Raw genomic sequence first — 109,696 nt, forward strand, 5'->3', positions numbered from 1 at the left:
GATTCAAATTTGTAGAATCGATCTATGTGATTGTGCACATCAGAGCCGAAATGTACATTACTGAGGTCCTTGAATAGTAATTGTACACTTTTTTGACTTACACTGTATATATCGACAAGGCTTAGGGAGGTGTGCTTAGATACCATCTGTAGACAAATGATTTGTTATAAAACTGCCAGTATTCCACAGTTTTTCTCTGTTTCCTTGGAATCTTCTTTCCCTCTCAGCTCTAAAAAAAAATATATATATCTATACAGGTTTTCAGACATGTTTAAAATTTATTCATATGCTGTTATTGTTTTTTTTGATTGAGGACGTTATACTCATGTCTTAACTTGTTTGTTCGACAACTTTATGACCATGTTGTTTGTTATCCTCAAGTTTACCGCATTTTATGACACACCTAATAAACAAGACTGTGCCTGATTGCTCACCTTCCACCTCCTACAACCCGACACTCCTTATCTCTCCAACTACCTGTCTTTTATTTCCACATCCAGTCTTATGTGCATTCATTTCTTTCAATTTCTTTAATCAAATTTGAAATGATTTATACTGAAGATGATTATTAATATGTGAATAATATTAATAATAAAATGTTCTACAGATTTACCTTAGTGGACAATCTGAAAGATACTGTTAAACGGTGGGAATTTTAAGGTCAAAAGTATATACCTGATGTGTGACTACGATAACTGCTAGTATTTGCGTGTTAAATTGACTTCTTTTATGTGATTTAAAAAATATAATATATAATTTATGCAAAAAATGAATCAGTCTAAAGTAAATTTAGTTATTTTCTTGGCTGCACCTGTAAAGGTGCACCACAGCAGGCCCTCCAACATGCACATTTAACTTGGTGCAGATTTTTACACTGGATGCCTTATATACAGCTCTGGAAAAAAAATAAGATACCACTGCAATTTACTCTAGAAAACTTCTGGAATGTCATCAAGAGAAAGATAAGGGGTCACAAACCTTCAAGCAAAGCTGAGCTCTTTGCTTTTTTGCAAAAAGAGTGGTATAAAGTGTCACAATAGCGATGTGGAAAGCGATGAGAGTCAAAACGCATGAAAGCTGTAATTGCAAATGGGGTTATTCCACCAAATACTGATTTCTTAATGTTATTTAGCCAAAGCATCAACACAGTTTGCTTGCAAATGATTATAACAGGTCCTCTAGGTTATGTAGTGATTCAGGAGACAGATTTTGTGAAGCTGGGTCCAATTTTTCAAGAGCAAAACCAAATAAAAAATGAAATAAAATTCTTTAATACAGTCTCAAAACAGGTTACCTGATCTGAAACCACATTTAGTGTTTGTGTACTCTTAGCCAAAACTTTCAAAATATATAAAATCTCATACAGGATGATTATTTAAAAAAAAAAAAAAAAAAAACACGACAACATGACACAATGCAATATACTGTAAATATACTGTAGGGCTGGACCAGAATATTCGAATATTCATTTGGAGAGATGGCATTCGATTTTTCATTTTGAGATTTGAATATTTGAAAAAGAAAAAAATTTAACACGTGACGTCGATCCCTGCGGAACAGTTCTCATTCGCGCTTAAATGACTATCCCTTGTGGCAACGCCAACATCGTGATTTACTTTATCCCAGAAAGAAGACAAAAATGCCAAAGACCTCAGTTTTGTGGGAGCACTTTAAATTGACTGAAGAAAAAACAAAGGCAGTGTGTCAAATATGCGATTTGAAACTGGCCTACCACTACAGCAAGTTTGAAAAATCATCAGAGTTCTGTAAGTAGTACGAAACACACAATATATTGTTGGTGTAAAAAACTAGCTTTCATCTGCCATGGTAACCAGTAATTTTTACACATGATTAAAACGTGCATTTAATTTGCTTGGAAAGCTGTAGCTGTCATTTATTAAAGTTTCATTCATTCTGAAAGTGTCACGACTTGCCTGTATCCATATTACACAAAAATGCGACTTTGCACTCCCTCTTTTTTGTTGAAGCAACAGAGATGAGTAAATATAAATATATAATAAATCAGTACCTTTTTCCAGATGGCAGGAGGGTGAAGAGTGAGTGTGAGGGGTGTGTCCGATCAGCCAGAATGCAGGTGGTTCCACGGTTGCAGCGTGTGGTGTAGATGTCTGTAATAGAGGGAAGAAAGACCCCAATGATCTTTTCGGCTGTCCTCACTATCCGCTGTAGGGTCTTTCGGTCCGAGATGGCCCATGTCTTTCGGTCCGAACATCTGCCCGCAAAGCGCAAAATAGCTTTGTGTTTTTTCAAAACGATTAATATCAGTGTCAGGGCACACCACTGTACCTATTCATTGACATGAACATAAGCCTAGTGAGGGGTGATTTAAAATGAGAAGTGTAAGCTTTATTTAAAAAAACTAAACAAAAAAAACAAAAAACAGGTAGTAGTTTTGCTTTAAATTTGTAGAATAAATCTATGTGATTGTGCACATCAGAGCCGAAACTGTACATTACTGAGGTCCTTGAATAGTAATTGTACACATTTTTTACTTAAACTGTATATATTGACAAGGCTTAGGGAGGTGTGCCCTTAGCCAATACTTTCTCATCTTTTACTGGAGCAACTGAGAATAGTGGGAATAAATTCTGCTATTTAAATCATTATTAAAGGGAAGTCTGTGACTCAATGTACTGTAGTTGTATTTAGCATATGTGCATAAAAAGTCAGTGAGTTTCTCAGCTCATGAGCTGATGCACTGACCCGACTGAATACTGCACCATGGAGACTTCAGTCTTGTCTTTCGTTCTTTTGACACGTGACTCCCATAGACGCTATGCAGTGCAGTACACAGGAAACAGAATTGAACGATTCTGAGCATTAAGTCTTCAAGTCTCGAGTCGTTCATTCCTTTATCACGTGACTCTCATAGACGCTATGCAATGCAGTACACAGGAAACAGTATTGAACGATTCTGCTGGTGAGTCTTCGTGTGCCGGGTCGTTTATTCTTTTGACACGTGACCCCCATAGACGCCATGAGTGCAGTACACAGGAAACAGTATTGAACGATTCTCAGCAATGAGTTTTCAAGTCCCGAGTCGTTCGTTCCTTTGTCATGTGACTCCCATAGACGCTATGCGCTGCAATAGATTCAAAAGAACGAACGACTCAGATTGGAAGATATGAGAGGTGAGCTGCTCATTCTGTTTATTATAGTATGACCTTATACAGCCTACTTTGTCGTTACACACATTTACTGTAAATGATGTTTTATAAGCAATGACACATAATTGTTTATCTTTAGTTAGCTATGTATCTTTTTCAGTGACATGTATTTTAAAATAAAAATTGTGCAATTTGCAGTGTCAAGGAGCACAAATTATGTTGCTGTCATAAATGACAATATAACTTATATATATTTAAAATATATATTACATTTCAGCATCCAGCAAAGAGCTAAAGGACCTGCTGAAGTTCTGGGTTGGATGTGAGATTGTGAAAGAAAACCTGTCTGTGGAAGTTGTTAGAGGTGATCTCCCAAGATCCTCTACCTGCTTCTGTATACTCCGTTTGCCAGGCCACTACAAGATTATCACTCCTTCAAAATGGACCTAATTTTGTGCATCGGGATATGCAAGTATGAATTTGGGCTTGTCTAACTTGAGCCTTGATCACTCAGCTGTGGCAACTGTATGCGATTTCTTTATTACAGCAGTTACCTTATTGGTGTTAATCACGTGGCCTAAAAGTTTAAATGCAACTTTACCAGTGATATCACTGTTATGTTTTTTTATACTATCAGAGTCGAGCAATAGTAGTCAATTCAGTTTAATAAACATTTGATGCACCCACCACACAATATGATGTTTGTTCTTCAGTTCCTATGGAATGTTTTTGGTCAAAATAAAAGCAGCTTCCAGGTGTGATATTGTTTTATTATGGCAAAATAAATGTACATTTTGTACTTTTCCATTGTCAACAATATTCTCTTTGTTATTTTGTTCCATCGATATACACAGCATTTGTAACTGAATATCAGTTCAGTCTAAACAAACGTTAGGAATAAGTTCTTTCCAACAGGTGCTTGTCATGGTTAAAACATTAATGTCAAGTTATAAATAAATGTGATTACTCAACAAGAATAGACCGGCAAATATTCCCAACCGAATGTCTGTGAAGTTGCTTTGGGGTCGACAGCTTCCCTTAGTGCTGCCATTTGTCAATTAACATCAGCTATTATAGCTAAACTGCCTCCCACCCTACACACTGTATAAATGCAGATCATTTACTGCTTTCTGTTTCACCCAGATGAGGATGGGTTCCCTGTTGAGTCTGGTTCCTCTCAAGGTTTCTTCCTATTACCATCTCAGGGAGTTTTTCCTTGCCACTGTCGCCCTCGGCTTGCTCACCAAGGACAAACTGACCATTTTGATTCATACAAATTCACATTTCATACAAACTTAAATAATTCTTTTGACTATGTAAAGCTGCTTTGCGGCAATGAAAATTGCTAAAAGCGCTATACAAATAAAATTGAATTGAATTGAATTGAATTTGTCCATGGTACAGGATGATAGACACTTCCCATTGGCCACAACTGGTTAGGCGTCATACTGACCTCTGTGCGAATTGGGTGATGGTCCCAGGTGCCACGGAATAGGTTGAGGTCATTTTGAAGTTGTGGAAGAAACATAATGACAACAAAATAGGTGGGTTGGGTCTGAAAGGTAGCCAAATTCCTCTAAAGAGTGCAGAAAATCGTAACAGACATTTGTTACAGATGCCCACACATCACGCCACAACCTTAAATTTCAATTCAATTCAATTCAATTTTATTTGTATAGCGCTTTTAGCAATTTTCATTGCCGCAAAGCAGCTTCACACAGTCAAAAGAATTATTTAAGTTTGTATGAAATGTGAATTTGTATGAATCAAAATGGTCAGTTTGTCCCTGGTGAGCAAGCCGAGGGCGACAGTGGCAAGGAAAAACTCCCTGAGATGGTAATAGGAAGAAACCTTGAGAGGAACCAGACTCAACAGGGAACCCATCCTCATTTGGGGTGAAACAGAAAGCAGTTAATGATCTGCATTTATACAGTGTGTAGGGTGGGAGGCAGTTCAGCTATATTAGCTGATGTTAAAGGAATGAACCATACAAAAAGCTTTCTTGTCCTAGAATTAACCACTCATTTGACCTAAGTCCCCTAAATACATTTTAGGATTTATATACCAAATAAGGGCAAAACCAGTTTGGGTTTAAATTTAAGTAAACGATAAGTTTAATGTAACGTACACAGTAAGATTACTGGACTTTAATACTTTGATTCATTAATAGTATGTTTTCCTGAATGTGTGCCATACTATATAAATAAAAAAAATGATAAGCAATATAATGGCCTGTAATTGTTATCAGTAATGTAATGTACCTTAGTGGAAAGCCAAAAGTCTCCACTGCTTCCTGAAAAAAAGCCAGTGTGGTTGAAGCGAGGTTGTTAGGTGCAGCACCAAGGTACATTATCTATTAAAGTAAAGAGGAAGGAACATAAGACATCCTGAATAATTATCTTCTCTTGTAAATTAATTTGGGTTACTTAATTAAGATTACCTTCTGTGAAAAGCCATCTACATCTTTAAAAATGACTATGTTGTAGCTAAAATTATACAAATGTTTTGTTAACAGCACAAATCAAAATAATAATATGGTTTGACTAAATACAGCCTATTAAAAACCTAACGCTCACATTTTATTACTGACTGAATCAACCTATGATTGGTGTCGATGTGCATAATTGCCCTTGGCCCAGAGACTGAGTAACTACACAGCCAAGCATTGTCAAACGTGATATGACTCCCTCTGTGTCAACTCATTGGTGCATTGAAGCTCTGACCCGGTCAAACTGCACCCGGTGTCCTTGTGCCTTTAATGCCGCTCCTATCATTCTGTAGCCAGAGTGAGGCATGCTTTGCTTCAGAGCTGTTACAGAAGCATCCAACTCCCCATCTGTGAGTCTGCTATATAGAGCTCGAACTGAGGGATTATTATCCGCCATTTGTCTAAACAAGGTCCGTCTAATGATCCATAGCATGTTAGTGGGAACTGACAAATCCATCTCCATTAAATTTACTATATGATCAGGTGAGACTTTGTGATGTGGACACCCCCTTGCCCCCTTGTTCCTGCTGAATGATGACCACGGGGGTCTCCCTCCTGGGCATGTTCTGATGAATTAATGTGAGAAGTTCTGCTATTCCCACTAAAATGTTCAGTGGGATGGTCACCAACTTAGAAACTCAGAAAAACCCACTTTTTATATGCAAATGAATTCCAGGTAGTCCATGTCTAAGGGAATATGCCCAACAGCATGCTCCATGTGAGAACGGAAGCGCCCTAAAACATGTCCCAAAAACAAGTGCTGTAGGGAAATTAATTATTGCAAAAATTGTAAATTAATTTTAACCATGTTTTCACATTTACTGATGTTTCTGCTTCGAAAATTATTTTGACATTGACTTCTCTTATTTTGTATGGTTCATTCTTTGAACTACTTTACACCTTATGAAGTGACCAAACTACATGAGTAAGTACTTAACTTCCTAACTATACCAACTGTACAGTACATGACCTTACAGCGTTGCAGCATTACTTACAAAAACACGGTCATTCATGCAGAGAGTTACTAAAAACATTCAGTGGCTTAATGACAACTACACAATAAAACTAGTAACGTTACCTGTCTAAGCCTACACTGATGTTTGCAGTCAGTAACCGGGCATGACAGTAAAGACTAACTAAACGCTATGCATGCTATCGATAGTTAGCTGATATTAGTCTCAAAAAAGAACATAACTTCGCTAAGTGACTGTCACTGTACAGGAAACAAGACAAAAAAATAAACAGTACACTAAAATAACTCATACTGCCCTGGTAATTAATAAAACTAATTTTACTTACCACTTGGTCCATTCTCTTCACAGCAGTTTCTCCTGCTGCCAGTTAGTTAAAAGTGCTGCGTTGCGATTGGAAAGTTGTTCCCCGCGAAGTAAACTGCACAGGGAGCAGGGAGCACACTTTAAAGTGCACTGTGACATGGACCCCAGAAATTAGGCAATTCATTGCTCTTCCTTAGATATCCTGGATGTGAAGACCTGAATTTTTTCTACCTGAATTTGTCGACTTGAATTTGTATAAAGCCCCTAAAGGGACATGAGTGAAAAAATAATAATAAACTTTAAAGGAAAAAAAAATTCCACCTTGGCAACAAAAATTTTTTTTGTTGTTGTTGGTCTTTCGGCTGCTCCCGGCAAGGGGTCGCCACAGCGGAATACCCGGTCCGCACTACAACTTGGCACAGGTTTTACGCCGGATGTCCTTCCTGATGCAACCCTCCCATTTTATCCGGCCTTGGGACCTGCACTGCATCCAGTGGCTGGGGATCGAACCCGGGCCTTCCGCATGCCAGGCGAAACACCTACCACTGAGTCGCCAGTGCCCCCAGCAAAAAAAAAATGTTCAATGAACAAAAAGTTCGCGAGATCTCGCAAAACTTGACTCTTCAGCGTTGCCAATTTAGTCCAGCAGCAGTGCTCCTCAAAGCTAGATCCTTGACCGTGTAATATCGATCCATTTTTTTTTCGATTTTTTTTCTCTCACCCATGTCCCTTTAGGGGCTCCGTAAATTTGAAGACTCGTGTTTTGTCTACCTGAATTTTAATACCTTAATTTTTCCAACCTGAAATTTAATACTTGATTTTGAGGAATTTTGGCACTGTCATACTTCCATGAGTCTATTTATTATCCAGAATTGACCCTATTATATTCGAGGAAGCTGTAAATGGATCATGGACAACGCGAAAGTAACCCTGAGTCTAGGGTCTATTAAACCATTTTAAACATTAATGTTGTCCTAAAAATTGCTTCCAACAAAAAGTTGAGTGCTTTATGCTCTTAATTTAGGCACTTGTGTACTAAAATATTTGTTTACTCAGCAGATGATTGTGGATTTCTAAAATGATATTTTTAATTACTTTTTTAAAACAACATGGGTCATGTGATCGAATAGTGCTATCTGATTGGTCGCAGGATAGTGAAGGATTAGTCATTCAATTAATTTTGTTACTGGTTTATTTTTTAAGTAGTTTTGTCCTTTTGCTCAATGTCCTTTAGCTTTAGAAAACTAATAAAAAGTAATTGAGGTTTAATGTGGTGGTATTAAAAAATGTTAACATACAGAAAACTTCAATGAAAATTTTAAGTTTTTGTCTCCCAAATTAATAATTAAAAATCATACACACAATTGCGAAGTTTCATTGCAATAAGTGGAGTTATTAAAAGTTTTTTCATCAGTAATGCAATACTGATCACAATAATTTTGCTAAAACAATAGGAACAAATGGATGTAATTTTTCAAGCTTTAATTTGCAATAACTTTCTTATTTATTGTTATAAATTTGGGAACATTTTGTTTCTGTTGTCATTCCCTTTTAAATAAAATAATATTCATATTTCAATAATCATAATTATGATTTTAAGTTTTGTGCAAGTTTGATCTAAAATGTGCATGTTGTCAAACCATTTGGCTGATATTCATTGATACAGCTTTTTCTAATCTGTGTGTTTAATTGCCTGCGCATGCTGCAGTTGGGCTGTGTTCGAATCAATTTATACAGGATTAAGTAATTTTTAATATAAATCAAAAAAGTCTTTTTTTTCTGGTTACTCTGACTGAGTGTTCAAATGAATGTTAGAAAGCAGACGAATTATTATTATTATTATTATTATTATTATTATTATTTTTGGCCAAATAAATATTGTGATGGATTGGCACCCTGTCCAGGGTGTACCCCGCCTCGTCCCCTAACCCTCCTTTGATAGGCTCCAGGTCCCCGCGACCCTGAACACTGGAGAAAGCGGTATAGACAATGAGTGAATGAGTGAAAAACATTTAATTAACAGTTAAAGCTGAGCTCAACTTCACCTTAAAAAGGATAAGAAGGAGGAGAAGCCCAGTGAACTGGCAAAGATGGCTGCAGACAAAGGTACAAACTGGCAAATAATAATAAAATCAATACGTTGCAATGCATCTCTAAAATTTAAAAGCATGAACGGATATCTGATGCATTGGCTTTTATTAGGTGGTGGAGACAGTCAGAGCTGAAAGAACTATGGCAAATAAAAATTTTTATATCCTGTTATTTGTCATACAAATAAAATTTGAAATTAAAAATTTAAATGTTTTACTTTTCATCCAACTAAAATTTTTAAAGTGCTGAAAGCCTATTTGAACATTATTGAATGTTAAGTAAGGCGGGTTAATCAGAATGTTGTGGACTACAATCTCTGTATTTTATTGTATTTAAATATTTTGCATGTATGTCATTTCTGTAATAATGTATACAGTATTTAGATATTTTATACTAAGTGCAATTATAATTATGTAAAGAATATAATATTCCTTTATGTAGCCCAAGAGTATATTGCAGTATTTACATTCATTAAATGTCTCTGCACTTAATGAGATTTCTCTTTTTTTTCCTTTTTTTTATGTTAATTTCCTAGTAGTGTGTGAGTGAGGGTGTGTGTATGTGTGAGTGTGTGGTGTGATGGATTGGGTGTCCAGGGTGTACCCCAAGTGTACCTAAGACTCCTGGGATAGGCTCCAGGCCTCCGTGACCCTGTACAGAGGATAATTCAGTGTAAACATCGGCTGCGTTCCATTTCAAAGTGTACTGCTCGGTTTGCAGTGAATGTTGGTGAAGGGAACTTCCCTCAACAAAGTTCCATCATTCGGAACACCTCGTGAAGTCACAAGCACAGAGATTGCTTCCTCCATACGTTACCATGGTAACATAAGCACCTCGGATACCTGGTGCTGCTGCTGTAAAAAATTTTACACTGTGAACATTAAATATTAAATACTCATGGAAACAAAAACTGGTACAATTATAGAACATACTGTTGAAACGCATATAACTTGTAAATAATTTACTGATTAATAAAAATAATTGATTCAATATGTATGAAGATTTATTTATTTTCTTACAGATTACTAGCCTATATAATACCAAGGATTTCTTGATTAAATTAAAATGTAAATTGTTGCGTCCTTTTAATATAATGTCCTCGATGATAATAATTAAAATAATTGTCATTTTATATTTAATATTATATTTTTTTCACACTCCAGCGAGACGCAATGACTGAATTTTTTCATTCCCGTTTCCGGTGAAGTGAACACCTGATGTTCACTCGTTCGCTACACCGTTTGCCTCCCTGCGGTTTGGAATCACACTTAACAAGGCTGTAAACCCTGTGAAGTATACTTCCCAGTGTACTTCAGGCCGATTGGAACGCACCTTGAGTCTTCATGCCAAGCTGATGGTCCACGCTTCGGTTCAGCAGGTGGCGGTAATGAGCCTATAAGCTGGCTCTAAACACACAGAAGAAGAAAAAAAACACAAGAAGCATAAGAAGAGCTACATTCTTGACGGGAGATTCAACAAGGGAAGGAAAATGTCGTTAATAAAGTAGGTTATTTATCCTTACAATTGACATGGGTACACGTAGAAATGTACACTGTACCCCATCCCGTAAAATAGCGTGTTAGGAAACCTGTTTTGTTACCTTTTAGTCTACTCCTGTTGACGGCTGATGGTTTGAAGGCCTAGCATGGTGGCTAATTAGCCAGCGCTGTTTCTCTTCGTTAGCGCTAGCTCGCGCTAGTCGTCGTTTAGCTTTGGTTAGCTAGCTAGCACATTTATTGTCCTGTTAACCTGATTACCATTACCTGCCTATATAAATCCACATTCACTGATCTAGATTCTTGTGTAATTAGTATCACACTGTTCCCTGCCTCAGCGCGTTCGCTATACGAAATAGAAAAAACAAAACATTACTCTTCCATGTTGTCTTTTTCTTAGTTGCATGCTAGCCAGCTAACTGCAGCGAGTGTTGTATATTTTTCTTGCCACGCAGTCGTCGCTTTAGTAATCTCGTAGTTGAAAAGCATAACTCTAAACTATATATATATATATACAGTATATACTGCTCTAAAGACCAGTGTTAACTATAGCTGTGCATAATTTAATCAGATGTGCCAATTCAATTTGATTATGTCTCACGCAGCTTTATTTCTTTACGTTTTTAAATATTCTATACAACAAAAAATAACTCAAACTCTGAAATGTGGAGTAATTTGTAGACAGTCATGGGTAGTATTTATTTGATACTTGTGCATTCCAATTTTCCGATTTCATACTGTTCAGTATGACTAATTTTTTCACTATATGATTTGTTTCGAGCAGTTATATGGTACTGTTCAAAATTCTTGAGCCACCCCTCATCTATCTATCTATCTATCTATCTATCTATCTCAAAAGACACTGATGTCCAGTGTTGGGGGGTGTTACGTTTTAAAGTAACCAATTACATTACAAAATTACTGTCATTAAAAAGTAATCAGTTACATTACAGCGTTACTTTATGATAAAAGTAACTAGTTAGAGTACTTTTCCATTGCAGAAAATGTGATGTGAAATGTAAAATTGCTTTTCCTTTGTGATTCCTCATGCATGCATTTATCTATTTATCTATCTATCTATCTAAACATATAATAAAACTGTAAATTTGGCATGTCTGTACATCATCAGTCCGGTGATTGTTATGCTGGTGATGCTGAGTGTTAGGAATAGAGGAGAGCGGAATTAAAGTTGCTGCTGAGGTTATGTATATCAATTTTTTTTTTTTTTTTTGTATCTTAAGGCAGTTTTGCAGGCTGGCACAGTAAAACTTTAGTTTTCTCCAAAGACACAATATAATAAAGTTATAATAAGTGTGTAAATTTTAAAGTGTGTAATGGTCGTAAGTTATTTAAGTTTGTAACATAAATGATATAAAAAAATGTGATTGATTCTGAATTTAAAACTAACAAAAGAGCAAATGAATCATGTAATTTATTAAACTGCTCCAGTTCTAATGTTAAGTACTTACAACAGGGATGCGGAGTCTACATAAATGTTACGCAATTTTTTTTTTTTATTTTGCAAAATGTGAGCATATTTATTAGATATTTAGCAGTGTATCTACCTAATGTTGATCTGGTAATTAAATATATAGATATATCTCACAGTATGATAAATTGTCTTTTGTGAGTAACGTCTGTGATGTGAACACACTGGCTACAGTCCAAAAGGAATAAAAAAAAAAAAATCATATAGATTATTATACACCTCCTTTGTGTTTTTCTTTTTCAGCTTTTTACCCATGCCAACTCAGCTGTCTCAAGACCAGCTTGAGGCAGAAGAGGCGGCTCATTCCCGTTCCACAGCACTGGTTGTAAGTTGTAGAGACCCTCCTCCGTATGGGTCCCGAAAAGGTTGGGTGCCGCGCAGTACTGAGGTAACTAACCTACTGTTTTTATGTGATTTCAGTAAACTAATATTGGATAACTGTTTGCATGTTGCTTAAACTTCTGCTGTCTTTTCAAAGGACTTCGGTGATGGTGGTGCATTCCCGGAGATCCATGTGGCCCAGTACCCACTTGAAATGGGCAGAAAGAAAAAAACCTCCAACGCCCTTGCCTTACAGGTGGATGCGGAGGGCAAGGTTAAATATGACGCAATTGCCCGTCACGGCCAGGGAAAGGATAAGGTACATTGTGGATTATTGAAGTGGCATTAACTTTTCCGATAGTTATGAGTGGAGTGTTTTTTTGTTTTGTTTTTTTCCCCCTCTTACTACACTTACATGTTTTGTACTGTTATTTGAACAGGTCATATTTAGTAAATACACAGATTTACTTCCGAAGGAAGTGCTTCATGATGATGCACCTGAACTGCAGAGACCTGATGAGGAGGCTGTTAAAGAGGTAAGCTATTTTCAGAAATTTTAAAATTTCGAATGCCTCAGAAATAGCTAAAGGCATCATGTTTTTGTCATATTTTTGGCAATGAAAAGGGGATATTTATGCAGTAGCAAATAAACCTTCTGTAAACTTTATTCGGTTATACCACTCAGAAGCGTAGATTGCTTTATTTGTCCACAGCAGTTTCTCATACGTACCAGTTTAATTATGAATGTGACATTACAGACGAGTTTAGCAGAAACGTAGCAGAAAGCTAAGCTTGTTTCTGTGAACTATGGTCCTGTTGAATTTCTGTGTGAATCAGGTTTGCGCAAGTCTGTTTGACTGCATAATCATCTCCAAAGTTTTGTTGCCACAACTTTTTTTCATACTTTATAAGCACACTTTAACTACTGTAGCAACTGCCTATGCAGCCTCTTGGGATATCAGATCAACACCCTATCAATCACAAGGCTAGCAACAGCCTTTCATCCTCTTGGTACACCATAGCAAGTATGTAGTCACACCCTAACAACCAACAGCTAAGCATCTGGAATACAGTTGTAACCAGCTGGCCACCTCCTGGCTATTGGGGCTTTGCCAACAAGGAACATCCCGCCTAGAATTAAATTTCTTGGAATTTTTTTGTTGTTTTAGAAGAGATAATATAAAGATTACTAAATGTAAATGGAGTCACCATTACTGTATCAAGTCTTTCCTAATGCCTTGTCATTTTCTGTTTCTGTGTCCTACTCAAGCTAACAGAAAAGACCAGAGCTGCTCTAGACAAACAGGTGTCTCAGAAGATCGCTGCTGCCATGCCTGTACGAGCAGCAGATAAACAAGCCCCGGCTCAGTACATACGGTAAAGCTGCGTCTCTTCATCTGTTGTGTCTGTCAAGAGTAATGGTGGTGCGCAAATTCTCTTTATTTAAACAAATGCCTTTTATTCTTTTTAATAGATACACACCTTCACAGCAGGGTGTGGCATTTAACTCTGGTGCCAAGCAAAGGGTCATCCGTATGGTGGAGATGCAGAAAGATCCGATGGAGCCGCCACGCTTTAAGTACGTTTGAGGACATTTCTTTTTACTTTCACTGAGTTGAGTTGTTTACCAACACAAAGAGTTTCTTCAAACTTTTACCATTATAAGCAGGAACAAAAAAGGACGGGGACTTTGAATGCTTGTCAGGATTTACATAGTTTGTCTTTGATTGTTTAGCAAATCTAAAAAAGAGGGCACCTTGGGAGCTGCACATTCATGGGTTTCCAAGTCTTCTAGCACTACCTCACTGGTCAAAAGAAAGCACATGAATGGTCATATTGCATGAGAAAGCCAAAGTGTCCGAACAGCTAATGGCAACTTTCATGTTGGGACACGTTTCTTTTTAAAGTAACTAATTACATTACAAAATTACTGTCATTGAAAAGTAACTAGTTTGAGTACTTTTCCATTGCAGAAAATGAAAACTTCTCTGTGATTCCTCATGCATGTTGTTTTAGTCAAGACCTTATAATAATAAATTACCTATATAATTGTTCTACCATCATCACTCAGCGAAGTTTGGCCCATAATCTCTTAACTACTAATACCCCTATCTCACCTGCTCGATTTTGCGCGGTGGCTGTAAGTACGGTTCATCATGATTCACCGCGAGTTTTCTGCTTTGATTAGGTTTCCATCTTTCCACGCATCAGCCCACGCATAGTCAAAGCGCATAGATGAGATAGGGGTATAACAGTGTGGGGTGGGTTATCGGGGGTGGGGCTTTCTTACACACATACACACAAACGGATTGGGGAGAATGCTGTCTGGCTCACGGATTATATAAATTGTCTGTATATCGGATTACATTTTTGAAAAAATAAGTAAACTGAGTACTTAAATGGTGGACCTAACGCGTTAGATTACTCGTTACATCAAAAAAGTTACCTTGCGCCTCCGAGTGGTGCAGTGGTAAAGTGCTCGCCCTATCATCAGGAGATCGCTGGTTCGATCCCTGGGTGATGCTGTTATCTCTCACAGCCGGAGGTCTAGAGAGAGCTGACTGGCCGAGCTCTCTCAGAGGGGAGGGATGAGAGGTACTTAGTGCTCCTACATTAATCACGGCTCTACAGCCAATCAGGGGCGTCTGTGAGCTCACGCACGCTGAAGGAGCGGCTAGCACTTTCCTCCGAGTGTGTTACGCCGCCCCCAACGGTGCACGAGCGAGCTGTTCGAAAAGATGCGGTCAGCTGGCGTCTCATGGTTCGGAGGCGACACGTGATAATCGTCGGCCCTCCTGACTGAGTGGTAGTAGTAGTCTTAATGTGGGCGCCCCCTAGTGACTGCGAGGAATTGGCCACAACTAAATTAGATAAAATAAAAAAAAAAGTTACTTTATAATGCGTTACACCCAACACTGCTGATGTCGTGTTTTGTGCTTTGATAGCACTGCTAAACTATTCGTCACTGGTAATTTGTAGACCCCCAAAATACAGCCATAGCTGGTCTCCAAATTATCTTCTTGTGACGGTTGGTCAACGAGAAGCTCATAAAAAATCTGTAGAGAAATACAATTCAAAACAAATATTATTGTTTAAACTTTTCATTATAAACAGATAAATAATTAAAGCCTATTTTCTGCTTTCCCAAAGCCTGCGAATGAACAGTTTGTCTGATGCTACATTTGTGTCTGTTTACATAGGATTAATAAAAAGATTCCTCGTGGCCCTCCTTCTCCTCCTGCTCCTGTCATGCACTCTCCAAGCAGAAAGGTAGACCTCCATCACAGCATCAGTTTAAAACAATCAAGAATCCCACACTTTTCTTCAGTTCTGCACATCCGTTTTGATTTACAGATTCACTCTAATTGCACTATGCTTTTGTTTTTATTTGCCCCCCTCAGATGACTGTAAAAGAACAACAGGAGTGGAAGATTCCTCCTTGCATTTCCAACTGGAAGAACGCCAAGGTACCGTTTCTCTTAGCCAGTATCTCTGGCATGTTTGAATGAAGTGTAAAGGTTTTGTTTTCCTTTTCGATGTCAGTTCAGAGTATAAGTGCAATTTTTGTAGCCTTAATAAAGAAACAATATAATATTGTCTTTGTAACTGAGCTGACACTGGCAGACCTTACAGAAACCGTACACAGTTTGTCAAACCGTCAGTGCCACCTGTCAGTTTGCCACACATACCCGTGAGGAGTGTAAAAAACAGTCATCCCCTGTGTTAATGAAGTGAGAACGTGCTGCTCATAACAGAGAATCTCAAAAAAAAATTTGTGTATGCTATACACAGTAGCAAGAAAAAACCTTTTAGAATTTTATGGTTTTCTGTATTAATTTATCATAAAATGTGATCTGATCGTCTACTGTAAGTCAAGAGTAGTGACGAATATAACGTGCCCAAAATAAAGAAAATCTGATCTTTCATGTCCCTATTGAGAACAACCATAAAAACAATCATATCAAATCATAGTGCTATTGGAAAAAGTATGTGAATCCTTGAGTTAATGAGCTCAGAAAAGTTAGTTGGAGTCAGGTGTTATACCAGGTGTCTTGTTAAGAAAATGAGATTGGAGGTGTGGACTAGAGCTACTTTGACTGATTAAAAACCCACTCAACCTTCTTGAGTTTGCTTTGCGCAAGAAGAAAATGCTTGTGAGCCACGCATCACCAAAAAGAGCTTGAAGAGGATCTCTAATCAAGAATTGTTGATATACATAAAGCTGGAAAGGGTTACAAAGTGATTTCACAAACTTTAGGATTATCCTATATTTGTCAATACTCTTGACTTGAATAAAGATCAGATCACATTTAATGACAAATTGATGTAGAAAACCAAAAATTCCAAAAGGTTCACATACTTTTTTTTTTGCCAATGTATACACACACAAAAAAGTATATGTATATATTAAATCAACGGCCATCTTGGTGATAGGGTCGGCTGCAACAATTTGAGATTTTCACTCCGTAATTGATGTCTTCAGGTAGTGCTTTTTTTAGGACGGCTTGTCCGTACAGAATGAAGATTTATTGTGGCTTCTTGGTTCAAATAAAGCAATCTGATGAGCTGGACAAGATAAACAGGCATTCTCATTTCCAGGAGGCAGATCCACAGCTTCAGTACAGTTTATATTTAATATAGTTGAAGGCCTTCATGTAATCGACGAAGCACTTGTAGAGGTCTTTGATATTTTCATGCATCTAGTGCCTCCTTCTATTTTCCAAAACCGTCCTGCATATCTGGAATTTCTTCATCGATGGTTGTACTCGTGCATTGTTGAATGAGAAAGATCTTGCTAGTATGTGGTATGAGGGCGGTGAAGCGATAGTTGGAGCAGTCCTTCGTGTTGCCTTTTTTCCGGTATTGGGGCAAACGCTGATGTCTTACTGAAAATATATATCAGGGTATGTAGCAGAATATGTTAAGGAAAAAAATGAAAGAAAAAAAGTCAGAAATAGCGGAAATATGGATGATGTCCACATTTCCAGGGAAACCGGCGATGCTAATGAACATGCAGCTTGTTTTTCATTGATATCGTGCCGCGTATTGAGAAAATCTATGAATCTGTTCGTAAGCTGTGGTGACATTTATTTATTATTTCTGACATTGTTGGCTGTGACAAACTCAAATAATCACTGTTTTAAAGCTGTATCTTCACTGTTGCTAAAAATATGTAAAGTAGCAGTCACTTTTGGAGAAATGTTTGTTAAAGCACCATTTACATACTGCACACAATCTGTTGCAAAAAAAAAAGTAAGAAATTTTTGTCCAAACGTTTCTTTTATGAGCTCTGCGACACTCTGTGTTCCCAAAAAGTCTCTTCTCCGCGCACATCACTGCCTAAACGCCATTTCTTTCCAACTCTTAACCAGTTAAGACCCCTCTGGAGCTCTCCAAAAATTTTTGGTAGAGATAGGAATAGATTTCTGTTTTAGGAATGTAAATAAAATACTTTTATTCCTAAAAGTAGAAGTCACTCTGGGAATTTTGGCCACATGGGATTGATTTTCTCTACTTTGAAATCCATAGTAAATACGGGCCCTGGACTGGCCAACACATTAGGGATCTACATCCACTTGTGGTTTCTTGTAAAGCTGCTTTGTGACCGTGTCCATCAATAGGTGTAATATAGACACAATGTATTTGATATGGAAATGATGTGGAAGAACAAAACATTGCAAAATGTAGCCTTTTTTTTTCATTCTCTCTTTTAAGGGTTACACAATACCACTGGACAAGCGCCTGGCTGCTGATGGAAGAGGTCTTCAGACGGTTCATATCAATGAGAATTTTGCCAAGTTAGCTGAGGCTCTCTACATTGCAGACAGAAAGGTATGTTGTATGTCTGTTTTTAGTGATCATGAAGGGACCTCTATAGAAGTCACCTACTGAATTTAGAACACACTCGTTTTCCAGACTTATGCTGGTTTAGATGTTTAAAGACCTTTAACCTGTTTATGCTGTGTGTTACGGTGTAGGCACGAGAAGCTGTGGAGATGCGTGCTCAGGTGGAAAAGAAAATGGCACAAAAGGAAAAGGAGAAGAAGGAAGAGAAGCTCAGGGAACTGGCAAAGATGGCCCGAGACAAGAGAGCAGGGATCAAGGGTCACGGAGACAAAGGTACAAACTGCAAATAATAATAATAATAATAATAAAATCAAGACGTAAATGAGTTGGACTGCATCTCTGAGATTCAGAAGTGTCAACTGATATCTGATGTATTGGATTTTATCAGGTGGTGAAGACGGTGAGGTCAGGGAGCGTGACGAGATCCGACATGACCGGAGAAAGGAGCGGCAGCATGACAGGAACATCTCAAGGGCCGCCCCTGATAAGAGGTACGTTTTTTTTCTTTTCTTTTTTTTACCTACAGAATGTAACGGCCTAGTTAATATATCTTTAGGGATTGTTTTTACATGCTTAAAGGTTGCTAATCACAGTGTGCATTTTTCTGACTGTGTGCAGAGCTAATGAAGGTTACTTCCTTTCTCGAGTTAGGGTATGAGATTTAGGGCGGTAGCACTGACATTGGTATTAAACCATATGTTCCACAGGTCTAAACTGCAGCGGGACCAGGACAGAGACATCAGTGAGATGATTGCGCTGGGTCAGCCCAATACTCGTGTCTCCAGTGAGGCTCAGTATGACCAGCGCCTCTTTAACCAGAACAGGGTAAATTATTCACTTTCTCTAATGCTGGCCTGAGTAAATGTTCCTGGAAACAGCTGATATTTGGTTTTATGTGGTATTTGAGGTCTGTGTGTGTGTGTTTTCTGTTTTCCAGGGAATGGACAGTGGCTTTGCAGGAGGAGAGGACGAGATATATAATGTTTATGACCAACCGTTTGGGAGAGGCAGAGACATGGCACAGAACATCTACAGGCCCAGCAAGAACACCGGCAAGGATCTATATGGAGATGACTTGGACACCCTCATGCAGAGCAACAGGTAGTCTCATATAAAAATATCAACCAAAGCCGTTCCTTAACATGCTGTCATCATCGTCATCACAGCATTGTGATGTTCCTTGATTGATTTATATGATGTTTATATAATTACACAAAAACAAAATAACTGCCATATAAATAACAATGTATTTTGCTATGTTCTGCTCAGGTTTGTTCCTGATAGGGAGTTTTCTGGTACGGATCACGGCCCACGTAGGGATGGACCTGTTCAGTTTGAAGAAGATCCTTTTGGTCTGGACAAGTTCTTGGAAGAGGCCAAACAGCACGGTGGCTCCAAGAGACCATCAACCGCTGGGCGCTCAAAGGACTATGATCATGACAAGAAACGCAGGAAGGAGTGAGCAGCAGTTCAAGTACCTGTTTAGGATTTAGACCAGGTTTTAAAGTCAACCCACAGTGGGAGCCTCCTTTATTAATAGCACCTGGCATTTCATGTCATGTTCCAAATATCTTTTGTCTATCAAACACGATGGTTTTAGCGCAAATGTAAATACATGGAGCCAGTAACTATATTACTGAATTCATGATTTAGGAAGTGACAGACTTGGCAACATCCCTCATTCTTTTTTTCTTTTCTTGATTGATTTTGTAACATATAAGTTTATAAGTTGTAATAAGTTTTCTAGCCAAGGAGGTTGTGTGCATAACTTCTGTATTTTTAACAGTGTCCTATTTCCTGGTCTGTTTATTTGATTATTATTTTTGTCTGATTTATCCAAGTGTTGTGTAAACATCCAGTGAAAATGTCTTCTGTTAAAAAAATAAATCTGTAATATTCAGATTTTTTTTTTTTATTCCTGATTGTTGAGCTTCTCACATGTGCAACAAAAAGGTTGTCGTTCTTTAAATTTTGTCAGCTTCGAGGTGTCAAATTCTGTAGCTCTACATGAAGCACGCTTTTACGAGCCTCGAGGTCCAAAACAACTATATATACATGTGTAAAATTATTTTTTTTCCACATGAATCTGTGAAACTCCTCACTGGTTTAAATCTGAAATGTTTGTGTGGAAAGTTTGTTCCTCTTCCTTTTAATGATATCCCATATAAGCCCAAAAGGATGAGGGGAGCAATGCCATCATTTTCCCAAGCTGATTAAGATTCCTCTCTGTTCTCAAATTATTATTGGATTTTCTGGTATTTCATTTACTTTCCTGCATAAAAAAAAAAAAGAAATTATTCTCAATGTGGGTATCATTGAAATTTTTTTAATATCAGTACCTCGACTTCAAAACCTTTTTTTTCCCAACTGTGTAGATAATTTTTAACAAAAAGGGTAATAGATTGCACATCATTTTTATTTTTCATCTACCTAGGCTTACTTCATGACATGTAACGGGTTTGAAAAGCAGTCTTTAGTAATGGGTGTTTAGAAAACAGCTTTTACAGTATGCACTGTGATGAGGTTTACGCTCTCTGGAGCAAAGCAGTAGTTTCAGAGGCGGGAAATGAGTCCAAAAGGCTCTTTGAGTGTTTAAGGTTGCCGATCCCTGGCCAGGTCGAGTCCTCAGAGTCGTGGCATTGCGAGCAGCAAGGATCAGGAGGCGGCGGGGCATGCATGAAAGCGTGTAGTAGGCAGCTTCCTTCTAGTGGTAGGCGAGTCTGAGTGGGTGGAGTCTGTAAGCACAGAGAATGCACCTAAGCTCAACTTTGGAAAGGATCTACTCACCAGCCGAGCTCCTCTATTGCCCCCTTAAAGGCAAGGGCTTCCCTCTCTATTGTTGGATAATTTCTTTCTGTAGGTGAGCTTTTTCTACTCACATACAGGTGGTGAGTGGCTGTTCTTCACCATCGAACCATCGGAGGAAGGAGGAACTGGTGATTGTACTTGAGTTGTCTAAATGCCTCATCATTTTTGCATGACCAGCAGACCATTTTTGTTAGGAGATCTGAGTGAGATTTTGTCAAAACGAGGGACAAAATGGCACATACCAAAAAACATTAGTTTTCGGTTGCGGATAGGATCGGACCACATCCACTTTCTTCTCTTGTGGTTTTAACAGAACGAATCTGTGGTATGTGGTGTGCCTTGGTCAGCCCCAGGTGACAATTTCGGGGTTTTGCCGTTAGCCCTGCCTTACGCAACATTTTTCAGATTTTATGCAGCTGTGTATCTACGGTGATGTTGCCGAACAATGTCCATGAGCTGATCTCCCTAAGGTCTCCCCCTTTAGTGTACCTACCTGTACTGCCAGTGATTCTAGTTGGTTGTAAAGGCAATTTTTTACATGACTTCCTGCATGAGGGCTACCTGCCAATAGCTCTTGGTTAGATTCCATGTTGAAATGAACCTCGCTTTTCCCAGTTGGTCCACAAGATCATCCACATAGGGAAGTGTGTATGCACAAACACCTTCAGCAACTGGCAAATTGAGCCATCAGGTTTGGGCACCGTCACAATGGGGTTTGACCATGGCCTTGTTGATTCCTCTAAGATGCCATGCTTTGCACTTGTGCATTTATGGCATGAAAGTGAGCTTCCTTAACCCTCAGTTCGGTGAAGAGCCAGCTCATAGACTTGCTCGGTAGATTAAAGGGAGACAAGAGCCGGGATGCCCAGTATTGGTTTAAACCACCGTTTCAATATTTTAACATGATACAGCTCAGAGCCGCGTGGTAGGCAGAGGTGGCGGGTTGTGCACAAGAGCCTGTGGCAGGAAGCTTCAATTCAATAGTTTTATTTTTATATACTGATTTTTAAATAAATGCATGAATAGATAAAGAGCTCTGCCCCTTTTCCACACACAGGTCCTTTTTCTGTTTTAACTCAAGTTTTAGAAGACGACTGTTTTTTACTTAAAGCAGTTTTACAACAAAAACAAACCTATTTACCACTAAACTGTTAAACTTAAATGTGTCTGTTAACAAGATCCTTTAATTTAGCTTAATTTTAAGGTATTGAAAATTGGAACTGAATGATGAGGTGTTTTTCGGTACACAATGGTACCAAAGCAATTCAGTGGGTGCTATAAAGGCAAATGTGTAGTGCTGCCAGTTCTCTCCATGTAAGAAGTAATAATTACTGTGATTGAAATTTACATACGTTTGTAAGTGCATGAGGATCCAATCACTAAAATGTATGTCATGCAAATCATGCATATATACTTAACAAAAACAAAAAGAATGGTTTAAGTTGCTGTAGTAGCATACTTTTAGGGCTAAGCTACCCCATTCTCTTGTTGCGTTGAACATATCGACTTTATCCCCCTTTGTAGTCAGTGTGGGTTTTAGCTCTGATTTGTGATAGTTAGATTTTATACTGTGACATATTTTGGATGATCTAATGGCTTTCTAAAGGTACTGTAATGTCTGCCGACAATAATGAAGCTGTCTACTGTAGACCATCTGCTGGTTTGCTCATAGCATTCTCATTCTTGGAGATCTGAACATCTAAAAACGACTAATTCTGTATAATAGAATATTTGGTGTGATATATATAATAAAACTTTGAAAGTTGATAAATCATGCAGGTGGTACAGTATGTCACATAAAAATTGAAAAAATCTGTAAAATCCATATGATCTGATTAATTTGTTGGGAAAGCATTATGATGTGCTCCCTAACGGTATTAAACTGATGAATGTGTTTGAATGGCACATTGATGTATATTGAAAAACACTTTTATACTCACACCATCTTAGCTCAAGCCATTTACAATACTTAGTTCTAGCCATTACTAATTTGCAGTATGACATACAACAACATGAGTTGAATTCATTTTTATTTTTTCCATTGCACAGTACTCTCTGTCTACAGAAATTCTAAATCATTTGTGGCAGCAGATATTCACAAACATCCATGTGAAATTTGCATAAAACTGTACAAGAGAAGTAGCTACAATGAGAAAAATACTGCAACTCACCGATAACTGTGATATTGAGGACAGGAGATGGAGCGCGAGAGAAGATCTACTTCATAACGCAAGTATACTATTTTAAAATACAATGAGTTGGTTTAAAGACAAAACGATATTAACAAGTGTAAAAGAAAAATGAGGATAAAGACAGGAAATATATTAGACATCTTTTTTTCAGCAGGGATTTTTTTTTCTTTCCTGGAAAATTACAAAGGGCAAACAATCAACATCCTCACGGACATGAAGCGAACTGGAGGTGCAGCCTGATAACGGGCTTAAGAGGATACACAGCCTGAGAGTGGCTCACACACTGCACTTATTGTTACTGAACATTTGAACACAGATCAGATCACTGACTGACAATGATATTAGGAACCTGGAGCACCAAGGTTCTGAAATAATGGCTCAATTGTTCTTTGCAAAGTCCTTTAATTATGTGAACAACAGATCCCCCAGCGATCATAATCTATAATTATTGTTTTAGTTTTTTCATAATTGACTTAGTTACTGCTAAGACAATTGATTTTGTGTGAAATGTATACAGACTTGCACAGTGCACACACACTATCTTGTTCAACAATAATGATCCTAAACATATAGCTTATAAACAGAAAATATGATAAGATGACAAAAATGCATCGCTCATACTGATGGAGCTTCCAGCCCATTCCAAGGCGCGCACACACACACACACACACAAAAATAATTTTTATAAAAAATTACAGTAAACTTAATCGACATGATTTCTAAATATGATCTAACCATCAGAAAATGGGAGGAATCCAGTTTGACATGGCATTGAATACTGCGTGATGAATATATATTTTTAAACTGTAATGTATTTCTTTTTGAGAAAAACATTTTTATCCACACAGGACCAAGAACCACACGCAAGATCTCACTAATACGACACATAAAATCCACTGATCCACTGTCCAGCACAACTAGAAGAAAAAAACAAAACAGTTGGTCAAATAAAAGTACTCAAAAAAAGTAAATCTTTGGCATTTAACAGGATATGGCAACTGTCTTTCACACCAATTCGTCCACTCTCGCTCTTTGAATTTACGGTCCCAGATTGTCAGACTGATTTATTTACACAATGGCAAAACTTACAGAGACGAGAGGGAGACGTGATGCTTGGACAGAGAAAAGAAGTTTTGTGTACAAACATATATAGCAGCAATGTCCGAGCAGACAATAAATCAGACTTGAATATAACTATGTTAAACGCATACTGAAATTACAGCATGTTTTCTGATCTGAATTCTTTTCTTTTATTGAATTTCTCCCTACAAAAAAGTGCCCAAACTAATTTAAATAGCTGGTATGGCTTTATTAAGAAGATTGAGTTTTCACCCCAACTGTAGTTTGAGAGTCCAGCAGGAGGATTAAATAAACTCCATTCGATCTTTTTGTCTCACTGGTCCAAATCCAGAATTAACTTGTTCCACTGAACAGTTAGTGAAGGTCATGTAGGATATAAGGTGCATCTTGAAAAATTAGAATATCGTAAAAACTTCATTTTTCTTTTGAAATGTAATTTTTAGTTTTATTGCATTTAAAGTGAACTATTTCAAGCTTTGCTTCTTTTAATTTTGATTACGGCTTGGCAAAAATCCAGTACTTCAATAAAAAAAAAAAAAAAAAAAACATTAATTGAGAAATGATGTTTATTTAGCCCAATACTCAATACTTGATCAGGGATGCTTTAGCATGAATTTCTGCATCAGTGCAGCATGGCATGGAGAAGATCAGCCCGTGGCACTGCTGAGGTGTTATTGAAAACTAGCCACCTTCTGCTCATCTGTATGGATAGGTCAGGTGTTTCTCATAAATAAATTCTCTATGGGGTTCAGGTCAGGTGAGTTGGTCATGCACAGTAATAGCCTGTTCAGCAAACCAGTTGTGGGAGTTTTTTGGCACTGTGGGCAGGTTCTGCTGGAAATCGGCGTCTCCATAGAGCTTGTCATCAGGCAGAAGCATGAAGTGCTCTTAAATGCTCTGGTAGATGGTGGTATCGACTCTGGACCTGATAAAACACAGTGGACCAACACCAGCACCCCCAAATCATCAGACTGTGGAACCCTCACATAAGACTAATCTAAAATGTATGAGCATTTCACTTTTTTAATTAAATAATAAAAGAGAATATGTACTTTTTCTGATATTCTAATTATTCGATATGCACTGTATTGCCATGCCTGACTGTATCCTCTAGACATCATACATATAAGAAGTTTTTTTGTTTGTTTGTTTGTTTAGTTTTTTTCCTAACACTTAGACTTACAGTACTGTATTTATTAAATCAGCATTTATTCATCTTAAGTGCTTGTCTTATTCAAACTGAAAGGTTAATACTTACTAAATCACGATTAAGAAAATATACAGAGCTCAACACTCTGGAACTATGAAGAAAAATAAATTAATTAAAATAAGATAAAAAATAATCCCACTGACAGGAAACATAGTGAATGTTAAAAAAACGAGTTCTGATTATTTTACATGTAGGGAAGCTGTGATTCCAAATAGTATATAATAAATATACCTTGATAATGTAATTTGCTCAAGTCTTAATTTAACCGAAATCAGCCCTTTTCTGCACTGGCTGTCTGGGCAGCAAATGACATGAAAATACCATCTGAAAAAAAAAAAAGATTAGATCTATCTAAATCTGTTTTATCATTAAAGCGTTCATAATTAGAAATAATTATTTAGCTATTAAAGATGGTACTTTAATGTAAAATATGATTGTGCTGATAGAAACAAGAAACAATTCCCAAATGTGAATTGAAAGGTTTTCAATAATAAATAAGAAAATAAATAAATAAACAAATAAAGTACTTAAGATTTGACAACATTTGACTGTTTTATATGAATATGATTTGCTTGATAAAAAATTGCTATCTAAATAAATATATCTAAATGATCTAAAGAAGCACATAGTTAGAGAAAAATGTCTTGAGAGAGATAAAAACGGGGAGAAAGGCCAACTCTCAAGGTCTTCAAGTCCGTCTCCTCCATGACAGTGACATCACTTTCTGTGAATGGCTAATCCTCAAACCTCCACCAGTTGGATGTGTGCTCTTCCACTTGTATACGTATATGTATATTATTTTTTCCTGCTTTAATTTTTTATTACTTTCCACTCCATTGTTTAAGTTTCTGAGTTTCCTTCTGAGAAGGAGAGAAGAGAATGAAAAAAAAAAACCCTCATGTAGTATATAAGGAAATGGAAATCCAAGGCTCTTAGGATATTTACCAAAAAAAAAGGAAGTAGACCTTGGTATAGGGGTTGTCTTGTCATTTTTTTGACATGTGGTCCATCTAACTAACACACACATGCTCGCACGCACACACACATACAACCACACGCACGCACACAACCACACTCACACACACTCCAGTTCCACCAGCAAGTCTGAGGTCCACACATTATTTAACATTGTGCCAAGAAATGAAGAGGGATCCCAGTGGTCCAGAAGAAGAGAGATGGAAGAGGACAAAAGGGAAGGAAGGACGAGAGAAATTGGTTGGAAATTGGTTGAGTCCCTTTGTGTTTCTGGGGCTGGTCTGCTAATCAGAACTGGTACCATTTCTTATCCTTACACTTCAGCATCATCTGCAGGACACAACAACAGGGGGAAAAAAGATAGCAATTGATAAGAAATAAGATGGTACCAAAATGGTAGTGATAAACTGAAAGGCCATTCTAGTTCAACAAGGAGCTGTAACCTAATATAAAAATGATACCTCATGGGCGTGTTTGGAAAAAGAATCAGCGCTAGCCATCATGGCCGCTGTCCGCTCTTCCACCTCACTCAATTTCTGCCCTCTTTCATCCAGCGCTATGCGCGCACGAGCCAGGTCGCCCACAATCCCCGCTGCCGCCCCCTTCATGCCCTCAATGCCCCCTGGTCCGGGGATGTGTTGAGCGAGGCTACGGGATGCCTTACCTGCCCCAGACTCCCCAACTATAAAGATATAGAAAAAGTGATTTATCAGGAATATCATCAGTGAACTCAGAGTTAAGATAAACTATGCTAGGACTCAGATGTTCTTCATTGTTTCATGAAAATTTTCATTTCCCTTGAATACGTTAACAATTATGAATCAATCAATCAATCAATAACTTGTGTGAAAAATAGTCAAACAGTTAACATCGAGTTATGGAAAAAATGAAGCTTAACAAAACTAAAAAAAAAAAAAAAATTGAACTGGTGGAATTCCTAACAGTAATTAATTCATTATTAACATCCTTAATGAATATTTATATTAACCTGTGTTTATCAATCTCTATTCAAGATTATAAATTTGTGTATAAAGCAAAACCCATCATCATTCTTACAGAGTTCTTCTCGATCCAGTGACTGTGCCCCTCCTCCAAAAAGGCCTTTAAAAAATCCCCTGTTTGGAGCCTCTGGCGTCTCGACGGGAGTGAACAGCTCGCTGAGCATCTCCTGAAATATAACACATTATATATTTTTTTTCTTTCCTCCTTCCGAGGCATTTCAGCATTTACTACTGAAATCACCTTAAAACACATCATGTTTACAAACCTGCAAGTTCTCACAGACATCCTGGCTGTAGGTTATCCTCTGGATCTCTGTAGGGGAGGTCAGATACATGGCCTCGCCCAGGTTGGTGAAGCAGAATGTCCTGGCTATTCTCATGTCGGTGAGCGGCAGGTAGTTTACATCCAGAAGAGGTCTGAGCCCAGGCAGACTGGAGGGAGACGAGAAAAAGGAGAGCACACTTTAGATTAGGATTTTTTTTTCTGGTGTTACATTAAAATTCATTCTGCTCTCATTAAACTGACTGAAGGTTGATTCAGGCGTCATTTGGATCCCATTAAGTATGCTGACCTTCACAAACATAATAATAAATATTTTTGTATACTAGATCTCAAGATCTCAAGATCTTAAATAATTTCCAGTATGCAACTCTTAACATGTGGGGTTTTTGTCCTTCCCTGTGACAGAACGAATAGTGGGCAGATGCAGTCCTGACATTTCTCTGTCCTTGCTAAAGATTAATGAGCTACTGGGAGATCAGGAGACAGACAAGGTCCAGACAGTATGCATCTGCATGATACGCCATACCTCCTCCCATCTGCAGTACCCTGGAGCTTTGCAGCAATTGCCTTTCCAGACAGGACAATGGCCGGAAAATACGTCATCATACAAGCATGCAAAAATAATGGGCCATCGAAATATCATATATACACACGCCAATTTAATAGAAACACATTTATCCAGTCAGCCAATCACATCCCAGTCTAAACATACCTAAACTCTACAGGATCTCAAATAACCACGTTTTACAGCACCCTTATGCAACTACCTTCTATTTCATGTGACAGAGCAAACAAGCAACAAGGTCTTTTCCAAAATTAAGAAACTGACATTTAGACTCGACAACAATACCCAGCTAAGATTTTATCAAATTTACTTCAGTCTGGGGATTGTTACATTCAAGAAAGGTTCTGGACACCACCCCTCCCCTTCAAAAACTAGTACTGGTACTTTAATGTTAATTGACTTGATAAACTATTGATGAAAAAGTAATCGAGTCTCCAGCACAGGGTACCTGAGAGTCATGATGTGTCCGTTGGCACAGAAGCACGCCACACAGATGCCTGCGCCCACGTGCACCACGTCCGCCCGCAGCACAAACGATGTTTCTGTGATGTTGTGTTTAAAGATGCAGGTTTGTGAAGGTAAAGAAATCACCTTGGCCTGCTTTTCCGAGCATACTACCATATACTGGCTCTCATTCAGGTCTTGTGAGGTGGAGGGTGAGACTGACACTGGCCTCTTCCTCCTTACTCTTTCCTTCTCCTCACTGTCCGTGTTTGCTTCATACCACGGCTCGGAGGCGGGCGGGAGCAGTGAGCCAGATCCATCCAGGAAAGCCATCCGGACGATGCTTCCTTTTAGTTTAATAAAAGTGCCTGGGTATACGATATAAGTAGGATAGTTAACGGGAATCCATTTCCAAGAAGTACACCAATGATCAAACATTATATTGGCATCATCATCCGAATTATTTACTGATGTTGACCCATATTTAGGTTTATCATTTGTTAAGTGATTCTTTACAAAATTTAATTAAGATGAAAAATATGAAAAAATAATTCTCTGACTCAGAACTTGAAACATGTCTACAGATCAAGATATACAGAAGAATAAACTCACCACTGGGTGAGACGATGACTGGCTGCAGTAGCCGTTGCTCTCCTGAAGGGGGCATGTTTATGGAGATAGCAAGGACGGTACCTAGAGAGGTTCCCACCCACAGTGCAGGGCTTAGTGAGCTGTCCATTTTACGTGTGTAAGTTTGAGAGAAGTGGAACGAAGTTATGGCTTCCCGTCCTTCCCTGTCGATGCTGGTCACGCTTGAGCTGCGCGAGCGGCTGAAAGAGTTGTCCCGGTTGTCTAGCGGTATGGTGCCCCGTGGTGGACATACGGAGAGTAAGACAGTAGAGGGAAAAACAAAAAGAAGTAAAGCTCCTACTCAAAAACAACAACAATGACAATAAAAACTGCTTCATCAAATGTGTGCTGAAACATGACTGAAGTGTAATTATTGCCTTTTATTGTTTATGCTGGAAACTGAATGAGTAACCCGTATGCACATTGCCATCACATCAGGTGGGAAAAAGAAAACAATAAAAAGAAACAAAAACCAAGTTGATGGCATCCTATTTTTATGATGATGATTTGATGTTGAAATGGTGGCACTCCTGACACACTGATTTGTCTTTCTTCACTGAATCCATCGCACACACATGCACATTATTCTGAAAACTTGCTTGTCTTAAAAATACAGAACCGTGCTCCAGACAACGTAGTGAAAACCGGTAGTATATAAACCATCCATTAGCAAATAAAGAACAGTTGTTGTTGTTTTTTTACAAATTTTTTCAGGCAAAATTTTTTCGCCAACATTTCAAGAGGCCAGAAGTCAAATCTAGTCAAATTCATCTCGTTCTTCACATAATATTCATTATTTGTTCTGGTCAGAAAATGAAATGATTATAGTATATTCAATAATGTGAAATGTTATAACACACAGACGGAATACAGTACAGAACCTGTGCAGCAGGCAAGTACGTATTCTGTGCAGTAAACTGTCAATAATAAACCACTACAGAAAAAAGCCTGTAAATTTAGCTAATGCATGAGGGTCATCTCATTAAATCCATTTTGACACATTATTTGGACTGAATAACAAATGAATTGTGCATACAGTGAAACCTTGCGAGTAACACGGTTTGCAAGTGTTCCACAAGATAAGCAAATATTTGTAATAAATTTTGACTTGGAAAACAAATAAGTCTTGGTTTACAAGTACGGAGTATCACGTCTCCCCTGCTGGGTCTTAGTGCGCATCTCACTGGTATAATCAACATCTGTGCACGCATGTACTGTTAACTATAACACTGTGACCACGTGTGTGTAAAACACATTTTATTTTGTGTCTGTATGCGTGTGTGTACAGCTCGTGTGTAAAGCAAAAGAAAGTCTCATTAGAAAATCCAGAGGTTAGAAATCCATTTTTTCTCTCTGTATTAGCCTGTTCTTTGTGCCTGTGTGCGGGCGCATCATTGGACACCACCACACACACACGCACACACACACACACAGACCCCTTCTACTTTCGCCTTCACAGACACACACACACACTCTTTCTCTCTGCTCTACACAGAAACACTGCTCTGTCGTGATTCTTTTCAAAGGTAAAGTGCAGGTTAATTTGTTTTATTTTTACTTTACAGCAGTGATTCTGTTAGTGTGTCGCTTAATCAAGCATCATTAAAAAGATTTTTTGTTTATTTCTCTAATAAACCAGTGTTTTCGTTGTATGCATGCGTGTGTGTGAAAAGAGTGGAGGAAGGGTAAGTGTGTAAGACGAGAAGGAGGAGAGGGGGAGGGGCTCCTTACTTCCTTACTTAGCTTTACACACACATACGCAGCACCTGCGCGCACAAACTGAAACACCTATCTTTCATGATTTATTTTTACTTTTTGAAATGTAAAGTGCAGGTTAATTTGTTTTATTTTTACTTTATATTTTGTGTTAATAATTTATATGTATTTATTTTTTAGGGCTGTGGAACGAATAATTTGAGTTTCCATTATTTCTTATGGGAAAATCCTTTTTTTTTTTTTTTACGAGTGTGAACGAATTATGCTCGTAATCCAAGGTTCCACTGTATTTTAATAAACTTCATGGACAGACTGACCTCGGAATTTCTGTTTGTCTAAACAAGAAAAAGTAAGACTGAGCATTTGTCAGGTCCAGCTATGAAAAATAAAGGAGTTATCACACAACCTTCAATTATATGAATTTCATGTGAGGTATAAACAGTGTCATTTAACAGCTTTATATTCATGAGCTCTTGAACAGATCTGTCTCAGACCAGCTATACAGCCTGTAAGTTGGAAAAGAACTGCACAGTTCTCCCAGGAGCTATTAGTCTTTCGTTCGTGGACATGATGATGAAAAAAATGATGAGTCTCCAGACTCCGGACAAATGTCATGATGTCGGGGCTCATTTTCAAAAATCTATGAAATAATTTCAGAGTCAAAGCTTACCCAAGTCTGGCTTTAGCTCAGTAGGCAAGCTTAATTTCCGTGACATCTTTGCTGGAAGAAAGAAAACACTTCTCTTTAAACTTCAACTTTCAAGAACGGCTGAGGATACAGTCATGCACTTTTTTTTTCTGGGAAATGGGTGACAACCAAAATATTCTTGGGGGAACACAAACAGTGCAGTTATGACACTGTAAAAACAAAGGCTTAGTTAAAATGCTGCATGCTGGACAGACATAACCAGGAAGTGGACGTTGGGTCTGACACTGCCCCGGAGGAACGAAACTGCCTGGAACCCATGCTACAAGCATGCATCAAACAGGAGAACAAAACCAGGGAGAGAGAACCAAACTGCATCCTTTTGAATTCTGAATGAACAAAAACGCTGTATACTCACTCACTCATCTTCTATTACCGCTTTATCCTGTATTCAGGGTCGCGGGGACCTGGAGCCTATCCCAGGAGGCTTAGGGCATGAGGCAGGGTACACCCTGGACAGGGGGCCAATCCATCAAAGGGCACACACACATACTCACACTCACACACCCATTCACACACTACGGGCAATTTGGGAACGCCAATTAACCTAACCTGCATATCTTTGGACTGTGGGAGGAAACCGGAGTACCCGGAGGAAACCCACCAAGCACGGAGAGAACATGCAAACTCCATGCACACAGAGACGGGAATCGAGCCTGGCCGGGGAATCGAACCCGGACCCTGGAGGTGCAAGGTGACAGTGCTAACCACAACACAAACGCTTTATAATAAGAACTAAATAACAATAGAGTCTGAGTCTATTTGATATTAATATATTAACAGGAAATCCTAACATTTATTTAGATTTAGCTGTCTCAAATAAAAATTAAATCGCAGACTGCAGTTGGGCCGCAAGAGGTCATTAATAACAACAACAACAAAAAACATTTTTAAACTTCAATTTTGTAAATAAGTTCAAAATTCCCATAAAATATTTCTGATTAAGCATTAAGCAACCAGAACTAATAAAACAAAGCCTGTGGAGTTATGAGTAACTTTGTTTGGGTGGTACGCAGCCTTCTTAAGTTTGGGAATGGCTACCTTATCCCATTTTTTCTATGAAGACTAAATTTTTAGTTACCATTAGGCTTAAAAACACAGCTGGAACTTTTAATAGATGCACACACACAAACACACACACACACACACACACACAAACGACAGAGATCTATTTCCAATGCAGATGGTCACGTGACACATCCAGTGAGGCGTCTACTTTGTGTGACAAGTAAACATCGGATGCACCACGCTACACACTACAGACATGCTACAAACATGTAGCGTGCAGGCCACAGAATCCTTTCTATAGTACTGTATGTTTTGTTTTTTAAACAGAGACAGTGGTTGCACACAGATGGTGGGGACTCGTCCTCTCCCTGTCTCTCCGTCTTACCTCCTCTACCGCCGCCATTGTAGAATTGCTGATGGTTAGACGTCAAGACTTTTTGGGGGAAGGAAGTAAAGGATTTTGCAGTTAGAAATGTTCTGTGTGTTTTCGGTGAAGATGGCAATGCCATGCATGTGCGACTGAATACATATATTTAAGCCTGAAACGTATTTATTGAATTGTAGTAAAATGTAACAGCAGCTAGGGGGTGATTTAGGTTTCTAATCGAACAACTGAATGAAAAATACAGTAGTATTAAAATGCGATCCACACATTTGGTTACCTCTATTTATTAACTTTACTTTTTATCTGTAGCTAAAACCAAAATGATGAATTTTATTAATATATAGACAATTTGAACAGACAATTTAGACTTTGTAAAATGGAAAGTGTCTGTGCTCAAGACGCAGATGTAATCTGTTCCTGAAAATACGTAAGTAAATAAACAAATAAATAAATAAACAAACTGATATTTGCACCTTCCAATAAACTGTGTGTTTGTGCACTTTCTGATAAATGTGTGTGTGTGAATGAGAACTTGTACTGTATGGGGTTTGAAATCAGAATCATGTTTAATAGTCATATGTAAATTCGTACCATAAACTAACTCTGTATTTGTTCCACAGACAAACAAAAAGGTAAAAAGTAAGTAAGTAAATATTTGGCCCAACGTTTTGTCTGCTTGAAGACATTGAATAAGTTGCAACGTGCACAACAGAGTCCTGGTCCCAGGATAATGAATAACCAACTGGTCTTTAAGGCTGTGATCAAACAAGGCCAAGCTTTAACAGTATGCCAGTAATCCCCCTTTTTTGAATGAAGTATTCTGAGAAAATTAAATGTGTCTATATTGTAAGATTACATCATATTCCTCATGTGGAGCATCCCATGGAATTATTATTAACACGCAGTATAACAGGGCAGCGCGGTATAACCGTGTAGCTGGGAATAAATATGGAACTTGTGTTTTAGTTAGGTGTCCACATACTTTCCATGTATGGTTTAAAAAACAGCATCTGAACCAAAAATCAATTAGACATGATTTGCTATATATGCATTAAATTACAGTGGATTTTTTTCTTCTCATATCCCAGGTAGAAAGCTTTAGCGTCAGTCCTGATACGGCACCCTGTAAAGGGGATGTGGCAGTAATTCCCAGGGGACTTCATGTAATGTGCAGGTGGTGTTTGTGAATGATGTGTACAGTTCCCACAAACAGATGCAGCTCTTAGGATTGTGGCAAGTTATTTGTTGATTTTTTATAAATCAGGCATTCCACTCTTCTATAAATGTCAATTGGTTTATGACTTCATTCACGATAAATTTCACAAGTTCAGGTTTGACTTGAACGCCTATGAAAGCCACACTCTCACTCTCAGCTAATCATGGATATGTGCTATGTGCAAGAAGTAAAAAAAAAAAAACCTGGTCTTGGAAAGAAATTAGTGCTGGTTATAAAGTGTTGCAAAGCATTAAAATTGAGATGCTGTGGCAAATGGATCAAAAATTTAAGTCAGCTTTCATCCTTCAAAAAAAAAATGATGCCAGTCTCTAAATACACGTTCTCGCCATTCCCAGTGGCATGCGCTGTATCTCCTAGTAGCCTAATGCCAGCTGACTTACTGCAGCATGCCAGTTCTCATGCCTTAATTGAATGACTAATCTTATTTATCTTTATTTATTAATGTGTGCTGGCTTGCTTTTGTAAATCATTTCTACTTTTATTTCATATGTTGCGTTTCTTTCTGTAATGCCACTGATATGAAAGGACTGGGTTTGACAAATGGGGTGCATTTACAATAAATAAGCCATTTGGCAGCATACTATAATAATCAGTAACTTTTTTAATCATCTAAAGCTGATCAATCATGGTTAGCGAGTCTGCTTATAGGTCTCTATGGGAGACTTTTTGCCAAGCTCACATGATTTTATTTATGAATTCTGAATTTCTTATGTAGATGCTTCTTTGAACAAGTTCTAAATAAACCCATAGCAGCTTGATAAATTATTATTATTGTTATTATTATTGGTATCACTTGTTCCATCACAAGGTCTGTCTCTAGCAATAGAACCACATCACCAGATGTGGTTCTTTTAAAAAAACTATTTAACCTCCTCAAAACGATGACAACCAACCACATGTAAGATTTCTTACTGTGGGTCTTAAGTATGTTGCAAACTTTTTCAAAATCTGTTCTTAGCTTCAACCCAGTTAATTTAATATAATAGATAAAAGAAAGGGTCATTTCAAAAAGTCAGGGGTTAAGAGTTTGGGTGGTGTAATACAGCCAGGTCTGCTGATCAGCATCACAGAAGATCATATTACCTGAGGTGGGGGATTTGCAGCGGTCCTCTGACGTAGCTGAGCCTTCGTTGATGTCACACAGCCCTACAGACAAAAGCAGACATTTAATTAACTGATTTTATCTCACTATTTAAAATGCCCATTATTGTGTCTATGTTATCATACTCTTTGTTCTTACATATGAATTATTGTCTGAGAATGGATGTGAAGCATTTGAAAGTGCAGCTTTTTATTCCCAGGAAAAGCCATTATTCAGTGTGAAACATGAATGTGATAATAAAAAGGAGCTATGGTTAATCTAAACCCTAATCTATAAAAAATATATTCTTGGATATGAGAAAACACGTGGCATGCAGCATAACAACAATGAAAGATGGACAAACCTGGAACTTAAATAAGCAGGAAACAATGATACAAACCGGTGAACATGATCAGAGACATGTGACTAGCACTGGCTGATGCGAGATGTCGTCCAGCTCCATACTTCATGTAACTCACCCATATTTAGGAGTTAATTAGGGGGGTTATTTCCAGTGTTATGGATGCCGAAACAAGCTCAGCTCAATGAGTCACAATTGTGATTTAACCACTTAAAGATAACATAGAAACATCTGAAATAATTTACTATTATGTTACATAATATTATGTAATTACCAGTTACATAATTGTAACCAGTTACCATTAAGTTTTCCAGGAGACACTTTCTACAGACTCTGCGAATAGAGACTTGAGAACAAAGTATACAACAAAACTTACTTCCTTCAAATCAGACATTTTTAACATCACAGACATTACACACCTGAAATGGTGGTCCGTATATTTTCTCTGTAGTTCAAACTTAAATATGAGCCATTAGCAAAATTCTAAAAGTAGTTTTAAACCTTGGGCGCTTTAGGTTTGAGTTGCCCACGAGCACTACTGGCAGATGAAAAGACAGAAGCCGAGCCCACTGCTGAACACCATTCATTAACCATGACGCATACTGGAATGCCTGAGCCTAATAATCCGACTGCCAATCTGTCACAGAGGCACCGTGGACAGGGTTTCATTACCAGGCAGCAAGCACTTAGGCGAGCTGCAGTTCCTTCTTTCACCACTGGAGGTCACTCTACAGTACCTACAAACCAATGCAGCACACTGCATCAGTTTTATTCAGTGTGTTCCAGGATTTCACTACATAGTAACGTATGTGCCAGCGACTAAAGAGAACTTTTAATTCACATTCTCTGTTCCGCATTACTTTTAAATTCTATTAAACTAATTCTGATAAGCACATGAAGTTTTTGTTGGCTGATGGGAGATCATCTGGTGTCCAGTGCCATATTTAAGTGATTTCCTTACCTCCAGATGGTTGCCTGCTCTTGCGAGGTGACCGTGGTTGTCTCTGATAAGGGTCGCTGGATCCATACAGCTCTACGGTGCTTAAATTCAATAGAACAGTCTTCTGGAGGTAATCTACCACAACCAGGCCATTAGTATTGCCAAAGACCACACTACAGGGAGGGGAAGGAGTAGAGCATACACAAAGGGTGTATTCGGGTATTTAATAATCAGATGGACTGGACACAATTATAATTTTTTGATTTATTTAGTAGACAACAACAAGCATAATAATAATAATAATAATAATAATAATAATGTAAGAATAGCACTTAGTAAACATTATGGAGAATAGAGCCAAAAGATAACTAAATAAAATATGCAATAAAGAAACTTAAAGAACAAGTGTCTGGAAAAACCTTTCTATAAATAAAGGTAAGTCTCCTTTTTGTTTATATATTGCACAAGTTTAAAAGCAAGAAATGAATACTGTCTATCAATTACAGCAATTATTATACTGTTAGATAGTAATTTATAGAGAATAAACACAAATTTTACGTGTCAAGCAAATACTGCTTATACTGTTTGTGGATTGTTGTAACCTATATATATTATACTGTGTCCAAAACCTTAGTATGAGTATGAAAAATACAGCTAGGTCAACAAGAAGAAAAAAGGATTAAAAACCCTCACAGGCCATATGAGGAGTTGATGGCCAGGCTGCTAATCTGTTGTGGCGGCTCTCCACTGACCCAGACTAACTGAACCACCAACTCCACCTGATATCCAGGAGACTGTTTCAGAGGACTGCTGCGCACCCTGATAGCGAGAGAGAGAGAAAGAGAGAGAAAGACAGAGAGATTTGCCTTTAATTACAATTTACAATTAAGAAATATGGTTGAAGTATATTGAAAAGCAGAAAGAATGACATGCGAGAGAGACGGATTACTTGAGACAGGGCACATTATCTCTTATGCCATCTGATGAGTTGCTGCTGGTGGAGGGGTGTGTGTGAGGTGTGGCATTCTGCAGACTGGGTGAGGTGTTTGGAGTGGGAGGAGCTGGTGTCTGGTCCCCTTCTGGGGACTCGAGGTCATTCAATTCATACTGCAATCGCACCTCCAATAACTGTGTAGACACACAGATCACAGATGGGAACCAAAACAGATGAAAAACTTTCAGATAGATGCTATGAAGTAAACGGATTCAAGTCAAGGAAGCTCTTACTGAGGCAGGAGGTAATGTGGGCTATTAAGTCTGAGCAAATTAGCAATTCGATTCATTAATGGTTTCAGTCTTTATAACTACTAAATAAATAATCTGATACATAATGTGCGGTCATGTTATACGTGTACATGTACGGTATGTAGAAAGGTGTAGGGTATAGAGTTTCTTCTGCTGGCAGACAATTTTGCTAATTTCAAGAACATATTTCTAGAATTAAGCAAAGTTACATTTGCCATTGGATTAGATTAAAATTCCCAATAGAACAGGAAATTAATATTTTCACCTGCTATTTATTTATTTGCAGTACCATAACTTTTTAAAGTAATTTTCCTAGCTTTAGTCCACGACTATGCGCCTTTCTTTAACTGTTTTTCGTATTCACAATAATCGCACTGTCAGTGAAAGGCGGCCTTACAACACAAATGGTCTTGAGCACTGATGTGGCATAAAGAGCTACAACACAGCAAGTTGGAATACCCAAAAGGAGAACTCGTGATTCAGCTGGGAGCCATTTTGTAATTTGCTCAAGTAATTTGCTGTAGTTGTAAACATAAAAAAGCTATACAAATCAATCAACTTAATTAAATTCTGCAGAGAAAGATTTTAATAATTTAAACCAATTCCCAGTAGTGTCACTCTTCATAATTTAGAGGAGAGCACTAAAGTGTGTGTGTGTGTGTGTGTGTAGCCAAGGGACCCAAGGTGCTAATGGGCTCAATTTGCTCCAATTAAGCCATGCTGATAATATTCAACAGCTGATGGCACTCATCCTAATCACCCGCATTGCGTCTGTACTTAGCATGCTCCTTTAGCAAAACCAATCATGAAGTTTGCTTGAATGTTTTTTTTTTTTCTATTTCAGGAACGTCTATGGAAATACGTCTTGTCCTGTTTAATTATATACAGTACAAAACCATCAATTCATTTGCAAACCTAAAAAAAAATCATGCCTTTGATTTTGCAATATGCAATTTTGGTAAAAAACTTATTTAGGGACTTACATATAACCGGCGTCTTACATACAGTACACATATACATAGTTTTAAGAAGAATGGAGAACAATTGTTATCCTCAATGTGAGTCATCTGCAGACCATTACAGTGTTCAAGTCAAACTGGGACTTTTGAGTGTGCAGAATGACAGAACACAGTAATGAAAATAAAAATAGTATTTCTCGATATAATTCCCTGATACACTAATGCAGTTATCTATGCAGATACACTATGCAGCGGATACCATCAAAGTATAAAGTTCAAAAGCCATGATCACATTGCCTCCTTCACGTCTGAAACATTTCCTCCTTTAGGAACTCCCAAACATGTGGAAATTTGGAACTGGCTTGGAGCGAGTTCAGGACTATACTCATGATGTGGCAGTAACTCCCAGCCAAGTCCCTGTAATGTGCAAGTGGTCTTCGTGAATGATTGTGTGTACAGTCCTCTCAGACAGATGCAGATGCATAGTGATAATCCTTATTTCTTGCCAATTTTTTGTTCCACACTCTAGTCCAGTAGGTGGCAGTACTGCACCAACCATAACTTAAAACATGAACAGGTGATACTCTCAAAAAACACGAGTACTTGTCGTCTAGACCACACAGCTCAAATCAGTACACAAATGCACATCCACGAACACACTGAGTTTTACCTGTATGACCTCTGCCGTGAACTCTTGTTTGCTGAATCTGTAGACGATGATGTGAGCGGATACGCCAGCCACGCACAGCATCCGGCTCTCAGGACACCACGCCATGAGCTGAATGGCGAACGGATCCTCGTCCACGATCTCGGTGTATGCTTTCTCCTCCTTACCGCGTGCTTTCTCAAACACCTTAGCAGTCTTCAGCTTGTACAGCACCTGGAGCATTACTGAGGATCAAAGGGAATGGAGTTTATCTCAGCACAGGGCTATTTGCTACAAAAACAAATGTAAAAATATAGATGAATATTTATATTTCCTTCAGAGATTGCGGCGCTAATAGACAATTTGCAGTTGTTCAGGCAAAGCGGACGAATAGCCGAGGATTAACACAGGCAATTTTTCCCAACACAGGATTACCGCTTCTTGTCTAATTAGTCTTCATATTTCCATGTCCATTCGCACAAATCTGTTTTAAATAAATCCTCTTTATTATGCAAAAGGTGAAGCGGTTAGCTGTTAGAAGCAATACCATTTCGGTAGCGTCGTTAATGACTGGCCAGATCACGCATAAAGCAGCAGGATGATTATAACCATATATGGAATGCTGGGAAGTGCAATTTATCACAATTATGTGACGTGAAAATGAAGCTAAGTGGGTCTTATTTGGCTCTGAAAAGAGCAAGGGTTGGACAGAGACATTCTGGGAAGTGGAGATAAATGGATAGAGAATACACGATTGCCACGGTGTATGGCAGTACAAGCACAGAGATCAGCCAGATCTATAATCATGGATAAGCACACTGGCCTATAGAGAAGCCAGGCTTCCTGCTTAATGCACCGACTTACTGCAGTTAGTGCGGAATTTCCTGCCCCAGGGACAAAATGCATCCTCTCAGGACATTCACATACAATTAAACTCCAATATCTGAGATTTTATTTAATTTATTTATTTTTTTATATTTTTTGCTGATACTGTGGTTTCATATTTCAGTAAGGCATAGCAGGGCTTTCAACAAAAGAGTAATACTGTAATTAATAATTTATTTATTTATTTTGAAGCCTTATGTAAATGAGGCGAAAGAATTCAATACATCGCGACACATGGAAGTGGAGTACTGACTTGCAGAGGCATCCCAAAACTTCACAGAACCATCGGCGTGCCTACGAGAAAGACAGACAATCTGTGATTAAACCATTCTAAGCACACACTCATCCGCGGGCACAAACAAACTTGCACACGTCTTACATACTGCTGCATGAAAACTATCATTAGGATCCTGTACAAATGTAGAAACCATGTGTTTACAAAAGACACCCTTAAAAAAAAGCCATTATTTTTAATTGTAAACTCTCCTTTATACATAATAACTAAGAATAATAATATTAATGATGATAATATGGACAAGGGTAGGTAAAATTCCTCCCAGATTTTAAACATATTTTAATTGCTTAAGTAACATGAATGTTGCGGCATAACAAAAATGTACATTGCCCCTTCCTGATTTTTATTTTATTTGTCGCAAATCATCAAACAAATTACAGTAATAGCTTTGAAATGAAGATTTCATTCATTACGAGAAAAAGCTGTCCAAACCTGGCCCCAAGTGTAAAAAGTAATTGCCCCCTAACCCTAATAACTGATTGTGCCACCCTTGGCAGCAGCTCAAGTGGCACAGATACCTGCCGGCAACACACCAGAGGTCAATGACAATAAAAAAATTGTGCTTATATGGACGCCCGGTGTGTGTTAACGGGGACGCCTGAAGCACATATATAAAGTATTTAAGGCCTAAATATAAAGTATTTAAGTTATCTTTACTTGTATAAGGGGTAAATTTTACCACCACCAGATGATGTGGATGACATAGTTACAGAATGAGCATATTATTATGATTTTCTGGGTCATAGAAACAACTGAAAACAATAACAAAAACACATGATCAAGTGAATCTAGATTTATTTGCCTGTGTTTTTTTTACATTTTTATAATGTTTTGCTTAGTCATGTATGGGTAATCTATTAAAATGAACTAAAATTCAGTTCGTCATATTGCCTATTTTGTGCTTAAAAAAGAATATTTCACTCTGACTTTAACTAGGCCACTTCAAAACCTTAATTTTGTTTGTTTTGAGGTTTTCAAAGGTGCACTTGCTAGTGTGTTTCAAATCACTGCTGCAGAAACCCAAGTCACAAACATTCTTCTTCAGGATTTTCTGGTGAAGTGCAGAATTCATGGTTCCATCAATTATGGTAAGTTCAGGTCCAGGTGCTGAAGCTCCACAGCCACTCCTGGGAAGGTTTATCACTGTTTCAAGTTTTCTACATTTGTGCATAATGATTCTCACAGAGGCTCACTGAAGTCCATAAGACTTAGAAATGGCTTAGATTTAAAAAAAAAAAAAAAAAAAAAAAGTATTGATTGATTCAACAGGTCTGACAGTAATCACACCTGGGTGTTCAAATTAATTTTATCTCTGCTTTTAAAAAGCTGTATTTCATCCATTGTTTAACAAGGGGGGGGGGGGTTGGGGGGTTATTAATTTTTCACATAGGCTAGGTTTGGACAGCCTTTTCCTCTTAATAAATGAAATTTATTAAAAACTGCATTTTGTATTGCCTCGAGTTATCTTTGTGGAATATTAAAATTAGTTTAACGATCTGAGTCATTTAAGTGTGACAAATATGCAACTAAAAAAAAAAAAGCTTTTTCATGGAACTGTATAGAAATGTATAGAGGGATAGATCTATAGATAGATACACAGTGATCAGCCATAAAATTAACACATTAACATTAATTATCAGTTATACACCAGCAAACTGGTGACAGGATCAGGGCCACCCAAGACTTACCCAGTCCAGCAAGGACCAAAGGCCAACCTGTCCTGCCCGATCCCACAGAATAGCCAATGTATGGCTAAAAAGTCAATCCTGCAACACAGCTCACTGTTTAAGGAGCTTAGCAGGAAAAGAGTTCAAGATTGTTGGTCTGGCCTCAAAACTTCCAATCTCATCCCAATTTGATCAAGCATCCATAGGACATGCAGGACAAATGAGTCCAATCCAATCAGACCCCACCCCACAACCCAGCACCCAAAGGATCTGCTGGCAACATCCTTGTGCCAGACAGCCATAGGTATCCCCAGATGTCTGGTGAAGTCATGTCCCAGGGGACCAGGGACACCTAGGTAGTTTTAATGATTTAATCTTATGACTGATTAATATTAATCACTCTCACCCCTGCACACAGGGACACACACAGAGACAAAGACATACATACTCACCCAGTTATTATTATTTCAGGATAGCTTTGGGTGGCCTGGCCCCAGTTTCCACCACTTACAGGCCATTCCTGTGTAAAGAATACAGGCTTAAGTCGTTTTAATCAAAGCGAAATGCAATTACATATAATAGTGCTCTTGTTTAGCAGAAGATCATACATGTACATGCTAGGCTAAAGCTAGTCAGGGTGATAAAGAGCTCTGAGAAACTGAATGGGGGTATGGAGGGCTGTCGCGCTGCGCATGCCGCTATGCTGTCTCTCCGAAGGGGTCGGTCTGCATCTCTCGCTGTGACACAGCTCGCAGCATAAAGCCTGAACTTTGCAGTCGGTCGAACGGTCTCACCTCTTTTCACACGCACAAATACTTCCTGATGTGAGCTTGAGATGCAGCATTTTGGGACAATGGTCCTGCACAGCAGGGTACACACGCACATAAGGAATTCACACACACCTCTAGAGTGGAGCTTGTGTGTATCTGAAGTGTACATTTTTAGCTTGAAACAACCTCCATTCAGAACAGATGTTGTTGTAATGCTTAGTGGTCAAGGGCTTGATTCTGAGGTTTGACAATAATGTAGATAAGGCAGTGTGGGATGGCAATGGATCTGAACACTACATTAGGACTAGATAGCACACAGAGCTATAAATGCCAGGGAAGACAAATTCTCATCCCTCAGTAAAATACAGTCCCTGGGATAAAACGCATAGATTACACATCATTGCAAAGCACACTGACTGCATGAGATGGCGGCTGCGTGCTCTCCCACCTTTTTGCTATAGCCCTGACGTTTTTGGCGGGAGCCAACTGAATAAAGTGCAGGAATGAGGTCTACGGGACAGTCGGCAACATATTCACAACACGTCACTGGAGACTCATGGATGGTCAAGGGGTAGGGGTTCTCAAAGATCGGGTAACTGTTCGAAAACAAAAAGAATGAAAAAAAAATGGATTAGATTACTTTAATCACAGGCATACACTATAGGTGAATAATGGAAATAGGCACATACCCATTTTGTGCGAGGTCAATAACGACTAAATCCTTTTCTAGAAGGACAACTACAGCATAAGGTTCCTGAAAATCTGGACAGGCAGACAGAAACAAAATTTTTTATTCACTTATGTATGATAATGTTAAGGTAGATCTTTCTTTCTAAACATCAGAATAGATATCAGCAGGTACTTCTGGTTGGAATGGTGAGAAATGAAGCAACTCTGTGACCCTGGGCACTGGCTGAATTTCCTGAATGACTAGCATTAACTGAATAAATAGATAAGCAAATCAATAAAAAAAAATAAAAAGCAGGCAAAATGAACAATGCACTGCAACTGGCAGCAGCAGCAGTAGCACTTTCGCTTGTCTCAGCTCATACTGGTCTCGATGAAATACTGACAAAAAAGAAATGTGCTGACAGAAAGGTTTGGAATTGGCTGCATGATTATTCATAAAATCTACCAAAAGGGTGGATGCCTTCTGAGGAAAGAGAACAACAGCACATTAATGCAAAATGAAATCACTAAAGCCGTGATAAAGTCACTGATTTCTACAGACAGAAGCAGTAGAAAGCGGCAGATCAAAAAAAGGGGGTGTTATTGAGAAAGCTTTACCGTTAGGATATGGCGTTTCACAGAGTGTGAGGAAGTCTACGATAGGATAGTCCATCTCCAGCACCGCTGTGCTCTTCCCGTGCATAACAGTCAAACATGGCCGTCGACCAACCGTGTCGTACGATAGACCGCCGGACAGGATCATAAATGGATCCCTGTACACACATGTAAATACAAACAGTATGACTGATGACTGTTATTCAAAAGGCTTAGATGCTTTTTTAAGTGTCTCTATGGGTGTGTGTGTCAGAGATGGGAGGCAAGGCCCCTCATACTAGGATATACATATACACATATATATATATATATAGGCATTGGGCACTTTACCCTGCCCTCGTTGTCTTGTACTCTACTTTGAGGATGGGTTTACATGGCTCTGGCTTCTTTCCATCCTTGGGCTGCTTTCCTAAAACCAAAACAGAGCAGATGAATCTGAAATACTTTATCTTTTGCCCCATTCTCATTCATTACTACTACCCTTCTCCATTTAAAACAGGATGTGGCAATAAGCATTGTGGCCTAAAACATATTCATTCCTAGCCATCAGGTAAAACAGGCATTACCATAATAAATTAAGGCCACATTTAAAAAAAAAACCAAGGCCACATTTAAAAAAAAAAACCTCTGTGTTTCCCTCTGTGTTTTATAAATTGATATAAAGTTCTGTGCTTCTGTTTCTCTCTCTCTCTCTCTCTCTCTCTCATTATGATTGACTATGATTATGATTATGGTTTATGTAGGGTCTCTAAAGGTGCATCTTCAATATTCCTCTAAGAGGGAAAAGCATGTGCTGCACTAAAAGGGACACTAGATTCACTTTCCATCTGTAGCTTAAGAAAAATGAGTGTACAAAATGACCGATAAATAAATAAATAAAATGATGGTTACTGCACAACATGAGTTTAAAAACAGGAAATCAAATTACGGTACAATTTACTTTACAGAGCTACCTGGTATATCTTCTCGAATTTGAGATTATATCTTATTATAGTCATATGTTTTTTGTGAATGGGTTTGCATGTATGTGGGTGTTTTTAGGAGAGGGAATAAGTCAAGTGAATAAGTCAAGTGAAAATTTATGAACCTAAAACACCATTAGGCCGAATTGCGTAACTGGCAATAAAATTCACGTCTTGACGTCCGCTGTAAAACTGCCATAAAAATGCTATATGGTGTACCACATGATATTTGCAGGGGATTAGTACATCTGCCTCTCACCATGTGGGGTGATTGTCTGTGCAGGCTTGGCTGGGGACTTTATATTCCATATGGTCAGCGTGCCGTCTGAGTGACTACAGATGAACTGCTTCCCCTCATGGTGCCAGGCCACAGAATGGATCGCCTAAGAGAGAGAGAGAGAGAGAGAGAGAGAGAGAGACAGACAGACAGACAGAGAGACAAAAAAAAAGTGAAACGTCCATTATTAACATGGTATGAAATAGCTCATGATTTAATAACCTGTATATAAGTCTATTGCCCCCTGCTTACAAAACACCTAATAATAATCGAAGAGCAGATGCTTCAGTATTTGTGCATGTAGTAATATATTGGTTCTCTATTTTGGGGTCATGACCCCATGTGCTGTAGCCTGGAGATGAGAACAGGGTCACAAGAGATTTCGTTTTCATAGTTATTATCCATAGTTCAATGCACATAACCTTGATTTGTAGAATATGTGTAAAATAATAATATGGCAATGTGACTCAAGCTGCACGTTGTTATTATTATATATATTTTTTCCTTTAATGAAAAATTCAACTGTTTGTTCTTACATACACAAATTTGTCTCTCACTCAACAAAATCTCAAAATAAGGCAAAAGTACTTGAGACACTGGCTACCAACCTGGGAAGGAAAGCTCGATCCAGATGATTTTCAGACAGTACTTAATCTAGCTAGAGATCAAGCATGCCAGATTTTCCAATGATTCAAGCATGATCGAAACTGGATGAGATAGCTGATCACCTGTCATTTCTGATCAAGCTGAAAACCTGGCTAACTCAATTTAATAGGCTAATTATTTTGTCCTATTAGTAATGAATAAGCATTTTGAAAACAAAGTACCCTTGTGTAGCCCTTCATGGTTTCTGGCTACAACCAGGGCAAAATACAACCTTCATTTGAGCAGATTTATATCTGGAGCCCACTGTAGCAGCACAGAGCTCACTCAGACAATGGCTAAACTCCAAACCTGCCTCCAGAGTGGCGCAACAGAAAAGCCATGCTTTCAGGGTGGGAGGGTCAATCACAGCAGCACTAGCCAATCACACGTAGCTGGGAGCTTATGCGTGCTGCACAGAGGAGATGCCACTTTGTGGTACACAGTATAACAGAGATTTGTGTTGAATCATTGGAAATATCCATGATTCTCTCTATGTTACTGTAACTAAAGCTCTAGTCCCAGCTAAAGAGAAGTAGCCCCTTATCAAGTTCCTCCTCCACCTCACCATGCCTCACCATGGGTGTTCTTTGGGCGATGAGCTCTCTTGTTTTGAGCTAAACTTACAGCATCTTTTCAGTTGTACACTTAATATGGTTCTCATTAGACCAATGTCACATGGTTTTGGAACTTCTAGATGGTTGAGCTGTACTTCGGGGATAATTTTAAGTCTCTCTTAAATCAAAACTGTTATTCTGTGCAAAAATGCATAAAGTTCATCTAATATTTATATTAAGGTTCTGCAGTACTCTCGAGCTAAATCAATTTGGTACCTTTCGGAGTTAAGACATATTTAGTCTAAATTTAACTTTTTAAATTTTAACCGGAAGTAATTGTATGGCAAGTATTGTTTAGCCACACAGCTGTTTCCACGAAAAGAAAAGAGTTAAATTTTTACTAACTAAAATGTAACTTTGGTTTTTTTCAATTGCTTACACTGTACTTACTTTTCAATTGACAAATTTCAAAAATGTGTCAGTGTGCAGAACGGGAAAACTTATACCGATCACGACTGATTGCAATGTACTTGTATGCACCTCAGTTTTTATTTAAAACACACTTAAAAAATCTCAAACTATAACTTTAATTCAAGGACAAGCTAAATAAAGAGAAGACAGTATGTGGCATGGTACTACTCATTAATTCTTTTACTGCAACACTTCTCTCAAAGGATCCAACCCAAATGGAGAGTATCTAAATCACTTTCAGACTATCGAGAGCACAATAATCACTCAGAATATCCCGCTTTCAATTTCAGACATGTAAATAGTATGTATGGAGCATATACACTGTACATAATTCATTAATCTGGAATTAAGAATTTGCGTTTTGCTTGTGTTTAACGCTCACACACACTCTGCATTAGACAGATCCTTTTGTTATGCTTCATACTTAGCACACTTCTTCATCTAAAGAACATTTTTTCCACGCAGAGACCTACATTAGGTCAGCAACTGAGAATAAATTGAGTTTTTTTTTTTTTCCCAGAGAGGTTTAGAGGCAGTGTGCAAACATGAAGAGATTACAAGCTCGCACTTCAAATCGAAAAAAAAAAAAACTCAACAGCACAGCAACCATCAGACGCTCCCAAAGAGACAGAGCGGGAAAAAACAACAACTGAGAATTCAGTAGATGGGAAAGGTGAAACAGAGTGCTTATTACATTCTAATTAAACAAAGTCTCCTCCTGCGTAGCTTAATCGTGCTCAGACCTTATTCCCGATAGCTGCCAAGAACCACCAGAACTAATCAATGAAACAGCTGCAACATCATTACAGGAGCATCAGGGACTGAGGTGTGGTTTATATCTCAGTAAAATCAACTAACATCACACACCTTCATGCAGACGCACAAGTCATTATGAAGAGCTAAGCAATTTGTATAATACTCATGAGAGTGAGAGAACAGAACACACACAGCGACGAGTGTTAGACCTGCATGACAAATCTCACAGCGCTGATGGAAAAACATCGGGACTGGAGGACAGGATTGCTCTTCTGTGCTCTTTTTCTGCAGTCATGGGACACATACAAGTACATAGGGACATTTCCCCATCTCTTTCAACCTCCGAGACACACACACACACACACTTACTCCAAGGCCCAATTAAAGCTGGGCTGTTGATGTTTAGGGAACTTGATGGCCCACAGGGAAACACAGAGAGCCAGAAATAAACAATAACAGACTGTAGCAATGTTCTGTATTAAGAGTTACATGATGGTTGTAATTAATTGGTTGTATAGAAAACGTCTCCTGGGCAAAGCTGAGAGGTAAACATAAAACATAAAAAAAATAATAATAACAAATAAAAAAAATGCATATTAATGACATAAATGTAAAAAGTTGATGATGTTTACATGACAGTGCACATACACTATAGTGCCAGAAGCATCTGTTCCCACAAAGTTGGGAGCATAAAATTGTCCAAAATGTCTCGGTATGCTGAAGCATTAAAAGTTCCTTTCACTGGAAGTAAAGGGCTGAGTCCAACTTCTGAAAAACCAGTTCCAACATAACTGTGCACCAGTGCACAAAGACATAGATGAGCGACTTTGGTGTGAAAGAACTCGACTGTCCTGCACAGAGTCCTGACCTCAACTCAACACAACACCTCTGGGATGAATTAGAGCGGAGACTGCGAGCCAGGCCTTTTCGTCCTGCATCAGATGCTGACTCCAAAAAATGCACTTCTCGTGCAGAAGAATGGTCAAAAATTTTCATAACCAGCCTTAAAACTCAAGAGTTGAAGCTGTTATAGGGTGAGCCAACATCATATTAATTAAACCCAATGAATTAAGAATGGGATGTTATTCAAGTTTATATGCATCTGAAGGCAGGCGAGCAAATACCTTTTATCTTTGGAAATATAGTGAAAATAAAATTCTTAAAAAGATGCTGAACTGTACATTTATATACTGTATCATATATAGAACTCTGAGGGGTACTACATGTAGGATATGTGTATGTGTAAGTATGAGTAAATTATGTAATATTGTGGCATGTCTTGAATTGTGAGTATATATTTATATCTCTCGTCCAGTATTCCCAGGAACAGGGATAACTTAATAAATAATCACTGGGGCATCCTTAGACCTTAAAGAGATACGTAACTGAAATAAATGAAAATGATTGTTAGTTGCTACCTGAAACAGTTGTGTAGCAAAAGCTTTATAGTAGTATCTAAGACCAAATCCACCCATTTCTGATTAATGCAACATTTTCTACTTTGGTAACAGGACCAGATGGTGGAGGCTGGCTGGACAGGAAGCGGAATGAGAAATAATTCTTGGAAGCGGCTTTCATTAAGTGGCTTTAAGCCCTTCCGTCACTGTGATGCAGTGATCAGGGCAACACTCAGTTACCTCATATTTATCACCACACACACACACACATTTATGTCACCAAAAGAGTAGCCCTCCATCTGTCTAAAAGTCCTTTACTTTTGATGCCACCTTTCTATCTCCCTTCCTTTCGTCATCTCGCCACATGCGATCCATACGTCAAATATATATCTCCTTTTGTAGATTAACGATCAAGATGACCTTCAAAATGACAACTACTGTACTATACCTCCTTCATCACTTACCACTTCTCACCAAAACAACATCTAAACTAACTAGACCAAGACATCACTTACACCAACATCCTCACCACAGAAACCTGAGCAAACCAGACCAATATGAAACCTCAGTATACGGTGGTCCCTTGGCAGATGAATTGAATACATTCCGGAGTTCTCAACGCGAAATCTCGTATTGCAAATTGCATTTTTCCATAGGAAAGAATGTAAATGCAGATAATCCTTTCCGTCCACCCAAAAATATTACTAATATTTCCATTTTTTAACAATTGTAATCATATTTTTGCATACAAAAACAATCAAAATATTGCTAATCCCATTAATATTAAAATATCAAAATACTGCCAATCCCATCCTTACTAATATTCTTGGCACACATGGTACTATGTCTTCACTAAATCTGGCACAAAATGCACAAAAAAAATTGTAAACTGACTTCTGTTGTAATTTCACGCATGTGTGAAAATGACGCAAACATGAAGGACTGACGCAAACATGTTTTTAACCGCTTCCGGATGTGAACGCAATTTATGAACATGCACAGCGTAGGCGCAAGCCGGGGCTCTGTTTAGCTCGGTTCAAAAATGCTGTGTGTGCCGAGGAAAATTTCAGTTTGTACGGCAAAAATTCACAAGATGGGACATTCGTATGTCGAGGTACCACTGTAGTAAAATCACAACCTACACCAACATCGGCCAATCACAGCAATACAATCACCATCAACACCACCCAGACCACAACCAACAAATCCAACCACAGGATTAACAACAATCCAAAACTAAAAGACAGCAGTTTTATGCACTAGTACAGCTTTAAATACTGTGAAGGGTGTTAAAGTTAAACGGGAACTGGAGATTGTTCTTGAGCATTCTTGAGAATGAAGGAGTAAAATCTATTGACATTTACAGAAGACTGTACTGTGATGAGACTCTTAGCCAGAGGAAATCCTTTTAAAGGTGAAAATGTTTTAAAGAAGGCCGTACGTCTGTGAATGAAGTCCCATGAACAAGCGGAATGTCTGGTCCTTTAAATTAATGGACAACTTGTCACTTGCAAAAGAGATGCATCTGTCTGTCAGGAGTTAGAGCCACATCCCCTGTACAGTTCTGACCTCGCTCCAAGCCATTTCTACATGTGTGGCTCTTAGAAAAAAAGTTTGAGAAAACTTTCTACCTTGCTGGTATCAAAGCAGTAATTAAATACTGGGATAAGTGTATTAGTGTAGCATGTAATTACTGTATATACAGAAATAAAGGCAGTTTTAACTGTGTTCTTTTATTCTGCACAATCAAAGTCCTGGTTTGATTTAAACATTCCTTAAAGATACAAAGCCGGGGATCATAAAAAGCACCTTTGACTTTGATTTTACCAACATTAGTCTGCAGGAAAAATCACGCACTGACTTACACACAGTATCATATACAAATGAAACTTGTAGGAGCATTAGAGAGAGAGAAAGAGAGAGAGAGAGAGAGAGAAAGAGAGAGAGAGAGAGAGGGGATAAAGGAGACAGAAAGTAGACAAAAGAAAGAGGAAGACAGATGTGATTTGACTCTGTGTGTGAGTGTTCAATTCCCCTGTGCTGTGCTTGGCCTTAGGCTCCACATGTAGTATGTAATGATTGATGTAAGTTGACTGCTACTGTTGACAAAGGTCATCAAATCTGTGTAAACTCAAGCAGCATGTTGGACTCTTGTGTCTCTTTCTGAAAGGCTTGTAACATATAATTTCTTATATAAAATATGCTGCTGTCTGTGCACTGCTTAAAGGGGGTGCTTAAATGGGGGGTGGGGGGGTGGGGTACTTGTGTTCAAGTCAAATCAGGACTTTAAATGGTGGAATAAAAGAACACAGTTACAAGAGTAAAAACTTACTTAGTTCCTGTAAATAATGCCCTACCACCCTAATGCACTCATCCCAGCGTTTCACTAGTGCTTGGATACCATCAAGGTAGAAAGAGAAAGTTCTCACCACGACGAAGCCATGATCGGACTGCCTGCTTCACATATAAAACATGTACAGTAGAAATGACTTGAAGCGAGGGAAACCTCCAGTCGAGTTCCTGCTATGTGCTTGAATGATTGGGTTCCCACAGACAGATGCATAATTTCTGCAAGATAGCGACAAGTTATCCATTGATTTTTAAGGATTAGGCATTCCTCTCGCTGGATGTTTACGGGAACACTTGCAGTGGGCTCTGAGCACCTCGGCCAGGATTCATGGTCACAGACATACAGCTTTCCTCAAAACGTTTGCACCATTCAGATGTTTTATTGCAGCTAAGAGTCTCAGCACCGTACTGTGCTTAAAGTCTACTCTGAATTTTGGTTTCATGCCTTCGTTCACCAGAAAATTCATTACTTCGTTCCCAGTCCCAAAAAGTTTTGTTTGACCGCAGGGAAGTGGTCAGGACATATCAAAAGTAAGCAAAGTAAGCAAAAACAAGAGAACGAGTGACAGGTTCATGGGTGGCAAAGGCTCACTTGGTGCGCATGGGGAGTGAAGGTAAGCCCATGTAGTCCGATCCAACAGAAGAGCTACTGTAGCTCAAATTGTTGAAGAAAGCTTAATGCTGGTTCACATAAAAATTTGTAAGATCACACAGTACTTTGCTGTTTTGGTGGCTAAAGGGAGGAACCCAACATTAAAATGGTTGTCATAATGTTATTCATCCACATGCATCCATCCATCCATCCATCCATCCATCTATCTATCTAACTATGGACAAGGCATCTCTCTGAAAATTAATAAGTCAAATACTTTTGCCAGACTCTTTCAGATATTTATATATTACAAACATATTGCAAATATTTGATATTTTATTATTGTTTGTATTTCAGCAAAGCCAGTGCTGTTACAGACCTTAGAGACCTCAGTAAGGAGGAAGATCACACCAACCTCATCATAAGTGTAGCGGTAGTCTGCCTTCTTTGACTTCAGGTCCCAGAGCACCACAATGCCAGACTCAAATCCTATTATAAGCTGAAAAAAAAGACACAAAAGACACAAAAGACAGACAGAAATAAAAAGAAAATCAGTGGCAATATTCTGGCATATATCCAGACGTCAGATCAGAAATGAAACTGAAACCGAAAGTGAATTATGTGCCAGGGACATAAGATTGGGTGACTGAGTAAGTGTTGCACAGAATTGTGCAATGTAAAGACAGCATTAGCGACAGACTCTTATTTCTCTTATTTATACTGTAGTACATATCTTACATTCGTTGACCCTAAAAAAAACTATAACAGTTCTATGAAACTATGAAAGAATACATATGGAACTATATAGTAAACAAAAAGGTTAACAACCCAGAATGTGTTACATATTTAAGTTTGTCCAAAGTAGCTAAATTGAACTTTAATGACTGCTTGGCACACTCTCATCAGATTTATGAGGTATTTACCTGGAAGGGTTTTGTTAAGTTAATTTGTGACATTTCTTGCCTTCCTAATGTGCTTTAGACCATCAGCTGTGTTGTGCAGAGAAAGGGTGGATACAGATTCAATATTCTTATTAGTGCTACTACAACTACTTTACAAATCCATGTTAAGGAAAGAAAAGACAGTACAGTGAAACCTTGGATTACGAGCAACGCGGTTTTCGAGTGTTCTGCAAGACGCACAAAGATTTTTTTTTTATTTTGACTTGGAAAACAAACAGGTCTTGGTTTACGAGTACCTCTGTGTGTCTGTGTGCGCGTGCATCATTGGACACCGTGACACACACACACACACACACACACACACACACACGCACACACAGACCCCTCCTACTTTTGCCTTTACAGACACAGACACACTTTCTCTCTGCTCTACACAGAAACACTGCTCTGTCGTGATTCTTTTTAAAGGTAAATTGCAGGTTAATTAGTTTTATTTTTACTTTACAGCAGTGATTTTGTTAGTGTGTCGCTCAATCGAGTATCATTTCTTGTTTATTTTTCAGATAAAACAGTGTTTCCATTGTGTGCACGCATGTGTGTGAAAAGAGTGGAGGAAGGGTAGTTGTGTAAGGGGAAGAGGGGAGCTTATTTTGGCTTTACACACACACACACACACACACACACTGCGTGCACAAACAGAAACACTTATCTGTCAGAATTTATTTTTACTTTTTAAGTAAAGTGCAGGTTAATTTGTTTTATTTTCACTTAATATTTTGTGTTCATTATTTTTATGTATTCATTTTTTTGTGGCTGTGGAAGGAATAATTTGAGTTTCTATTATTTCTTACGGGAAAATCTGATTTAAAAGTTTGGGGTCACCTGCAAATTCCTTTGTTTTTGTTTAGTGATTTATTTTCTTCATTCTACAACAATACTGGGGATTTCAAAACTATAAAATAAGACATATGGAATTAGGTAATTACGTAACAACAAGAAAAACAACACTGAGATGTTATTTTAAGACACAGAGGTCAGCCTTTCTGTAATAGTTCTTGCAAGAACAGTATTGTCAAGTGCATTTGCAAAATCCGTCAAGCACCATAATGAAACTGGCTCTCATGAAGGCCATCCCAGGAGGACGAGACCAAAACCTACCTCTGTCGCAGACGAGAAGTTCATTTAGAGTTATCAGCCTGAAAAATGACCAATTAACAGCACCTCAGATTAGAGGCGTTATGAAGTCTTTACAGAGCATAAGTAGCTGATACCTCTCACCATTAACTGTTCAAAAGAAATTAATGCTTTTTTTGGACGCCTTCAGCATTTCTTTACAATGTAGAAAGAAATTAAAATCAGGAACCATCATGGAGTTAGAAAGTGACCCCCAACTTTTTAACGGTAGTGTATGTCTATATTTAGTATATAAGAAATCTGGCATGCGACTATTTGAGAGACAAGTCCTTTAATTTTAAAGATTACTAAAATTTGTAAAAGTTTGTTTTATTTTTAATTTACTGTTGCATGAACTGTCCTAGCTTTTGTTTCATTGATCCTGCATATCCTATTATATTGCATTTGACTTTTAATTTGGATCATACACTGATTAGTAATTAATTGTAAGCACAAATTCATGAAGCCAGGAACTATTCAAGCGAGGTCATGGAACAATAATGTGTGTGGGAAGAAGACCCTAGAGGGACTACATGAAATTAATTAGTAGTCATATTTAATGGTCTCAAGTGCCATTACAGTTTTTTGTGTGTGGTTGCATCATGCTGGCTGCAATACTGGATGCAAATAAAACGAACTTGAGGTCAAAAATATGTGGCATTCCTCTTCAATCTCAAGTTCAATCTGAATAGCTATGTGCACAGTTTTGGTATTAATCCGTCACTGCATGTGCTCAATTCAGCTCTGAAAACGTCCCATAGCCTCCAAAATGTCATAGCAGTATAGCCCTAAAGTATCAATCATTTATTACTCCTCATGCATCACCAGTAGAGCTGTGTGATTTAATTGATCTCTTGTGGGTCAACCTGATTTACCAAATCAATGGGTCAGTGTTAGATTCAGAATTGATTCACACTTTTTGACACATTCGTTTGAAATATAACAGTTTTTGGTGCTTCAGTAAATACTTCTATGAGTATCAGAAAAATCTAAAGAAATAGGACCAAATAAGACCATCCCTTCTTCATCTTTAGGATCTTTATAAGCGGCACCTACTGAACTATAATGTGAAGCAGAATCTGACAGTTTGAATCACCACAAGGGTTGTTTATTGTCTTTACTGCAAGAGCTTTAATCAGCTAATCATTCAAAAGACCAAGGGAACAATGTTATGATCATGTTGTTAAGTATAAAATATTTTTTTTGATAGCAATAGGCATAAAACTGAGTAACAGTAATGCCACCTTTGTTTGTGCTTCTAGTTGTTGCTATGGCAGCAATAAAGAGAAAAATGTTAAGGAGGAGTAACTCATCTTGTGTAATCACAGAACAAATCTTATCTTCTTTAACATTGCATTTGAAATACATTTCCTGCTTAAAGATTTGTATGGTCAAATACTGCTTTACATCTCTTTTTTTTCATAATCACAACTAAAACAGCATTATTACAATTAAAGAAAACAGGCTTATTATATAAAGTAGTGATTAATTTCCACCAGAAACGGTTAGTCCTGGAGACAGTGGACATTCTGTGTGTCAATGCAGAGTTGAAGAAATTGGAGAGAATCTTACCTTGCCTTCATCCATTGGGTTATCACTTATGTGGACAACAGGACCAGGGTGGGCCTTGGAGGACCTAAAATAAAGACAAGCAAAGTTAAAGAGTAAAATAGGGATTATATTGAATAGAGATCGATGGAATTAAAGGTGGGTCATCTATATATATATATATATATATATATATATATATATTTTTTTTTTTTTTTTTTTTTTTAACTGTAAAGTTGGCATGTTTGTAGATTTTTTTGAAGATATTTGTGACAAATTATTTTGTTGGGCGTAACATGAGTAATAGAACACATCAATATGGTTTTTGAACTGTCTGCCTGGTTGTTTGTGCACGCATGACATAAAACCTACTGAACAAATTTTAATGGGGTTTTCTCAGGTGTATTTGGCCGAGCATGAGGTAACATACTGGCTTTCATTGCAATTGACCCACAGGAAGAGAAGATATGCTAATTTGAAATTTGAATGGAAATGACCTTATATAATAAAAAAAAATAAATACAATAATCGACCTCAAAATTGAGTGAAACAGATGGCGCTGTACATTTTTAATATGCGCTCATGAGTGTGCACTTAAATTTTACGCAAACGAAATCGCCACTACATCAAGGTTTTAGTAAAAGGCGAGGCAGAAAGAAAGTACGGGAGTCTAGCAAGAGAGCTAGAAGCCAAAGTTACAGTGAGACGTGTCCTATGTATGTACTTTTATTTATAGTACATAGTTATAGTTAAACTACTTTGTTAGGTTAAGCATCCCAACCTTTCCTGATAAACCCAAACTTACAGAATGTGTAATGATTGGTTACAAGAACTTTTAACAAGTTTATTGGTTAAACGTTTAACTATGTATGAAATGCGAGCCAATCAGAGCCAGTGAATGAAGGTCTAGTGGAAATAAAGGCTGGTGGAAGAAGAAGTGGCCATGTCCTCAGAATTATCATCAGGCAAAAAGGTTTTTTTGTGTATGTAGCACAGCATCATGATACATACACACATAGCCACTTGGTTCGCACCGGACTATCACTGTGATGCTTTCTCAATTTCTCACTTATTATATTCTCATTACTTAACACGAGATTGTAAATGTTCAATGCAGTGTTGTGAAAGTGAGACAAGGTACATCCTGTAGTCATGTCCACTCAATCAGTTAGGTCCAAAAGCTTCAGTCAGATAACATTTTTCCCTATCTCTCTTTTCCCCGTCTGCTTGTGTTATCTTCGGGATGGACTGATTGACAGGCGAAGGTACAGAGGAAAAGCTCTGTCGGATAGAAGCCGGTTTTTAATCTCTTTGTACTGTCCGTGCTACTGCCTGAGCCGTCTGACCTGAGCAAGCGATAAAGAGCCAGGGGCTTCACTTCCTCCATGAGGAAGGAGTAAAGACACTAGAAAGTGATACAGTTTTATTTTTTATTTAACAAGAACGATCACATTATTTATATTAGATGACATTATATTATTAAAATGTTCGGCGGCTCCCTTGCCGGGAGCAGCTGGACGACCAACAACATATTATTAAAATGTGGCTCGTCATTTTGATTTGACGATTACAGTGTTATACTTTATTTTTAGTAAAATTTGCTAAATTCTAAACTCAGTATCACGTCCTACTTACCATTAAATTGTACATTCAGGATCTTTCCAAACTTACAGTAAAATAATAATAATAATACTAAGAAGAAGAAGAAGAATATGTCTATTTTTCATCAAGTTTAACTCCAGGAAACACCGAGCGAGAACATTTAAGCAAACAAAACCACACGTGCATAACAAAGTGTGTTGAAGCAAGCAAAACAAATGCAATATAATTTTTAGTTACACTCAGAAATAAGGCCGAAACTGTATTTGATAATTTGGCTCCTAAACTTTACAATTAATCCGTGGTTCATTATTAAGAGCAATTTGTACGGATCACGTATTTACTATGGCCCGTTACAACTCTACTTGAAACATTACATATTTTTTCACTAAAGAAACCAGAGCAGATTTTAGCTCCTGTTCCAGAGGAGGTGCTTTAAGGTGGACCATCAAAGGAACTACAGTTATTGAGCAAATGCAAGAGTAACAGATGAGCCAAGCTTTTAGCACTTATAAACTGCATTTACTTAACTATATAGGGCTTGTTTTACATCACTGCAGCAGACCAGCAAAGTGCTTTCCATTGTTCACAAGTGACAAATCACAAAAGATTTAAATCACAGCTGGTTTAAAGGGCATAATTATGTTGGATCTGATCAGTCAGAAGGTCTGTGGAGTAGACATTAGTTCCTGCTGCAAGGGAAATCACAGGTTTATATTAATGCTCTTGTTCTCTCTACCGCATAAAACATGCTAAAGATCCTGGTGTGGATATAGTAGAAAAGACAAGAACCATTTCCATTCTTTATTCAATTGAAAACTGTAATTGTTAGGATTATCATTAAAATGATAAGTGTGGTAACAGCAATCACAAACAAAAAAAATAATTTGTTGTCCATGATCAGCGGAGTTGAAAAACCCTTCAGGATCTTAGAACTTAGAACGGACATTTCGGGTAAAAACAAACCCTGACGACATGCAGACACAGCATTCATCAAACTTGCAGGCAAAAAAAATTCAAAACGCGCCTGATTCTATCAGACAGGACTGATGCATCTGCATACCTCCACCAAACAACAAAACTGCCAACCTGACAACAAAAATGAATCCGACAGCAAAAAGTAGATCATTTTCTGAGTGTTGATGTGTAAATGCCCAAGCTGCAATTCTGCTGTGGCCTCTACTTTAAAGTCACAGTAACAGAACATCGTAAAGTAACCATCTGATACATAGCTAAAAGATGTAAAGATCATATTTACAGAAAGTCTACATAGGAACAAATGAGTTTATGAGTCTGCATGAGAGAGAGAGAGAGAGAGAGAGAGAGAGAGAGAGAGAGGGAGAAATGGGACAGATTAATGGTGTGGATGTGAGCACTGTGTTCCTGGCTTGGATCCTTTCTCATTTCGGCAGCTGTACCCTCCCTTGTTTAAACCCATACTTTAGCAGGAGTGACCGATCTCAGAAAGAAGATCACCATGGCAACAAGAGCAAGATGGGCAGGATGCAGAAGCTTGCTCATTTTCACTCTCACTTGGTTTGTAATGTAATATGCTTCCACAAAAACCCAACGCATTGCTCACTTTCAGTTTTCACCTCTCGTCTCGTCTCTCTCTCTCTCTCTCTCTCTCTCTGTCTCTTCTAGCTCTCCCTATATATCCCTGATTGAGGGTGTGTTAGACTATAAAGGCGATTTGCACACTTTCTAATAGAGTGCATTATCTTGTTCACTGCCTACACTCGCCTTGCAAATTGATTCTCAAAAGTGATATCACACCCTGAGAACCCAAACATTAAAAAAGAGCTGTACATCATAGACTTCACTATGACACCTCAACTCACCACTTAAACAAAAAAACATCATTTGTATTATTATTTTTCACTTTGTACTATCACTATGAATATAAAACTATATAAATGGAAGAAAGTTTAGAGCTAAACATGTTTAGGCATCAGATTTTGGATGAAACTGAATAAAAACAATCTGACTTCCATTGTTCATGACACCAGGTTGGTATTAAGATGATGAGGAGAAAAAAATAAGTTTCCTTATACTGAACAACCAGTCTAGTTAGACCATTCAAAGGCCTAAAAACAAGTCCAATGAATTTGCCATGCTCATATATCAAGCACAGGAGATATGATGCCCGTGGCAAACACATTTACAAGCACTAAACACAGTTTTCCTGTCTACATATCAACATTAAAAATGTTTCTAAACAGCTTCACCCTGGAAGATGTTCTCCATCAAGCTTACTTTAGTGACGTGTGGACCAAAAGCACCAAAAAATAAATATAAAAATGTCTGGACAAGGCCTAAGAAAAAGCATTGGGAAAAAATGTTCCTTGGGGCAATAAAAAACATTAACCAATTTTTTTAACCAACTCCCATATCGACCTCTTCCAGACAGCTGGGACGCTGCTTCATGATAAAAGTATAAAAAATTGTGGTGGTGGTGGTGGTGGTGAAAGGTTTTCTGGCATTAGATTCACGGTTCTCACGATTCTCATGGTATGTTACAAAGCAATCATTTTGACAAAGTAGAGATGGTAGAGATTGCGAGGTTTTTGAGGTCAATTTTACAACATTTATCTTTAAGATAGTGACTCAAAATGTGCTCTATCAAAAGGTTTAATTAACCTTAAATAACTTGCAAACAATTATTTGTTTTTGTTCTGTGATTTAAAAAAAATCATATTCATTGAAACACTGTGGAACATCCATAAAATAAGTCAGTCACTGCGATCACTTGCTTCATAAACTTTCTCTCCTTTTTTTGTTCCTCCACATAAATATTCTAGTACAGCAGGAGCATTCTGCACTATTTCACCCTGACAGACCTATTTACTGTACATTCGCCATTTCACCACATACGTGCCTATGAATGTTGACCGGAGGTCCTACCACAGTCGTGTAAATGGGAATAAATACAATGGTCACCATTGGCCTCCTTGGTTTTTAGTTGGACTACAGAGGTTCCTAGACGAATGGATGGATGGATGGATTTGATCACATCCCACATGACCAGGCTGCTCTCTCTCTATTAATGCCATGCTCTCAATATTGATCATATGCATAACTTAGGACTATGACAACTTGATCCCTATCATGAACAACTCATGGTTCCTTCATTTGTTCAGCACTTTTTTTTTATTAAAATTTATTCTCATATGATACATTATTCTCATATCATATGTTGATAAAAATAACACAGATCTATAATCAACTTATTCCATGATAAACACAACAACTGAGGAAATTTTATGTATGTACGCATGTATGTATGAATCAAGAACGTGATTGTTTTTCCCGATTGATCATGCAGCTCTGCCGTCATTAGATGCTAACTGGTCTTTAAAATACAACAAAAGGTCATATACTGGTCAAACCAGGTCAAGATTTCGGCTAGTAGCAGCACTCAATACCGATTGAGCACTAAAAAAAACAAAAAAAAAACAACATACAACATTGTCAAGTATGTAAAGCACAACAGAAAATACCATAATGAAAGACTGTGATGTTTCACATGTGTAATGGTCAATTACAGTTATAACAAGCAGGTAAAAAAGAATGATCTACATAAGTGTGATGAAAGGAGAAAGGAAAAGGGGAGAAACGCAGCTATTGAGCCATCCAAATAAATGAAAATATTATGCTATTAAACACAGAGATTTTCAGGTCGTTGTTAACAACACAGCCTTGACCCACTGCGGTCCCTCTAGGCTGCGCAACATTCCTTGACTACAATAGTCTGGATAAGTGAATAACATGACTGAAAGGTGTCTGTGCTTCCATTAAATGATTAACCATTGACCCTTTCCCCCAGCCCACTGTTGTGATGGATATGAAATCGACTGCTCAGACATTTCCAGTTAGTATAAACAAACCACTTAGTCAGGACACTGTTGGGTTTCTGTGTGTAGAGTATTGTTACAGGGCAATGGGAAAGGGGAGGGATGTGAGCCGCCTGCTGGGCACACAGATCACACAGAGAGAAACTGAACGGCACAGCTAAAGCTTTTTTGTTAATAAAATGCTGTGAAATACAATTATATTTGATTACATTATTAAGTGTATATTTTAATAATATTTAAACCTAGCAGACTTTAATGCATTAATTCTTTCATCTTCTGTTCCTGTGGAGGGTTATGAGGGAGGTCGGGGACCATTCACAGAAAAGTGTGGCAGTATTCATCTTGGATGGGGTGGAAATCCCTTGCAGAGTACAAGCACACACTAAATCATACACTATAGGCAAAATCGGCAAAATCTGGAACATACAGCACATGTCTTTATCTGTAGGAGAAAACCAGAGTACCCTGAGGAAACCCACGAAGCACAGGGCGAGCATGCAGACTCCACGCACTCAAAGACTGGTGGTGAGATTTAGATCTTGCATTCAAGTAGGAATGTTGCAAGCAGTAAAACTCTTCGTGTTAGCATAGCAGAACAGCACTCCCTACTTGTTGTAATGTATCTAATGGAAACCCTTTTTACTTATGACAATCTGATTCCTTAAATAAAATTCTCAGGCCGTTTTTCCATCAGATTATAATGCTGGCTGAGCAAGCAATACAGATCTTTTTTCAACCAGGTTGAATGTATATACAGTATACAGTATACGTTATATGGTATATATATATATATATATATATATATATATATAAGAGTAATTTCTGAATTAAATTACATTATGTTTTTTCAAGTGATTATGTTTCATTTCAGGCACTTCATGTTACAATTTAATGACTAGGACAGTAATAAAAGGTATTTTCAGTAATGATTTACATATGGTTATTATTTTCTATTGCACCTGTCCATGATATATAACAGAAGTTTTCTGGTTCTATTCTGAGATACAATCGAGATCAATATGTATATGTGTGCATGTGTGTCTTGCTCACAGTTCAATGGCTTTGTTCCACATGATGGTGTATCCTGAGAGGGTGAAGGACTCCACGTTTACAATGTGGATGTTTCCTCGTTCCGTTCCGACGTACAGCCATTTACTTTGGAAGGGCAGGTGACAGAACGTTATCCTGTAAATATTAAAAAACAAAGAAAACGGGAATGAGAAAAAACAAGGTCCGAAGGAAGGAAACCTTTAAGGATTTAAAAACTCATCACTAGAGAAACATTCAGCATTCAGTAATCAGACTAGTAATCAGACAGGACAGTTCTGTGAATAGTGCATGGTCTTTGTATCGCCCTGAATAAAATGCAAGCAAACTTGTAAGCGCTAGCACTTTTACTGCAGGTCCCCAGGTCTCAGGAAGCTCCTGCCTGCATTGCTGAGCGCTTTGGATTCAGTTAAAAGGAAATCCAAATTACAGCAGGGACTCATTAGCTACCCTCCATGAGATGTTCAAGCAGAGCCGCTGTGTAACACGTAAACCTGAGCTTCCAAAGAAGGTTAACGTTTTAGGATATGAATGCATGCGCAGGTGCACACTCACACGCGCGCACACTTTTTTTGTACACCGGTCCTCTGCAGAATCATGCATATATTCATGGACGAATGAGTTGAGAGACACACCATGCCTCACACTCCACACACTTTGTTATATCTGTCAGACTTTCTCTCTCACTCTTTCTCGCTATCACATACACACACACCTCAACATTTCACACAACAACCTACAAGCTGGACTGTTAGAAGAAACTCCTGCATGGTATTTCTCTGATAAGCGCAGAGAAAGAGAGAGAGAGAGAGAGAGAGAGAAAGAGAGAGGCTGGGGAAATGGAGAACAGGAGATCCTCTGAGACGTGGCGCAGATCTAATCTTCCTCGTGTAAGCAAGCGTTTTCTCCTTCCGATTAAGTCTTTCGGTCAAGAACTCGATTTTCCCAAAAGTAACAGCCTTTCATAAGGGATTACAGAGCAGAGCCTTGGATAAAAATGACAGGCCACTTGGGTCTGAATAATGACCCGACTCTTCCCGGGTCCAATTTGTGAGAGGGACATGAGATCGATAGCGAGCCTTTCTCCGATAGTGGTGAAGTGAACTTTCTGGTGGACTACGGCTTAAACATTTATCCTAAAAATAAATCACCAAGTAACAGAGTCAATCTATCCTTCTGTTCTTGTCCGAACATAAAAGCAGGCATAGTAATCATGAAAAGTCAGATTGACCTTTTGTTGGAGCTTTTACACAATCGCTACAAGGTTTGGGTCAGGAATCCTGGAGCATAGGAACGGACGCAAAAACCTGACCTTGCTGCAAGGTCATGTCGCGGGGCGTCTACTTCGGCATGACTAGGCAGGATTTATCTTTTTTTACTCAACTGCAAACACTGCATTCAAAAACCTAAAACAACAACAACAAAAACATGCATATTGCCTTATTTATCCCTGCACTACCAGACATCTACAACCTCAGTGCATAATCATCTTTCTCATGCACACACACACACACACAGACACACACACACACAAGGCTTGTTGAGGTGGCGCAGGTGTTTGTGTGCCTGCTTTCTGCTGCAGTGTGATGCTGAGCTAAAGGAGTGTATTAGCATAGCTTCTGGGTTCCCTGCACTCCTGACATTTGGCTTGCTCTTTACCGAGCACCTGACCTGCAGAGATGCTTGTGCGCACATGCACACACACGCACACACACACACACACACACACATTTCCAACCAAAAGCTTGAGAAAAAGGCCAACGTCTGGAGATGAAAAGTATTATACGTCAACTAGTCTGCACTTCAAATCTCCTAGGTTTCCACAACAAAGGACATCACTAAAACAGCAAGAGTCAGAGCTTTGGGAATAATTTGGGAGTAAGGAGGTTAAAACTCTTCTCTGACCCTACACCTGTGCGCTTCTGTTCAAAATCGGATTAGTCACATTGAACTAATTTACATCCTATTCAAATCAACACAAGGGATCTGTGAGCTTGTGATTATTTTCATTAAAGCAAACAGTTTTGATTTGTGATTAAAATCTCATTCATATCATTCTAATACAAAACAAACTCTCAAAAACTCTCAGAGTTAATGACCGAAGACGGCGATGTTTCTATAAAATTTGGGCAAAATTGTCAAATCCAACATAAGGTAACATTTGTATTTTAATACACAGGGTGATTCACTCGAAAGAGGCCCAGAATATTTTGTAATGACCCTGATTAAGCAATCTGATACAAAAAAATATGCTACATACCTTATAATCAATTACATTGCGAATTTGCACAGTGAGATTGCTCGTCACCGTTGCTGTCCTGTGACACATTCGGACAGTCTCCACCATGAGAAGGGAATCCAATTTCTGTACCATCCTCTGAATAACACTCTTTGAGGATACATCAGGAACAGTATAATTCTTTCTAAATTCGGCATTAAGCGGCGCAAATGGCTGTCTGGCACCTACAGTACCATATCGGTCTGACTTGTGGGCATTCCCCTCTTGTTCACAGCTACATACACTGAGGAGTGTACGCTGTTTCATTCAGATTGCATTGCCCTAGCGAGAGTTATTACAGAATATTCGGGCCTCATTTGAGTGAATCACTCTTTAAGGCAGTATTACATTATAAGTTAAACAAAAAAAAGAAAACAACAAGGTGAGCGCCTAACGAGACAAAACCCTGGTTTACAGCCTTTGACTGGACATCAGAAAGTCCTTTGATGTAGTTGAATTACCGTTACGATTTGCAGTTGAATTGACGATGCTTATAGCTGTAGAGTTTATCGTAATTTTACTGTATGCTGGACGAGCGCCAAAACTTTTGCATGAAATCGCATTGCACAAGCTGAAACTGAAATAAAGTAAAGCCAGCATTCATGCATAAAAGGAAAATTTCTGCTGTAACTGTGCTTTCCTCAAATGGTATCCGGAGTTGTTTTCTGCAGAGATGTCTATTGGCAACACATTGAGTTCACATTCGAGGCAATGCTGTAACACTTCTTTCAGACTCTTCCCCTTAGGGATTTTCCCCAAGGCACGCTTTAAACTCGCATCAAACGCGCTGATGAGCGCCGGAAGGTGCGCTCTACTCTCATTTTTTATTCACTGACAGAGAAAGAGACCATGGATTAGCACATGGATGCTGCTGGAAGAAACTATTCCATGTTTTGTCTTATTTTAGGATGAGGATCATAATTCGGTCCTGGAATGAATCAGATGCAGATCCTTCAGGCTTCATTTGGGGGAAAAAAAAATTATTAAAAAATGCCCCTCAGAGTCAGCTCTTTAACGACTACACGGGTTCTGACTGGATATTCCCTTAGAGACCTTGCGTACTCTTTTCATCCTCACATGCTCCACTGATTGCGCCATCTCCCTAGGCGAGAAAAAAACTTGTGTAGACACACTTGGCAAATGTCACACACAGGGCACACACACACACACACACATGGATGTACAGAAACTTGTTCATCCCTGAAAGCTGCTGTTGGCGAGCTGTCAGTCTCTTCAGCAGACAGGCCACTGATGAGAAGTGAAGAGTCAGTTCCTTTCAAATTAAATCAACAACTACAAGGAATGGATCAAGACATTTAACTCCTTATTGCAGTGGCTTTACAGAAAGGTGACACACAGATAAACTGTTTGTTCTTTGGTAAGGTTGCTGATCTCTAAAATCAGCATTTCTTGGAAGGCATTTACATTTCAGTACCCGAAGTCTCCTACAAGACAAGCGATCGTCATTACGTCTGGTTTTGTTGTACAACCACCCTAGCAGGAACCCTAATTTTGAATGAACATTGTAGTATACAGTAGTTTTAACGACGTTGCCATGACGTTCACCATTGGGACAACATTGTTAGGATATTGAGATAACTTTGATAATTAATGATCCAAACACAATGTTACAAATACAACCTCAAAACAATAAAATCTCAACCTTTATTTGGAGAATTTATGCCACCTAACATCCATTCGCATAATATCTGAAAACATCCACGGTCTCTCAAGTTTCTAACAAGGTTTACAATTCCAATTGGGGATTGGGACAGACACATCAGCTTCCCACACACAGCATGTTTTATTTTCTTTTAAAAATATTACCGTTTATTAGCTCCAAAATAACTGTCATACGCTGTTTGTGACGCTTGTTGGTATATATGCATAATACGAGCGTCAAGAGCAAGTTTCCTAGTGATGCAGCGCGCTCACCGCAGTGACTAGAGTTCAAGTCCCACAAAGGACATTGGTTTGTTATTAATAATGTTTTGAAATTTTTGAAACATCATATAAACATGTAGTCAACAATGTTCTGACATCATTTCATCAAAGTCAATTCTAATCATTCTAATTCTAAAAAAACCCTAACACTAACACTGTACCAACATCCACAACATCAGCAAATTAAAGTCACCACCATGTTTTGATACAAAGGCGCATGACAAGCATTTGTTTATGGAATACATGTGTGCATGTGTGAGTGCAGATGTGCAGAAGAACATGGTAAGGTTTGCAGCTAAGCAACAGCCCATACGCTGCACGAACCAGTAGCATGAGCACAAATAGAGTGCATATCAACAACAAGAAAAAAAAAGTCAATTCACCTAAATAGGAAAAAAAAATTAGATCAAACAGAAAGTAACTTCAGATACATGATTTATTTTATTTTATGCTCGGAACGATCTGCTTCTGAAATGACCAGCATCTTAACTCACCTCTCCCTGTTAAACTTCAGGGAGTGCAGCACGGCCGGCCTCTTCTGACGCAGGTTCCATAAGTGAATGCTGTCGTCAGCTAAAGCACTCACTAACGCCCCCTGTGGGAAGAGAAAGAGAAGGACACACCATATGATACCACGACAGAGCTGATGAACACTGAGGCCTACAACACGCACGCCCCGCTCCAAGGTCCACCTGCAGCAAAATTACCCTGCTGACTATAAGAAGCTTTGGTTGATTTAAAAGATTATAAAAGTCAGGCGGTGGTAGTACAGTATGTGTGAAAAAGTGGAAATTTAAAGTTGCAAAAGGAGAGTAGAAGCATGCAGAAAGAAATGAAAGAGGACAGATAGCGATGAAGAATGCACCAACCATGTCATGCAGATAGAGGTCAAGAGCGTCAGTTCATGTTCACATCAACAGCAGAATCTCTCTGACTTGGCATGGTTGTTTCTGTCAGACGGGGAGTATTTCAGAACATGCTTATCAAGCAAAATGATTGTTAGTGTTTTCAAAGAATGGAACAAACAAAAAAAAAAACACCCAGTGGGATACAGTATCTACAGTATCTACTCTATCTTCATGGGTTTAACGCAATGCTACTATATGTATTTGTACCTGTTTAGTGCTCCAACTATGAGCATCAGATTTGGTAGGTGTGGTCATTTTTTTCCATGTTTTATTGTGATATGCACAGTAAAAAAACGTTTCCCCATACAATAAAATACTTTCTTTGCTGTCCCCCAATGAATGGCACGAAAAAGTAAATAAATAAATAAAATTGACTCAAATAAAACAATAAAATAAATAAACGTAAATAAAATACAGTATATTAAACAGAATTAAAAAAAAAAAAAAATATGAAAATATATTTAAAAAATACACTGTAAACAGTCCATTGCATAAAAAAGTCTGCAATATGTTTGAGTAAATCATTAGTGAGTGTGCAGCCTGCAATTGGTGTGAAAATTGTGCAAATGACTGTTTAAGTGATTGTGCAAATTCTGCAATGAATGTTCTAAGATCTGTGTCAACAGTCAGTTACAGTTGGTAGTCCATGATCATAAACTCCTGTCAGCTATTTCGGAGTCTGATGGCAGTGGAAGGGAAGGAGTTCTTTAGCCTTTAGTTCTTTAGTTCTCCTTGTGATCTTTTCAGTAGTCTTCACCACTCTCTGCAGGCATAGCACTGCCGTACCACACGGTGATGCAGTTAGTCGGGATGGTCTGGATCGTTCAGCTGTTTGAGAAGACCTTAGGAGACATACTAAACTTCCTCAGCCTCCTAAGAAAGTACAGCTGCTGTTGAGCCTTCTTAACAAGCTTTGTGGTGTTAAGTGTCCAAAAGAGGTCGTCACTGATGTGGACGCCTAGATATTTAAAGCTGCTCACCCTCTCCACTTCAAGCTCCCAAATAAACAGGGGTCGATAAGCTCCTTTCTCCTCCCTTATGTCCACTAGCATCTCCTTAGTCTTGTCTGTTAAGGGAGTGTTAAACCTAACATTACTGTGTAGAAATATTTGCTGGGAAAGAGACCAGGATTTGGCGAGGTCATATATCATCTTTTGAAGGTTTTTGTTTTTTCTGCGCCTTTCTGTTCATCCTCTGTGAAGAATGGTGGCTGCGTTGGAGTGCTTTGAAAGTATTTGGGTGCTGGGTCATATCGCTATACTGTACACCATACAACAATACAATGTGCAGAAAGAATTGAGAAAGCTGAGAAAATCAGAATAGCGAAAGCAAAACGAATGATTAGATGGAGATGGAGGACATGTATAGCACCATGCGGTAGGGAACACTCTTCTGTTTATATCATGCAGCTTGACCTATAATGACATTATAATGACAAGTGTTTTTATCTTCAAAACACCTAACCACACGAAATTCAGATGTGTGTGTGTTTGGGTGTGTGTGTTTGATTTCTAAATCACACTAGGTCCGCAGATAATACTAATCGCATGCAAATAGGACAGTAGAAACAGATTTGTTCAGTTTTATAATTAAAACAGCTATTAGGTTTTACTGAGCATGCTGGAGAATGTGAGTTCTTCTGGGAACTTTGTCACACTCGCTCCTTTCTATTTTCATGCAAAAGCCATTTGAAATTTTTTATCTGAAAACTCGTTTGTTATGTAATATGTGTCTTTCTTTAAAGACATGCAAAACTCATCTGAAATGTTATTTAATTATTATTAATTTTGTATTAATGTTGGACATCTTGAATGGTAATGATAATATGGTGCCCAGAATTTTGTACAGTACTCTCTCTCTCTCTCTCTCTCTCTCTCGCTATGTATATATATGGTCTGTGATTCATCTTCTTGGAGAAACACACAGAAAGGTCTGCTTTAAATTTAAAGTATATATATATATATATATTACTTTGAATTTGAAGCAGACCTTTCTGTGTGTTTCTCCAAGAAGATGAATCACAGGCCATATGTGTGTATGTGTATATAAAGAAGCAGCGAAAGACCTTTTGGCTTCTCCCACAGGCTCTACTTGGTATACTGAGTCACACACACAGCATGCATAGAAAGAAAGTTTCTAGACACGAGCACAGTGCGTTAAGTGACGTATTAAACTGCAACAGACATAAGGCAATCATTTCGTAACTTGTTATTTTAAAGCTTGGTACATGATTTTTCATGATTGAACTCTGATTGCCTAGTACTGACTGAACTAAACTAGCATGATATGAGCATCCATGGGCTACACCTTGCACAAATGCCACAACCTTTTTATCATTTTCTCTAGGTACACTGTCAACAACATATTGTCCCATATAGACCTTCTATTTTTCCTTACCCAAGCAAAATCATGAACTGATCTGTTAGTTCGTGTCCCAAGTGTCATTGTACAGGGTTATTTGAAGAAAATATATTCTGTTAAATTTTAATATACCTTTACCCGTGTCTAAATATCCAGTTATATTTCACTTTAAGGGTATATTTAACTATATCTTTAACAAGTTAACACGGGTCTGAGACCTCCTCTACAGTGTGTCTCCGCTATTGCCCCAGGGGAAATACCCCTCACATAAGACGTTTTTTTAATACAAATTATTTCAAGCTTTTTTATTTCACTTCACCTCCTAATCTGCTGTTTTAGTGTCTGTGAAAATGATGTACAGATGAGCCACACCCACCAGAGAACAGCATAGATGAGCAACAAGCCAGGTGAGGAGTATATGCGGACGAATTAGGAGAAAAACCAATTGGTTTGCTTAACCCCTGGGCCAATAGAAATGGGAATCATGTGGGGTTTTTTTGCACACACACACACACACACACACACACACACACACACACACACACACACTAAAGACGTGTCTGAATGTCTAACGGTGACTAAAAAGGTCCTCTGACTTTTAAACAGTCATAGTCCTAGCTAGATCTCATGGCTGCACTTCTCATCATTCTTAATTATAAATGCAGTATTCTTGCATATTTCTATCCATCACGTCCAAAACAAACACAGAACGTCGCTTTTTGACAGATCCATGCCCACTTACTTCCCAACTCTACCGCACTTTTCACAATTCATCCGACTGTAATCCTTTCATCACACACAAACAAATCAAAATTTTCTCTATTGATGGATAGGAATCGATGGAAACCATCTCCAAGTGGTGCGACATCTTCCTCTTGGCTATGTGGCTTAACACCTCGCCAACTTGGCTAGAACACTGCTGTAGTGCGACGGGGAGCCGTGCCATACTTCATACTGTGTTCTTGCACAAGACGGGCCCAGAAATAGCGCCCAACTATGCTTTGACAAAAATAGCGTCGTTGCTGGTTGAGCTACTTGGGGGTTTGGTTTATTTTCAGTTCTGAAAACAGTCATTTTTAAAGAAACATGGTGCACCACCTTGGGCTTCACAGGAACCACTGTAGTGCATGTGTAATTCTGCCCTTCAGGAAGACGCCTCAGGAACTACGGCAACATATCCAGATACGCATTACATCTGACGAATGGCAAATATGTTGGCGAATATGTAATTTATCTTATACGACTACTAATCAGCAAATTCGTGACACAGAAGAATGAGTAAGTGGGCCCTGTAGGTAACTTCAAAGAAAAGAAAAAAAGGGAGGCAAAAGTATTGTTACTTTCCTCCATAAGCAGCATCTAGGGGCACCAGTGGGTTCTTCAAAATAAAGGCAGTGAAAAGAGGGATCAGTTGAGAATTATGGAATAATTCTATAATGATGGAGAAGAGACAGACCAAAAGAGAGCACTAGAGCAATGCACTTACTTCGTTGATGAGGAACTGTAGCTGGATGACGGCTGCTCCGCTCTCGTGCTGACAGTAACATTCCACGCCGGGACGACCAAATCTGGATGAGGGAAAGTTAAGGAATTTATCATGTCTAACGAAGAAAGGCAGGTGATAACCCTTCAACAGTTTGGTAACCCATAACCTGGGTTCAGGGCTTGGTCAGGGAATGGGATTAATTGGCCAAAAAAAAAAAACGTAACAAAAAAAAAATGGCATCAACAGTATGAGAGTTTCACTGAGGTGTTCCAGACGAGAAATATAAATAAATGTTGATATTAAGTTTACAACATTGTTTTGGTTTTGTTCTTTTAATGTTATCCCAATGTTATACAGTCAACGTTCATAGACAACCCAAAATCAAAGGTGCTCCAACTACATAAAATTTATATGGACCTTTTATGGAATTATTCAATTTTTATGATAACACCAATGCTAAGCAAATATCTAGATACTAAGAGTATTGGTTATATAATGGTTGGTTTTTTTATGTTACTGGTATTAAATTAATACTTTTAAAATGGTACCGGTGTCTAAACATTGTCTGAACAGATACGAAAAATGGTGGAAAACAGTAGAGAATGGCTTTTTATTGAAAACAATAACAACTAAAAACAAAACAATATATTTAAAATAGACATACAGTAAATATAAGTAGATTCGAAACACAATTTACATACTACCTGGACCAACTACAATCATTTAACACTAATAACAGCGAAGTACTTGGCACTCTTAGTACAGTATGCTGCAAACCAGCTTAAAATTTCAGTACGGTACGCTTTCGCAGAAATATGACAATATTTAATTCTCACAAATTCTCAGTAATGTACTAAAATTAACATAGAGGTTTTTTACATTTTTTAACAGGTTAGCATTAGTGGCAGATTCTCCCAGGTGTTTTCTCCCTGGCCAAGGGAAGCCAGGCTTTCCCGTTTTTTTTAGACTTTACCTGCCATTTCAGTAAAAAATAAATAAATAAAAAAAACCCTGCCTGTTGTCAAACCCCCAGGGGCTCTTCTACATCATCATTTGCAAACATTAGAAAGTGCAGATATGTTTAAAAAAAATAATAATAATAAAATACCACTAGATTATCAACAATTGTTATAGTGCCGTGCTTGTCTGAACTAACTGCAAATGTTTATTTACTGTTGGGGTCATTTTATTGCGACTGTTTAAACAAGAATTATACATGTACCCTACTGAATAGTTTGATATGAATTTAAATTAAATGTTTCCTAATTTAGTTTGTAATTATCCTTAATGCTTCTTTTATTTATTATTAAATGTTTGCTGCACATTAAGCATCTGGTTATGCATTTGGGAGAGGAGTTGGGTAAATAAAATGTTGAGAACATTGTGTGTGTGTCGGAAAATGCAAGCATCGGCTGCAGTGTGTGTGCATACATGCAAGTTTTGTGTAAAATCATACCGGGCACTCATGAAGTTTGTCTGGCTCTTAAAGCAGGGTGTATGATGTACAAAACACACACACACATAGTGATAAAATTAAATAGAAGATAGTCTCAGTTGACTGACTCAAAAATATTTTCAATATGTATTTTATTTTATTAATATATATATATATATATATTATAATATATTTCTTGTATCTCAAATTCAATGTTTCATTGGTTGTCAGGAAAGCGCCAGTTCAGTGCCTATGTAAATTAACTACTCCCAACCCATGCCCCATAACTGCTGAGCCAAGCCCTGCTTTTTCCAAATCATGCCCCACCATAATTCTTTGCCAACAATGCTAACATGCCCTGTTTAGCTCATTAAAAACAAAAATGCTTATGAACTCAGTTGCATTTTTACTTAAGGATCACTAAACAGGACAAAATTGAGGAGGTCACTGCAAATTAGCACTCATATCTACATATCTACAGGCAAGGGTGTCAATAACCCACCCTTCTTAAGCTTTTAAAAAAAATGTGTTTTAACTTTTACATCCTAAACAAGTTAAAATACCAAACAGTCATTGGTTTATTTTGCTTTGGAAAAAAAAAACTCCTAGGAGAGGAATTCGGTATGAAGCAGCTGTTAGCGGGCTAGCGAACCTGCTTGCTTTGTTTAAACACTCTGCTAGCATGCCCCGCTAGAGTTCAATATTAGCCCTGGTGGTGTGGGACTTTTCTGCAGCATTGTTTTTAGTTTAAACAGTGTTCCTTGCAGTCTGTAACCATTTGTACAGATTCTTTTGTCTAAAGGCTGTCATACGAACATAATGTTAATCAGAAAATGGGGAACAAGGGGGAATTATAGTCACTTCTCTTGTAAGACTGTGTGGACAATGAATAGTAACTAACGCAGCCAAACAATGAAAATTTGACTAAAGAGAAACTGAGGTTGTATAAATCTTTACATGGCTATAAACACATAATAAATGATCATGTACAATACTTAATTTCAAATCTTTCAATGATCTTTCAAATCTTTCAAATTGCTATTGAGATGAAACTTGGCCAATTAAGATTTCACATGAAAAGACATAAACCTAAAAAAGTGTATTATTCTAAAATGCAAAATTGTTAAGATTGCAACATGAATTTGTCATGCTTGCAGACACTATAGATTTTTTGCTTTTTAAGCTTTTACTAGGTAGCCGTGTAACTTTAATGGTTTATGTGTTAACGTGTTAAAAACAGATTACAAAAAGCAATCATACCTGAATAAACTATTTTTAGTATAAGTTTTATAGCCACATAACAGAAGTTGGTTGTCCAATTTCCATTTAAACAAAACCAGTTGTTAGTAATTAGGGGGGAAATCCTTCATTTTGATTTGAAATTTTAATTTAATTTAAGCAACAATTTTTATAGGTCATATGCTTTTATAAGCATATACTAATTTTAGTATCAGTATCCATAAAAGAATATAAATAATTTGGCTTTCAAATTATTATTACAGTATCATTATTGTTTGAAGCGAGACAGTATAATGCTAAAAAATGCATTTTTGGGGCACATACTGTATAAAATCATCTCCCCAAAACAGCTGAAGTTAGCAACCTGAAATGTTTAGGGAAGCAAGATTGTTTACTTCCATGTTGCAAAAACTTTAGAAGTATTGGGTACACACATTTTGTTGCACATTTTAAAGTAACAAATCCTGTCGAATCGTCCATCCATTAAATTAGCTGTAAGGTTGGGCAAATCCGACCTCACTGCTTAATGTAAACTATTTCTAGTAACACTCACGGTTCAGGACAGGGAGTTACTGCACAAGATAAACTCCACCCACAAAAACTTTACTTTTTTACCACTAAAGTTGGTCTGAGGTTGGGAGTCGAATTATTTTTTGTCAATTAAATTTCTACAGGATTCATTCATTCATTCATCCATTCAATAATTAGTGATGTATTAATTAAGCAATAGCACAAGAGAATGAACGCTGTAGTGCTGGATATCAGCATGGCTGTGTTGCGGTCACAAACGCATCACAGCAGCGCTGTTATTCAGCAAAAGCGCCGTGCACAATATTGCTTTAATACAACAGATTATTATTAAAACATTATGATTTGTTTGTTTATGCAGAGCTGGCAGATAGCAACTGACAGTATAATTAACAGAAGTTAACGTATTTTTAAATTCTTATCGGTACTATGTAGCCAAAAGGTGAGGAGAAAACACTTAGGAAGTAGTGGACAGTCAGTGTATATTAATGATTAACAGAACACCTGGGGCGGCACGGTGGTGTAGTGACTAACACTGTCGCCTTGAACCTCCAGGGTCCAGGGTCAATTCCTGTCTCTGTCTGCATGGAGTTTACATGTCCTCCCTGTGCTTGGTGGGTTTCCTCCAGGATATTTTTTTCCTTCCACAGTCCAAAGCCATGCAGATTAGGTTAACTGGCGTTCCCAAATTGCCCGTAGTGTGTGAATGTGTGTGTCCTGTGATAGATTGGCACCCTGTTCAGGGTGCACCCCGGCTTGTGCGCTAAGTTTCCTGGGGTAGGCTCTAGGCCCTCCGCAACCTTGAATACAGGATATAGACGATGAGACGATAAGATGAATTCACTTTAAAAAACTTTTGCTGACAAGTATTCAGACCCTTATTTTTTTTGCAAAGGAGTAGAATCTCCTGTAACAGCAATTCACACCTGTATCCCTCAGTCCTATCTTCAGCTCTCTCCACAGTTCTGTGCTGTTTGGACTGGACTTTTGCTGTCCCAACACCAGTTCAATGTTGACTAGAATATACTTTTTGTGATGTTATTGCACTGAAAGGTGACCCTTTGGGCAAAGGTTTACCTTTCAGCACAGTAACCTGCATGTATACAGTGGTTACAGGAAGGTTACATAACACTTTCATACCATGACACTGCCACCACCACCATGCTTTACTGCAAAATATATCCATTTCGTCTTATTAGATCAAAAACTCTTCTTCCTTATGACTTCGAGCCGTTTACTCAGGAGTAGTTTGCAGTATGCCTAGAGACTCTCCACCTGGGTTGGTTTATGGACTATTTCTGAGATGGTTACCTTTCCTATCTCATTAGTGGATGTCTGAAACTCTGTTAGAGTGGCCAATTGGTTTTTGGTCGCTTTTCGGACAAAAGTCGACCCAAGTTTGACCACATAGTCCTGGTTCTTTCATTTCATTACTGGCACATGCTTTAAACTCTTGTGGTCTCAATAGAAGTTAACCACACTTCATTGGCTTGCATTTTAGACTTGCTGTGAATCATGCCACCAAAATGGATAGGGTTTGGGAACCCACTGTATATAACTACAAGCACATCTTCTTCAGTCTCAAAAAGCGCATGGCGAATGGTTCTGGCTAAATTTAGACAGTGTGGGGTCATTAATACTGTCCACTGCAGCCAGGCCTGGATCCACTCCAGGAAGCCATCACAGCAATGAACCCAGCAAGGGGGAATTTAATGGTGTGAAGTTCAGTGCTCTCTCCATCCCGATGCCACCGTGAACACAGGAGCTGCAACAATATCTCACTTTATAAGCTGATATGAACAGCTAGAATTGTCAACAGGAGCCGCATTAGGATGTGGGTGGGTGAGAATGAGGTGTCAGTCTTCGAGCCAAAAGAAGCCGTATTTCAGCACGGCATGCAATGATGATGCCAGGGAGATATCTGTCTGTCTGTCTATCTGTCTATCTATCTATCTATCTATCTATCTATCTATCTATCTATCTGTCTGTCTGTCTACATGTATCTTTCTATCTGTACATATGTATGTATGTAATTATACTTAATAAATTTTAATCAAGAATATATTATATATTATAATATATTTTATAATAATATATAATATATTATATTGTGTATATAAATCATGATAAAATCACATATATGGGATAGATAGAAAGATAAACAGCACAGCTATAAGAAATATGAATGAAAATGTGGGTGCCATTCAGAGTGTTGCTGTGTCAGAGCTCAAAGATCCTGAACTTTTTTTCTGTCTGTGCAGGGTTTCACTCTATATTTCCCCTAGGGGTGTGAGTATGTGTGTGCAAGGGAGGGAGCGAGAGCGAGAAAGATGGAGAAAGAGATGCCCTGTGATGTGCTGGCATTTACACCAACTGTTTTGTTCCCCAGCGTACCCAGGAGAAGCTCCTGGATCCACAGTAGCTACTGAAGATAAATGAAAAAGTTTATGATTGATGACACTGGGTGACGCATGCACTGATCTAATAATGAGGAGCAATTTTGGGGCGCTGGATCCCTATTGGATCGGATTTGACATATCTGATCTAAGCAGGTAGTGATGACTGACATGGCACGGATATTAACCATGAACATAGACCTTAGATGTTTACCATAGCTTGGCAGCTGATGCATTTAGAGAGTTGCTTGGTTCCTATATGAGCTTGTCACTGTTGGACTGGTATCAGATATAAACCTGAGTTCTCCAAGCAAGCCTTAAAGCACTAGGCAATTTACTTTAAGTATTTGTAAAATGCCAGATTTGGAAATGTGTGTGCTTCAGTGTTTACTGCAGAGCAACATTAACACAATACTGCTTAATATTTGGCTTCCCTAATAAATCAAAGGTGTCTCTAGAGAGTTACATATTAAGAGCAAATTAAATGACTTAATCATACTCATACACCCATGAGCCTGCATGCAGTGTGTGTTTGTGCGGGTTTGTGTGTGGGAGAGAGTGAGAAAGTGTGTACAAAAATACACGCAAACACGCATAAGTATGAGAAATAATTGCGTCACAGTTCAGCTCAGCTCACTGTCTGTCTGTGTGTGTGTATGTGTGTGCACATGCATGTGCATGTACTGTCGGCATGTTACATCTCCTCCCTGACAGTGTGATATATGACCAAATGTGTCGGCATTATACCAGAAAAAAACGGTCCTCTTGTCAGCCCTTTGGCGACAAGAAGAACTAAGTTGTGTATCTTTGCCACGCTTCGAATAAGCCAACAGGAGGAGACATGTGGCCCAGCTGTTTATCTTGTCTCTTCTCTTCAGTCCAAAGCTTAGAGGTCCAGTTGACTTGAAGAAGGTCAAGTGTTTCAATCCAAAACACTTTGCTTGTCCCAGAAATATGTTTCGTACTATATACTTTCGTCTATTTGTCTGTTTCCATATGCTTCCATTAGCCCCTGTGAGTGTGTACACTTCTTCTTGCGTGTATGTGGGTGTGTGAGAAACCTCAGGATGTGCTCTCGTCAGTCCAGGCACCTTTGCACCTCTTCGGTTGAAGTGAAGGTGCAGGCTTTCTGTGTTCACCCATACAAGGTCAAAGAGGGCAAAAGAGTTTCTCAACTATTTCTTGTCATTCTTTATTTCTTTCCTTCCCACACTGGTCATTTTTCACATGTTACCCTTCTACCTTTCTTTCTTCACTTTTTTTTGCACATTTAATCTCTCTCTCTTTTATTAGATTAGCGCTAGGCTCGTTCAGATCAGCACATGCAGTAGGCGGGAGTTGGCACCAAATATTCACTGTGATCAACACTATGCTAACAAATATATTACTTCTTGTGGTTTCGTAAGCCTGGAAATTGCATGTTTCTGTATAGGTGATTGACTTGGTCACACGGAATGACATGTTGCTATCTGTACATTTGTAAACATATAACTAGTCAGTATAATACAAGTCAAACAAGTACTTTTCATTTTGCAGAATAACAGAACATAGTTCTGAGAGTAAAAACGACCTTTATTTCTGTATCTAGTCCCCTTATCCTTATCCTAGTGCTTGGATACTATCAAGGTAGAAAGTTTTCTTTGTACACCGGAGCCATGTTGGGACTGCCTGCCCCATGTCTGAAGCACTGGCCTCCCAGGAACCCCTTTAATAGCCCAAACATGAAAATAGCTTAGAGTGTAATGATCGAATAATTTAATTACCGGGTTACACTAACGTGGGAACTTTAATCTAGTCTCTGGTGAAGTGTTAGCCCCTCAGGACAAGAAAAGACGCTCACAGCCAATGTAAACAGTAACCCAAATGTATTAAACAATAAATAAACAAAAGAGTAAAATAGGATTTACAAAATATATACAAATAGCGATGGTGTGTAAGTGTGTGGCATGATTGTCCAAAGTCTGGGTTATTTATGAAGGAGGTGTGTAGTGGGAGAGCTGGATCGGTGTTGTTAATAATCCGGGAGCACGATTTTGGAGCAGGAGTGAGGTAGTGAAGCAGACCGGGGGTGATAATCCAACTGGAAAGGATTTCCGCCAATGATTTCAACAGACACTTGGCAACAATTTATTCATCAGTTTTCAAGAATCAGGCATTCCAGTTGCTAAATGTTCATTAAAAACGACTTCAGTGGGCTCCAAGGCACTCACTGGAGCCGTCATTCACGGACATATAGCCTTCTTTATATGGTTTGAACCATTCTAATGTTTCTTGAAGTCTTCTGTAAATGTCAATCGATTTTGCGCCTTCATTCACAAAATAAAGTTTGACTTGAACGCCCCTTGCATAATAGATCATATTCTTTCTTGTCCCTTTATTATCTGCACTATGGACAGGAAGCATGTCATAGCTGAAAAGACATTGATGTGCAAAATACGACGCCCAACTGAGTTTTCAGATAAGGTTAATTAGAATACATCTTAAGTCAAATAAAACTCAATTAATGTTCACTATAATGTTTCCTATGTGCATCTAAAGTTCCTTATGCTATTATTATTATTATTATTATCCAACAATTATATTGTGGTTAGTTATACTGATATTTTAGCCTATGAATAATTGCTATAATTTCTATATATAATAAATATTATACAGTTACCTTTTTTGAGCAATCTAATTGGATGAAAGGCATTCTACAAGTGTTGATAATAGCTTGTAACAGCACTGGACTGTTTAACAATATGTGTTAATCCGTGTCTCAGGTGTTCTCACTCACTCATCGTCTATATCACTAGAAGCCTTGGGGCACGAGGCGTGGTACACCCTGGACAGGGTGCCAATCCATCACAGGGCACACACACACACACACACACACACACACACACACACACACACACTACTGGCAATTTGGGAATGCCAATAAACCTAATTTGCATATCTTTGGACTGTGGAAGAAACCTGCGTACCTAGAGGAAACCCACCAAGCCCGGGGAAAACATGTACATTCCATGCACACAGCAACAACAACATTGATTACTGTGCATTCTGAGATGCCTGTCTTTTTATCGTGTTCATAAAGAGGGGGAATTTAAATTATGTATCCTTCCTAACCACCTTGGACCGGTCTCCATGCACCATGCGAGCCTCTCTAATCAGTAATGTTTTTATGCTTATAAAACTGACCCTCACTGGATGCTTAAATTATTTTTTTTTTCTTCACACACCATGTCTAAACTCTAGAAATAGAGAGAGAGAGAGAGACTTTCAAGTGTGGAATTCCCAGAAGAGCAGCATCTTCTGAAAATACTTAAAAACCACTGCAGAAGGTAATTTTGATGCCTCATAGCTCATGGGTCCAGGGTTCAATCTCAAGCATCAGGAAACGTCTGTGAAGAAATCCGCAAACCCTGCTGGTGTACAGTACTTTCAGACAAGTTTTTCTGCTCTTAGATACAAGTCAGCTGTTGATGTGCTTTGGAAAGAAAAAAAGGAGTAGGTGGTAATAAGGGGTATATAAAATAAGGGGTGCTTGAGATAAACTGCATTATTAAAGAATCTCAAACAGAGAGGGAGTTTAGGAGTGAGATGAAGAGAGCGTAAAGCGATCAATGAGAAAGCAATTAAGTAAGAGAGAGAGACAGGATGGACGCAGGAAGTGATAGGCAGAGGCACAAGTGAGAGCGCACTAAGCTGTTATGAATAACAAATCGATAATATTTAAACACGTAACATTTAAACACAGTTACGGATGGCCTGCAGAGTTGCTCTGTTGTAAAACCAAATTAGGTCGTTATCATCATCTAACAGCTAAGTAATCGATTAAAGCTGTGATTTCCCCAGCGATCGCGTTTCACTAGGTGTAACATTAGAAACTTCTTTTGAGCATCAATAATGGGGGTTAATAAAGTTATGTAAAGCCGAGAACTTCATGCACCGTTACAAACCTTGTGATAAAAGCGTCAATACATCAGTACACAATACACGCCGAGTCGACCATTTTGCCGTGAAAAGCGCCGACGATGAAACACTCATGTTGAGTTTTTCCTAGAGTATAAAGCTTATGAAATACATATTTACAAGCTGCAGCCTCGCTTTTGAACTCGGGGGTAAAGTGGAGTGGGAAGTGGATTATACATGCAGAAGACATGCGGAAAGAGGAGGAGGAGGAGGAGGAGAGAGGACATAAGGATGGAATGAGGATGTGGAGGAGGAGAAAAAACAAAGTGAATAATAAACCAATCAAACAGGATTGTTCCGTGTCTAATGAATAATGGATTGTTAACTGCGAGGCAGTGCGTGTTAATATTTTACACTCTCCAAATGCTGCAGAATATCCCATAATTAAACAGACTTGCACCAAATGCATCATCTCTTCCAATTTTTCCAGTGTTCTCACTCATCCACACTCACTTACACCTACCATTACTGTACTACACATGTGGACAAATTCGCTGGCTCCGTCAATTAAGGAAAGAAAAACGTACAACGTTCACTAAAATGACATGAAACTGACAGAAATAATAATAAATAAGAATGTAATGAACATCGACTAAGAAAAAAACAGACCCTGTTTTCGGATTTTGACAATAGAATAATAAAAAATAAAAAAAATACTGAAACTGGCCTGAACAAAAATGACCTGTGACCTGTGAGTCCGAGCTTCCTGACACTGGGCAGTACGCTTTGTCAAAAGGCACTCTTTCAGAAGCCCTGTGGCTTGTCAATATGCATTTAAGCAAATTCTGATGATTTTACAGTATGAGTGGAGTCCTCAGTGACTGATGGTGGGATCCGACACGGTGATGTATCTTGACCTTGAAATTTACCTTAAATCCCTTTGAAAGCCCTTGGCTATTTGGTTACCATTCAGATTATCCTTCTCTTTAATTTAACCTTCAGTTTCCTTTTTTCCAGCCATGTCCATTAAACTGCATAGAGTTGGTCTTTACCATTTACCTTTAAACGATATATTCAGATTTAAGTTATTTTAGTGACCATTGTGGGTTTGTTTCTTTAATAGAAGGGGACCAACAAATTCATCCGCATGTGCATTAAACAACAGTATACTCTACCGCACTACCAAACCTGTTCTCAGTCGAGTGAGTTAAAGTGAATTTCCAATACTGAACTGCTTTCTCTTGCCTCCACAAATCACCTTTTTGATCCCTATCTCACCAGCCGAATTCTCAGACGTTTACAAGCGCAACACCAGAAGCAATTCCTTGCGGGCAGAGCGCTGATAAAGTGGCCGTTAACAAGAAGCCCTGGGGAAAGACGATGCAGGCCGGGAAAGAAAAATAGAAAAGAAAATAATCTGGACACAACACACTTCAATAAACAGATAGAAACAGTGGCTTAAACGGTTGTAAAATAAAAATAAGGAACAAAATACTGCACTGTGCAGTAAGAGGAAGAGGAAAAAACAGGACTAAGATGCTCAGGGGGAAAAAAAACAAGACATAAAGCGTTTAGTGTCTACTTTAGGGTTACTGAGCTCTTTCTGCTAACATGACAGCACGTCAAAAGGGTGGTCAGGGAAATAACCCATAATCCTTCTCTCCTCCCTGGTGGCTGCAAGAATAAAAACAAGCCTCTTTTTCCCCCTCTGGTGGCATCCTGACTAGTGGTGTGAAAAAGACATGCAAATATAAATGCATTTACAAGCAAAAACAAATTCTATGCCAGATTATAATCTGTTTTCTTAAAGCACATTGTTACTGCCACACATACAGTAGGTGTACTAAGAAAGAGGTGTTAACTGTAAAAGCTGATTTTTATTTGCTAGTAACTACAGATAGACAAAACTTATCCTGTGGTCATTAATAACAGCTTGTGTCTCTCAAATTGCATAGTTATGTAATATTGCAGACTCAGTGCTTTTTTTTATTGTCAGCACTAAGTCTAAGTTGTCTCAAGCAGCTGTATTTCTTTGAGGTTTTGAAGTCTTAAATGACTTAATAATTATTAAATTCTGCAAAACATCTGTAGTTGATTAAAAGTCAATGTACAATTTTTTTACATTGTAAACGCAAAATAGAAGAAGAAGGAGGAAAAATGCTAATCTTGCAAAATGAGTGCAGAGATGACGCAAGAGGTTTGTAGTTTCTGCAAAAGCTGTGCTATATTAAGTGTGAATTAATTCAAAAACAAAAAATGAAAAACTGATTCACTAACCAGCAAAAGATCAGTTAAATTGCATAACTGATGCAGCTCTAAACACCAATCGGTTATCCCCTTACAGTTTGCGTTTTAATGTAACTTTCGCATGCAGCATTTAAACTTACTACAGAAAGTTCTGTTTTAAGTTTCATTCTTCTGGAATTTCTAGATTATTAAATCCTTTGAAAAGAAATTTAAAAAAAAGCACTCCCCAGGAATTTTTGGGTGTCAAAACGTTTTGATTATTTGGCAACGTTGCTGATGTTGGGATGACATTGGTAAAGTATTAGGTTGTTTTTGAAAGTTACAATTACTTTGATGAAATGCAATCAGAACAATGTTGATGTTGAAAGAAGACCCCTAACAAAATGCTGCAAAAAAAGTATTTAAAACAACGTCAATACTAAACTAATGGCCTGAGCAGGGCTTAAACCCCAGTCACTACACAGTATGTTTGAGATCTGTTCTGTGAAAGCGGACGTTATGCAGTTTGGGCGCTGTACAAACATCACTGGAAGCTAAGATGCACCTCATGGTAATATTTCTAAAAAAAAAAATTAAATAGGGAGATAACATTACAACACTAAAAGATGCATGCCATGAAATATACACGCTGTGTGCAGAAAACTGTTGCATCCGTTCCAATCAATGATCAGAATTCCAAACCCTGTTCGAAACTTCTTTAAAGTACGTCCAAATACATCATCGCAATGTCATTACACCTATATTACAACATTCATCTAATGTTAGGGTTCCTGCTGGGACAATGTCGAGCTCTGAAATTTATCAACATTACAGTTCAACATGAAAACCAGATGAACTGGGAAGAATTGGGTTTTGTTATGCGATCTAGAAGACGCTGCTTTTAAAGAGGTGTGTGAACAATTATGTGTGAACATGTACACTGAGCAGTAGGACCAGTTTGCTCATTTGACCTTTTACATTTTCACACATTGCTTAAATTATGAACATCCGTCCATCCTGTCTGTGGTTTTCCAGTTTAGAGCTCCCTCTTGACACTGTGTCTGCATGTGTCCACTAGGACTAAAGAACAAACATGCAAAACACATACTGTAGGTGTTATTTTCAGCCATATTGTAAATGTTTCCCACCGCTGTTTTATCACAATCCTGCTGTGAAAAGTTATTGTAAATCTGTCTCTCACAATATTCAGTGGAATCAAATCAACCCGAACTAATAGAGTGAATGAATCGGATGAAAATGAATGAAAATGATAATGAGATAAAAATGCAGCTCTGTTGATGAGGGTTTTCCTTGAAATTATAATAATTTAAAAGCTAGTGCCTTCACACTTGACAGAAAGAGAGAAAAAAAGTGAGACGAAGGAAGACTCCTGGATCATCAGTCAAAATTACCAAGGGATGAAAAAAATCTCACAACTTATCTAAACTTCAGCTCAGTGGTAGAAAACTACGGGGCAAACTCTGCTCAATTACAGTCCATCACACGTCAGTGTGTGCGTACTGTAGGTATTGTACCCTGCATGACAACTACCATTTTCTGACCTCACGTGCAATCATATTATACATGCAAATATGGAGTGAAATATATGAAGAAGCAATCACACCCTCAGGAGGTAATGCATACATAATGGAAAAAACCTACTTCACCTTCCTAATCTATCAACTATCCTGAACGTCACATGCTGACATCCCAACGCATTCTACCCTCTCTGTCTTACCCCTGTATTCGTCATTTCTCCTATCTCTATTTTTCTCTATGGCACTGCGTAATGTGTGTATCAGCTGTACGTGCAGTGCTACGTTCTTCCTCAGGCTAGCAGTGAAGTTGGCTGATGGCTCACTCATATGTTCCGCTCCACATGTGCACGTATGATATGATGCCATGTGATTCAGAGGATAAAAATGGCTAAGGAATCAGCAGGACGTGGCTACATACTGACGCAAGAGCTGTATCACATGCAATCGAAGCATGTCTATACAGCTCTGTGTGTAGGGTATGTTCTGAAAATAGCAGAATTATATAGATGGGGATAACTGATGCTTCTAAAAAGACCTTATCTTCCCCTTTGAAGGTATGGGAATCTAACCGCAATTCACATCTGAGCTTAGTAAAGAGAGACAAGCTGGAGGAAGAAGGCTTGACCAGTAAAGGGCATCGCTGAATACTGAGATAGATTTGGCTTCGTGCCATCCCTCATGAAGGCTCCTCGATTCTCGCAGGCGTGGCTGAGGACCAATCTCCAAGAAGCTGAACAGGTGGCGCTGGAACAATTCCTCGCCTCACTTCTTCACGGCACAGCAGAGTGAGTCCAGAGCCATCAGGCTAACTTTCTGGTGGACGCAATGCAGCTGGCAGGGGACCACATGTCTGTGTCTACGCTTCTGGGTCCCCACCCACACCGGCTACAGTGATGATGAAGAAGAAGAAAAATCTCAGTGTGTCCTTGGGCCATAATCCAACAACGATTAAAAAAAAATTATTTCTCCTCCTTCATCCGCCAGTTGCTGGCATGAGGTCCAGCATTAGGGCAATGTTGGCGCTGAAGAAAGCCAGGGCATTTACAGGATCCTTCTCCAATCCAGATATGACATCCCGAATACAGCTCAGTATATCAGCATCTTAAGAACTGGCATCCTAACTGATCGAGGCATTACAAATGCTATAAAGCAATAAGTGGGAAGAAAATTGAAAAGTAATCAAAACAAGCACATACCACTAAATCAGTATAAAAATGTGACTGCAAAGTTCAAGAAGTACCTCAATGCAGCTTTCATTTTACATTGCAATATACGTTTAATAAAAGAAGCTTAGAATGTTATGTATTATATCTTGGACCATAGAGCGAAACCACTGGGCCTCATTAATCATTCTTTTAGTTGATTTTGTGTTTAGGTGTTTGCAGTATTTAAACTGAGTGAAACAATTTCTGCAGTTTCAGAAATGCGCATATCACAATCATCTATAAATCACCAGGGATTTGCACTGCTGATTTGTCCCCACCCCCAGAAAAAAACCTCCACAAAAGGCAAAGCTCACAAACCAGAAAGCAGGAAATGTGTTAAGAAGCAAAAAAGAAAAAAGAAAAAGGCAACTCGTTTTGATTTTGTCTATGAGATAGAAAAAATAATTATCAGTGGACAAACTTAGAAGTGAAAAATCTTGGAGTGTCTCGACAAAGCAGAACGCTATGCTCGGATACGAGTTCAAGGTTAGAGAGGACACGCTTTCAATTGCAAAATGTGAAAAGGGTAAAAATAAAGCTTGCCAGGTAATTGTAAAAGTAAATGCTATACAGTGACTATGTCAGGTTTAAGCTGTATGCAGGACAATATATGGCACAGTGCAGGTTAGGACCTACCAGATTGGTCAATTCTCTTTTTGAAAAGTGCCACCTTGATAAAAAGCCATATTCTATCACAATTAAAATATGTATGTGTTTGTTTTTGTGGTTTATGCAATGATGCAATGACGCATGTGCTATGAGTATCCTACAGCCAACACCTACAACAAGAAGTGTGGGAGCAATGCTCAGCAGCATTCTCCCTAATCCCCTTCAGTCGTGTTCTCTCTTTCCTTCATTTTCACTCTCTCTCTCTCTCTCGTTCTTCACAGTTTCTCTGGTCCCAGCCCATAAAGCGTTGTGTGACAGTTTGATTGGAGAAACAAAACACAGCCATTTACTATACTCACAGGGGCTGGAGTGAGACGTGAGAGGGAGCAAGACATCTTTATATCAAATCTCATCTCATCAAAGGGGCTGTTTCTCATATATGCACTCAAATAAAATATGAGGTTTATGTGTGGTTGAGTTGGAGTTACATGTACATTGAGAATAGAGAGGGAAAGAAACCAAGGGGGGCGCAGCGCTTCACACCACTGACTGCAACAATGCATTAGAAATGCATGACTCTGCAGTAGCTGTGAGGAATAGGGGACCTGATAATCGGTAGAAAGAGAGGGAGAGAGAGAGAGAGAGAGAGAGAGAGAGAGAGAGAACAGGAGGTTGAGGGAGAAGAAGGATTGTTATTGAAGAGTCTCTTTTTGGCACATTCAGCACCTCTGCCACCGGATGCTTGAAGCAAAGGCAAGAGATCAGAACAAAGACTAAAGGAATAAGGAATAAGGGGGAGGACAGAGGCAGGCCACAGACACAAAATTTACCATCTTTAAGCAATCCTAGTGACCTTCAGTGAAGGGCAGACGATGTATACAATCATGTAAATGTGACACAATCTAAGGGGATCAATCACAGGTCCTGGATGTCCATGACTGTACAGTATGCTTGTGTTAGATTTTTTCTAATCCATGAAATATAGCCAAAACATTTGAAAAGTTGAATGAAAAGGCTGACGGTTGATATTTGTGGTTAGGATGTTTGAGATTCTTTTTGGAATATTAACTCCATACGAAATGATTACTGTGATCTCAGACATGTCCATATTTGGCCCCTATTGATGGAAAAAGTTAATGACTCTGTAGTCCAGCCTTTATTGCTGTGTTGAATCATCTCTTAACAACAAATATTACTGCATTGTCATTATCATTATAAAAAAAAAAAAACTTACGGTACCTATGCTGATGTGTGCTATTATTAATGGATCTTACTGATGCATGAGAGATATACAGTATGTATCTGTATTTTAATAAATGTTTCATTTTAAATGGTGAGGTAGGCACACAAGAGACTATGCACACAAAAATATCAGTCAATGAATATGATCTTGGTCTAATTGAATGTACATCCCATTATAAATTTTTATATCATTTTCGAACATTAGTGGAAAATGAGCATAATGTTGTTATCATGTTGTCATATCACACCACCAAGCACTGTCCTCAGCTTTAATCACTTTTCTTCACCCATGATGTGCATCTGGCATCACAATCTAACTGTGCTCCTGAGCTAAATTCAAGTTGTGGCACTGTTAGAATTGCGCCACAATTCCAGCCAAACTGAAACCGGAGGCCAAACAACACCAGACAGAAGGAGGAACAACAACAGTCAACCAGAGACTGGAGACCAAACGACACCATTCAACTACGGGCAGAAGAAGTAACGACACCAGGTAACCAAAGACTGAAGGAGGAGGAATGACACTAGGTAACCAAAGACTGGAAGAGGAGGAAAGGCACCAGCCAACCAAAGACTGGATGAGGAAGAAAGACACCAGCCAACCAAAGACGGGAGGAGGAGGAACGACACCAGCCAACCAAAGACTGGAGGAGGAGGAATGACACCAGCCAACTAAAGACTGGAGAAGGAGGAATGACACCAGCCAACCAAAGACTGAAGGAGGAGGAATGACACCAGCCAACCAAAGACTGGAGGAGGAGGAACGACACCAGCCAACCAAAAACTGAAGGAGGAGGAATGACACCAGCCAACCAAAAACTGGATGAGGAAGAACGACACCAGCCAACCAAAAACTGGAGGAGGAGGAACGACACCAGCCAACCAAAGACTGAAGGAGGAGGAACGACACCAGCTAACCAAAGACTGGAGAAGGATCAACTACAGCCAACTAGAGACTGTGGAATAAATGACACCAGACAACCATAAAGTTGAGGAGGTACAACACAAGGCAGACAGAGACTAATGGAGGATACATTCTGACTACCTGTTTCTGATCGGCTTCTGTCATGGTTCCACATTTCCACTTCAGAGAATGTGTGAAACTAAACAGTTTCTTCTGTTTTTGCATTAGATCTGTAAATTCCTGTCTCTGTTTAGACAGTAGTTTATATATTGGTTTTGCAAAAAAACATTAGACCTGACAGGATTGCAGAAGTAGTCAGACATAATGACAGACAAGCGTCTGAGCTTTGGGAGAATGATGTGATGGTTACGAGTTTTCAAGGATCAATGAGAAGGAGGTCCTTGGTGCCAGGCTTGCTTTAAGATGCCGCTTCAGTTGGTCTTTGTATTATTTTTGTGGGGCCCTTTTTTCATGTTTTCCCAGGCAAGGTTGTCCACAGAACACAGTTTGGGCATTCTTGTGTCCTCCATACATGCCAGCTATCCTGCCCAACAGATCATTAGCACGGCCTTAATGTTTGTTGCATTGGTTCGCTTTAAGCATTTGATGCCAGAGGCGGCATCATGTTTTAACTTGTTTTAATAAAGGCTTCTGAATTACAGTGTAATGAAGAAGTATGTTGGACAAGCACAGTGAGTGGTCGTTCCAGACATGGCTTTAAAGAAGGTTGTCGACATCCTTCGATTTTGTGGCATGGTATAAAATGACACCAACAAAGTATGTTAAATAAACAACAAATATCAATGTTGTTGTGTGTAGGGGTGTATGGTCTTTGTGGTGGTTTCTGATGCAAGACCTTCTTTAGGCTTATTGTAAATCCTTTGTAAAGTTTGCTGCATCAGCAAAGCAATTGATGAGTTTCTAAAGACATTCTTTGCAATGGGCAAGAAGTGTTCTGAATCAGCATTTCCAGTGTCTTGGTGCAGGCCATAAGTCTTTGGAGCTTGAAGATGCTTACTTTAGTCTTGAACCATATACAGTATAGATTATTTTCGTGAGATCCTCCTTAGCTTCTCTAAGCATCATTCTAAAGAAAATTCCAAAGAGTGTCGGTGCGACGACACAGCCTTGCCTGACCCTATTGTCAATCGGAAATGGGTCAGACATATTGCCACCATGTTTCATTTGGGCCATCTGACCTTCATGGGGTTGCTGCAGAATCAAGAAGCTTCATTGACAGCCCAGTCTTCAGAGAATCTTTCATAACCTGTCTTAGCTATATCAAAGCTTTGATCAGATAAATAAATGCTGCAGATAGGCCCATGTTACCTCCTTGGATTTCTCCTGAATCTGCATAAAAAGAATATATTGTCTGCTGTTCTCAAGTTTGCACTAAAGCCTCACTTGTTTTAAAGTAGTTTTTCCTCTTCTAGTTTGTACTAAAACTTTTCTTTTAGTCTTTCAGTCTGTCAACCTGCAGTTCCTTTATCAAAGCCATAATGAGAATCCTGTCTGCTTCAATGTCTTTCCCAAAGAGGATTCTTAACTCTGGGTATAAAGCTACTTTTATAGCAGAATCGCTTGTAATGTGGGAGCATAAATGCTGATAATATAACAAAATGGTCATCCCATTAGAGCAAATGTAGGGACATGAAACAGTCAGAGTGTCCAGCTGAAAGGTTCTTGGAGTTCTTGGAGTCAATGGAGTTCAATAGAGTTCTTGTGTTCCTCCCTCAGACCAGTAAGAAATGTAAATAAATCCATGTTCTACAATAGAACCTTGAGCTGCAAGTGGTACTTAAGATCTAGTCTGGATAGTTAGAGCTGTGCGTCTGTGGTCATTTACTGTTGACAGAATCTTGCTTTGCATAGACTTTCCAGCACACTACCTTCAGCGTTGTTGTTTTTTCTTTCTTCCTTCTTTTTTCTATCCTCCTTCCCACTTAGGTCAGATGCATGTTGACCACAGCTAGCTAGCAAGGTGATGGTGAGATAAGCATTCTTTGGAGGACCTTTTCTAGGTCCACAAGGCTATAGGTTTTACATCAGACTTGGCCCTAGAAGGATTCCTTGACAGGGCTGAAGAACTCCTATTACAAGGATCCGGAGTCAGAGTTTTTCCTCTCCTAGACTGGCTGCCAACAAGGGCAAACAAGACCAGACTATAAACCCAGTTATACCAAGGGCACTTGGTCTTCCATAACCTACTGTAGCAAAGTCAGTAAAAAAACATGGGACACCATATGAAGGTGTCACTAAGGACACAGTAAAGGAACTCCTGTCCAGCAAGGCTGTGATCCTGTGGCATTACTACACTTGAAAAAGAGAGGCTATGAAAGATGCCCTTTTCCTCTCTCCCCTGGGGAGTGTATGACAGGCATTAGTGTATGTACCTATGCTTATATTAAAAAGCAATAACTCAGCAAGCCATGTAACACAGCCATGTAATACTGTTCCTCAGTATATTCACAAAATATTTATATGAACTGAGCAATAAGGTCTCTGATATCATACAGCAAAAGCAATAAAGCCTGTGGCGTCTTTTTTATTCTTCACGATTGAATGTTTAAATTATTTAAACCTTAAAAGACAAACAGGTAAATTTAAAAGCTTTTCTAATTTATAAGATGAATCTATTGGAAGCAAATGTTACAAATCATAGTTTTCTATTCCTGATGTGCCCATTAGTTAAACACATGGTGATGAAACACAACCAATACCTTGGTTCAAATATTGGTTGAATTTTGGTTTACATTCATCTATAGTGTATGAACACTATTCCTAATTTATTATGTATTTCAGCCATTTCACATGCCATTCGCGAGCTTCACTTGTTCAATTTTCTCACTTTTTGTACCACTGGTCATCTATACTTGATGTATATATTTGACAAAAACTTCTTTGCCATTTAATACCACACTTGAGTTTGTGCCAGAGGAATCATGCCATGAGTTATCAGTCACAGAGTAGAGTTGATGAACAGCATCGGCTCCAGAGCTGTGATCAAATAGCTTTGCGTCAGTCTTTTGTCGGAAAATCTGATTTTAATCATGATACTTTACAGAAGATTCAATTATGGTAAAGGGAAGGAGTTATGTAATGTGCTGAATCATTTAGACTCAGATCGGCATTAAGGCCAGTGAAGAATGAAATGAGAATTTAATAAGATTTCGGATCAATCGGATCTCATGTAATTTTGACTTACATGATTGAAACTGTGTATGTGAACAAAATGCCACAGATAACCTATAGAGTGTGCGTCGCCATGTTCTCAGTTACACCAAAACATCAATATCAGGTATATTGATTATATTCTTGCCATAGTTTCTTTTACATGTACCACTGAAAGTTTAGAGCAGGCAAGCAGACTCTTCCTCACCAATCTAACTAGCTATCTATTCACCTCTAGCTAAAATTTTAGCTTTTGGGGATTTTTTTCAAGTTTAAGGCTTAAACGTATTTCAAATCAAGAAAGGATCTAAAGCAGCTATCCGTATACCTGCCACAGATATTCTAGATGCTATGATTTTCAAATAACATTTTGCTGGGATTAGTTACATTATTTAAATCATATCTCGACAAAGTTGACTTTATACAATGTCTGGCCAAAAAATGTTGCCTTTTTAAAATGGCCTGCAATAAGCTAAAGATAACAACTACTAGAATTAAATTGGGTTAAGAACAGTCTGACACATTATTACCAACTTCACAGAAGAAATGTGGTCAAAGAAGAAAAAAAATTCATGAACGCTAACTTAAAGATCACTTAAATGCCTGGTGAAATTGCATCATTAAAAAAATGTCAGCAGACATCACAGTTTTTATTCAAAGGTTTCTATCTTGGTCAGCAGAAGCATGTGCGGCACACATGATAACGTGGCTGAAAAGAAACTCTCAAGAAAACTCATAAGCCTGGCTCAAATCTTCCATGTCATGCAGGACATCAGCTACTCTCTTAAGTTTTAGAAAAAAAATTATAATAACAAAAAAATGACATGAACAAACTTGTATAAGCAATGCACTTACAGTATACAGTAACCTGAAATAATCAATTCATTATATTATTTAAGAATATTAGTATCAATCTTATATTAGTTTAATAGATGGAACTTCTTAGACTGTATTCTTTAATTCCTGATTAACTGTCCTTGGTATAATAAAACAGACTAGATAGAATGAGACTTTCTGACTCCAGACATCCATTTGTGATGACTCAGCACGATGTCGCCTTAATGCTGTGCCACCTTCCATCAACACTGACATATATATGAGAAATAAAACTCTTTCTCTCTTCTCTCTGACGACCCTGTCAGCGTTCAGCATTCACATGCCTGAAGACAAAACCCTTTCTGTTTCCTTCAATCTTTTTCTTTTTTGGTTTAATATTCCTCCAAAGGCACTTTACTGGAGATGGAGAGATGGCTGTGGTGGTAATAAAGTTGGATTATTTTTAGCAGCGCGTGCTTATGTAAGAACTCTTCCTTCTGCCCTGCACAACAACGCTGAAAAAAGGCCAAAGTTGATGTGGTGCTGCTTATGCTGATTAACCGAGAGAATCCGGGAAAGTTACAGTGAGAGGCGAGGAAATGAAGAGACGTGCTGAAGAGCGAAATGATAATCACATAATATTTTGCTAGGTAATGTGGTTCTGAGGACATGTTTTTCAGTAGAATTAGGACTTTATTGTACATTACGATTTACTAATTACCTAATGCAAGTTATGGAATGCAGTAAAGGCAAAGGAAAACCTTGTAAGCCATTTACATAGAGACCCGGTCGGAAAGGTTGCACAGTGTCGTGGAGGCTTAGTGGTTAATACTATCATCTTAGCCCTCCAGGGTTTGCATGATTTTCCATGGTCTCTCAGTGCTTGGGGGGAATACTTCCTCTTACACTGCAAAGACATAGGGCAATTCTCAAATTGTGTAATTGAGTGTATAAATGTGTGTGTCTGTTCTTGTTCCCTGACATGGGTCGGGTCACTATCCAGGATGTCCCCCACCTTGTGCCCCTGGTTCCCAGGCTTCAGACCCCCTGTGACCCGAGACAGATTAGAGTACTTTATTTTTATTTAGATTTTTCTGAACCGTTTCAAAACACTTAGCTGACTTTCAACTAAGAGTGCATCCTATTAAGTAATACCCATACTCAAATTTATGTATTTAATATTGACCCCAAATGATATTTCAGCATTTCTTTTTTTTTTTTACCACCGAGTTTAATGTTAGAATCTTGCATAACTGAGGCATGCTTCTCTGTTTTATTTAAACTCCGGCATTTGCCTTTTAACTCTTAAATGGCTTTTGTACAATCTCCACAACTAACTGAATAAAATATGTATAGTTAATTGACTGCGAAAACTGCAACCCCAATTAATCCTAATTGAGCATCCTACCAACCAACATACTGCAAGGTGCCACTGCAGAGAGACATGTCAAGGTCACACCTGCCAAAAACAGACTTTCGCACTGTGTATGTGTGTGTCTATGTATATATCATAAAGATATACTTGGTGCGTGTGCGTATGTGTGTGTTCTATTCACACCAACACCTGCCTATAGGACACCCTCCCAACACACATACTCTTAGACAAACATTTTAGGACACCAGCAGAGATTGTGTGTGTATGAGAATCAGCATGTCCCAGATGGGGGCATTAGCCAGAGGGAACAGGTTGAAATAGGCTCTGGACCTCGAAGCCTCTGTTAAGCAGTGATGAAACAGATCGATGAGCCCGAGGCGCCCTGTGATGGAGAGTGAGATTAGCTGAGTGACAGCCAAACTGAGCCAAACACTCGGCCAGCCTCATTAGTGTAATGATGTGTGAACCTGTGTGTATTTGAAAAGGATAATGTGTTGCAGCTTGTGTGTGTCCAAGGTGTTAAAGGTGAAGCTGGTGAAAGTTAAGTGGTACTGATAGGGTGTTAAATATGATGACAATAGGCTTCATTTATTAATCTTTAGTATATGCATGTAAATCTTCAGTCAGAACTGAAAATGTTTACAGATAACTTCAAAGGTAGGGGGACTAACTTTTGGATATGACTGTGTAACTGGTCTGATCGTAACTGGGCTCAGTAATAGGAAAATTTAACCTCAGAAATACAACAAAATATAACATTTTCACTGACACATTAATTGTTAAAAAATAGCCAAAAAATATAAATATGTGGCCAACACCAAGTACCCCTTACTGCTTCCACAGGATTTAGGAGGGTCAATTGCAGCCCAGGTGGCGCTAACTGTCAGATCTGGATTAATTGATCATTAGCAGGTATACAAACTTCTGTAAAAGCAGATGTTTGGGCAGTTTGCTGGTGTGGAGCAATCAGGTGTGTGTTAGCACAATGCCAAGAGGGGAAGACATAAGCAATTGTCCGAAAATGGTTATAAGCCATCTCTAAACTATTTGTAGTTCAACATTCTACAGTGGGAAAAATTTTTTACAAGTTGAAACCATTCAAGACAGCTGCCATTTTTCACAAGAGTAGACGTCCCAGCACATTCACCCCAGGGGCAGACGATGCAATGCTAAAAAAAAAAAAAAAAGACTTTTATCTTAGAACCTACAGGCCTCATTGAGCATGTTACATGTTAAAGTCCATCATAAAACATTGAAATAAGACTGAAAAAGTATGGTTTATTTAAAAGGTTTGCCTTGAGAAGGCCTCTTCTGTCTAAAAAGAACATGGAAGCATGACTGAGATCGGCAAAACCGCATGTGAACAAACCCAAGGCTTCTGGAACAACACCTATGACCAAATTCTACCAATAGGAGGTGTTAAGATGTTATTTTGGCCCAGCTACATCTCATACTCGCTGTCAATCACAGTGACAGATGGGTGATGATTTGGGCTTATTCTGCAGGCCTAGGACCTGGCCACCTTGTGGTCATTGAGTTGACCGTGAACTCCTCTGTATACCAGAGAATTGTAGAGCCAAATGTGGGGCCATCTGTGTGGCAGCCAAAACTTGGTCGAAAATGAGTCAAAAGCACACCTGTAAATCTACATCAGAATGGGTGGAAAATTAAACATTGCAGGAGTTGTAACGGCCTTGTCAAAGTCCAGACCTCAACCCAACTGAAGTGCTATGATGGGACCTTAAAGAGAGAATTCTCAAAAACATCAATGAACTGAAGCAATGCTGTAAAGAACAATGTGAGAGACTGATAACGTCATACAGGATTACTCACACAACGACTGCTGCTAAAGGTGGATACTTTGTTTTGTTGTTTTGCCCATATTTTATACATACACACACATATATATATGAATTTTAAAAAATTCCATCAGCATGTACATTAGAAAGTGTATGTGTGTGCTTGCTTGCAAGACACCAACGACTAGGTAACCTCGCAGGCATGAGTTATTTGTGAGAAAAGCATGACATAATGCCCCTGACTTGCCTAGCAACCACATCCCACAATTCACACAGCAAGTTGCCAACTAGACAGCAAAGAGAAGAAAAAATAAAACAAAAAGAGAGAAAAAGAGACAGACAGAGACAGAGAGAGTTTGCAGTGTGTTGGGTTTTAAATAAAGTCATGCTCTGAGTGTTACCTGATGTGTTCACTTGGTCACCGGAATTTACAAGATGGCCCAAAAGTTCACCGCTAAAAGCTGTTTTTATTATCATAATTATATATCTATTATATATCAACAGTCAAAAGAAATTTACCACAGTTGACTTAAGCTTACAAAATCGAGAAATTATTATTTAAATATTTTAGCTGAATACTAAACAGATTTACATGAAATGCAGCGTTTGGTCTTTTGCCCCTTAGTACTGATTATCTGATCAGCGCATCTTTACGCATAATCATCCCTAGTTACACTTTCTGCAGAAAGTTTGGAGCAGCTGCAGACTTTCAGACTCCTCCGTGTCGTCGGCCTAATGGAGATGCCATTCCCGTCCATTTATTCGCCTCATTTTAAAAACAGTTAACCTTTCCAGGGAAGAAGTCAATATTAAATCTCTTTCAAAAGTTCACTACTGAGCTACGAGCACATGCTCGCTTCTCGATGAACATTCGACTGAGCGGCGACTTCAGAAGGCAGGACGGGTGCAGGGGTTTGGTAATTGTGGCATAAATTATTTAACAGCCTTTCTGAGGACATCACGCAGGGCACATTTCTATGACAACCAGGTTCAAGCCTGCATGTGTGTGTGTCTATATATCCACGCCCACTTTTATTTCATGTCCACACGTCACTGTGATAGAGCCCGGTGAGTAAGCAGCAGCAAAGCACAAACACTACACATAAAGCCTGCCTTATTAGATTACACAAAAGCAACATCTGCATTTCAGATGAGACAGCATCCCTACCCAAATCATTTTAGTTAAAAATCTCATTCATAAACAAACTAAAAGGCTTATATGGGCAATATGCAACAGATTATTCCTAATGGAGTGCCAGATAAGTTATATATCTTTAGTGCAAAACTAATGAACCAGATATAAGTGACCTAAGCATGAAATAAAAGGAGTAAAGTCAAAACTGTTTTTAAATAAAAAAAAAAAAAAATGACAAGAACACTCAAGAAATTTTGCTAGGGGTTTGAGGATAATGAGGAGCTAATGTCAGACAGTGCATGGATGACTGACACACATCTTTATAGATACATTATGGAAGGATAAAAATGATAAATGAATCACTGAGTAAATCACCTGCGACTCAGAGGAAAGGATCTGGGTTTATACAGCCAAAACGTGTGATGATTTGTGGTATTAGAGGTTTGATTAGAGAAGCTTTGCTCCTGCTCTGTTAAAGACAGACTTTTGTAATTAGGGCAGAAAGAAAAAGAGATATTCCTATTACTTTTCCTGAGAATCTTTTAAATGCATCATCATCATTATCATTATAATTATTATTATTACAAAACCCATGTGTTATGCGCATCAGCATCCTGTAAACATCTTTAGGCTCTTGTTTATGCATTGCATAAGTAACCCCAAGCCTACAGGCAGTGACTCTGTTTCTGAATCATGCTCAGACCTAAACACCTGACAGGACAAATAAGTGCAACAAGACAAAGGTTTGTTTCCATTGACCTGGAAGAAAAAGAAAAAAAGCACAATAAAAACCTCTCAGCTTCATTAATAGCTGCTTTGACACTGGGAGATAGAGGCAGTAGTCCTTCAGTAATCACTCATTCCTGTCAAGGCGTGGTGTTTAATGACAAGATAAACCACCTGACCAATCACACGACACGAGAAGCCACTTTGATTAAAATACAAGCACTGCCATGGAATAAATCACACCCTGGATGCCATGGTGGAAAGCACATCAGTGTACTGGATGCAGTGACAGTAACCGGCAGACTGTATACAGCGCTACCATTTGGTTTGTGGTAGCTTGTTTTTTTGTAACAGAACCAGATCAATAGATTACTGAGTAGGGCTACCTGCCCTTTTCATTCCTCTGCACTTAAAAATCCATTTTGTGAAAAGGACAACGCCCCCCTCTCCGACACCACCTTTCTCAGGGACAGACTGGCATTTTAACCAATTTTACTAAAGAAACATTCAGATTTTCACATGCTGTACTGTTTGAAAGTCTTGAGCCACTCCTAATTTCTACTGTACATATTAATTACAATTAAATTATTTGGAATTAATTCAAGAAACAGGAATTTTTTTTTTTTTGTGAAAACTGCCTAAGTGCCTAAAGATACAAGTAAAAAATTGTTTATATAACAAGCTCAGCAGCAACTTTATTTCCCCTCTCGCCTGTTCCAACCACTCAGCATTCAGTATACCAATACTAATCACCGGTATACTAATACTAATCACCGGTATACTAATACTTATCACCGGCCTAATCATCTGTCATCATCTGCACATGTTTCTCACTGGTACATGCCTTATATTATATGATTTATTTATGCTTTAATGATTCATACAGTGGGTCATTGTGTGGTTTAACAAACAAAAACCATTCCTCTGAAACAGGTCAGGTACAGGGACTAGACTGAAAACGAGAGCCGAAGTCATTCAGGATGTCTGGATAACCATTTCTCAAGGCCAGTTAAAAAAATATAAGCAGGTCTGGCTCTTTGAATGCAAAATATGAACAAATGAGGGGTGGTGTAAAGCTTTTAATGACATAACCTCAACACAAAGTCTTACTTCTCTTTTTAGCTGATTTTCAATGGTTTTCTGTGGTTGTTTAATCGTAAATTACCATAACTGTGTTTACTAAGACCAAAAAGGGGGTATATTCCCGCTTACTTCTCCATTCTTTCTTCAAATCTTGGCAGTATATTCTACTGTACTGTACCTTATAGACTACAGTATAATATATAGTATTATATTATAATGGTTATATAGTATATAACACTTTTTGTGTGACTTTATGCTTCTCACAGCTTATAAATCAAGAGCTGAACAATAGGACCCTGACAAATGTCATTATCTGTCCTGTCCACCTCTTCCCCCTTGAAAGTATTCTCCGACTGAGCAAAGGGAGGCAGCAAGGGCCTCTCATTGGGGCTTTTGTGTTAACTTGATTCTCTTGTTTTAGATTACGATGATTAATAAAAACCTATGTGGACTAAACAAGGCAGTCCTTCAAGATAAAAGTAAATTAATGCAACAATGACTTGTACTGTACAGCCATAACACAATTCCATAACTCCACAAGACCTCTGTGGGTGTGCACCAGGATGTTGGCAGTGGATGCGTAGGGTGCTGTGGTGCACTGGGTGTTCTGGGCCCTTTCTATTGTGGCCAGCATTGACTTTTTTCACCAATTTGCCCTAGATACCAGTTGACTGTTATATAATTGCTGATTAGTGTTTTTCGGTTCACCTGAATTTAAAATACAATGCTGTGTCTGAGGGTTTTAATAAAATATAGAAAATATTCACTGATCAGCTTGTATACTGGATATGGCAAGCGCATTCCCCTGCTTTAGGAAGACAACAGCAAACAGCCTGATTTTTTTGGGATCACAGCACACCAGCCCAAGGGCATGAAACTGTACACTTCCCTTTCCTTTTTTTTTCCTGCGGTAATCTTCTGGACAGCTCTGCTGCTCCGGTCTCTTGATCTGCCACTTTCCATCATGCTCATGGGTGAAAAAAAAAAAAAAGCCAAGACAGACATAATACTGGGATGGTAGAACACATCTAGAACCATAAGAAAGAAGGATATAAACTACAACCTGGATAAGAAAGCCAAAGCAACAGAGAAGGAGAAAACCATATAGATGTACCGTATAGATCTATGGAACGGGAAAATGGTAAAAATAAGAGTACGGGCAAAACAACAGCAAGAGCAGCTTACAGAAATCGAAGGATATTAGGACTCTTTTAGTACTTTGTCTGGTAACTGAGGATCGGTCTACAAGCTTTAAAAGTGTTAAGGGGGGGTGGGTGTCAAGGAACTTGTTTTTTAATCCAAATTTAGAGCCTCATCCTTCATGCTCGTTTTATTCGCCTTCACGTCCCAACAGGAGATATTATAATGTGTATCTACTTAAATCCTGATCACTTAGTTACCCTCGATAAAGATTCTTTTGAAAAAGGGCAGATTCTCTGGATTCTCACAGTTGGTGTGTCAACATCTCTGCTGGAAAATATAAAAGAACACAAAATCAGATGAAGCTGATGCGGAAATCTGACTGACAGCAAATTGATCTGACAGGACTGAACAAAGTGATGAGAAAATCGCAAATCTTTTCAAATATGACATTCAGTTGTCAGCTGCCTCGCCTGTCAAAGAATCAAAACCATTCCACAAAAATTTGACTTTACGTCAGCTTCCTGAGTTGGAATTGAATGGAATTAAATGGAAACTATTCTGATTCCTAAAGAAACACTTTTCAAATCACACGAACACGCCAGATTGTATTTGCAAGGAATCATTTAGAAATAACACCAAGGGGCGTTCAAGTCAAACCGGGATTCGTGGTGGAATTTCTTGTGAATGAAGATGTAAAAACCAATGACTTTCCTTTACAGAAAACTTCAAGCACAGTACAGTAATGAGACTCTTAGCCACAGTAAAACATGTGAATGTTGCAAATATTTAAAAGAAGGCCATACATCTAGATTGATGATCCTGGCCCAGGTAGCACTGAGCCTACTGCAGTCATTCTCGTTAACATTCAGCAAGTGGAATGCCTGATCCTTGAAAATTAACTAGTAACTTGTCGCCAACTTGCGGAAGAGACCAATCTGTCTGTGGAAACCTTACACACATTCATTTATTAACAAAACTTGCACATTACTGGAGCTCAGCTGGGAGTTCACATCCCTTTTAAGTCCTGAACTCACACCAAGCCATTTCCACATGTTTGGGTGAGTTCCTGAGAGGCCAGCGTTTAAGACGTGAAGCTGGCAGTCCTACTGTATAATGGCTCTGGTGTACTAAAAAAAACTTCTACCTTGATGGTATACAAGCACTTTGAAATTATGGGATACATGCATTAGCATGTAGCAGGGTAATACAGTATATAAAGAAATAAATGGAATTTTTACTCTTATAACTTTGTTCTGTTATTCAAAACACAATAAAAAGTCATGATTTGACTCCCTCATTATAGATCGAATAAATACCCACATCTTTCCCTATTATAGCACGAACATGCAGAGTCAAATCCCAAGCCGTGAAATCAACATGAGTGAGTGTTATCGCTGGATTATGATGGAACATGATGAGTCGTGAACACAAATGGCCAAGTTTGAACAGTACTTACAGGTGATTTCCTGCGTGATCCGAAATGGAGAGCACGCACAAGCACGTTATAAAGGATACAACCGTAATGCTCCACTTTGAGTCCCGATGGCAAGTATTTTCTGGACTGGGTCGAAGGCCATGGAAGATGGCTGATAGGGGAAACCATGGCGGACAGTCTGATAGAGAAAAATCAGAGATGTTAACAGGAGGATTAGCACACACACACACACACACACACAATTAAGAATGAGTTAATATAGACAGAATGTAATACAATTTTACAACAAGGTGTTGGTAAAAAAGTGTCATCTTTTTCTCTCTCCATGCTTATCAGAGAGTAGATTCCTAATCGTGTTACATAAGTGGTCCTGTGTTCTCACTGCTGCACTGTTCCATTGCTGGAGTGCTGCAAGCTGAAGGCACTGGGCCACAAGCGCTGTCAAAACAGCAACGAAACACGGATGCATATTTTCACTCCATGGATAATGGGCCTGTATGGCTATTTTGGTATGGATAGTTCATTTAAAAAAAAAATCTTGTCATACTTATCCCTCAATTGTGCACAAGAAAGAGAGAGAGAGAGTGAAAGAGAGATAGAGAGAGAGTCAGAGGTGCGAGAAATCAATTTTGACAGACTGACATAACCCGCACAGAACACATTGCGCCAGAGCCTGACTCTTGGTGCTGCTGGTGCTCACCACTGGTTCCACACTGGTCCAACAAGAGAGCTTTATTTTGCTGTTTATTATTATTATTATTATTATTTAAAATAGGCACTATTATAACTGTCTTATTGGACATCACTTGCATGCAGTGCGAAGACGCATTCCTGATGTGCACAAATCATCAAGCTGGGAAAATTCTATGGCGCGCAATACACACAGAACCAAAGCCGTAGCTTTATACCGACCGTGCGTAAAGACTGCACTGCTCTCCTCGGCTACACTGTGTGTCCCCTCATAAAGAAAAGAGGGGGGAAAAACCCTGTGCACATGAGCTGCTGTGTCGCTTTATACACTACAGGATTGAAACGGCAGAACAGACACGACGCGTCCGACATCTATCCAAAAACGTGCCAAATGATGGAGCTTCTGAGCAGCAGAGCAGCAGAGAAGTCCGGCTTCACGGGACCCTGCGCTCATCGGTCTCATGCACGGGTGCGTGTGTCTGTGCCCACCTTGCAGAGCTGGAAGTGCTCGGACTGGAGGCTCTCCGGGAGGATGAAGTCGTTCTCTTTGGCCCCTGCATGCGGCGACGCCGAGGGCGACGAGACCGCCGTCAAGCCGTCCAGCACCTTGCGGATATTAAACTTCTTCATTTCGCTCCCAGTCAGGCTGCGTGAAGAGGAGGAGGAGAAGGGGGAAGAGGAGGACGAGGCACCTGAGACGAGATCGCCGGTTTCAGGGGAAGAGCTGAAGGAGGAGGGGAGTGGAAGCCGCTCTCGCTTTGCTTCGCGGTGTCCCTGTTTAAATCGGACATGTTAGGGCGCGTTTTCTACCGTCTCCATGTCCATGTCTTTAGGTGACACGCTGATGTGGGATTTTTGCTAATTGTTTTAAAGGGCGGAAGCTGTGCTGCTGGGAGCTTGGCCAAGTCGGCGTCCCGCTGCGTCTCCGGTTCTATGACACACACACACACACACACTCACACACTCTCTCTCTCTCTCTCTACACTCAGCTCAGCTCGCTGAAACGGCTGCAGCGCCGCGACTGCGCACTGCGCGCGACACCCGGATGTTCGAGAGGAGAGGAAAGCTCGTGCCGCCGCCGGTGACCGCGAGTGACGCTGCGCGCTCGAGCCTTGCCTGTCGCGGAGATTCGAGCGCGCGCTCAGGATGACGTAACAAACAGTGTGCGGTTCACTGTAAGATGCAATTACAGGTCGTCAATCATTAAAAAAACAACAACTCAAAGACAACCACAGTTCAACAGAAATTACTAAGATAAAAAAGTAGAATGTATATTTTATACATCCATCGATCTACAGAATCTAGGAAACTCTATAGGCCACCTAGGGACTGTGGAGGCCGATGGTGACTATTGTAGTTTTTCCTATTTTCACAACCATGGCAGGACCTTCGATCAACATTCACACACTATGGGCAATTCGGAAAGTCTAATCAGCATGTCTTACTGTGGAGAGAAACCCAGAGGAAACCCACCAAGCATGGGAAGATCATGCAAAGTCCATTCTCTCTCTCTCTCTGTCATCGTCTATACCACTCAAGCCTGTATACAAGGTTCTGGGGGACCTGGAGCCTATCCCAAGCGACTTAGGGCACAAGGTGTGGTACACCCTGGACAGGGTGGCAATCCATTGCAGGGCAAACACACATTTACTTACTACGGGCAATTTGGGAACGCCATTTAGCCTAATATGCATGTCTTTGGACTGTGGGTGGAAACAGAAGTACCCAGCGGAAACCCACCAAGCATGGGGAGAACATGCAAACTCCATGCGCGCAGAGGCAGGAATTAAACCTGGGCTGGAGGTGCAAGCCAAACACTAAAGCCACCGTGCCTCCCCCCTTTCTCTGTCTCTCTTTCTATATATATAAAAAGTAAATGAAATGAATATGTGCAAATATCGATGAATGAGGATAAACATTAGTGGATAGACTACAGAACATGACATGTGCAATGAGTTATAGCCACTGAAAGTGACAGCAGTGCAAAATTGATTGGTGCAGGACTGAGGTAGTGTAAGTCAATGCAGATAAGAATACATAATGAGTAGATAAATAAATGTCACTGTAAACATTAAGTATGTTATGAAGGAGAGAAATGTGTATAACTGAGGATGAGTAGTGGTTAAGGGACCATCTGACCAAGAATTCCAATCATGTCCGTAGGCACCACAAAAAGGAAGGAGTTAAAGCAGTGTATGTCCCTGGGAACAAAGGATTTCCTGAGTCTGACAGTAGAGCAGCTCTGTGATAGAAGTCTGCCCCTGAAAATGCTTTTCTGCTTGTCAAAAATTCCATACAAAGGGTGACTGGTGTTGGTGAACAGCATGTTGTTCAAGGTCATCCTTTCCCACACCAGCTCCAGTGAGTCTAGCTTAAATCCTACCACAGATTCTGCTCTCCTGACCACCTGTACTGTACTGCACTATACTGTACTGTATAAGCACTATGTAAGCAAAGTGAAAGCACCACCATTGGACGCTGGAGCAACGGAAACATGTTCTCCAGAGTGATAGATCACTCTTCACTATCTGGCAGCATGATGGATGAATCTTAAAATCGGAGGATGCCAAGAGAATTCTTCCTGCCAAAGTCCAGAACACTAACAGTAAAGTGTGATGCAGGACAAAGAACAGTCTTGGGGCTGATTTTAGGGTTTGGGTTCCATGAAATACAATATATGGACAAAAGTATTCAAATTACTGTAAATTATTTAACTTTGTGTTGGTGTTTCCATCAGGCCCCTTATCTCTAGTGAAGAGCAATCTTAATGCTTAAGCATATCAAGACATCCTGGATAATGATATCATTCTGCCATATTGAAGTATATGCAATTAGATACAATGTCATTGTAGGTTTGGCCAAATACTTTTATAAATAAATTGTATGGTAATCTTAACTTTACATCATTAAAAAAAAAAAAAAAAAAAAAAAAATATATATATATATATATATATATATATATATATATATATACAATTTAATAAATATATATATTGTGTACACAATGCACATATAATGTTATCAATTGATGCTAATATTTTTTCAATCCTGTGTTGTATTGCTACTGCAAGGAATTAATCATAAAATGTTAGTACTCTTTTATTTATCTGTTTAAAAAGAGGTCTCAGCTTTATTTGGTAGTCAGTCTTCATTTGATTGAATTTGGGTACTCTAATTCCTCATACACTAAACACATCATACTGCCAATATTGACTGCTTTCATTTCCTTATCAGGAGCATGGAGAGGTGGAGAGGCCCTTATAGGGTAAAGCCCTCTTCATTTACATACGAGGCATTGACCAATCTCTCACTCACCCACGCACGCATAAACACACATCCACACACTTATGCCTGAGAAGCTGCAGACACCAACATTAGGGATTTAATGTAACATTTATCTACTGTTGCATTTTCTTCCAATTCAGGGCTTTATTGCTTAGCGCTCGGCTAGACGCATCACCCCGGCGTAGGGGTCGCCTTTAGCCGGCTTCAATAAGACCTGCTTGTTGATGGCAGACTAAATTGTTCTTCACAAGGGGGCCAAAGTTCAACACAGCGTAACCATAGCAAAGCATGTCCTGAAGGTCACGCGCTGTGTCTAACAACCTGCAGTCCCAAGCAGACTAACACCAGGGCCTAACACAACCTAATTACTCAGACATCATTTTTATCCCACGTTATCTTAAAAGGCTTTACAGCCACCGCACAGAGACAAATATGTCATAAACATAAACATCCATGTCTAGTCTTTATCTAAATCCTTTCTATTTAGTTTTAACCAGGCAGCTTTTCATGCAGGAGATGAAACAGGCACGCTGCTTCTTTCAAATGAGACCACTGCAAGACATGCCGTGTCACAATTGTGCTGCGGATGACCTCCAGCGAAAAATGAATAATTCAAAAGAGTGTAATTGAAAATGCAAATTTGTGGTCTTTGATTGAAACCTGGGATATAATTTGGGTGACAAATATAAAGTGGGTTTAACAATAAGGCATTCTGTTAAGCTTTGTTAGGTAGTAATCCTACTAGCGAGACAGAAAGACCCATAGCCTTTAAGGAACGTCTCACCCACTCATACATTCACACATTCACATTCTCTCTCTTTTGTTAATTGAAATAAAGGCTTATGTAAATTCCGACACAAAAAAACATATGTCAAGGTTAAAGCACCTGAACTGACAAGTACTGAAATGACTGACAGGAAAGCAGTGATGTCTGATTGTTCTGGTGAAAAGGCAAGGATACCACAGAGACCAGGGTCTTTTATTCCTTTGAGCAGATATTTTATTGACAGCCTCTGAAATGTGAGAGAAACAAATTCTACCAAATAAAAACATAAAAGGTCTTCACAGCCAAAAACCTTCAAGTGTAAAATAAATCGAAAATACTTACCATTGCATAAGTTTACACACCCATTTATAATGCGGCATGTGATTCTGTGAGTATTTACCGATCACATTCAAAGTTGCACTCAAAAGTAAATATTATAAACCTCTTATTAATGAAGTAATTCAACTGTTTACCCACCGACATCATCTTATCCTGTATACAGGGTCGCAGGGGACTGGAGCCTATCCCCGGAGATCTAGGACATGAGGCGGGGTACTCCCTGTACAGGGTGCCAATCCATCGCAGAAAACACACACATACATTCACACACTACAGGCAATTTGTGAACGGCAATTAACCTAACCTGCATGTCATGCAAACTTCATGCACAAAGAGACAGGAATCAGCTGGGAATCGATCCTGGACTCTGGAGGTGCAAGGCGACAGTGCTAACCACTACACCACTGTGCCGCCTTGTTTCTGTAACCTTTTTAATCTTCTAGGGACATGCTGACTGACATCATCAAAAAGCGTAACAAATGAGGCATCATATTGATGTTAGACGGAATGGTTGTCCCTCCATAACTGACAAAAGGACGAAAAGGCTACATTCACTTTACAAGCCGAATAGTTGTGTTTTTTGTTTATTGTTGTTGTCAAATCGGATTTGCATGTCATGACAATTAATGTTTATAATTACAAGTGGCTTTTTGGAAAAAAAAAAAAAATCTAATGGGTGCCAAACAAGTAGTCTGCTTTCATGCACATCAGTGTGTAATATGTTCAGGAGCTCCAATCATGAAAGGTTGATTGTGTATTTTGGGCTTTACCTTTTTTATGAATTATTCGCTGATATAAAGTGTATTTTTATTGTGTATTAACTTCTATGACAGAAGCATAAAATCAGAATGCATAAAATGTACTCAAACAAAATAGGACTTGGCTCATGTGTCTTCACTGTGTTTGATTATCCCATAGGATAGCTGTCAATCAGTCAGTCTGTTAGAAGTGACAGCCCAGTGTTGTCCTGCGGTGTCTAAGGAACACACACACACACGCACTAGTACAAGGTCACAGCATGCAGTTTTCCTGTCAAACATGGAGTCAATCACTATGAGCAAGAACACAGGAGGCTGCAGACGCCAGAGAAAAGAGGAACACATGACATTTTTATATTTTTAATAGCTATGAACAGACGGTTAATATTGTAAACAAAATCTTCAGCACAAACAAACAAATGTAGATGCTCCCAACACGTAATTGTATAAATAAAAACCTGGAGGAATGTATTGATTGAAATATTATAATCATTGAAGCAGTTACCTGATGCATTGTTTTTGCCTGGAATGAAAGCCGGCTAAATTGCCCAACTTCCAAGTCCTTTTCCTAGTTCATTGTAGATTCCAGCTATAAAGGGATGGTATTGTTGGAAAGCTATCACAGGGTTGTTTCTAACTGTTCTCTTCTTGCTGTATCCATATAGGGTTGTCTTTTTGGGCAAGGAGAATTGTACAACATACAGCTATAATAGAAGAAAATCCTGAGAATTTAACGCACATTTATTTTATTTTGGGTTTTCTGAAAGAAAAAAAAAACAGGCTTAAAATGATACATACAGAACACATAATATTTGGTTAAATATCCCTTTAGCAGATGCTGTTGGCCCCCATTAACACGCTTCTGGCAGAATTCTGGTTGGATATTTGTCCATTCTTCTTGGCAGAATGTGACTGCGCCTGACTCTTAAGCACAGTCCACACATTTTTGATTGGGTTCTGGCTCCAAAAGCTTCATGTTATCCTGCTTTATCTATTCCACAATCACTTCTGATGTGAGTTTGGGGTCATTGTCCTGTCGAAGCACTGAATAGTGTCCAAGTTTTAACCATCTGCACTAGCAGCAAAACAGCCCCAAAGTTCAATTCTACCAACATGATTGACAGCTGCTAGTGTTCTTGTCTTACCTTTACTCCTCCAAACATACCTCTGATCAAAACAATCCTCCACATTGTTTTACTATACAAACGTTAATCAGCTTGAAGGTGTTGATTTTGGAACAGGATCTACTTTCACAAATGGCAGCCTTTCAGTCCATGGTGATGTAAAACTGGCTTGACTGCTGTCCCTGGCATGACACTGGTGTCCCAGCAACTTCCAGTTCATGGCAGGTCTGTGCCTGGGTGGGTTCTGGGTTGTTCCTGACCATCTGAACCCACTTCCTCTCAGTTGGGTCTTCTTGTAGACTATGTAAAATAGTTTGAACTGAGTTTAGAATCTACAATTGTTTAGATATGCATATTAGATTTAGCATCACTTTATCCATCAAGTACACAGGGGTTTAATTTGGCAGATCAGCACAAATATTAAAGTCATATGCAATGTTGTTTTTATCTCTATAATTCCTTTTTGAGTATAATTGATTTGGGTGTTAGGATGATAAAGTTTCAGCTAATACAATATACTTAGAGCTGCCTCTGTAATTGTGATGTTCTTACCAATACTTCTATTAATATAATCATAACTCCATGAAATAAATAGTGAGCATAATCCAAAAGCAGCTGATTGCAGATGTTGTAACAACAGTACAAGATATAAGACTAGGACTTAATTCTAACATCATTGCAAACGAAATCAATTTAAATTGTTAGCCTGGAGTCCTAGTGTAAAGTTATCTTTTAAACTGGAAAATGTTAAATATTTACAAACAAGGAAAGTAATCTAAATCTTAAAAACAAAATGTTTTTTATTCCATACAAGAGTATTATTTATTGCAATAAAATCTATGATAACTGTAGTGCTAGAGCTACGAAGGAGGGCGTATGCATTTGTTGTTGTTGCTGTTATCATTTGATAGGACTGTAGCTTGATGAAGATTGAAATCTTTAAATATTGGGAATAATTCCACTTTACGTTTAACATAGATTGTAGCAGTCATAAGGAGAGGATGGAAACTGAAAGATGGAAAGCAGGTGTGGAGTGAAAGCAAGTGATTAAAACTTTGGCATGGAGAAATGATTTTAAAAAAAACAACGATATTTTACTAAGGTCTCTAGTATATTAAATTCTTGGATAAAATTCTTCTTTAGAATTAGTCAATAACAGTGTTTGCTTCATCAAATAAGACTAACAAAAGAAACCCCTTAAAAAAAAGGAAACAAATTG

General features: G+C 38.7%; 2 protein-coding genes across 3 annotated transcripts; one reads left to right on the top strand and one right to left on the bottom strand.

The window, feature by feature from the left end:
- The first annotated feature begins 10,384 nt into the window (after positions 1-10,384).
- snw1 (SNW domain containing 1) lies at positions 10,385-20,037 on the top strand. Its single transcript, XM_053491068.1, has 14 exons — positions 10,385-10,487; positions 12,213-12,357; positions 12,448-12,609; positions 12,731-12,826; positions 13,561-13,667; positions 13,765-13,869; positions 15,491-15,560; positions 15,692-15,757; positions 18,006-18,122; positions 18,269-18,410; positions 18,526-18,628; positions 18,845-18,962; positions 19,075-19,238; positions 19,407-20,037. The coding sequence occupies exons 1-14, from the start codon at positions 10,474-10,476 to the stop codon at positions 19,597-19,599; spliced, it is 1,602 nt and encodes a 533-aa protein (XP_053347043.1). The 5' UTR covers positions 10,385-10,473; the 3' UTR covers positions 19,600-20,037.
- A 5,338-nt stretch (positions 20,038-25,375) lies between these two features.
- stxbp5a (syntaxin binding protein 5a (tomosyn)) lies at positions 25,376-103,111 on the bottom strand. 2 transcript variants are annotated; one of them, XM_053481304.1, is made up of 27 exons: positions 102,695-103,111; positions 101,596-101,693; positions 71,614-71,695; positions 67,353-67,453; positions 62,640-62,774; positions 56,161-56,224; positions 52,929-53,012; positions 45,732-45,855; positions 44,841-44,919; positions 44,514-44,668; positions 43,916-43,988; positions 43,675-43,822; positions 42,909-42,976; positions 40,748-40,788; positions 39,634-39,854; positions 37,709-37,887; positions 37,453-37,578; positions 36,781-36,932; positions 35,461-35,523; positions 33,141-33,188; positions 31,712-31,762; positions 29,308-29,589; positions 28,700-29,063; positions 27,670-27,835; positions 27,459-27,570; positions 26,864-27,084; positions 25,376-26,732 (listed from the first exon to the last, which is right to left on the bottom strand). In XM_053481304.1, the coding sequence occupies exons 1-27, from the start codon at positions 102,833-102,835 to the stop codon at positions 26,691-26,693; spliced, it is 3,420 nt and encodes a 1,139-aa protein (XP_053337279.1). In that variant the 5' UTR covers positions 102,836-103,111; the 3' UTR covers positions 25,376-26,690. The 2 variants fall into 2 exon arrangements, with proteins under 2 accessions (XP_053337279.1, XP_053337286.1); XM_053481311.1 differs by lacking the exons at positions 31,712-31,762; positions 33,141-33,188 and having other exon boundaries at positions 29,308-29,547.
- Positions 103,112-109,696: the final 6,585 nt, after the last annotated feature.

The sequence above is a fragment of the Clarias gariepinus genome, chromosome 2 (genome assembly GCF_024256425.1).
Source record: "Clarias gariepinus isolate MV-2021 ecotype Netherlands chromosome 2, CGAR_prim_01v2, whole genome shotgun sequence".
Classification (NCBI taxonomy): Eukaryota; Metazoa; Chordata; class Actinopteri; order Siluriformes; family Clariidae; genus Clarias; species Clarias gariepinus.

Coding starts and splice junctions, on each gene's coding strand:
- snw1 (XM_053491068.1), top strand. Junction 13,668..13,764: donor GCCCCGGCTCAGTACATACG/GTAAAGCTGCGT, acceptor TCTTTTTAATAG/ATACACACCTTCACAGCAGG. Junction 18,123..18,268: donor TCTACATTGCAGACAGAAAG/GTATGTTGTATG, acceptor GTTACGGTGTAG/GCACGAGAAGCTGTGGAGAT.
- stxbp5a (XM_053481304.1), bottom strand. CDS start 102,835: ATGAAGAAGTTTAATATCCGCAAGGTGCTGGACGGCTTGACGGCGGTC. Junction 101,694..102,694: donor AGCACTTCCAGCTCTGCAAG/GTGGGCACAGAC, acceptor TTTCTCTATCAG/ACTGTCCGCCATGGTTTCCC. Junction 42,977..43,674: donor GTCAGGGCTATAGCAAAAAG/GTGGGAGAGCAC, acceptor TTCTTTACACAG/GAATGGCCTGTAAGTGGTGG.